General features: G+C 40.6%; 4 protein-coding genes across 9 annotated transcripts; 2 read left to right on the plus strand and 2 right to left on the minus strand.

Annotated features, from left to right (window-relative positions):
• Nucleotides 1–1,673: 1,673 nt before the first annotated feature.
• atp8b5b (ATPase phospholipid transporting 8B5b) lies at nucleotides 1,674–16,181 on the minus strand. Its single transcript, XM_069707145.1, has 28 exons — nucleotides 16,156–16,181; nucleotides 14,779–14,862; nucleotides 14,489–14,547; nucleotides 14,221–14,334; nucleotides 13,755–13,853; nucleotides 13,547–13,608; nucleotides 13,344–13,416; nucleotides 13,172–13,242; nucleotides 12,881–12,963; nucleotides 11,904–12,062; nucleotides 10,988–11,076; nucleotides 10,383–10,576; nucleotides 10,057–10,265; nucleotides 9,932–9,975; nucleotides 9,661–9,826; nucleotides 8,993–9,181; nucleotides 8,683–8,798; nucleotides 8,415–8,579; nucleotides 8,138–8,249; nucleotides 7,884–7,989; nucleotides 5,421–5,571; nucleotides 4,887–5,070; nucleotides 4,546–4,769; nucleotides 4,314–4,397; nucleotides 3,260–3,505; nucleotides 2,841–2,979; nucleotides 2,393–2,523; nucleotides 1,674–2,260 (listed from the first exon to the last, which is right to left on the minus strand). Exons 2-28 carry the CDS (start codon nucleotides 14,831–14,833, stop codon nucleotides 1,985–1,987), a joined length of 3,600 nt encoding a protein of 1,199 aa, XP_069563246.1. The 5' UTR covers nucleotides 14,834–14,862; nucleotides 16,156–16,181; the 3' UTR covers nucleotides 1,674–1,984.
• A 1,373-nt stretch (nucleotides 16,182–17,554) lies between these two features.
• Nucleotides 17,555–84,358, minus strand: LOC138624591 (protein unc-13 homolog B-like). 5 transcript variants are annotated; one of them, XM_069704930.1, is made up of 40 exons: nucleotides 84,183–84,358; nucleotides 76,098–76,127; nucleotides 68,179–68,278; nucleotides 65,559–65,676; nucleotides 65,189–65,312; nucleotides 63,282–63,355; nucleotides 62,999–63,056; nucleotides 60,047–60,260; nucleotides 46,598–46,891; nucleotides 46,387–46,477; nucleotides 38,482–38,528; nucleotides 38,169–38,247; nucleotides 37,193–37,267; nucleotides 36,864–37,083; nucleotides 36,527–36,754; nucleotides 36,255–36,396; nucleotides 35,883–36,052; nucleotides 34,146–34,261; nucleotides 33,502–33,665; nucleotides 32,819–32,969; nucleotides 32,586–32,654; nucleotides 31,925–32,014; nucleotides 31,579–31,716; nucleotides 31,259–31,389; nucleotides 30,933–31,018; nucleotides 29,240–29,366; nucleotides 28,963–29,059; nucleotides 28,595–28,738; nucleotides 27,922–27,999; nucleotides 27,570–27,647; nucleotides 23,287–23,375; nucleotides 23,044–23,190; nucleotides 22,679–22,802; nucleotides 22,506–22,559; nucleotides 22,292–22,369; nucleotides 21,706–21,853; nucleotides 21,422–21,478; nucleotides 21,094–21,186; nucleotides 20,831–20,990; nucleotides 17,555–20,115 (listed from the first exon to the last, which is right to left on the minus strand). In XM_069704930.1, exons 1-40 carry the CDS (start codon nucleotides 84,202–84,204, stop codon nucleotides 19,830–19,832), a joined length of 4,791 nt encoding a protein of 1,596 aa, XP_069561031.1. In that variant the 5' UTR covers nucleotides 84,205–84,358; the 3' UTR covers nucleotides 17,555–19,829. The 5 variants fall into 5 exon arrangements, with proteins under 5 accessions (XP_069561031.1, XP_069561012.1, XP_069561038.1 ...); XM_069704911.1 differs by lacking the exons at nucleotides 46,387–46,477; nucleotides 46,598–46,891; nucleotides 60,047–60,260; ... (5 more) ...; nucleotides 76,098–76,127; nucleotides 84,183–84,358 and adding exons at nucleotides 39,439–39,461; nucleotides 39,714–42,084; nucleotides 44,315–44,382; XM_069704937.1 differs by lacking the exons at nucleotides 46,387–46,477; nucleotides 46,598–46,891; nucleotides 60,047–60,260; ... (5 more) ...; nucleotides 76,098–76,127; nucleotides 84,183–84,358 and adding exons at nucleotides 39,439–39,461; nucleotides 44,315–44,371.
• A 1,908-nt stretch (nucleotides 84,359–86,266) lies between these two features.
• stoml2 (stomatin (EPB72)-like 2) lies at nucleotides 86,267–90,940 on the plus strand. Its single transcript, XM_069704863.1, has 10 exons — nucleotides 86,267–86,421; nucleotides 87,419–87,571; nucleotides 87,836–87,935; nucleotides 88,107–88,165; nucleotides 88,286–88,387; nucleotides 88,475–88,609; nucleotides 88,889–89,033; nucleotides 89,187–89,266; nucleotides 89,357–89,485; nucleotides 90,477–90,940. The coding sequence occupies exons 1-10, from the start codon at nucleotides 86,380–86,382 to the stop codon at nucleotides 90,588–90,590; spliced, it is 1,059 nt and encodes a 352-aa protein (XP_069560964.1). The 5' UTR covers nucleotides 86,267–86,379; the 3' UTR covers nucleotides 90,591–90,940.
• A 2,296-nt stretch (nucleotides 90,941–93,236) lies between these two features.
• On the plus strand, nucleotides 93,237–103,200 carry pigo (phosphatidylinositol glycan anchor biosynthesis, class O). Of its 2 annotated transcripts, none has more exons than XM_069704957.1 (11): nucleotides 93,237–93,299; nucleotides 93,683–94,161; nucleotides 95,797–95,940; nucleotides 96,153–96,276; nucleotides 96,668–96,827; nucleotides 97,825–98,007; nucleotides 98,163–99,759; nucleotides 99,863–100,066; nucleotides 100,402–100,586; nucleotides 100,783–100,877; nucleotides 101,500–103,200. In XM_069704957.1, exons 2-11 carry the CDS (start codon nucleotides 93,684–93,686, stop codon nucleotides 101,627–101,629), a joined length of 3,300 nt encoding a protein of 1,099 aa, XP_069561058.1. In that variant the 5' UTR covers nucleotides 93,237–93,299; nucleotide 93,683; the 3' UTR covers nucleotides 101,630–103,200. The 2 variants fall into 2 exon arrangements, with proteins under 2 accessions (XP_069561058.1, XP_069561066.1); XM_069704965.1 differs by having other exon boundaries at nucleotides 100,807–100,877; nucleotides 101,500–103,199.
• The last annotated feature ends 40,979 nt before the right edge of the window (nucleotides 103,201–144,179 follow it).

The raw sequence follows: 144,179 nt of genomic DNA on the forward strand, positions 1-144,179 counted from the left end.
TGTACTGGATGCATGTTTCAATCAAATCTACAGTACCTGGGTACTTTCAACTGCCTTCAAGGTGACACAGTGTATATAGAATTTATATTTTAATTACAGCACAATTTGGTTTTTTTTGTTTTTTATTCAGAGATGACCCTCTGGGTGGAAATCGCAGTAATTCAGGCAAAACTTCTATCAGGCAACAAATAAATTTCATCTGATGTGAAAGTCACAAAGGCAAAATATGTGGTAATTGGAGAATGTGAATATATCGCATTTTGGATTATTTCTCAGTCAAGCGTGGTCTGCAGCTCGATCTGTCCACAGTATGACACTTTAACCTTTACCTTTAATCCACAGGCTGAGAATTTAAAGTACAGAGACAACACTGACCCCTGGCTGTACTTTAAACAACACTGTGACTGTTGTGGTACCAGGTTGAGGTAAACCTTCATAAACGGCTGAATATGAATTAAACAAACAGATTATTGACGCAGAGGAAAAAAAAAAAAATAACAATGTTCAAAATAGAAAAAAAAATAATCCTCATAGATTTAAACCGACACTGAAATCACTGTTTTATCCTTTCACAGACCCCCTCAGGCACTGAGACCCCTGAAAATTCACTTGAGGAAAAAGAAATTGATGGCAAAAAGAAAGAAGAAAAATATAGTGTAGTAATCCCGGTGCTCCAGATGACCGAGCGGCAAGTTTAATTTTTTTAACTTAACTTAACTTCAAAAAGAAAAATTCTACAGATCACAAAAAAAAAAAAACTAATGTAAAAATACTTTTAGATGTAAAAGATACAATTTTGTGTGCAGGACACCAAACTAATCTCATTGCAAATCATGGTTTTCAATGTCACTACTGTGTTCAAATCTTGTGATTCAGAAGCTTTATTCTTTTGTCAAATCTTTGCAGGCACCTGGAAGTAAGGATTGTTTTAAAAATGCTGCTTTCACCCTCACATTAACGCTTCAAATTTATTTGCAGAATTTTGTACATAACCGCTACAATTATTTATTTATTTGAAAATAATTATAATATTTGGTATTCTATTTGTTTTTGATTTTATACACCTTATTAATCCCCGAGGGGAAATTTCTTCACTACAGCAGGGGGGCTCTCAGGGGGGAGATGCTGCAGCAGGCTGCCACTAGCGCGGCGCCAGGTAACCTGACCTGAGGTGCATGTTTTTGGATGATGGGAGGAAGCCGGAGAACCCGGAGAGAACCCACGTAAGCACAGGGAGAACATGCAAACTCCGCACAGAAAGGCCCAGGACCAGATTCGAACCCGGAACCTTTTTTTGCTGTGAGGTGACAGTGCTAACCACTGCACCACCGTGCCGCCCTAAAATTTTGTGTAGTTGTATACAAATATTATGATAAAGCTGAATGTAATTAAGGAGAAAAATATAACAAAAATTGTGAGCTTTGTTGTTTGAATTCAGAAAACAAACAATAAAAACAACATGCATTTTGCTAAGTAGTGAGAATTTGATTTCTCTTCTTTTTTTTTTTTTTACAATTAAAAAAAAGTGTTTTTCATTACCTGATTCTCATATTACAGAATTGGTGCTAAAAAATGTATTAACCACATGACGATAACATAATTAAGGCAACAAAATGTTCTGCTTGTTGAAAGCAAATCTTCAAATCAATTGTACTCGTCATGAAATTAGCTGAAACCGGGATGTAATTTATATCTAAAACCTTCTGGTAGATTTTGAAAAAAAAAATGGTCAGTAGTGATGGAGGACATCAAAGTTATAGCCTGCTGTTGAAGCAAAGACGTGCAAAACCACGACTGCGCTCCTTTGAGGCTGCATATTCTGCATATCAACATTGAACCGTTACGAAACACCATGAGTTGGTCTAATAACTCCGTTTTAAAGTGTAAAACCTCGACCTGCAATCCATCCAGGGAACACGCTTCCTCCCGTGCGTCCACTGAGTTGGACCCCCTTCCAGGCAGTGCTCCCGTCCCTGCGTACCTCCTAGCTGCTGGCGGAGCGCCGTGACTCCTCCTTCTCCTCAATGATGGTCCGGTAGTGCTGCGGCTCATTTTGAGCCAGAGGAGAGTCTGTTTGGCTGAACAGGGCCAGTTGACTCTTCAGGGGCCGTTTCAGCAGGAACCTGCTGGAGGTCACCAGATCACCGTAGCCCTTAGCGTGGGAGAAGGCGTAGGCCGACCGACGGGTGCTGATGCGCCTGGGAGGTGGGCGGCGAGGAGTGGGTGCCGGCAGCGCCTCCTTTCGCACCTTATATCTCACCTGCAAAGGAGAAAGACTTGTTATCGTGAGGACATTTGCCCAATCGGGAAACCGTATTGCTATTAATTCGCACGCTTCTTCAGGATCCACGTACCCCCTGCAGGTAACAGCAACTGTCTCGTGTATTCTCACCTTGTCATTGATGGTGGGACGAAGCTGTATGACAATAAAGCGAAAGGCCACCACGGGCAGAGTACAGAGGAGGGACGTCAGGAATATGGTCAGCCACACGTTAGGCTGGTTTAAAGAGTTTCTTGCTGTGCCTGATGAAAAACATTGGACCAGCAGTCAGAGACACAGAGTGAAAGGGTTTATTATTACAGTGTCTTAGAGTATTGTATATGGAAGTAAGGGATTAAGATTCAATGCAAAAAGTTACTTTGTCATAAACCATATTACGCTGTAATGTGTCTCCTCTAATGGGCTAAAATCTTACAAGTGGAGAACCATGGTGACATTAAAAATGCAGCAGCGCTAACCAGGAGATGAATTCTGCAGTTGCGTGAATCTCAGGATTAAACAGACCAGCAAAGCGTACGAGCAGCCTCTACGCCTTCATATGTGAACGGGATCTACTCACCAATGAAGGGGAAAGCGGACGTGAAGATGAGGAACATGCCGTTACTATAAATGGTAAATGTGACAGCAAAGTAGGCAGCCAGGCTGCCCCACACAAAAAACTGGTTCACCGCTGTCCAGTAATGGGTGTCAAGGCACAACTGCAAAATAAAAGTATGAAAAATTCATGCATTTTTTTTTTTTTAAACGAAGAATTTAGGTGCAATATTATATATACAGTGATAAAAGGTATAGAAATGTATGGATACAATCACCAAATGCAACATTTCATAAAGTATTGCTGTTCACCTACTTATATATTGTATAAGGAAACAGCTATTTTGGTGTAAATGATGCAGCACAATCTCCGATCATTTCCATTTCTGTGTAATGTCTTCCTGCTGTCATGCCTCTGTTGACAAGAAGAAGTGTATTCCTCACCTGAGTGCTCACCACGATGAGCAGACAGGTCTGCGCCAGTAAAGCAAAGGACTGATAGTCTGCGATGTCTTTGCCGTCATCCCGGACCGTGTCGTGCATGGCAGCCCACGGGATGAAAAAGAGGATAAGGGAGCTGTAGCAGCTGTGCATCATACAGCGGACAAAGGCCTTTTTACTGAAGTACAGGTTGAGCTGGCCCGGAGCGTAGAGCTGAGGATACTGGAAACTCCAGCGGTCATTTACATCCTGCAGAAACAGGGGATTGTAGATGAGGATACAGACCCCTGGGTGTGTAATAAGGACAAATTATAGGATAATTAACCAAAAAAAACAAAAAACGTTGCATGTGGCTGAACATTTTCAGAATTTTTGTGTCAGAAATGGGCCGGTCCTCATCAGCATGCAGTACGTCCAACCCTTCATGTTATTCTATGGCGCACTGTGAATTTTTCTGGGACCTCTCAAAAGCTGACGGTTTTCTTTCCTGCTCTCTCCATCTCAGCTGTCTGACCTAAGTCATTATAAATAAACTGCATTTCCCAGGGGGCACTGCATGACGCTCAAAAAGATGAAAGACAAAACCTGCTAAAGAAATCCAGTGGCAACTAATTCGATTTGGGAAAAGTCATTTAGTGAGTTTTGATGCGCTCAATTCTAATTTGACATTTATTCGGTTTAGGTGGAGGCTGAAGTGGTTTGGGAATTGCGCCTAAGCCTTATAATAGGAAAAAAAAAAAACAGGACAATAAAACCTAATTAAGGTCACTTCATGCATCTGTTTAAATTTAAAAGCCCTCTAAAGTTTCATACATTGTCCAGCAATATACTAGGCTTTCACCTGGTCACCTTAATTTAATAATTGAAATGGTCGTCACCCTTGATCAAATTAATTCATCTTTACAGTGAATTCACTGTAAAGATTCACAATGTAATATTTGATGATTTGTTGATTCCGGCCAATACACACCAAAATGTGAATAACAGAATTACTGGCACTTAAATATTTCACCTTTAAACACAGAGAATGGCGACTAATTTTTCCCATAATGCATACCTGGTCAAAGAGGCTCATGCCAAGGACAGGAAGAGCTGTGTAAACCAGGTTGTATATGGTGATGAACCACTCGTCATACACAGTCTATAACAAACAGAATCTCCATTAAATATGTTAATACAGCATTTAAAACATTGTATGAAAGTACATATATACATTACTAGAATGATATATTTTTTTTTCCACAATGCATGTAACCCTTTAACTTATGTTACCGATGCATGTGCCTCACCTGTGCAGAGAAACCGCAAAAGAAGGCGTACCAGAAATGCACAAAGGTGAAGGTGAAGTTCTTGTAAAAAAAGTATCGTAGGAACTTGCACATGCGCAGGTAGGACCAGCGACCGTGCACCAGCAGGAGGCGCTGCAGGTAACGGAACTGGGCGAAGGAGAAATCACTGGAGAGAACTGCTTGCATACCCTCCTGACCGCTGATACCGACACCGATATGAGCAGCTGTAGGCCAAAATAAAACACACAAAATGAGCAACAAAATATACCTCCAAGATGTTTGTTTCTACTGAAACTACAGCTCTGCGGAGTTGTAATTGTGTCTGAGATGCACGAGCTTACCCTTGATCATGCTGACATCATTGGCTCCATCCCCAATGGCAAGCGTGATAGCCTGCTTGTATTTCTTGACCAGCTCGACCACCTGGGCCTTCTGCAGAGGGGTGACCCTGCAGCAAATCACTGTCTGACACATGCACGCTGTCCTCAGCAGCTCCATCTGCAGGTTCTTCTCCAGGGCAAAGGCCTGAGGATGAAAGGGAAGAAGGTGTTACGAGGTGGTACTGAATCCTTTATTTCAATCATTTCTTTTTTTTGTTGCCCTCAAAGCAGTTCAAATAAACATAAAAATGCTAGAATTGGCCTATTATATATTCATGTTTTGTATTGTGATTGCACCAACACTGTAGTATGGATGCAGTTAGAAGGTTTAGGCCCAGCCATGTAAATGTATTTATAAAAAAAAAAACTAAAAAAAAAACTGGAGCAGGACTTTTTCTAGGGCGAGGACATGTAAGAATGACTCAATGAGGACAAAATATGTAGTTGATTCAGCAGATACTGGAAATAGTAATGTGTCAGAAAGAACCCTCTTACCAAACTGTGTCCATTTATAATTAGTGCATATTCTCCATCCACTTTCTCATCCAGCACAGTCTCTGTCCTCTCAAGCCAGAACAGGCCTGCTCGAGCTCTGATCACAGCTGGCTCCTCTGCTCCTCCTGGACACATTTTCCTTCTTGCATTCCTGGAAACAGAATCACAGAGTTTTTATTAATATGGTTAGAATACTTTTTTTTTTTTTTTTTTTTTAAAGAGAAAACTCGTTTTTTTTATTCTTGTTATTGTAAAGCACTTTGTGTTGCGTGGCGTTTGTCTGGAAAGTGCTATACAGATAAAGTCTGATCTCTGACGTGTTTTTTTTTTTTCAGAATCATAAATTGGATAGCGACAACATGATCTGGCAAAAGACAACAATTAACATTTGAGGCCAGCAGGGCTTAAGTATTAACATGCCAATGAGTTTATTTATCAACTTTTATCAGCTATTAATTGCTGTAAACAAGTGCTTCCTGCAGTTGCCTTCTCCTTCCAAAAGAATGTGTCGATAAAATTGAACATCTCAATGCATCTCACAAACTGGTGATACACTTTTTTTTTGCACAAATAGTTTTTCTCTAGTGTCTTCATCATTTTGTTTTTCTTTACTCAAGTCAAAAACTAAGCTGTAAATCATGAGTGTACTTTGTCTGTATTTTTAAATGGCTGACTTAGTTTCTGTTTATAAAAATTAAACCTATTGGAAAGTTCAATTGACTTTTCATCAAACACTGCTCCCAAATATTGACTCAACTTTTCCCATAACCAAGAGTACAACATGAAACCAGTAAGTAAAGGATTAACTTAGAATTGATCTGCTCTGGTGCGGCGGGCAAACATTAACATGTCCGGCTAACTAGCGTATTAGATTACTGATGATAGCTTTATAGTGATAATGATAGTATTATGTTCTGAGTTACACATACCCCCACCCCCACCCCCACCCCGGGGATGCTGATGTTGCGCTTAGGACGGGTAGCATTAGCCGCAGTCTTTTACCCTTGCATGATGTATTCAGCGATCATGTTTATATTTAAGACTGTGTTTACAAGGTTTTAAGAAGATTTATTTTGTCAGAAGATTTCACGGAGATTTATTTGGAAACGTTAAAACGTCAGCTGACTTTTCAGACGTTGTCTTTAGACCGCAGCATTAGGGCACGGGCGGCTGGCTTTAGCTGATAGGATCTTCCAGCAACAGCCATCTAGGATCCTTGGAGAGGAATGAGAAGCCTGCTTTTGTTCATGACTGTCAAATGAGGGACCTGTGTTTTAAAAAAATTAGAACCACTTTGGTTCCGTTTTCTTATTTGTTGATTGCTATTATTGACATTTTGACGAGCATCACAACAGTTACTAAATTAAAGGGGCTTTGTATAGCAAAAAAGTATCATGCATTAAAAAAAAGTATCATGCATTAAAAAAAAAGTATCATGCATTAAAAAAAAAGTATCATGCATTAAAAAAAAAGTATCATGCATTAAAAAAAAAGTATCATGCATTAAAAAAAAGTATCATGCATTAAAAAAAGTATCATGCATTAAAAAAAAAGTATCATGCATTAAAAAAAGTATCATGCATTAAAAAAAGTATCATGCATTAAAAAAAAATTATCATGCATTAAAAAAAGTATCATGCATTAAAAAAAAGTATCATGCATTAAAAAAAAAAAGTATCATGCATTAAAAAAAAAGTATCATGCATTAAAAAAAGTATCATGCATTAAAAAAAAGTATCATGCATTAAAAAAAAGTATCATGCATTAAAAAAAAAGTATCATGCATTAAAAAAAAGTATCATGCATTAAAAAAAAAAGTATCATGCATTAAAAAAAAAAGTATCATGCATTAAAAAAAAGTATCATGCATTAAAAAAAGTATCATGCATTAAAAAAAGTATCATGCATTAAAAAAAAAGTATCATGCATTAAAAAAAAAAGTATCATGCATTAAAAAAAAGTATCATGCATTAAAAAAAGTATCATGCATTAAAAAAAAAGTATCATGCATTAAAAAAAGTATCATGCATTAAAAAAAAAGTATCATGCATTAAAAAAGTATCATGCATTAAAAAAAAAGTATCATGCATTAAAAAAGTATCATGCATTAAAAAAAGTATCATGCATTAAAAAAGTATCATGCATTAAAAAAAAGTATCATGCATTAAAAAAGTATCATGCATTAAAAAAAGTATCATGCATTACAAAAAGTATCATGCATTAAAAAAAAAGTATCATGCATTAAAAAAGTATCATGCATTAAAAAAAGTATCATGCATTACAAAAAGTATCATGCATTAAAAAAGTATCATGCATTAAAAAAAAGTATCATGCATTAAAAAAGTATCATGCATTAAAAAAAAGTATCATGCATTAAAAAAAATACGTCGAGTTGTGAAAGGAATTAGTGAAACAGCCTTTGACCAGCAGACTCTCTGATCATCACGTGTCTGACTGACTTACTGTAGCTCCTCTTTGACTTCTTCAGCTGTGTTGGCAGCTACAATAAAAACCTCATCCATCTCTTCTCGTAGCATGTTGCAGGAATAGCCGATATTCTCCGCCGTCTCTGTTCCAACACATTAATATTCAAAATCCTTAAAGTGTCACGGAAACACGTCACCTCAGGTTACTGACGCACTAAGACCAATCACGGAAGAATAGGGGGATATTGTACATCATGTTCCAGTTGTGCTTGCTCCTTCACTGACACGAACCTTGTTTATCCCCCGTCAACACCCAGATTTTGATGTCAGCTTTGGCCAGCTGCTCGATGGTCTGTGGCACACCGTCTTGCAACTTGTCCTCCACAGCTGTCGCTCCCAACAGCTAGAAACCACACATGAAAGGGAGATTTAATCTGACTCTGTTTAAAGCAGAATATTTGAATAGAACCACAGAAAATACTGCGCAAGCTTGGGCAGCCAAGCTTCCAATAAACCGCTGAGTCGAGCAGCCTATTTATGTGTCGAGGCCTGCAGCAGGTGGACTAACCATCAGGTCTTTCTCTATCTCTTCGTAAAGCTCATCAAGTCTCTCCTCTCGTCCCTCCATCACGGTGCTGGCCTCGTGGTGGCGTTTTCTCCACTTCTCCATGTAGGTCTCATCTAAATCTTTGTAGGCCAGGACGAGTGTCCGGAGGCCGTCGCCTGCATACTCCTATGTTGGGGTGTACGGATTGAAGCGGACAGGTTTTATGTACATTCAAACGCGAGTTGCACATTGCCACACACATCACAGACAATCGGAGTGCATTACTCACGTTGAGGTGTTTGGTGGTTACTTGCATGAGTTTGCTACAGGAGGGGTGCAGTCTTTCGTAGATGATGGTGTCTGCTCCTTTGCAGAACAGAGTCATCCTCCCCTGAGGGCTACGTACTGGACATCACAGTGAAAGTCATGAGGCTTCACATATACAACGTGGAAAGTATTGTGTTACTGAGCAGCCGACACCGGCGTCACAGACGGAGACGAGATATTTTTTGGAAATGTTGATAGTGGTACCAGGTGTAATACATTGGATACATTCGTATTTTAAAGTACGCCCTTGAAAACCAAACATCTTGTCTCACCTATTACGGACATCCTCTTCCGTACATTATTGAAGTCCAGAACAGCCAGGAGTTCGTAGGTGACTTTTCTGCCCATCTCAAAGACCGTGATGGTCTCTGGTGTGCGTGAGCGGAACACAAAGCCAAAGTTTCTTGCTGCAGTCACCAGCGCACCTTCGTCAGGAGACTGAGCCTGGTAGTAGAGCTCTCCTGCCGGGTGAAAATGAGGAGGGTTACGGTTAAGATTCGGTGTAAATGTAACAACATTTTATTACACCCAGAGTTAAAATGTAAAAAAAAAAAAAAATCTGAGGTGAAGCACATTACTGTCGGTCACTGTGTCTTTTCAAATGGTAACACGAGAGTGCAGCAAATTCAGATATTTTCAAATATTACACCTAGTGGCTTCACAATTTTTTTTTTTAAATACACATAGTCTGAAACTTTAATCTTATCTAAGAATTCCTAAATGGTTGTAATTAAGGGAAAGAAACACATTTGGCTAAAAAAAAAATTAAAACAATTAAAAAAAAATGAGGCAACCGTGTTTTATTCAGGACTAATGTCTATTGTGACTGCACCCAACCATGCAAAACCTATTAAGTCATCAGGATGTGAGCTGCAATGTAATTCTACTGCTAAAAGCCTCTGCCATGTAGTACTAAAGATGTCCATTAGAGGACGCTCACCCTCTTTCTTCTCCTCAGACATGACGGTGTGGCACAGAGCCAGCAACCGGAAGAAGGCCTGAGCCTCCGGGTTTCCCTCTTTCACAGTCTCCACCAGACTGTGGTCATGAAAGTTGAACTTTGGATCTGCGAGCTGGTTCCAGGAGAAGTCGATTTTCTCTGTCTTCTGCAAAGGAAATCAAAACATGACGACAAGAGGAGAAAAAAAAAAGTTGGATTAATACATATTATAAACAAAATTCACACAAATAAAATACAGACAAGCTCTCACCTCTGTTATTTCCACTCTTTGTCCAGAAAAGTCATAGAGCTCCCCTAAATAAAAGAAATACAAAATCAATCATCCAACCCAGGCTCATGTGTCCATTACTCTCTGTTGTATTTATATGAACTCACCGTAAACTTTCCCATTAATGGAGCACTTGTTGAAAGTCATGATGTTCTGCGTCAGGGTGCCCGTCTTGTCGCTGAAGATGTATTTAATCTGGCCCAGCTCCTCGTTCAGTGTGGTGGTTCTTGCCTGGGCGGGAGTGTCATTCTTCGGGTAATACATCTTCCTGTCCCAGTCTATGTAGAAGCTGTTCCCCAGACGGATGATCTCCACGCTATGACACATGTGGGGAAGATGTCAAAAGATGAGGCACACGGGAAGACTTGTAGAAAGTGCCCGCACCCGTCTTCTCACTGTGTGGATTTCTGAGTTTGTTGCGCGTGAAACACACCTGACGTAGAGGGAAATGGGCACCACCGTGTTGAGGACGATGACGTAGGACCAGAAGGAGAGGAAGGATGACAGAGTAGCATCAGCACCGGGCTCACGAGGGAGGAACACGGTGAACACAGAGCCCTCCCTCACCTCCCAGATCCCATTGCCGATGGCCAGGACGGAGCACATAAACACCAGGAAACCGAAGATCTGACACAATCAAGATATCACACACCTTAACAATTAAAAAATGTATCGCACAAACCTGCATCTGAAGAAAGAATTTTAAAATTAGTCAAATAAAGCAGTGATGTAACAGAAGTGCTGTGAAGGGTTAATGCAAAATAATACATACTAAATGCTGAAATTGCTATTTTTTTGGGGGGGCATTAAATCTGAATATTTCAGCCATTGTGAGTGAGTTACAGTTCATTTTAAAACAGAAATGCCTACATGAATATGGACAACAACAAAAAAACAGCTTTATATATGTAGACATTTTTTTTCTTTCTCAGAACACATTACTATTTTTACTTTGTCCTCAGTGTTTTAAAGATTCAATAATTTGTGTGTTTGATATACCTACTGATGCATTTTTAAGTGAAAAATGAATAAACTCACACACAACACCAGGACGTTCATCAGGTGGTCGATGCTCGTCCGTTTGAATGTCGTCTTTCCACAGTTCTGCATCAGCTTGGTGTCAGGACCTGGAGACGTTCAATGTCACGGTCACATACACCGATCGGTTTTTTTTTTTTAGCACTTGTAAATATGGTTTAGAAGGAATTGTTATGCCATTAATATCTGTAATCTTAAGAGGTGTAAAGTTACTAAGTACTTAGGTACTGCGCTAATGCCCACGTTTGAGGTACTTGTATTGTAGTTGGGTATTTCCATTTCGAGCTACTTCATATTTCCACTTCGCTACATCTCAAAGGGAAATATTATTACAAGGTGCGTTCAAGGCCATTAAGAAATATAAGTATTCGCATTTTTCCACATACGCAAATAAATGTAAAAAAAAATCTCAAACACATCACTATTAACTCGCATGTTTTTGTTTTTTCACACATAACAAAAAAAGTTCACATATGGACTACCATTCCTCGCAAACTCTTAATGTGTAGGCGAATGAAGAAAGTAGAGTTTGCAGGTAAAAAGTGGTATGTGCGCAAAGCCTTTCGAGTATACGTGCATGTAGAAGAATCCGTATGCGTGCTAACTTATTGATATATGTGTAAATATACCTTATAGATGTTGTCGTACTCAATGCACCGAAAATAACGAGTCTAAGTACGAGAATTGAGAAAAAAAAAAAGAAAAAAAGGCAATATTTCCCCACGAGGACTGGTGTGTGCAGTCTGCAGGGGGCCCGTGCGGTCCACAGTTTGTGTTATTGCGCTGTTGAATAAACGTCCGGACCCCACATATATATATATATATATATATATATATATATATATATATATATAATATGTATAGCACAGCGCCAGAAACAACAACTGCAACGCCAGCAGCCGGTCAGAGTTTGTACCTCCAAAGATGACCAGACCGAAGCACCACTCGGTGTTCCGGAGAGTACATCCTCTGAGCAGCACTTTGTCGTTGTCCAACGAGTAGGACTGAGAGTCATCAGTCAGCGTCCCTTTGAATTTGTCCAGACGGTTGTTGGGAGGTTCGCACCTCACCTCACCTGAAACACACGTCAGTCAGTGTCAGTGGTTGAACATACACCAGGATAACGGTGGAAATGTGGACATATTTGGTTCCAACTCCTGCATGTAAGGTTGTATTTTTTTTTAAGTCAGTGTTTTTGCCAGAGTAATATAGGCTACTGTTGTAACAGAGACCAGTCAGCCTATTTTTTATACATCCAGGTAAAAATTCAGGCCTGTAGTTTTCTGTAATCCTGCTGACAAAACAAACAAACCTCATTGAAAACATAACCTCCATGGCCCTTGTAACAAATTCAAAAAAAAAATACAGAAATAGCCTAAATAGTTGAGATATGGAATCGTAGAAACAAATATAACATGGATTCAATTTTATCTTTTTTTTTTTTTATTATCAAAATATATTTATATATTATTTATTTATGTATTTAGGTAACCATTTCTGTGTTTGCATACATATTTATTTATACATAGGTCATTTTTTTTCACGCTCCATATCTTTGGCTACACGGTTATTGGGTGTAAATCAACCACGGAGATCAATTCTTACCTCCAGCACTGCTCTAAAACACAGACGTTTTAAATTTCAATCTGCAAACTTTGCTATTTGAATGAAAATAAGTGCATAACACAGCAATACCCTGACATTTTCTTTCCCTCTTTGAAAAGTCTTGGCGATCTGTGCAGACATAGTGTTGGGGTGTTTTTCTTTTGTGATACACATTCAAATAAATCACAGTATCTTGACTGAAATCTGATTTTTCTTTTCCTAGGCAGTGCTTGGCGAAGGCTCCAGCCTGCACCGTCTGTTGTTACGTTGTTTTAGTCGGCTTCTCACCGGTGAAGCCAGCCAGTTCCTCGATGCTGTCTCCCATCTCTCCAGTTACAGTCAGGGCCTGTTTCACCTTCAGATTGGTTTCACTGGGGGAGACCAAGAGGACATGAGAAGGATGCGACTGAAGGGAAATCCAAGACAGTGTGAGACAACAGCCGTCAGCCACGCTTTACACACACACACACACACACACACACACACACACACACACACACACACACACACACACACACACACACACACACACACACACACACACACACACACACACACACACGCGCGGTGCAAACTCACCCGTCTAATTCAGCTGTTTCCACGTAGACCAGATTGAGAGGCTCGCTGCTGGACAGCAACAGAAGATCTGCCTACGAGATGCAAGCATTAAGTTCAGGACAGAGAGTAAAGGAGATAACAAATAGAAGATAAACTTCACCTTCACTTATGGGAACTGCATCTCCATACTTACTGTGACAAATTGATTATTCTCCAGTTTTATGATGTCCCCGACCTGAACATTCATCCACTTTTCATTTCTCAGTCTGTCAGGAAAAAAAAAGGAAACACACTATGGAATCAAAACTCTGCGGAATTTACACAAAACATGGCCTCGCTTGCACTTTTATGATGTGCAAAAATACTTGTGTGAAATTTGTACATTAAAAGACTCACTCTCCGTCGATGAGGACGTCTACCTTTCTGTTATTCACTTGATTGTCGCTTTTGTGTCTGTTCTGCTCAGTTCATACAAGAGAAACCATTATTTAGTCTCGTGTTTTATTTGAATTCATCATATTTTTGCCTCGATATTGAGTGAAAATTCCTTTGAACTTGCTCAACAGTGAAGCGCTGTTTGAGGATTTTAATAATTTTAGCTTACCATGTCCTCGCTGGCATCTTTGATTGCTGTTATAGACAGCACCAAAGCCAGAGGGACAGCCGTGGTGAACCATGAGAGAGAGGAGACTTGTGGGATTAGCTGTGGACACACACACACACACACACACACACACACACACACACACACACACACACACACACACACACACACACACACACACAGTGCTTTAATACTTTGCATCTGTTGGATTATTTCGCTTTTAGGAATCTGGAGGCTAACTGAAGTCAGAATCCTTCTTTGGAAATCTTACGAATACCATCGGCAAAAATATCGATTTATGCTCATATCAGCTGGCAATGATGTGAGAATTTATTTAAAAATGTAAAAAATGATCAAATTTAAAGGAAACAAAACAACAACCTATAACCTGTGTTATTCTAACAAATTCTAACCCGCATACGGTAACATTAAATGTTTAGAGAGAAACAGGAGATAAAAAGTGTACCTGGAGGAAAAAGAGGAAGAGGAAGTAGGCATTGGCGAGCCTCCTGAACTGCTCAAAGAGGTTGAGCGGCAGGAAGGTCAAAAAGTTGTACTTGGAGGTCTTGATGGCGTTGTTCTGAAGCAGAGGAGAGCGAGAGGTGACAGTGGAGTTCAATATGAATCAACATGATGCGATGCTGACTTGTAATTCACAGCTAGAAGGTTAAGAGTTAGAAAGGCTGCAAAGGCTCTCTTTCATTTCTGTTAAAAACATTTGCTTCTACACTTACGGCATAGTTGTAAGACAGGTTGAAAGATCTGTCATTAGCTCGCAAGTGTCTCTCCTCCTCTGTGAAAACCATCAAAGATTGAGCACACAATGGGTTATAGTACATTACATGGTCAATTACAGCATCACCAGGAAAATAAATATTTGTCACTTAATTGCTGCATACAACGAAGCATTTACAAGTATTAGTACCATTAGTCCAGTGCCATTTTAAAACTCAACAAACATGAGGTAAAAAGCAGAAACAGTTCATCAACAGTTAATATAAAGCGTCCATGCATCAGATCTCACCTTTCTTTGTCTCATTTCCACACAAGTGGCCAAAGTATGACACTACAGATCCCATCTTTAGCTCAGCTTCTCCATATTTCACACCTGGAGAAAGTGCATTTGTAAATTTATGACATGGTGACGCAGAATCAGAGAGGCAAAATGGCCTTTATTCTGTAATTATATCAAGATAGGAACTGAAAGGGGAAACTGTGGCAAAAGTAAGGAGGAACCATTTCATTTATGGGAGATCATGTTTGTGTGTAATTGTGATTCAGTGTAAGATTCTAGAAAACTATTAAACCATTAGCATGATCATGAGATGGAGATAAGAAAAGGATCAAAACAAAACTAACTTTCTGAGCCTTAAAACTCTTAGATTTGTCCGCTCCATCCGCTCGCTGCATTAAGAATTTATGGTGTGACTAACTGATGTTGGAGACTATAGTTTCTTTTCTTATTCTCACTGCAATCTGCAAAGTTAGAAACACATCAAAGCACCACAGGAAAGTAAAGCTACGCTCAAGAGACTTTCTCTCATGATCTCTCAGTTGTCAGGGCTCATTCAAATGATCACAGTACAACAAGAAAAAAAACAACAGGATGGACTGTAACAGAGGTCCTAGTTTGCTCTTACAGCCCAAATTAAAGTATGTTTGTTCATTTCTCAGATACATGGCACTTAAATGAAAAAAAAAACAACCGGAAAAAAACAAAACATGAGACATACTGTATTTTGAGCGACATTGACTAAGTCCACAGGACTTGATCTGCGCTCTAAAGCTATGAAGACATCGAGCCACTCCCTTTTCAACCTTTAGTACCAGAGTAAGATCATCTATAAACACAAAGATTAAGATAGAGATACAGTATGACCATGACCATGTGGTTTACTCATCGATCTATCAGTGATCATCAGCTTTCAGAACAATATACTGTAACACTAAAACTGGAACAGATTCAGGTAAAGATGCATTATTGTTTGTTTTTCCTGCATATCAGTAAGGTAAGGTAAGGTAAGGTAAGGTAAGGTAAGGTAGTTACTTTATTAATCCCTGAGGGGAAAGGCTTCATAAATGGAGCAGAACGAATTCACACTACAACCCACAAAAGTACACAAATAATGAGTCGACTCCTTTTTTTTTTTACCACCACACTCTGCTGTGGCTCAGTTTGTGTTTGTGTTTATGGAAACCTAAAGTATCTGTGAACAAGAAAGAAACCAAAATGTCACCGATTTCTTTTCACACGGACTCAATAACTATGAAATCAGAGTTGCTGTGAATCTGGAGTGATAAGGCCCGACACTGATGTCAAATTTCAAAGGTTCAAAGCGTGAGCTGCTGTGTGATCTCCATCCACACTGTCTGAAAGCAAATACAAGAATCAGCCACATACCTCAAACAATGAAGGGATTTCTTGGGTCCTTTAAGTCTGGCACCCACACGAAGGTTAAACAAAAAAGAGGGAAAACCCAACAATGTTTCAATCCTCTTTTTGCTTCCGTATCGGATGAAGTCAATCCAGGCACCTCGACCGGGTTCCCGTCTAGTCCCACACAGACAAGAAAGGGGGATCGACTGGGGCCTCCAGCTGGATGAAAGACAGCATGGACAACAGGTGAAGTGTTGCAGCAGTGAGAGAGGCGCCTACAGTAGAGGTTTCAAGTTCATGCAGGAAGAAGAGCCGGGATCCCGCCTGCACCAAAACAGCTCAGGGTTTGAGCAAACAGTGCAAACGATCTTTGGACCTGGATGGGGAGACGGGGCAGTAAAACAACAGTAAAGGTGAAGAGCTGCAGCCAATCAGAGCCAACTTTATGGTTGTGAGCTGGGCGGTCAGATATGTACCACACCCTGTGATGGGTGCGCATGCTCAGACAGAGGAGTTATCTTCTCAAGGTTTTTAGCAGCAGCTCCTTCAATGCAGCTCAACATTTGACTTCTTTCATTAGTCCAAGAAAAAGCAAAGAGTTTGTTGCGTTGTCACTTTTATTGACTCACTAAAAATGTTTTATGACAGCTCAGAATATTGTGACTTCCTGACTGACGTGCACATCCAGGTGCTTTCAGAAATGGAATTTAATACCAGGCCTCGAACACAAAGGAACACCGTGTCGTCCAGGAGACCTCAGCATGAACCACTTACTAAATTAGTTATTGTGTTTATGTGTGTGTGTGTGTGTGTGTGTGTGTGTGTGTGCGCGCGTGTTCTCTGTTCGCAAACACAGAAATGAATGTGTACTTGCGCGTGCAGCAAGTTGTTAAAACACTTAAAAAGGACCATTTTTAAGGAGATGCAACAGGAACAATTAAATGATGCCATGTAGAAGCAGTTAGTTTAGGTATTATTTATGCTTCTTTTGAGACTTATGTCATCCACAGACGAGTGAATGGAGTTGAATCTGTGATGCTGAACACAATGACAAAGAAATACAATTTTAAGGACTTCGCTGTCTGATTCTGGTTGAACAGCTGAGTGAATCAGTTGGTGCTAATCTAAAAGAAAGAAAAAAGAAACAGGCAATAGATGTACATATTAAACTTCTGGTACCATCTGGTAACACAGAAAAAGATTATTGTTAATTAAAAATGTTTTTTTTTTATTTTTTTTTTTATATACTTACCACAGTTCGAGTTGGTGAAGGTGAGACGATAAAGCGCAATATGGTTTATGACCTTCCCTACAGTATAATCCAAACCTGTGTAATCGTAATCTAAACATGAATGACAAATCGAACATTTGTTCTTGTATTTAACTGGCTGATTTGACGACAATGTCACATCGTTGTGAAAAAAAGCAGCTGGGCACATTTAGAAATAATTCTCAAATACTTTATACAAAATTCATTGATGGGTTAGTTTACATGGTGACACCAAGATTTCAGAGTCGTGACAATGCAAAGAAAACACCATAAAAATGCAGTTACTGCGACTGATTCAATGTACTTTTGAACTATTGCAGTGAGTTAGTGATACGTGCAGGGGTTAACAAATTTAGAAAATATGCAGTAATAATGATAATAATAATAATAATAATAATAAAAAAAAGAAGATTAAAAGTGAACAACTTGGCACAAGGAACATGTTCTTACAGAATTATACACGGGGTTCATTTTACTGTAACAAAGAGGAAGTCTGAATTTGTGGTTTCTACACAAGACTGATCGGTTTAAAAATCTGCACACACACTGAGCTTTTCATATTCTAGAAATAATCATCATTCATTAAGAGGAATATATATATATCTTTTTTCCCCCCATCAGTTAAGAACAAATTCACTGACATACATCTCACTGTACATCACTCATGTCCATAAAACTCAAACATCAGCCCAGACTATTAGAGAGGGCTAACGGAAATATCATTTTAATTTTTTTTTTAAACTTCAGAAGGAAACGCAACACCAAATCTAACAAACTGCAGAGAAAACCTGGCCTAGATATGGTTACAATATTGCAATATCATCAGAGATTTAAAAAGTACAAAATGATAAGGAACGTCACTTGGAAAACTCTTTTGAGATTATTACGGGCAAAGAAGTGGCCAGTCGTCATCGCTGGGAGATACGAGGATAAAAAACAGAATTAAAAAGATACACACATTTGTCGTTACACCAAAGTAAGGCCACTCATACGAAGAGTAGAAGCAAACAGCAGGAAGCTATATGTAAACCATTAATATTTCTACACTCCTCTTCACCTCAGCGGCGAAGGAGCTCCAGTCCAAATGTTCCAGGTATTCTTTTAGGAAGGAAGGGATGCTACCTGAAAGTTCAGCGTGTCACATTTCCCGACTATAAATAAACAACCCTACATGACGGTCATCTCTTGTGTAAATCGAGGACACACGCTGGGATTACTTCTATAACAAACACTTTGTTGTCACGTTATTCTGAGGGTGTGTGTCTCGTTTAGTAAAAAAAAACACTGCAGCAGCTCCTTCACACTAAACCACTGTGCAAATTCTCACATGCACTTCTCTGGCAGTAAATAACAATTTAAATCACAGGCTTTGAAATGCACAGACAATAAAAATAAATATAGTGTAAAAAAAACAAATAAAATGGCTACAGCGTCATGGTTAAACAAGGCCAAGAGCTGGAAATGGAGTTTATAGGTAAATATGGCCTAAACTCTCCTGTAACATACAGAGTGGATTTGTTAAGAGGTTTTGGTTTAAACCATATTGTTATATATTTGACCACTTAGGTTATATAGGTGTTGTTGTCTTTCCTGGGGCAACAGGACTGGAAACTTTGACATCGCAAGGCACACATGTAACCGATCAATCCTTTAAATTAAGAGATAAAATGAAGGGTAATTACTTGAAGTACCTTTCCTTGAACACTTGATCAACTTTGTGAAACCGCTAGTTCGTCACGTTCACTTCAGTAATTGACTGTCGTCGAGCCACTGGTCATTCATCCAAACAAAAGACTCCTGGTGGGATAAACCGTACAGCATTTTCACATTTACTCAAACCGTCACAGTGGAGCTACAGAAGAGGGCATTTAAAAAGACTTCACGCATTCACAGTTTGCCGAGTGTAAGGCATGAAACACTTGGCCACGGTTTGAGGGAGAAGGTGGGGCTTATTGCGCAACAAACACCGGGGAGGTGCCGGAACTTATTTGGCCCTCCAGCGGGGCCTGGCATCCTCTGTTCCCTTGAGGCTATGGCGTGCGCACTGTGCCACTCCGGCTGACGGGGAAGGGGGTTTAGGAAAAAAAAAAAAAAAAGGGTAAGTGGTCACTGCCGAGGGAAACAGCTGGTGAGTGTGAAGCTTGAGTGAGCCGGTGGCTGTGTGCTGTACAGTTGCTTGGTAAGTAATGTGTTTTGAGGAACGTGGAAAGTGAAGATACCCAGAGTGAGAAGGTGTGTCGGTGAGTTTGGTGCAGCGCCACCAAACAGTCAACAGCAGCTAAGACACATCAAAGGTCAAAGAAAGAATCCACATGACCATATACGGGAGAAAAAGAAAAAAAAAAAATCCCTGCTTTTTGATAAGAGTGTCACATGCAATCAAGAGCTAGGAAACCTTCTACCCTTTGTCTTTCTCCTCCAGGTATCCTCATCTGCCCTCCTCTGCCGGTCGAGTCTCTGACTTCAGCCTCACGAACTCCTTGGCCACGTCGTCGTTGGAGCGCTGCGAGAGGATCCGCATGGCGGTGAGGCCCGTGTCGTCCATGTGGATGCGTTGTCCCAGCGGGCACCAGCAGGCACAGTTGCCCTTCTCCATGATGTCTCTCAACTGCATGACGGCCATACCCACCACGCGGTCGGCGCGGCCGAAGCAGTAGTCTTTGACGCAGGCCTGCAGCTCGTAGCACTCGAAGCCGTCCTGCTTACCCAGAACACTGTGCAGAGACAACGCAGAGTTTTGCGATTTAAGGAACCCGACAACACTACAGGGGGTTAGAAGACTGAAAGCTGCACGAGGCGTGAACGGCTTTACAGAGTACAACCGTCTAGTGTTAAAAAGAACAGCAAGGACTTACTACTGATACCCTAGATTTACTTTGAGGGCGTTTTCACACTTTGACCTGTGAACCAAGGTTCATGTTTTTGTCGCATTGTAAACACTTGATCCGGTTGGTTTCACATTGGAATTGTGTGAGTGCACTGAAGACCTTTGCATCACGTATTATTCAGGTCCTGTCGTCATCACCTATATGGGCTGCGTTTCCTTATACTCGACATTGATTGGTTTGTCGACCGTGTGTGTCTGATGTCTGTGTTTTTCGAAATAAGCCGGTAAACATTAATTTTGTTGCCACGGCACTATTATTATTACAGCATTAATATCAGCTCTTATTTTCCTCTCCTGATTACTGATGTTGCATTATGTCATTCTGAAAACTGAAAGTCAAATTCTCCAAATAATATTCTTAAAATGTCAAATAGGAGTTGTGAGCTTGCCGCTGTAAATGTAGGAAACAAATTACACTTGTATGCTGGTATAGTGGAAATAGATATGATGTGCAGCCATAAACATAAACAGCATTTGTTGCATAGCTAACAATGCTGTTGGAAACAAATAAGAGAATCACAAAAGCAGGCTGCTCCACTTACAAATGGAAGGTTTCGTTGAACTTAGGCGACCAGCTGTTGTTCTTTGATTTGGTCTGGAATTTGCGCTTCTTGTCGCTGAGGTGAGGCCCGATCATGGTGATCTCCACGAAGGGTCGGAACATGCCAGACGTCTGCCATTTCAAATCGTTGGCCCCCACAACTGTTTGCGAAACACGTGCAAACAGGATGATGTAAACAGATCAGCGTTGTTTAAAATGCCACATCTTTTAAAAGATATTTTTTTATGAAAACCTGAGACGAACCTCTGGCAGACACTTTCCGCTCTCCGTTCCCTGGATGAGTGTGCAGCTCGATCTGGACAGACAGCTCACCGATCGGCTTGCCCACACCGGAGCCTGGTTTGATGGACAGCCGGACACGTACAGTGAGTTTACATTTACAGGCAAAAAAAACCACCTCTGATTTATAATGCAGAGTCAGAATGAGAGGAGAACACGTGGAGAAGTGGGGTTGGGATTGACCTTCCCACCTTCGTTTCACAGGAGACAAAACCAGAATGTACAAAGGGAGAGCGGGTGGGGAAGGAAAAAAAAAAAAAAAAGGCTGGCGGGTGATTTCAATGAAACCTACCCCTGCTGGGCTGTATTTTTTCATTGGGAGTTAACCTAATACCCTTTCCATTGTGCACTGGCACAGAGGCAGCACGTGAGATAAAGAGAAGACAGGAATAACATGTCAACAAACTCCAGCATTAAAAAAAAAAAAAAACATATATACAAAAGGCATGTGCAAAACTAAAAGAGGGAATATTCAGCAAAAGGTCTTGTGGATCCTACACACATAGTGCCCTCTCCTGGTCTACTCTGGGAGAGGTTTTCCTTTCAGAAGGAACATAAAGCAGAGGTCCGGACTACCTTGTGCATGTTGCGTGGTCACAAAAGTCTTGATGAGTGTGTCGGTCGTCTGTGTGTAGAGGGACAGAGCGTGGCGGAGTGAGGACAGCTCAGGGCTCTTCTCCAGGAAGGCCTTCTTCAGCCCGTTCCCTCCTGCATGGAAATATTGCTGCAGAGGAAACGGAGGGGTTGAGAGGTCTGGCAACAGCTGGAGGGTTCCATTTTATTATGAATTATTTCAGACAAAAATGCTGGTTTGGTTTATACGGTCCGAAGGCTGAGGAATTTGGAAATAAAGTGACGTTAACTAATTCAATTCTGCACACAATCCATCAAATTACCCTTCAAGCTTGAATAGGATCAGTGTACATCCTGGTAATCCATTTCAAACAGAGCAAAAAAAAAAAAATCAACAACAAACAAACAAACAAAAAAAAAACTAAATCTAGAATTTTTTTCCAGGCAGATTAAAATCGGCAATTTGATTGTAACACATTGCCTACATCACCTTCCTGGGTACTTGATTCATGTATGAATAGTTGATGAAGCTAATTTGACCCGTCTCCCCTGCATCCTAATGAAACCAAAACCCGCAGTATAAACTGACCTTGATCGTGTCCAGTGCCACATCCATGACAGCGCACTGCCTGGGAGAGAGGCTTTTCGCCTCCCCCGCCATGTGATCCTGCACAACCCAACGGTGAGCGAAGAGATGAGTTAGAGACATCAAAATAATCATGTTTGATGTCAGATCTTTAGAGTTTCAAGCATATTTCAGAGCCATTTAACATGATGTCAAATATATGGAGGCATTATGATACCTTGAGTTTGGACAGCTGACCCAGTTCTTTTGCAGCTGAGAGGATCTGAGCTCCCTGAAGAACATAGAAAACAAAAACAAAAAAACGTTAGGTTGCTGCTTTCCCTCTCTTTCATTTCTGTACGCAAAAGTCAAATCAGTTTGCAATATCAAGAAAACAAATAATAAACACACAAAGGTATCGTTGCCCTGTGGCAGGACAATCGTCTTCTCCAGGCTGCTCATTACGATCCTCCACAGCTCCTTGAGCACCCGCTTCAATACAGTCTTCTCGCAAGCAGTGGCAAATAGTGTCAGCCTGAAAACGCATGCAGAAATACGCATACAGAAATGTTAGTTAAAGAGACAAAGAGAGAAAAATGATTTGTGAGAGATCAAATTCAGGGCAGATTATCGACTGAAATGAAAAAAAAATATATATATATATACAAGGAATTAATGAATGAGCTACAGTTTAACTCTAGAAAGAAGAAAGTTACGTTGCTGAAACCGTGGAAATATTGTCACACAGTTCACAATGTCTTCATGGAGCAACTCACCTTCCGTCCAGGAAATCCATGAGTGGCCGTAGCATGTTGTCAGAGTCGGCGTCCACCTGGTTTTTGTTGTTTTCGTTGAGCGGCCCTTTGATCTGGTACAGCAAAGACGACATCTGTCGCATGCACTCGTTGATCCGGCTCTGGAAACTGGAATAAAAGTTAAAAAAAATAATGATCAATCGGCACAAACACCTGAGAGGTTATAGAGTTAACCGTATACAAGTGAGTGAACTGTATATGTACCTGTTGCCAAACGTACTGCTGAGCTCGTCCAGCACGTTGTTCAGCCTCATCTGCAGGTCGTTCAGTAACTCACCGGCCTCTGTGTCCATCTGTGGAAAAGCAGACAGACAGGTGCCCAGGAGGGTTTTAGTTTATTGCATATTAAAACGTTTAAAATACGTTGCCAGAAAGTACAACACAACTTTCCTAAACTCCTCAAAGCTTTAACAACCTCTGCAAAATGCAGAGAATTTTCTTTTCTCGATAGAGAAAGAATGTGCGTTCGTTCTCCCGTGAATGGACGAACTGGAAACTTTAAACAGCAGCTCATCAAAGGGTTTCATTTCATATTTGCAGCTTTTAGCCAAAATACAACAATTTAATTTTCAACTTGTAAAATCGGCACTTCAAAGCGAACGCTGAAAGCCACGAATGTCAGTAAGATTATATAATTTTCAGGTTTCAGTAACCAAGTTGTGTTACATCATGTCATTATGGAGAAAAAGCACATCAGCCCACAAGGGCGTCACGCTTTGAGGAATACCAAAGGGATAAGATCAAATTTAGGTCCTGTTGTAATGTCTGTATTCTATGATCCTGGAGCAAATTAATGTACATGACTATGAAAAAAATTAATAATAAAATCTAACACATCTAAGCAAACCCACCTTTTTCCCAGAAGTCTCCAACTTTCAAAGGGAGCACATTGAAAAAAAAAAAAGTTAAACACTGCAGGAGATTTGTGTGTCTTTTAAGTGTCTGATAAGTAGTGAGTCTTACAAACACAAGGTGAAGGAACAAGTAGGACAGACCCATGAATCCCCAGTGTACCTAAAGCAGGTACACTCAGGCATCATCTAAATAAGCACTGCCCGGAGGAGAGCTAAGCCACGTGGATGAAGCCACAGTGTGGCCCAATGATCCAATGGGCTTTTGATTCATGGCCTGTCAGGGTTACGAAGCACCATTAGTGAGGACAAACGGAGAGGTTTCTGCTACGCAGCACAAAGAGAGGCTTTAGGGAAGAAAAGGCAGCTTGGAATGGATCGTGTTTGGTTTGTAATCTGCTTTTTTTGTGTGTGTGTGTGTGTGTGCACAGATGTATTCATATGCATGTTGTGCACCTACACTCACCTTTTTGTCCTCAAATGCGTTTTCAGTCTACGGCAGTGCAGAAAAGTGGATGGTAACACAGGACAACCTCAGTTAACTGTCATTACCCGTTTGGCATTTGATTTTTATTGATATTAATTGGGAAACTACAACATGGATTTTACAAAGTGCTGTGGCAGCAGATAAAACTGGTGCCTACCTTTTCTACTGGTGCATCCGTCTTTGTGTGATGGAAATATATATATATTTTTAGAGATAAATACAAATAAAAAACTGTCAAAGAAAAATCCTGTTCTGTTGTTAAAAACATCAAAGTAACAAGCAGGCAAGAACAAAGTCTATAAACTAGAGAACAACATACTGAAAGTTTTTCAAATAAAAAAAAAACGTGTTTGTGACATAGGCACCCACCTTCTCCTTTTCAGTCTTTTGCAAACATAGGAAAATTACAAAGAAGACAAAATTAAAGAACCGAAAATTCAGAAATACCCATTTAAGGGAAAATGAAGGCGGAAGTGAGGGAAAATGCCACTGAAAAAAAGGTACTGAACTTGAGATGACGGTTGAAACTACACACGATGAACTCGACCGTGATAACCACATGGGGGACATCGTACTGTAGTGGGACTGATTATGACTGTGACGCTGCTGGGAGTGGGTGGAACGGGGAAACGGCGCGCAAAAATGACCTGGGCTTAGAAAATGAATGAAAGTTCAAACCATGTCGGACTGCAACAAACCTCTGCCTCTATTTTCTCCCCTTCCTCCCCTACTTCTTCCTCTTCCTCACTCTCCTCATACTTGGAGTGGCAGAAAAAGACAAGACAAAGATTTTAAGTCTCATTACTGCCAACCATATTCAACTAATATCGGTGCCTGTTTTTGTAAAAAAAAAAAAAAAAAAAAAAAGGTTTGCATATAACGGCATATTTAATATCCACAAGTAGTGAGATGAACATGTGAGTATATGCGGTCATGTACAAAACATGAATGCATATACAGTGAACTTGCCTGCCATGCTAGCATACTGTTGTTGCGCTAGAAAAGAAAGCAAAAACATGACTGTGACTTCATCCTCCCCCAAAATATAAAGGCAAATCACGGCAACTATATTTGAAGACCTCAACTGGACTTTCTGAGATCTGTTTTACCGTATAAAAACAGAGAGCTACATCAAATTAATATTTCCCAAGCTTTTATCTGTAGCTACTGGAAAATCATCCATTTGAACAAAGAACTATTGACGTTGTGTTAATTCAGTTTGTTAGCTAACCGAATTAAAAGAGTAGCTGACACCACTCCACCAAAAACAAAACTGTTGCTGGAATTAGCCGAGAAGATGTAAAGCTCAGCAGCTGCTATTGCTGCTATTGAATTAATCTAATTACATCCAACATCCAAGTGATTTATGAAAATATAAACTGGTTTTTAGTCTGAACGACACACAAACTAAAATACCACCTTGTTGCACCCAACACACCAAAGTGTAGATAACACCATCGTCCGGTCTCAAATCTCTAGATCAATCACTTTTCTCATGATTGATGATCGACTGATCTCTCTCTCTCGAAGGAGCTCAAATGTAACAGCCTTTCCCCTCCTCCACATCATGACACGATGCTTTACCAATCATTTGACACGTCAGAGAACAACTAAATAATCCGACATCTGCAAACCATGTTCCTGAAAGGTAAAGGGTCAAACCCACGAGCGCGAGGCATCCCAATAGTGTGTACAAATCAAGTCCAACTCCGTTATTGTTGAACGTACAATTAGTCATCGAAGGGAAATTCCAGCATAAAGTTCTACTTCCTTGTGTCGTTTCCTGCACCCGAGCTTTTCCTCATAGTTTCTGACATTCGGCGGCGGATCCTTACGCCCGGAGGTAGTAGCCTCTGAGGAGGTTGACTTTTTCCAATGTTTTTGCGACGCCACCATATTCTGGTCCAATGAGGAATTTCTGTTTCTTCATCTGCTAAAGCTTTTGAAGCTTTGCCTCGTTACCTTCTGTTATTATCTCAGATAGATGACATGTTGTATTATGTGCTAACATTTGGAAAATGATTCCCTGTCGCAAAAAATAACATGAGCACGCTATCACTATACAAGCTACATCAGCAGTACAGCACCTGTTTGTTTTACTGTTATTCACCATTATCACAAGGTTTCTGGGAGGAACTAGAAAAGTCAGGCTACTGTGTAGGCTAAAGATAACACTCGTAACTTTCAGTCGCTACGGGTTAGTTTGAGTCTAACTACCAGTGACTTCTAAACTGCTACCATCCACAGTACCCACCGGAGCCTTTGCCTTCTCATCCTCAGTTATAACCTGCTGTTCAATGCAGAGGAACAGGGAAATAATCAACACAGTGGTCCATTGCACACCATCAAGCTGATTGAACAATAGAAAGATGTACACTCATACGGACCAATATCTGCCCTGCATGGACAGACCATGATGGAAACCTACCTCCTCGCCTGCCTCTTCCTCCTCCTCCTCCTCCTCCTCTTCTTCCTCTTCTACCATTTCATTTTGCTTTAATTGTAAAGTGAACACACTCGTTGAAACTTAAGCTAGAGCGTCGCAACAGCTACAGTCCTACAATCAATCAAACACTACTAAAAAAAAAACTATTGCAGCTACAGTAGCTATGGTATAACATTACATGCAAAAGTGGGGCAGGGATCGAAAGCAGCGGGAGGTCACAGCTGACAGAGAAGCTATCGATTCTCCATACTGGAGCTACAGTGCTGATACAGAGGACATGATGGAGTTAAACCTCAGCTCAATATTCTCTCGTCTTTCAGGCAGCGCAAGGCAGAATCTCTACAACTATTAACCTAAAGGCTACGCTTTCACTGACAGCTTCACATCAGACACTGAATGCAATATATTCAGAGCATAAACAACTTCCACTAAATCCTAATCCAGCAATAGCAGCCCTCTAACTACCACTACCATATATACCTGTGCTTCCACTGTTGCAATCTGAGACATAAGAGACACAACCCCAGCTGCTGTATAAATAACCATCTCTTCTATGTCTTCTATCCATCTAATAGATGTTCAGTTTATGATTCTTTTTTCATATTAACTAATTTGTGAACAATAGTGGGCACCCTCCACTATGACGTCGTGGAACGTTAAATTAGCTCGTTCTCACATCCACTTTCATTTTCTTCAGACTCACCTGTTTGGCACCCATCGACTCAAACATCTTTTCCAGCTGGATTCTCAACTGCTGCACATTATTCATGAGGACGCAGGGCTGCAAGAGGACACAGGAGGAGAGAGAGAGAGAGAGAGAGAGTGGGCAGTGAGAGAAAGCAAAAGCAGCAGAGCCTGAATACAGATGTTAGTTACTATCCAGCTTTCTGCCAAGGTAAAAGTGGCACACAACAATCCCTAAACTTTTCATGGATAATATAATTGTGTAGGATCTATTGCAAGGTAGATAAACAACAGCACTGACTTTAAAAAAACAAAAAAAAAACAGCCTACTAAAGTACAAATAATATTACAAAATAAGAACAATAACTTACAATCTTCTCTTTGTCAATATAAGTAGGAAAGCTCTTGGTCAGAATGGCACTGTACTGCAGGAGAACTTTGGCAATTGTCTGCAAAAAATGAAACAAAGAGGACATTAAACATATAAATGGCACAAACAATAACGAGTTTGAAATCCAATCACTTACTTCTAATGAAACTGTTCAGTATTTAGATAGGGGATTATATTACACTTTTGGGGAATGTGTCCAAAGAATCATTTCACCCAATTATTAAAATATACAAAGGTTCCTTATTAATGTATTTTGTAGCAGAAAAATGAATCCCCAAACATAAAACTGTGTTGACCGTCCTTTTCCCAGGTGGGAAATATTATATCCAATTCAAATCTTGTTAATAAGGAACAATCAAATGGCCCTAACAAAAAGTGTAAACTTCCCTCCAGACAATGTTGTAGCTGTTTAGTAATTTAACTCAAATGTGATGCTTATAAAAAAAAAAGGAAAATAGTCATAGAAAGTAAAAGATCAACATAATTAGGACATTTAATTCATTATTACTTGTAGAAGTTTTAGACCTAAATACGCAACGTATGTCATGTAGCTCCAGCAGCTGGGAGTTACAAACGAGAGCTGTGATACATCTTTTGATAATGTGTTGCACGTCGGAGACAGTTTAGGATTCACAAGGGTTAAAAAGGGTTACCTTGGAGAAGCGGCGGCTGTACTGAGCCATGACGTTCGGGTCAGGACATTCCAGTTTCTTGATGATCTCAAAGCTCTGGTTGAGCTGAGTGAAGATGTCCACCACGGAGCACGAGAACAGAGCGTGCTCAGAGGTCTGCTGAAACTGAAACAAGTACATAAACAGAGTTATTATTAGTACTTATACTGGAGACAAAACTATAACGGCAGGCAACATGCTCGCACACAACTTTCTGATGTCCACATGCTGATACTGTGTGTGTCTCTGGAAACAGGAGGAACACTAATTTAATTCAATACAGTTTTTATTACAACCTCATTGGCATAAATAATAATAAGCTATAAAGTAGTCCATTTTAATTTTCTTACTCCATCTTTTTTGTCTCTCTCCAGGGCTCCATGCATGAACTCCATAGATACGTCCTCATTTTCATCCAACCACTGGAGCACAAACTGTACAAACCATCTAAAAGGGAAAATAAAGATTAGAAGAGTTTATTTTTTAATTTTTATGGTGTTTATGCTCTAAACCAGTAGCTGGGTTAGAGCTCAATTCATTTAGCAATATAAATTGAGTGTTTAAAATTTTTTTATTTTGATGTTTTCCTTTGCTTTGCCTGTGAGTAAACACGTCACATGCACTTACGATGGGTAGTCGGGAACAACGCTGCTGAAGATTGGCAGCTCCTTGACATATTCGTTGTAGAGCCACTTCACCTTGAAGTGCAGGTTCATGTAGTCCGTGCTCTTACACAGTCTGTGCTTCTCATGCTCTGCAGGTACAAAGACACAACGAGAGGTGAGCTTTGTGTACTCTTGCAGTGGTGGGAAACAACGTTGCTGTAATTTAGTATAATGTAGTGATGCAGTTGTGAAGCATATTCAAAGTTACCGCAGTGACTGCCTGAGACTTCTAATTTATAACAGAAACCCTAATGAAATCAAGGTGCTACCGAGCTGCATTATCGGAAGTGTGGGATCAAGAGCTTTGGGAGAATGACCCCTGCTTGGAACAAAGACAGGGCATTTTAAACTTTGGTGCTTTGATATTTCGTTTTTTTTTTTCTAAAAATGTCTTTCTTAATCCTCTCACTGAGTGAGATTACAGGAAAAAGATAGATTTTTATTTTATAACATGCTTGTATGTACACTGAAATAACTATTGTCCACTTTAACTGATTCTCTTGTTCATACTAACTACAGAGAGATCCCTTTTTAAAGCAGTTATTCACGTTAGTGATAAGGGTTTAAACCCACAGCCCTTCTTCTGGGCAAAAATCAATTCTAAAGTTCAGGTAAAGCTGAAATTTTTTGTTTTTTAGTCTTAAACTCTGTGTTTTTGTGACTGTCCTCATACTGCAACTTAGTACAGAAGGCCGTCTGTACACTGATTTTACTGTACACACAGTATGGTCCTGTGAGGAGTGTTTTCATACATACAAAATTTGAATCTATCCTTTACCTCTTAAGATAAAGTCCTCTACATTTTCAGCGATTTTGGCTTTTCCTAAATCAAATCCTACGTATAAAGTCACTGCATCATTCTAAAATATCCCTTTGTTTGAAAAAAGCAGGACTTAATCCAAATGTTTTCTTTGGGCAACATGTCCTCTGATGGTCTAATACTCAACAAACACAAACACACACACTAATCCCATTTTATGTGTTCACTCAGATGAATGGGGCAACGCTTTGAAATTCTTAAAGTCACAGCTTCGTTTATTTCAAATGTTTAGTCTCACTTTCATTGCAATGAGTGCAACAAGATCATGTATTCAAGTCAAACTGTTGCTGCTACTATACTCCTTCGAGCAGGAACATTTTTGCAGATGAAATAATGATTAGTTTAAGAATAAGCAGATACTCTTATCTTTTTGGTGACCTGCTAAAAACTACCACTCTTAAACCTCTGGAGCAAAATCTCTTTCCATTTTCGATCACTTATAAATTCAACTTAAGCGGCCACCACTTCTGTGTTGTGCCGTTTTTTGTGAAGCAGATATTTCACATTGATAGTCTCTGTAGGGGATTCATCTGGAGGACAAGGTCTAGAATGAAAGCTGATTGTCTCTGGGGACCGATGGTGCTGTACAGTACAGTACAGCAGAGAGAGAAAAAAAAAAGTGCAGAGAGGCTCCTGGGAGACATAAGCAGCTTTTCAAACCCTGCACAGATATTCTCTTTTCATCTATTTGTTTTTACATGCTAACCCTCCAGCTGTTTCCCTCACTTCTAGACAAAATATACCTCCACAATTCAACACAGCAGCATAATTCTACAATAAAGAGCCTCGGATGTGGCTATATGTGACTGGTGGGACAGTAGACACCAGGACCTACCTTCCATTGCGTACTTCATGTCTTGAGCAAACAATGTCCACATGACCTCTGCTGACACCTTCCCTACAATCAGTTCTTGAGGGAACCTGAGAGAGGAGACAGTTCAAATAAGTTGTGAGATAAATCCAACTGGAGACCAAACAACAAAGTATAATGATTTAAGCACCCACTTTAAGTGTTCTGAACATTTGGAAAGAGGTATTAAACACAAACCCTTCTTATATAGATGTAGCAGAAACTGATAAGGGACTACTCAGCGAGATTTATTCAAGTGGTTGGTGTTGTTGCTGCTTGTTTAAGAGGGTAAAAGGAGTGGAATTACTAACTGGTTGAGCACTGGTGTGTACGAGTTCCTGTCTTCTTCGATGATGGAGACAATGAGCATGATGAGTTTGGGCCAGAAGTCCAAGTTCTTGACGCTCGGACCCTGCTCCTCCAAAGGGAGCTCCTCCTTGTTCTGGATAAAAAAAAAGAAAAAAAGGCAAGTTGTTGTTGACAGATATTGATACGCATCATTGTTGTCCCTAATTGTCTTAGTTTGCTTTTACAATTAATTTAAGTAAACTAAGTAACGTTGAAGTTACTTGTGTCTTGTGTACAATGCCCTGCTGATGCACCCTATATACTGCAGTTGTACGTGACTCACTGTGTCCACAGGCTGGTACTGTCTGCGGTACAGCTCGTGGCAGTTATTAAAGACGTAGTCGTATGTAGAGTTGAGACAGGCTTTGACGCAGTCCTTCACCACCTGGCTGGCTCGGGGCGGAGACTGTAACTCCTGAACCTGAACACCAGATGGGGGTAAAAACACTGGCAGTGAATGACTGCAAACAGTCAGTCACACTTTATCAACTTGTAGAGCAACAGGGTCACCGACAACAAACAGGTTAAAAAAAATGTAGGACCATCGACTAAACATAAAGAAGAATCAAATTAGCTGATAACCAGATATTGGTAAAGACAGATGTAGTACAGGAAACACTGTTATCTACCTTCATCCTGAAGAAGGTGATGCTCGTCAGAAGGTCCACAGTGGATTTCAGATCTTGCAGGCGATCTTTGCTGCTGGCTGGGAAGTGGTTCTAGAGAGGAAAAACATGTTTAATTTACAAGTAAATTCAGTTTAAATAAATGATTATGACTGATGTGTTGTATGTATGAGTAATCACAGCACTGAGACTTTACGTTCTCCACCCTTTTCAAGACTGCTGTTACAGTTCATTGCTTTACTTGCAGACAAACATTCACGTTATCTATATCTTGATTTTATTTGTTTTTGTGTATATAGTCTGTGTGTGTGTATTCATTCTTTTATTGCTCTTATTTTTTTTCTAAAATAATAATTTTTTTATCTATCTTATTTCGTTTATTTCAGACGTATTTGTAAATTTGTTCATACTGTGTACATGCTGCTGTGACGACTAATAAAGTCTAATCTAATCTAAACAATATTCAAAACACTGAACATGTGACATGGCACAAAATGCATAAAATGATATAATTTTGACTGGCATTCATAGCTTTTCTTTTGGGAAAATGGATATACTGAATGCACACTGATTAACAATACTGATGCAGCACTTTCAAAGGAAAAATATAACCTTTAAGAACAGTATTAGTCATTCATGGCAGTGATACTTATATGAATCTTACCCTATAAGTTGAAAGGTCAATTCGGAGGGAGTTGTGTAACTGGTCTAAGAGCTTGACGAAGCGTTCTTTCTGTTTGGTCAGGAAAAGAAAAACAATAAGTGTGAGCTTGTACATGTGTCTGTATTAAGCAGAAGAAAAACACCAAAAAAAACCTGATATGACCCAAAAAGTCAAAGAGAAGCAGTGGCATGAGACATATTTATGGTGTGTATGTGTGTTACAGTAGTACAGACCCCAAAATTAGAAGCAGCGAAGCGGTCGGAGGCGGACACATTGGTGGAAGCGGTTGTGTGGGCGTAGAAGGCATTGATATTGGCCAGCAGGGTGCTCATCACTGCAGGAACTCCGGGACACATGTACTTTGACGACAGACAAGCAAAGTGCCTGGGAAAAGAAGCACAAGCCTGGTAAAGACGGGCTCCTGTTCTTCCAGTCTGCACCTGCTTAGACTTAAAAAGACATGTCAGTGTCAGGGAGAGGAGGTTTGGGAGAAGCAATGTCAGTGTCAAGTGTGGATAGCTGAGCCTTTATTTGGACAACCCGTGTCCTCTCAAGGGTGTACTTTACACCTAATGATCCCTATTAGGAGTGGTCATTCCGCCTGCCCATCAGCTACCTGGCACGTTGAGGCTGAAGGATGGCCCACCGGAGTGTGCTTCCTGTGAATGATGGGCCCAGCTAAAAGACATCCGTATGGATCGTGACATTTCATGGAGACAAATCCGTCCTCAGCCCGTTTATAATTGACTTTCCTTCATTTGAAGGCCAGCAGAGACTGACAACAGCACTAAGAGGCACTTTGGTGTGACAGCAATAGGTAGGAAGAGGGGCCAGGAAGAAGGGAGATGAAGAGGAAACAAACACATTGACAGGCAGCGAGAAGGTCCTTTTATCCACTGTGATATTCAGGACTCACGTCATGGCCTGGTAGATCGACTCAATCCCGTAGCGCATGGCAAATTCGTCCACTACCTCCTGCGCCACGTCATCATAGTAGACTTTCCAAGAATCGTCGCTGCGAGTCTCCGGGATTTTTACCACGCCTTGACCGAGCACGTCAGTCGAATGGTGGAACAGGTTCTGTAATGGGCAGAAATAAAGTAAAATGTACCGTAGAGTTCAGTGGACGTGAACATGGAAGACGAGAAAGAGCGGTCACAGTGGCTTTTATAGATCTGAGATATGACGAGGATGTCATGACGATTTGTGTTCAAAAGGTGTGTGCAGTGGAGATCCTGAGGGGTTAAAACCTTTTGGCTTTTCTGTTTATGTGATTGTCTGTTGTATAAGCACAGGTTACAGTGCAGTACAGTACAGTGCTTTAAGCCACATCCACAATTCAATTTGGACATGTTTTTCAGGGAATAGGTGTGATTATGTAACTCTATCTCTGATTTGAATCCTCTATAAATCAGTCACATCTGCAGACAATCTGTGCCGCACATCACAATCATTACAATAGCTAATAGCTGTCACTTAACTTCCACAGTTCTGAAACCTTCTGTGTGCTTAACCTCTGAATATCTTGGATGCTTAGGTTATAACTTCAGAATCGTATACCTCATGCAAACAGGTGTATTGAACGTGATACGCAGCCACTTTCTCCTCTCCTTTGATCTCCACATTGATTTGAAGCCGAATGGCCCCTGACACGGCTGACTTGTCCGTCCTCTTCTCTGTAATCAAACACAAATACAGTCAATCACACACACAGTTACAAAAACACATCTCCTTGATTCATAACTCCAATCTGAATCTGAAACAACGAGGCACATGAAACCAGGTCTGTTAACACTAATTACAGACTATTAACATGGCATCTCTATTGTAGGGGGTTCTGTTTCTACGGCTTGATGGCAGTGCAGAGACGGCAGCGCTAATAGAAGTCCTCCAGCGGATAGTGAGCGAGACAATGGCAGTGGGCTGTATGGATCTACGCCTGATCGCCGAAGACATTTGAGCTGGAGCAGCTCTGGAGGTGGAGCGTTTGGCGGCTCGCCCCTGCTATTTGCCCTGACAGGCGCATCATTAGGGGTAATTTGTACATGTTGGTGGAGTGGTCGATTTCCGACTGGAGTGCTGCTACTTGATAATCACACATCAGGGGGACAGTAAAGAAAAGCTTGGGAGAAGGAGAAGATAGAGAAGAGAATATGTTTGGAGTGAACTGAGCATATTACGTGACTGATCATCAACTTTGCAACAAATGATTCAGCACCAAAGGAATATATTTTATTATGGTTATCAGACATTATTAAACCGAGCACTTTATATATCCCTGTTCAAGAGAAACAACAGCAGATTTATGGGCACATTCATATTCAGTGATGTGCTGTTCCACTGGAAGATTTATTATTGCTATGTTGAAGTCAATTTTAGCACTTTAATCAAGTAGAAACAAGAGATCTCCTGATGGCGTGAATGTCTCACTCTTACATACAACATGGACATGAAAACAATATGACATGATGCCTGGAGTGACTTAGTCTATTATCTAATTTATGGGGAGTGTTTACAGACTAATAGTTGATGTCTAGATAAAAGCTGTTTGACACTCAACAACACAGGAAGTCTATTTTAAAAGGAAACATAAGCATTTGCAGAAATAGTGATTCGGATTATGGTTTGTCTGAAAGATCAGAAAGACATTTAATCCTCAGAGGTATTCAGGCTACATTTATGCCATGCAACCAGTGGGCATGTTAACTCGCACAAGGGACTGTAAATCAGCTCTTGTGTAAGCCTCATCCTAATGAAACTCTTCATACGCTGGGGATTATCATGAAACTATTATTTTTCCTGAAAAGAGCACAACTGTCAGCTAGTGCGATGGGACTCATTTCAAATTTAATGCATTGTCATGCAGACCAGTACAGGCCTTGGGGCAGCTCCATGCCCGAGTGGAGGAAGTTGCTGCAGGCAAAGGAGATGTGAAATTAATATAACAAAGCAAATGACATGCAGGTTGTTGTGGATGATTCCCTCGCAGGCTGCAGCGGAAAGATTAAAGAAGTAATGTAACCTACCTCCCAGCCATAAGTGCAATTGCCTGTAGTGGTTATCATACCTTTTTATAGTGTATACTTCCTTTGCCTGTAGGAGGCAACACTGAAATCTCACGAATAAAGTGATGCTATTACTTTGCATTCCAGTGAGGGCAACATGTCTGACAATGATCAAACAGCTCTCTTTACGTGGAATCTGTCTATTAATTGTTTCGCGTCTGAAAGTCCAAAACGTAACACTCTTCTCTGACTTCCTATATTGGACGATAACAAGACACGAGTGCATACTGACCCAGGTTATACCAGACGTCCATTTCTCCGCTCAGCGTTCGGACTTCAATGATGCTCTGGCCGAGGAAATCATCCGACTCCCTCTTCAGACGCTGCTTCACCCTGGATTTGATGTCATCATCTTCGTCCCACACACGCACTTTGATTCGGTCTGAAGAATTGTGGCACTCACTAATGAAAAAACGGAAATGGAAAAATTAAAACATAGGTACTAAATAATAATATTATTATATGTGAAATCTGGAAATTACTTTCGACTCCTAGTTCGCCTGAGGATAGTGTACGTACGCCATACTATTAAATATATTGTAATTTACTTCACTCTTACAAAGAGCTATTTACATTTTAAAACCAGTAATTTTTTATGACTTACAAGTGGAATTTCTCCTCCCAGACCGGATTCAGGTTTCCATAAATGGTCTTGGTTCTCTTCTTGGTCTTGCCCACCTGAACAGTGACATATGGATCACTGGATCCTGTCTTGTCTTTGGCCTGAAGTCCTTGAGCACAAACAACTAACATGGTGATAGGGAAACAAAGACATAAGGAACACCCATTAGCATTAACAATTATCGCCCATGATTGCACAGGTAAGATTGATGCTGAGGAGTGAAGTTGTGGTTGAATCTGTCTGTTTTTGATCACCTGTGATGGTGATCTTGGCCGACCACTTGGAAGTACCGTCCAACACGCTCTGTTTGATAGTCTTCATCTGCTGGGCGTGAATGGTTTTGCTGATGACAAACACTTCTCTGACCAGCTCAAAGATTTCTGGTTTGTTCCGCTCCCTGATCTTCATCCTGTCCTTCATGGCCATGATGATGTTTTGAGTCCGGTCTTCGGCTCCATGCTTAGAGCTCTTTTCCGCAGCACCTAAGCATCAAAACAAAAATGTAAAAGAGATTAAATTAGAAAAAAAAATATACTATGTTGTCTCATTGGTACGCAGCTTAATTGACAACATTTTCTGTGCAATACTCACGCTGAAGACAGTCAGCATTCAGCAGCTCTTGGCACTTTTCGTGGCACTTGACCCCACACTCAGAGCACCGCATGCCTTGCCGGGCGATTCCCCACAGCAGCCCCTCACACTCATAGCAGTACGTGGGCGTAGTGGCTGTCCACACCTCAAAGTTATGCGGTGTGGTGCAGGATATGGGGTAGATGAGAGCCTGCAGGGTCTTCTTGTACACATGGTTTTTCTACAGAAGGACAGTTTTTTGGGGAGGTTTTTGTGCATGGAATTCTTGATAATGGATGATTCTATTATTTAAAAAGCAAAGTGGACAAAGCTTAAGGTGTTTCACTCACCAGCTCCTCATCTTTGATTGAGGACCGTGCAGCCATGGCAGATGTGATTCCCGCCTTCCTGGCTTGGACAAGGGACTAAACAACAAGTGACAAAGGAATATTTAGCTAAGTTCATACTTAGTAAACACATTATAACCCACAACCAAGCACCACAATAATACTATATTAGTGAAGGACAAAAGGGTGGCAGGGTGGTTATTGGGGTGGTCAGTAGGGTTATTATAGTAGGTTTTCCCTTTTGGTGAACTCTAACCCGATGATCAGAAAAACTCCATGTGAGTATTGTTAGTTTTAAGAAAGAAGTGAAGAGCAGATTACTAAATAGATATAGTTATAGTTAACACTCTAAAAGACTAACAGGGCTTTGTTAGTAGTGCATTGTATCCATGAGCTTCCCATTTTTATTATGTGTCCGTTAATGGTTTAACAAGTGAGGAAAAATGTTAACAAAAAGGTTGGGGAACGATTTGTTGATTACACACTCTAATGGTGATATTGGGTAGTGGGAAAAGCTACCCTAGGACCAAAAGGATGCATGCAAATGTTTTAATTTGGATAAAACAGGAGGTGTGTCATCAAAGAGATCAACATGCTGTCGACATGCATGTTGGAAGCAACTCCTGTTTTATTTGTCCTACTGGGTATTTTGTATTTAGGAGAAAAGGGAGTGGCAACTAGATTCTATAACTTACCATAGCCTGATCAAGGAGAGTGAATGCATTCAAGAGAGTTGTGGGGAATAGTTTCGGGTTTAAGAGAGGAGGGAGAGAGAAATTAGCAGTCTGATTTCATATTTGTCTCCATGTGTTGATAACAATCTCATCCCAAATTCAGCTTGAAGATAAAACGAATAGCTGTGACTTCTGTGGTGGTTTCACAAATAGAAAGACATGAACTCACAGTGAAAGTACAAAACAAAACAGGCGTGACATGACATACAGTAGATGTAGCGAAGGAAAGACAGGTAGGTACTGACCACATCGCTGACCAAGGCGATGGGCTTCTTTTTACGCAGGTCTGGCATGCTGTCAATTCCATACAGACCAGATCCGCCACTGAGCACCAACAGAAAGAGTGTAAAAGTCAATATAATGGCCTTAGATGCAATAACAAAGCAGTCCACAATATGGGCTTTTTATTGGTATTACAATATGGCCACATGACTGTTGTCACACTGCTGTTAAAATACAAATGTATTGCTCTTATCCAGTTTGTTATCTTATCCAGTTATTATAATATACCAATACAACACTCTCACCAAACATAAGCGTTAACTATATATGACTTACCCTGGTTTGACCCAGGCCTGTCTGGGACTGGATTCCTCATCTCGGACCTATAAGATTTCAAAGTGAGAATTTAAATTGATGGCTTATAGTCTGACATATAGAGGTATATTATGGGGGAACAAATGTGAAAACAAATCTGGTTGAGGTTCACTTATTTGATGTCACAGAGCATGCAAAGTTCCATATAAAAATGTGATGAAACCTTTAAAAGGTGGCCTCAAATAAATATTGCGGAACTCTATAATTGTGGATGTTATGTGAAATAAAATGCTGGACAAAGTTATAAATGTAGGGTGGGGGGTGAAAACGAATCTGGTTGAGTTTCACCTATCTGATGTCACAGAGCATGCAAAATTCCATATGAAAATGTGATAAAACCGATAAAAGGCGGCCTAAGAGACCCTTAGATAACTTAGAGGAGGGAGATAAAACCAAATCTCTTAAAGAATTTCACAAAACCACGAAAATTGTGACTGGGAGACTTCACATGTACAAAAGGTCTGTGGCTTCTTCTTCAATGTATGTCTGTCTGTCTTGAGTGTGTATACATCCGTGGAAGTGAAAATCTCTGCGGTTGACTCTAATAGTATGAGTTTTGATATTGTTTGAGAACTTCTGGCGGATATATAAAGCAGCAGCACCAGAACAAGCCCTAGAAACACAACTGTCCCTATAGAGTTACCACAATAAATTATAAAGTGGTTATTATACAGAATAATTTTGGTGATGGGACAAATGTCTTTTTCAGAATGACCCAATTGAGATACATAGTGCTCTTCTACCCATACAATGACCTGTATTATTAGAATTTAGTGCTTATAGCTTTGGAGTGTGCACAAGCAGTCTGGTTGACAAAGAAAAACAATACAGGTGATGAAGGAAAAATTAACACAATTATCCCACAACAATAAAAATCAAACTGTAGCTAAAACATTGAGCTAATATTGTATTGGTAACCTGATTATCTTCTTTCCCATACTCTGCAAAGAAAAAAACAAATCACAGACGAATTAGAAATCAAGTAAAAGACCTGTAATGGAGCAAACACTGCACTGAAGGAAGACCGCAAATGAAGTAATTATTCTCACACCAAAGAACGTTTTTACATTACAGTTGTTTTATGCAATAAAAAGTTCACTGGATTCAGTCATTACAGGCTTTAAGATTTATTTGATGCTGTTATTTCTGGGCTAGCCAGTGACTGAAATCAAATAAAAGCGCCTTAAAAATACCTGAGATACACTCGTCTTGCGATTGGGATCCCTGAGACCCTTGAGACCCTTGAGAGCCATGGGACCCTTGGGACCCTTGGGTAGATTTGGACAGTCTATGACGGGTTTGTCTCTTTTCCTTCAGAATGCGTTGGAAATTTGCTATACGTTCTTTGTGACTGGCATCAGTCGGCTTTCCTTGAATTTCTTCATCTAGAACATTGTTTTCACAAATTGGACTCAAACGCGCCTCTTCTGTGTTGAGCACTGGACTCAGAGGACTTTCGCCCTGTATTGCAGGACAGTGGTCTGGTGTTAAGTCAGAATTGGACAGTTCCCCATCTGTTGAATGTTCTCCTTTTCCCTTTGACATTTCCACAGAGTGATACTCAGTTGGGGTGCAGGGAGAGTGGCTTTCTCCATGGGGCGATGCTTCAATGGAGAATGACAGATTCTCATGTGTCTCACCACAATCCAGGTAGACCGAAATCTCACTGTCCTCCGTTGGAGTGGCAAACTGATTGAGATTCTCTGTCAGGCTAACCTCTCCCTCTGTAAAATATGTACTGCTCTGCTCCTCTTTAGGTCCACCAGCTTGTCTGACCGGTGATGGAGTTGCTTCAGACCCACTATCATCTTTCACACCTTCAGGGTTGGATCCTTCCAACTTTTTCAAAGCCCCTTTTAAAGCTGACCTGAAGGTGAGTACAGCCTTGCCAAATGTAGTTCCGTCAAAACCTGCATTGGGGTTTTTTGGTGTACACTCAGAATGTATTTCAGATGACCCCTGTGACACAGATTCTCCTACATCCTCCCTGGAAATGCTGTGATCTGTCCACTCTCTGTCTAAACTCTCGGCAGACCCAAGATCAAGAGTGTCCCCAGAAGACGGACAATCATCGCACAGGGAACGTGACTCCAGGTAGCCATCATCACAGTCTGTCAACAGCACAGTGGAGCAGCTCAGGCTCCTGAAGGGCCCACTGCCAAGTTCATTTGCACAGGCATCTGTTGTGTGGTAACCAGAACTACGGGAAAATGGGCAGTTTGCAGCACAGTCGCACTCTACATTTTCTTCTTCGTTTTGATGTGTGAGAGGCCTCCAGTCCACCATGCTGGAAGAACTGGAAGGGGAATTGTAATGGTGGCCAAACAACAGTGAGAGGTGCTCAGAACTGTTGTGTGAAGAGTGACCCGGTGTGCTGCTTTGGGTGTCCTCGGTGGCACACCTGTTCCAAACACCTAGACAGTTCTCTAGCTCTTCACCGCTGTTTACGCAAGAAGAGATGTCGTCCTCACTCCAACCTCCTTCTCGACTTATGCTGTGCTGCATATCAACTGGGGGCCACTGGTTATAATCTGCGTCATCAGAAACAAAGTCTGGACAATTGGAGCTGAGGCATGATGACAAAGAGGCTGTACTTTGGTAGTTGTGGCCACGATGGAGCTCCAGGTAGCCGAGATCAGGTTTTGTATGGCTTAGCATGTGCACGTTTGAACTCCGCTCTGAGTTCTTTTGCTGTGTTTGGTGGACCGATCTCAGAGTGGCAGGATTAACTGGCCACTGCTTGGGTGATTGATCAGATGATATACATCCTAAATCGTTTTCACAGTCTTTGAGCCCCAATACCAGACTGGAATCTCTCCCGTGAAGAGATGTGATGGCGTTCTGTCTCCCCAAGCTTCCTCGCCTGATGTGTCGTGTTTGAGAAACAGGACTAGGAAAAGGTGCAGCTGAAGCCCCAGAGTACAGCTCACCTATTTCACTGAGCACCGCGTCGACACAACAAGATACTTCGTCCACTGACCCTCGCACAGATGTCAGATACTGTCTTAGGTCAGAAATCTCCTCCTGGATCTTGTTGATGCCTTTCAGCTCTTTCATGATGTGTTCGACTATGTTACTAGAGCCTTGCTCTCCTTCCTCATCCTCCATATTCTCTTCATCTTTTCTGATCCCTTCAAGGACCCTGGGCATAGCATCCTCCACAACTCCACTGCCATCCTGGCACTGAGAATCTCTGTTTTCCCCAGAGGGGGTGAGGTCAGCCGTGGTGCCGGTAGTTTCGTCTGATGACAGGTCATGAACGGAATCGTTTTCTGGCCCCTGTCGGTTCTTCTGCAGCTTCCTGCGCAGGCTTCGCCCCACATTGGGGCTCTGTGATCTCTTCTTCTGCAGATCTTGCCTTTTGGGCGAGAGTGGAAGGTGCTCTGATTTGTAGGGTTCATCCTGTCCACTAACGTGTCCTCTGGGGAACATCCCTGAGAAGTGGCGCTTGTGATCAGCTGTTCCAACACATGGATGAACCACTGCCTCTGTAACTCCTCTTTACGATGGTTTAAGCACAAGCCAGCATCTTAAACTGCATATGAGAAAGCACCTGCATCATGGCTGAAAGGAGAAAAACTGGATCATATTTTGTTGAAAAAGCAGAGAGAGTACTTCTGCTATGTCCCATAAGTAAACATAATCATCAAACCATCAAGAATTAGCCTATACAAATGCCATCTAAACTTTCCTATGGCATTTACCTGGGGCAGAGCAACTAAAAAGGATCACAAAACGCATCGACCAACAACGACAATGCATTTTGAAAATAGCCTACTGTATGATTTAATTTTCATTTTACAAATCCCAAGAAAAAGTCATTAGCTCAATTATCAAATTCATATGCATTTTATTTAACTAATGTCATTTAAATGAACAAATATTTCCACCGTTACTCTTCTTGAACTATTGAGATTATTTTTGTATGACCAGCAGACTTGTTAATAAAGAGAGAAAAGCAAAAATTCCAACTTTTGACCTGCAATGCATAGGAGTTGCATTTGACCAGTTAAACTATGACAGTGTAGTATATGTATCTGTTTTTTTTTTGTTTTCTTTTAATTTTTTTTTTTAAAGAAGGTGACAATGTTGCTTTAATTGCAAATACAAGAGTTGGTTTAATGCATTTGAACACATACAACCCTACATGTATATTAAAGGCCCATGTAAGAGACTTCACCTCTCTGTACTGTACAGAAGTTGGTTAGACAATGTTGTTTGAACTGACCTCCTCTCAGTCAGAGTGGCAACTTGCAAAATGAACATCATGCAGCTGCCTCGATCTCTGTAATTAGGATGCTTTGGAGAGACAGCACAGTAATTAGATGACAGGTCAATTCTCTCCTCGGAGGCCATGTCATTCTTTCACACCCATACCAGCTGCACAGCTTGATAGCTCCGACCTATTGCCTACAGCAGACACACTACAGGGAATATTGAATACCTCCAACAATGTAACATAAATCCAGTGATGTCATTATTCCTTCTATTAAGTCATAGAATATACGTGACACAGCTTAGTGATATCCTTTTTGTCCAATGAGCATCACCACTTTGATAATCACATCAGAAATTTTAAAGATGCTATAAGTGCAATGGTTTCAAGGAAACATTTCTGCTGGTCGGCCCTAAAGCTTAAAAAGAGATTGCTCAGAACTCAGCCTCAACTCAAGACTTTAAGTTGGATAAAGTGGAATTTCTTAGCACCCCAAAACATAAAAATATGTTGGAACACCATCTTTAAGTGTCAATGGCAAATGTTTTTCTTATTTGTCTACTAATAGTTCTATATTGAAATGTGTGGCTATGGCCATGGTGAGGTCTCTTAAAATGGTCTACATGCAAGTTATAATTACAGCTTTAACAAAAGCAGTTACACAATATCTTATTTTGAATGTCCTTAGACCTAAATAAATTATGTTTGCTGATTTCTAGGGGTTTTCTCTACCGCTTGATGCATATTTTTTTCATCATTATTTTTAATTAAATATTGCAAAATGGTAAGATTCAATAACTGTAATGTGCTTTAGCCTTAGTTATGGGAAATCAGATTTCATATTCCGAAAGGAAACTATTTCAGAGAGTATAATCACTAACTACATTAACCCACTCCTACACTTGAGGTCTCCAATAAGCAGTAGAGCAGTGATGGTGTGTGTTAGCCTGATAAGAGTTTGGCCAGGAAAATATAATCAAGCCTATCAGGACAGACTGTCTCAATCACTATTCTGAATATGAGAATAAGCTGACGAGCCTATCCGAAATTGACTGGGAGGACTGGGCTTCCCATTAAAAGATAATTCATAAAACTTTATCATGAGGATGAGTTGTTGGTCCCCCCCCCCCCTAAAAATGAATGCTAAAAGAGATACATGGTTTTAATACATTATATGTATAAAAAAATTACACAGAATGATGTTAAAAAGGTTTTAGTTACACTTCTGGGGACCATTTGCCAAAAGACAGCCATGATACACGATGCGGTATGCGCTTACTCCTTAACTGTGGGGGGGGGGGAAGCCAGTCATAGTAATAACCTGCTCTTTTTCTCTCCATGCTAAACTGTCTGTGGTCAGAATGAGAAACCATTTCATTTCTCTCTCTTGGAAATAATAAGATTTACTGACAAAATATAGATAAACTGAAACAAGCCGGATTTCTGAGACCTTTTTTTATTTGCATTAATTAGACATTATAATCTACTGTATCTCTGTATTGTAAGTTTAGTACTAACATGTATTATAAGTAAAAGCCTGTTCAAAAATGTATATTTATTTTAAAATGGAAGCCTTACCTTGAAGGAAAAAAAGAACAACCTGTAGATTTCATCTCGCACGATTGATTAAATCCAGTAGCAAAGTAAAGTAATGTCCCTGTCTTTGATCAAACTCTATCCCTTGAGTGCCAATCAAGCCAGCAGATCTTTCTTTAACTGACAAAAATGCAGAAGTGTTAAATACCTAATTTCTACTACTAGAACACCACGCGCGACAAGTGTCGACCATGATCACACACTTCACCCTCGGTTAAGTAGCCATCCCTTCTTGCGTTCGCGCTCTCTCTCTCTCTCTCTCTCTCTCTCTCTCTCTCTCTCTCGCTCGCTCTCTCTTTCTTTCTGTCCTCTGGCAATGTATTCCAGCACAAAGCTAATCTGACGCTGTAAAACTGCCAGCTTTCAATCTCATTCGCTCTTTTTTTCTGTGTTCCCCCATCTGCAGTTGTTCTGAATCGCAACAGCTTCCTTTCATTTCTTTAAATTTGTTGTTTGTAAAAGGGATGAATTTGTGACAAATACATCAGCACCCCTGGTTACCGTGCACAAAGGGCTTTTCTTGCTCACATTTCCCTTGTGAAGAGGTTTGCAGCTACTTAATATCAAATATGGGCCAGAGAGTGTCACTGCTGCCAAACATTTTCAAGGAACCTAAAACACATCTTAAGTCATTATGTTATTTGTCTGTAAACAAGTGTGTGAGGATGTTTTGCAGCCTCGAGTGTGACATTCTTATCATGCACTGTCACTGTGACACAACTTGACAGATTAACAACCAATTCAAATTAATTCGTCTTTGCAGCATTTAGCTGCGTGTCATAAGCATTTCCCTATGTCCTGTAATAAATGGCTCTTAGACAGCTTTCACCCTCCATTTATATTGATGTCTTCAATCAGCCGTTTACAGTTCACGTTCGTCTCGAACAGTCCGTGCGAGCCAATCATTATAATGGAGCCGTGCGAGGGCTATCTGTGCTACTCTTTTACTGCCATGCCGTTAAAGGCTTAATCAAGGGGATGAACCCCAATTAGTGCTGAGAGACTCTGATGGTGTCACTATGAGCACCCTTTAAAATATTTCTGATTGGATTTGGGTCCAAACACTTCTGTTTGCGTGGGTTGGATACAAATTCCCAGGAAATGGTAATGGCTATTGGAACAATATGAGTTTACGTTGTGTTTGTTACTGAAATCAAAAGTCACAGATAGCATAATAACAATCAAAGGAATGCCATATGACTGCCTGTTTATCAACGGACATTTGATGTAATGACAGCCATAATTGCCTCAGTGGTACAGATCATCACCTATTAGACAGGGTGTTGTGCTTGTAGTCATTACCTTTATCTAAAAAAAATACGGAGTATGAAAATTGGATATGGCATAAACTGCTCTAATGATGACATCCTTCCCTCTCATGAAGGAGTTTAGATCATGGCTGGTTTATATATTCCCTGAGGTATTTCTACAGATTCCGATGAAATGCAGTGACAACCTTTAAGTTCTTATGACATAAACTGACAAATTAGTCAAACACCGCAGACATTATATAGGTACAGATTACAGTACAACATGAGAAGGACCTCCATGAGACAACCATTCATTAATGCAAATTATCGATCTTCGGAGCAATGAGTGATAGACCTAACTCCACAGAGGGACAATATACTTCAGCTTCACAATCACAGTGCCATGTGAAGAGATATACCAACCACTGAAGACTGAGATAGAGAGAAGGCATAGTGTCATCTCACCAGTGGAGCTAGTTTATGACCAGTTGGCTGCAGTTAAAACACAAGGACTAAACCAAATATACTCACTTTAAACTTGAACCTGATAAGTAAGGTGAATCCCTAGCAGTTCCACAAAGACAGAGGTACTTGTTTTGTAGAAATAGAAGGAGAAATTACACTCAATGTAATTCTAGTGCATTTTAGTGCATCTGCTGAAACATCCAGAGAGGTTAAACTCAACCAGTGTCAAAGAATTGCCTAGTGTTGTATGTCTGTGGCAAGAAGGAGAAAAGAGAGTCCTAAAGAAAAAGGTGATGGAAGATTGAATATTGGTGGAGGAACTGAGGTAAGACTGCCTACCTCCCGGAGCTGAACCCTGACTTTATTGATAGCCTTCAACCAGCGAACTCTGGATGGGGTAAAGGGTAGTGGTGGCCCATCATCGTGGAATCTGGGTTACATGGTAAAACGACAGAAAGAGATGGAGACAATCTATCAGTTCCCACAAATCATCATTATAACAAATAAAAAACCTAAGTTGATATTCAAGCAAAAACAATAAATCCTGTACCTTTGCAGTTTAAAGGATCCTCTCTCTGCCGGAGTGTCATTTTTCGAGCCCCGTCCTATTTCAGGAGACAGTCTACGTATCTCCTGCTCACCAACCGTAGAGTGTCCATTGGAGGAAAGGTGTCCATTTGTGCGTGGCTGCCCATTGGTGGAGGGTGGAAAGCCAGTACTATGATAGGAGTGGAAGGACTCCTCCAGTTCTGAGCCTCCAGTGCTCTCGTGTCCAGTCTCACTCAGCTGGGAGCTGGTCTGGCTCAGGTTTCCTGATGATCCAAAGCGACTACTTTCCACTGGACTACAATGGTAAAGAGGAGTGAGACAAATATTTAGAGTCGCCAATGAGTGAACAAATGTTTCAAAATATTTTTATAGTTTATATTTTTTCACTAGTAAAGGCCAGATAAGTGGGGATTGTTACATAAAACTAACTTTTAGTACTTTTTAAATTCAGAAATAGTTTCAGTACTCTTTAATAATGCTGAAACAATCAACAAAATAATTTTTGGGTTGTAATAAACCCCACCCATTTGCTAAGAATTATCTGCATACATTATTCAAGGTTTAAACAAAACTCTACTGTCATCAATATTCCCTCTAAATGATTAATTGGTATAGTATACACACACCACATCATCCCCCCCAAAAAGATACCTAACCTTGCAAGTATGCTGCTGCATATTGGAAAATAATGAAAATGTTAAAACTGCATCAATGCATGTGCATTATACACTACACTGCATATGCATTTCTACATTAGACTTGTGTTTATAAATAAAACGGGCAAATATAAGAGTATGCTCTATTTTGTGGTGTGAGGTATAAAATCCCCTGCAATTGCCCGTCCTTAGTGAAATTGGTATATTTAGGGGCACACAAGTACATCCACATATTTCCTTGTCAATATTTTCCTCTCAAATTTCCACAAAATAGGACAAAAGTATACAGCACACGATGGTAAGTAAACTTAAAGAGACACAGAGCTGACACACAGATGAATGTAGACCAGGAAATATTCAAAGCTGATCAGTGTGCTTGAAATTTTACCTTTGACATTTTGGAACTGTTTTCATTTTTAGGGGCAGAATACAGATTAAACATATTTATAACACTGGAATGTACATTTCTGGGTTGAATGTTAAGGACTTGAAAATCTGATTATATTCAATAAATATAACAGTGTACAAATCAAATCAGATCTCCATGCTTAAACAAAACGTGTATCTTTCATCCTGCGAATGTCTTTATTTTTCACTAACTGTCAGAGGAGAGACAATACATTTTCTCTCTGTAATAAACTAATGAATAATTAAGTACAGTGACCTGTGAATTAGCCATGATTAAGGGAATGTGTACGTTTTGTTTTGGAATTCTGTTTTGAATTGACATGAAACTGCAGAGATGCTCCTCACAAATGCCCATATACGACAATATACACACACAGACACACACACACATAAACACACAGACATACATGTGCTAAACTAGAGAGAATGGACTGCAGAGCTGGACAGGAAGTATGTTTTTTTTCAAAACTGTTAATGCATCATAAATGGTGAAGGTAGGGGGTGCCATTTATTATGCTTTTACTAGCCTTTTTGCATTCAATAGATCCATCTTGGACTGGTTGTCCAGCTGCACTCCAGAGGTAGGACCTGCAGAGGGGTATGCTTCTACAAGGCTCTCCTTGTCCTTTGGGGTCAGGGATGCTGAAGGGTCTACTTCAGGAGTGGAGATGCAAATCTGGGGGTTTTCTATTTCATCTGTGGAACCTACCGGTTCAGTTTTTTGGGCATCAGATGTTGCAACCTTTTGTACAGTATGTGTTTGACCACTTGTTGGCGTGTTGTTAGTTTTGGGTTGAGATGTTACTACTGGGACAGCTTGTGGCTTGGGTTGCTCTGCCTGCCAAGGAAAACTTATTTTTGCCCCAAATAATGAAGTGGTGGGTGGCTCTTGTTTTCCAGCACCAGGGTTTTCTTCTTGAAATAGACCTCCAGAGAGCGTTTTCAATCCTGAAAACAGACCACCGCCTCCTTCTGTTTGAGGTAATGACGATGATGGCATTGTTGGTGAAAACAGGGATCCAAGAGATTTTCCTGTATCACTCTGTGCAGATATAAACCCAAACAGAGACTTTGCTTGAGATGGTTCTGCACTGTTGGACAACTGATCAGCAGGGGAAGCTACACAAGCAACTGCTTCTTTGGTATCAGGGGGGGCTGATTTGTCACTCTCTTTATGCTCAGGGTCCTCTTTAATGAACATGGGCTTCTCGTGTATCACCTCTCCCTCAACAGCTGACTTGTCTGTTTCAGTGCCATCTACCTGATCAGTGGGGTCACATGTAGTGTTTATTGCCACACTTGTGACTGCAGACAATGCCACTGCACTATCACTTGTTAGGCAGTCAGATTTAACTTGATCATTATCTGTCAACGTTGAATCTTGCATTTTATTTGTACTAGTCTCACAGCCAGGTGGAGGGTCTTTTGTTAACACATTCCCATCCTTAGTCTGTGGCTTTGGAGTAGTGCTAGGTGTTGGTTTTGGCTCAGCTGGGACTGACCCCGATGGCTTAGGTGGTTGTCCCATACCCCCAAATAAAGATCCGCCTATGCCCCCAAGTATTGATGCTCCAGTCTGTGATGCTGAAGTCTGACCAGTCGTTCCTCCAAACATTCCTCCCAGTAAAGAACCACCAGGCTGTGGTGCTCCTCCAGCTCCTCCAAACATCCCACCCAGTAATGATCCACCAGTCTGGGCACCTGCAGGCTTGGCAGGAGACCCTCCTCCAAACATCCCACCTAATATTGACCCTCCAGTAGTGGGGGCAGTGGTTTGAGGACCAGACTGAGGTGCAGCCCCTTTGAATAACCCTCCTAGTAATGATCCCCCTGTAGGGGGAGATGCTGTCTGGGTGTTAGACCCTCCAAAAATACCCCCTAATAATGATGCTCCGGTCTGACTGGTGGGAGCTTGGGGTGTTGTTCCTCCTAGTCCAAACAGGGAGGTCTTTTGCTGTTGTTGAGGACCTTCAGTGGGACCAGCTGGTGGTTTGAAAAGGGAAGACATAAAGCCTGTAACTGTATCTGCAGCTGAGTCATTAGCAGGTTTGTCTGGCTCTGGAGGCTTCTGTTGTACTGGGACCCCGGGACTTGCTGACTGATTGGGTGGTGTTTCCTCTTCTACTTTAGGTGGTGTTGTATCTTGACTACCAATAAGCTCTGGTCTTGCAGGTTGTGTCTGTGCAGATACATCAGATTCTTTAGACTGAATATCTTCAGCTGAAGCAGTTGGCTTGTCAGTACCTTGGCAACTAACTTCTTCAACAAGATTACCATCAGTTTTAGACAAGCTTGCCTCAAGACCCTGGACAGTACTGTCAGGTTGCTGTAGTGTTTCCACCTCCTCTTTCCTTTTGGTATTTGTGTCAGTTACACCGGTCTCAGCACCAGCTGAAGCAGTTGAACTGTCATCAGTGGGTTTTGGTGGAACAGTTACATCTGATGTAGTGTCAGTAAGAGCTGTGGATAACGTTTTCTTGTCATCATTAGATGTGGGAGTAACTGTTGCAGTGGGTGTTGCAGCTGGAACCGATCCTCCAAACATTGAAAGTAAACTTTTACCAGGTGTTTCATTAGAAGCAGAAGCTCCGGATAAAATGCCACCAAGAAGAGATGCACCAGTCTGTGTAGTAGCTGTTTGAGAAGAGGATCCACCCAAAATACCTCCCAATACAGAGCTATTGTTTTGGGTTGTTGAGGACCCGCTGGTCTGAGGCACTAAAGATGAAGCAGCTGATCCTCCAAAAATGCCACCCAAAATAGATCCTGCAGTCTGAGATCCAGTAGTTTGTGGAGCAGATCCACCAAACAAGCCTCCAAGTAACGAAGGCCCTGCAGTTTGAGGACCAGAGCCTCCAATCATAGTTGGACCAGCTTGAGGAGCTACCTGAGGTGCAGACCCTCCAAATAAACCACCTAGTAATGATCCTCCAGTTTGAGAAGGTTGTGTTTGGGGTGAAGACCCTCCAAACATTGCCCCTAATAGAGAACTTCCAGACTGTGAGGAGGGCTGAGGGACAGAACCTCCAAACACAGAGAACAAACCTTTGGCTGGCAGTTCCTTGGGGCCTGAAGATCCAGGAACAGATCCAGTCTGGTTAGTAGTAGGCTCATTACTGGGTGAAGAAAATAAAGAAAACAGACCTTTTCCTGGACCATCTGAATGTAATCCGGTAGAAGATGGAGGTTGTGGTGCTGATCCAGTGATCATAGATAACAGACCAGATGCTGGTGGTTCTTTAGGGGGAGCATGATCCTGGGGTGCACTTTCTGTGCTTGTTTCCTTATTCTCAATGACACATTCTGAATTTGATTCCTTAGAGGCAATATCAGCATCTTTAATTGTGGTACTCTCTTTATGAGAATCTATCGTAGCTACAGTAATATCAGTGGGTGGGGTACCATGCACTTCACTAGAATTACTTTGAGCTTTGCCACCTGAGAGTTCACTTGATATTTCACTGGTTTTTAGTTCCTTTGGGACATGGCTGCTGGAAATAGATGGAATGTGGGAAGAATTTTGTTGTAAATGAGTAGTTGGTGGCTCTTTGGTAGCAGTAACAGAAGTAGATGATGAATTGGGAGTTTGTTGTGAAGGTGACACACTATTATTAATAACAGGTGGTTTGGGAGCTGCAGTCCCTTGCGCAGAAGTCATATTTGCACTTCCACCAGCTCCTGGTGTTTGAGGACTACTGGGGCCACTAAACATCGAGAACAATGATTTTCTTGGACTTTCACTAGAGGCAGACAACCCACCCAATATACCCCCAAGAACTGAAGTGGCTGTCTGTCCTTGTGGTGGAGGCTGTTCTTGTGGTTTAGATTGTGTCCGAGGTCCCCCTTGTTGTTGAGTTTGTGACTGAACTCCTCTTTGTTGAGATGGCATTGTTGGTGGCTGAGGTTGTGGAGGACTGGAATCACTAAATACTGAAAACAGTCCCTTCATTGGGCTTTCAGATGAACTTGATGTCCCAGGCAGAATGCCCCCTAAAAATGATCCTGTTTGGGGTTGAGACTGTTGGGTGCTAGGACCACCAAACATCGAACGGAATCCGGTAGATGGTTGATCTTTTGGGGGAACAGTTCCCTGTTGTGGGGGCCCAGGGGCAGGCTTGGCTTGATTAGGAGGCTGAGGAGGACTTGATCCTCCAAACATTGATAATAAGCTTTTACCAAGTGTCTCCTGCTGAGGAGGTTGTGGGGTAGCACTTTGGGCATGTGTTTGAGGCACAGGCTCAGCTTTAGGTGCAGGCTGCTGAGGACTTGGCCCAGTAAATATTGACAATATACTTTTGCCAAGGGATTCTTCCTGTGGAGTATTTGCTGATGCATGTGGTTGAGGTATTGGTCCAGACTGTGCAGCAGCTGTTGATCCTGCAAGCATTTCTCCAATTGAAAATCCAAATAGTCCACCAGATGGTTTATTTCCTGAATCCTGCTTTGATTGTACTGCAGGTGGTATGGTCTCGGACTTGCTTGCTGCAGGGTCTGAAGAAAGACTAGGAGAAAACACTTGTGATATACTTTTGTTTGGGGGTTGGCCCTGTGAGGGCTGAGATGTGGTACTTTGATCCATTGTTTTCTGTCTCTGTATACCCTTAGATCTAGATGCTAGTGTTAGTGAACCCTCAGTAGCACTTGGTTTCATTTGCTGTGTTTGTGGTGGAGTGGGCTCAGCACTAAATAGGCTGCTAATTGATCCAAAGAGATTTGACACTCCTGCAGCTTCTTTATTTGCAGTGGTACTGCCTGGTAAGGAAGCCGTACTGCCAGTTTGGCTCTGCTCATTGAGTGACGCTTGAGATAATTTCTGGGGATCTGGTTTGACTTCCTCCATTCCTACAGCAGACTTTAGAAAGCTCATTATGCCTGCCTGTGGTTGTTCAGGTGGTTTCTCCACTGGCTTGTCAGCTGCAGATGGTCCAGAGGTTGCAGGTTTAACAAGAGATTCTTTTGATCCTAAAGGCACTGCGACATTGGGCTTTGTAGATGGGGCTGCTTGTTGGACCATGGTAGTCTGACGTGAAAGTCTAGGTTTTTCTGAAGTTGTATGCAAGTTTGTTGATGGATGAGTCACTTGAGCTGTTGTTGGTACAGTGGGCAAAATTCTTCCCTGTGTGGCAGCTGGCCTCTGTATTTGTTGTTTAACAGTTTCAGGTTGGATGACACCAGCAGAGGATTCTTCTTTGATGATCTTAGACTTCAGACTTTGGAAACCTGATGAAAGAATGTTCTTAGACGTTTTGTCAGAGGCTTGATCACACGAGGAAGTGCTAGTTTTGTTTACTTCCACCTGTGACTTTTTGTCGACAAAAGACGATATTAGGGAGGAAATCTTTTTGACTTGACGACGAGGCTGTTCTTCTCCTGCAGCCACTATTTTCCTCCATTCTTCCTCTGATACATCATCTACATGTTTCACTGTAATGGCGGTAGATGAACGCCGCCGTTGGCTCGGTTGGTAACATTTGTGAAGTAGTTGCTGATTTGAATTTGCAGTTGGAGTGGAGTTCAAAGAAACAGCAACCTTTTGAGCAAGAAATTTCTTTATTTCCTGGTTGTTCCAATAAGGGCCAACATGGTTTTTGTTATGACATGAAAGGTCAATGATATCTTTGCAGTGATCTTCATAGACATAACTAGGCTGTCTGGGATCCATCCTTACTTTGTTTAACCTGTAAGATGTGAAATCCATATATTGTTGCCTTTGGGACAGAAATGAATTTTCAAACATTTGAGAGAACTGTTCGAGATTTAAATTCATGATCTGATTTCCTTTTCTATATGCAGCAGACAAATCTAGGGGAGCATTAAGAATTTGTGAATCGCCATAATCTTGACCAGGAAACCAAAGAAGCTCATCCTCATTGTAAAGTGGAATTTTAAAGCCACAAACTAAAACCATTTCATTGTGAAGCCAGGCACTGGGCAAACTGTCTAATTTCTGCGTATTCCCCAAAGATTCGCCCTCAGGGGCACATGCATACACATATTCACCTGCTGCATCCGTAAGCAAAGCATAAATGTACTCATGATCTGTGTAAACAAAGTAGCCACAGTCGCCATTTTCTGCTGGCCACCACATTCCTTGCTCCAAAAGGGCAAGCCACTGCTGAAACCATTCAGTGTCTTCGAGGTATAGGGAGTCTTCTGCCTCAATATTGGCACGTGGGGGACAGTTTGAATCTATTGGTCTATTTAAATTAAACCGACTCTGATTGATCATGCCATCAGTATGAACATATTGTGGATCTGCATTATCAATTCCACATTGCCAGTTTGCTGAATAAGATAAGCTTGGTGCAGTCTCCTCGTAATAGCCTTCATGATATGAAACACTATTCAAGCTATAAGTGCTACCATAATTAAATGAATTACATTTTCCAAACTTTGCATTACTCTGTTTAGTAGTTAAGTTCAACACACCATCTTCATAGGGTGAACATTCTAGGTTTCCCAAGTCTTCATAACTGTTCCATAATTTCCTCTTGGGATATGGATCATCATCCCTGTGTCCTTCAAACTGATATTGTTTAATTTGCTCTTGTTGACAAGCAACACCTTGCCATGGTGTAGGGTTAATTGCCTGATTGATATTTGATGAACTGCAGTGAAGAGTAGATGCTGGTAGTGACGTGCCTTCACAGCTCTGTCTATACCCTTGATCTTCTCCCTGGAAATGATAATTCAGTGACTCATTCTGAAACTGCTGCCATAGAGCACTTTCACGTATCCACTGGTTTTCATCATAAGATGGACTTATCCCATATGGGGACAACTGACCATGGTAAAGGTTTTGACTTGTAGCTCCATACAAAGAGGGTGTACTACCACCAATATATGGCTGCATAGTTGGGAATGAAGGCGTATGCCTTCGTAAAAGGGAATTCATATTTCCTGTGCTATTAGCCATTGGGTTAATTGACTGAAGTGAGCCAGGATAGTATAGCTGATGTAAATTACCTGTGCTAATAGATGAGTATGTTGCCCGAGTCTGAGGAGATCTTGCAAAAGTCGCTGATGTTCGCAAGTCCAGACTCTCAGTATCAATTGATACGGGTGCACTGATAAAAGCATGTCTGCTCTGTCTTGGATTGAAAGAATCTGGAGCAACTCTTTGCAAGCTGCCCCTTCCTAAGTCTGAAGTATAACTTTTTGCTGTGGCTGAATGTAACTCTGCGAACTTAGTTGAAGGTGTCTGTTGTTCTGTATTCTGACCTGACATTGCTTCTTGTTTAGTACATGTGTCCTCAGATACATTTTTGCTGAACAATCCAGATAAAAACCCTTGCTGGGCAGCTCGCGGATTCCCCTTCTCTTTCTCAGCATGTTCTTCTGAGGACTGCTGTGGTACATTCATGCATGGCTGTTTTTGAAGAGGGGTTTTCATTGTGACCGTATTGGCCCTCTGTTGTGGTGATTGTCCTGTTGTTGTCTGACAGGTTGTGTCAGTGTTGTCAGATGACTTTGTTAACTTGTTAAACAACCCTGAGAGCACTCCAGAATTACTTGATGTCTCCAAATGTGTTTGACCAGTCTGGCTACATGGCACTATGATTTGTTGTTGCGCCTCATATGTGTTTTCAGGCTGCTGGTGTTGAGCCATATTTTCTGAGGAGGATTTGAATAGTCCAGAAAGCAGACCACTTGCTTCAGTTGATCTTTGTGTTGTGCTAGTTTGTGGTTGATTTTGGTTGGAAAGAGGGATATTATTTGGCCTTGTCTGCTCATGGCTGGATTTACTTGGGGTAATTGTCTCCTTTGGAAAAACTTGCTGACTCGAGGTTCTGTTCCCGAGTTGACCACCTGGTTTTGGACCTTGACTATTCTGTTGGTTGACACCTTGTTGATTATGTTGAACAGTGTAATGTTGCTGAACTGTTTGACTGCTTGAAATGTTCTCATTTGATGCAAATTTAAGCAAGCCAGACAAAAGACCCTTTGGCTGAGTTTGATCTGAAGTCTGCTGCTGACCAGAGTAATTGCCAGGCATGTTACTCTGCTTTTCAGCTTCAGAAGGTTGCACATTCTGTTGTATGTTTTCTGTTGATGAAAATTTCAATAGTCCTGAGAGAAGGCCCCCTGTTTGTGGAGCCGAAGACCTTTGTTGTGGGGGAGGGTGATGAGGAAACTGCGAGGGATTGTCACTCTTGGGTGGCTGAATGTTATGAGAAGCCTGCTGTGCCAAATTTCCAGAGAGATCACTGGTAGAACCAAATTTAAGAAGTCCAGATAGCAGTCCACCTTGTTTGGGTTGATTAGAGATGTCCTCAGTGGAGTTCCCTTTAAAAAGACCTGTCAAAAAACTTTGTGACTCAGGTTGTTTGGGAAGTTGTTGCTGCATTCCATGAGGGGCTACCGTTGGTTTCTGATTTGATGGGTGTTGTATGTTTGAGCCAGATGGCACTCTGTTGTTCTGAGATTGCTGATTGCTGATCAAATTCTGGTTTGAACCAGAGGGAGCAGAGGCAGGATGAAAAATGCTGGAAAACCATCCTTTCTCAGTGGTTTCCTGGGGCACAGCAGCACTCTGTGTAAAGGTGGTGGAAGTTGTTGGGGGAAGATCATGATGTGCTTGCAGAGGATTCTGTGTTTTCATGGAGGCACTTACATCTTCACTGGATGCAAACTTTAAAAAACCAGAAAGCATGCCTCCCTCTGCTCTCTGATTTTGCTGAGTGGAAACATTTTCAGAGGACAGGAAAGGTAGTTTAATCTTACTACTTAATGATGGGTCCACAGCTGCTTTCTGTAGTTGGGGTTCCTCCGTGGTTCTAAACACTGGGTAAACTGCCACAGGAGGAGCTCCCTGAGGAGGAACAGGAACACCGGGTGTGATCAATGAAGTGAATGACTTCTTAAAAGGGCTGAAGAAACCAGTGTTTGCAGATTGTGTTTGGCCAGTCGACCTTTCTGGCCCCAGAGCAGGCACATTTTCTTGCTCGTAAATAGGTAGATTTGGTCTCCCATATACATTTTCATTATAATTTTGTCCCAAATTTTTTTCCTGTGATGAAGTTCTTAATTTTTCTGATGTCCAACTTCCTTCGGCTGTCATTGTCTGTTTACCTTGATGAACACATTTATCAACCCATTTCTCATCCCGTTGCGTATGGCTTTGAGAATATGTAGATTCTGGCACCTGTTTGTATTCAGATGAGCTTCCATTATCTCCTGATGGAAGAAGCTTTAAAGAATTCAATTTTCCTAAGACTGTGTTTTCTGGAGCACTTTGAGGTTTGGTTACAAACTCGAGTACATGTTCTTTTGTACTTGTTTGAGTATGACTCCTTGTGGGAATTTTTGTATCATTATAATAACCTTGTGTTTTGGCATCACGTGGTGGCTGAGAAGGCAAAGAACTGAATGATCTTTCAGGGGATACTGGGGATACCACAGCTACAGGGGCTGTGCTATTCGATTTGGGAATAAAAGAAAACAGTTTTGTTAGTCCAGATGGTAGGGGCTGTGCAGATAGTGCTTGTGGAGATGGGGCAGGCTGTTTGGGGCCACCTCCAACTTTGTCAGTGAGAGAACTAAACAATGAGCTCATGGCATTTTTTACTCCTGAAATACTCTGATCAGAAGGAGTGTGAGATTGGGATTCTCCTCTAGGATCCTTCGATGAACTATTTTGGTCTTCTCCGAAAGAATCGGTTCTATTGCTACCCAGAGAGGATAGCCTAGATTTGCTTGATTTAGGAAGGGAGCCGTATTTGCTAATTTCCTCTTCTTTTTCAGCAAGGTATTCAGAAACTGTTTCAACTAGACACTGGAGCTCATCCATAGGGTCTACGTATTCATCACTTGGTTCCTCCACTGGGGAGAGCATTGCCTCTGAAACCCATCCTCCAGTTTTAGATTTTCCACACTTCTTCTCCCGAAGCCCATGATAATGTTCTATATGGCCCTCATAGGAGAAATACCCGTCTTTGTAATGTTTTGCATTTTCTGAACGAAAGTCTTCAGACATAAAGGCAACATCATCTATACCCTCCTCTGCTCCTATGGAGTAGTGCAGATCCTGAGAACTTTCAATTTCAAAATCAAACCGTGCCCTCATTCTTGCATCTTGCTCTTTTGTGTATGCCACATAATGCTCCAAAGTGTTGTCCAGCTCATTTTTAGCCCACATCCTTGTTTTGTAGAGAAGCCCATTCTTGTATGGCCTGAGGCATGATGTCATACGCTCCTCCTCTTCCTGCATCTCTGCTACCTGCCGCATAAACAGCTCCCCTCTCTTCTCACGGAGGAGTGCAAGGTCAGAGGGAAAAGTCTTTTCTTCCATTTTGTCTGCCTCTGTACTGAGAACCCCTCCTGGAGCCGTTATCTTTTTCTTTCGCTGCCGATTGATAGTGTCATAGCCTTCGGGGTAGATGGCAGGCAGAAAACCACCACGTTTCGTATTTTGATGGATAGGAGTGTGAGATGGCTCAGGGTAGGGTCTTCCCATTCGAAAGATAACGCTGTCTTCCTCATCGTCTAAGAAGTCACTCAGCTGAGGCTTGCTCGGCTTTTTGTATTTGTTTTCCCAATCTTCAACCCCCATGCCAGAATCGACAGGTATAATTCTGACTCTTCCTTTCTGGTTTAAAGATCTTATTTATGTTTAAAAATAGGGAAACAAAATAATGGGAATGGATATAGGGACAAAAAAGAAGCAAACAGAAAGTAAAAATGCAAACAAAAACACAAGTTAAGCAGTATGATAAATGGAGAAATTAAGAGAGGAACACTTTCATGCAAAAGTAAAGAAACAGTAAAGCTTCTTCCCATATGTATTCACTGTTGTTATACTATTACATCATTATTAACAGAGATTACAGGCTAAATAAATATACAGCAGTTTTTGGTGATCTTGTAAGAGTTCAACCTTCATTTCATTGTCATCAGAAAGCTAAAATGACCTGAAGGTAGGACAAAACTTAATTGAAAACATACCTTGTTACACATTTTAGTGGCATGGATGATACAACTGTATGTGTATGCAAGTGTGAGATTGTGTGCATGTGTTCCTATGTTCGCTTGTGCCTCAGTGAATTTAGATCTTTGTAAATCCCCACAGCAACAGTCGCTCTTATCGACACTTCAGCACTCAGCCTGCATCAGAAATGCATGCTAAATCACCACCATGTGGTGTTCATTGAAGACGTTTTTAATCACCAAAGAAAGGCGTATGTCTGTCGCGAATCAACTCCCTCCAGAGGTGTAACAGAGAGGATTTCCTCTGTGATATGGCAAAACCAAGTTCAGAGCCATTAAAACCACCAGAATCTTTAACCAACACAACAAACCTTCGAGACAAAAAGAAACATGAACAATGAGTTTTTCCTGGCTGTAATTCCACTGTCATCCCCCCACCCCCGATGTAGAATTATCCGGATCAACTTCCTATCAGTGAACACAGGCAGATTTGTCGAAGTCTCACTGGTGTGTATGCATTCCATGACGAGTGCACGTGATTAATTCCCATGCACCAAGAGTATTTGTCTTACGGACAAAATTCAGCCTCTAACCAGCGGAGTAGTGCTAATCATAATACATATAATAACATACATGGTACGGAAAATGTTTTTTTTTACAATTATAGTCACCACACATCACAATCACCACACACACACACACACACACACACACACACACACACACACACACACACACACACACACACACACACACACACACACACACACACACACACACACACACACACACACACACACACACACATTTTTGCCAATTTACAAGCATGCTGACGTCAGTCACAGTAAACAAATAATTCTGATATGCCTCCTGATATACAATACAAGGGCAACCGCGACAACTTGACACTACATCCGGAGCAACAAAGCTTCAGCTATGTTGGATTGTTGGTCAGATAAACGATCCATAAGAAAATAAATTAAAAAGCACAATACTTACTTCCTTTACTGTAAACCTGAGACTAATATTAAGTAAGAAAATGTCTCTAACTTTATATTTTATGACGCAAAACTAAAGTAGAGATTATACAAGTCTGGATGAAATTAAATTGGCTCTATAAATAGTAAACACACAGTTACCATTTGATAACACTGTATCAGAGGTGTTGGTTAAACTATTCTAATGTTTGAGGCTGTGATTAGTGTCTCGGTCATTTTAGATAACATTATATCAAGAAGCATTTCACATTTTTTTGTCATACTCGTGTGTAAAGGGTGTGAGGAGAGCAGCCGGCAAACATTGATATTGTGCTGTATCGCATTATATTTTACAGCAAAGTGACAACTCAAAGCTGATTGTTGCAGTGGGGTTACACTCTTCTCAGGATACACTGTCTAAATATGTGTTACTATGAGTTTTATCCAGGTGTGAATGGGTGACTCTGTATGTACTCTGTCTACCTGCTTCCTCTCTGGTCCCCGTAGTCCAGGTCAAAACTGTGGACGGAGTCGGTGCAGCCTTCCGGGTGGTGCTGTGTCCGAGGCCCCATGGGGTACTGGTGCATGGAGGAGTTGGGCTGAGCTGTCGTGTGGTAACGTGGTGGCAAACTGTTACTGGTCTCGCTGCGGTAGTCACTATCCCGGTCGTCTACAGCACTGTCCTGGTCGTCCAAAGCTGCAACAAGACGAGCTGAATAAACAATCTTTCCTGACAAACTTTAAGAAGGTTGTAGTAAGTAAGCTTCATATGACAGCAAGTGTAAAAAAAAAAAAAAAAAATCCTTGCTTATTCAAGGGAAAGTGGAAAATGCATCCTAGATTGAATTTTCCTTGTCTGGACAAAATGCTGAGAGCTGAAGAAATAAATCAACTAGGGTGAGCTGATGCCAGGTTAATAGGAGGTTTAAGGATGCAAACGTCATGCAATTTTTTAAAAGACTATGGGTCCAAATTTAACAGTGCAACAACAAGTGCAAAGCAGTATAAGTCTTAGGGGCGCAGACTGTGTGGGTGTCTGCAAGTGCACCTGCAGTGCAAAAGGTGGAATATAAACTGGAGGGTGTGGTGGTTAACCGACACACATACCCATCATATAGTTGTCTGAATAGTGCAGCCAGAGGCCGATGATGTGCTTTGTTTGTGAGAGAATTATTTGAGAAATGTCTTTGAAAGTGTTTATTTGACAAAATTATATTGACGATGTAGTTCTACTTTTACTGTATTTCACATTATAAATGGTCACAAAACATCACAAAATGTGAAACAACTTCTTCATGCATTTCAAGAATAAAAAGAATAAAATAAAATGAAATGCTACTTTTACTAAAAAGAAAATTTGAAAGGAGGCAATGGCACTAAGGACTGATGCACTGCCATAATCCAACATCTCCCACAAAACAAAGCTGAATAATTTACCAGAAGGGTAATTGTAGAATTCTCAGTGGTTACTACGTAGCAACCTGGTGTCACTTGCAGGTAATTTAATAAAGTAAAATACAATGGAAGGCCACACATAAAGATCAGAGGCTGCACATTTATTATCAAATCTGTCTGTTTGCCATCAAATGACTGCAGGGATTTAATGATCTGACGGAGAAGCTTTTCCTGCTGTATAAACAACACTATGAACAACAGATACTGTGACAATCATATTTGAATCATATACTCATATTTGTTTCTAAATGAACGCAGACTTTCCCCTGCTTTAAGCGGAATAAACTAACATTTTTGTTTTTAGTTCTCTCTTGTTTTAGAATCACCTATGTGGCAACAGATCAACAGATGCGGTTCTGAGTTGCACCTTCGAAACGCAAAACTATAACGACTTACGATAACCCACTTTATTTAAATGAACATCGCACCTGTGCACTCTGTGAATTTCAAAGTCATGAAGATACCAAACAGCTGCTTGCAATGGTTGTTGCACCACTAAGAAAATAGGGCCCTGTAGTCCTTGTACATGCAAGCTCTCCAGCTAAAAGGAAGGCTTGAGCATGAGCTGCACCTCATCTGTATAATGCTGCTTTGTACTTTGTTTTTCCACAGGAAAATAAGGACAAGTATTGTTCAGAAAGATTAAATACAGTTGTGGAAAACAAATCTTAAATAGTATTCAGTCTGGCTTATAGCCATGAATGAGTAACAGATTTAAGAAACAGTAAATACTAATTTCAAGTAATCAAATGTGCATCTGTATTAACATTACAAAATGGCATCATTGTTGGACTATCAAGAAGACAGTTTGAACTTATAATAATAATATTCTCTCATAGCAATGCACCCGAGTAAACCACATTTTGAAAGTGACCTTGCCAACCCGGGGAGTTATCTTCAAAAGCTTCTTTCAAAAGCTAACAAGGAGGCTGGTGTCTGCTGGAGGGGACAGCTGAGCTGAGTTTATCTTTTCTAAGCGATAAAGTGAGCAGGTGAACGATAAACTGATTCTAGTGATATCTCTTACAAAATACATATGCGATAGTAAAATATGATATAGTTTAGCAGGGAGTGCCACCTGTCATCTCAGTGAGGGAACTGCAATTTACAAACTTTAAGATTTGATTGGAGTTCCCATTGGTTATCAAACTTTCAGGAGTATTTAGACCAATCCTTTTCAGAAATGTTTGATTACAATATTATTATATGATTTTGATATCTTTTCTTAAAAAAGGTGCACAGAGTACAGTTTCAGAGAAAAAAAAATGGAGCATTCATTCGTTTTCCTGACTCTTTTTTGTAGAATGTGTCCTAATCCAATAATATAAGGATTAAATACAAACATGTGACATCAGCACAGAGCATACTGTAGCAAATAAGAAAACAACAAGAGCATGATAGGAAGTAAAACAGACCAAAGGGAATCAAGGAAAACAACGAGGGCAATCAAATGTTACAATGAAAGAATATGAATAAAATGCATGGACACTTTGTAGATTACATGTTACTGAGGATTATGGGGCATTATGACATGCAGAGGGTACTGAGGATTGGCCAGGGGGAGAATTTCATCAAAGTGTGTTACATACTCAGTGGGTCAGCCCATCCGAAATAGTTGCCTGGTGAAAGTGCAGATGTTACAAGTGAAAGTTAAGTTAGAGGAAGCCTGTTTTGTGCAAAGAAAAAAAAAAAAAAAAGTGTCTTTGTGTTGTAACACTGTGAGAATGAGAGGAACCCCATCAGTAGTTCCCAGAGTGGAAACCAAACTGTCACAACAGTGAGAGTAGATTTAACATGCATATGGGCTGTGTCGAGATGTAAAATGATAGAAAGACTGAATTTGAAATGTTCAACTATTAGTACATTATGCAGCAGGGCAACAGGGCCAAGGAAGAGAAAAGAAATAAGCCTTAGAGCTAGAGAGGGAGAATTGGCTCCATCTAGAGGCCGAGGAGTAACAGTGTGGGCAGGAGCACTCACAGCACTGGGAAGCTGCAAAAGGCAGTGGGCGACTCTGAACATCATTCTGAAGAGGGTACTAGAGGAGAGAGAGAAAAACAGCAGGTGTCCAGTATGTGTTTTTTTTTTTAAGCTTCATGCGTTTCATATTCTTCTTATAATTACTTATTTATGGCAGCCATTCCATCAGCGTTAACAACAAAAATAAAAAATAGCAGTTGAGTCATGAGTTAAGATATAAAAGCTTTTCATTGAATTTATTCAAAAATGTTTCAAATAAAACCCTTATCAAATTGTACTTTACCTCATCATGGATTCCCATGATGTTGATGCGTCCCAACTTGCGTGTCCAATACTGTGCCTCGTCGTCTGGGATGTCTGGTACCAAAATATGCATGCAACAAACATTATAATTCAAGCATCATATTCCAGTGGGCCATTATGATACATTTAAGCCCGTTTAATTTCTTATGAGCAGCGTGGGAAGGAAAAAATAAGAATAGTTTGTCGTAATGCCAGACAGTAACATGTCATACAATTGTTAAGAGGAGCAGCTTTGCAAGTTGTAGCTTCCTGAAGCAGGATAACACGATAATGAAACTACCAAAAATAGATAAACAAAACAAATACAGAGTGAAGAATACCAGCAGGGCAACTGTACATGTATCTGATAGTAATATACAGTTGGTATAAGGAGAGTTTTTCCTTGTTTTTTTTTTAGCCTTAACCAAACTTCTCCAACATTATCCATCACCCGAGACGTGATTCCATTTCTGTATGAGGCTGGTCCTCTCACCATTCCCCCCTTTATGGTAGATGCACATTAAAGGCACACACACAAAGGCCAGGGCTTCAAAGACACACCGACCCACAGCTTTTAATGAACGGCTTTGGTGGCACAGAGTCACGATGGGCTCCTGCAACCTTGAAAGGTCTCCTCTTAAAACAGAGAAAGAGGCTCTCTGCCCCTCAGTGGACAAACACCCTGCTTTAAACTTTGATGCCTTTTGATCACAAGGCTTGAGCCGTATGCAGGCTATGAAAATAGTACAGGTAGAGATGTAGTCAAGTACACAGATGGCAGGAGAAGCAAAGGGATATTTCAAATGTCAACAGGCTTACATCAAATGGGAGTCTTGGCATGAATTATTACCATTAATTGCTAATAATTACCTTTATTTTTAAAAACCTATAGATCATATTTATCAGTCAAATTCGGCTGTTGATGCTACCAGCCTAACACCAACTGGCCGAGATGTGTCTTAAGACTTGTATTTAAGGATGAACACAAACATGAAAGCTAATGTTATTGTGTATCCAGTAGATGTGTTAGTCGGAAACTGTTCGTCATAAACCGCATAAGGTGACAACCTCGTCTGTTATGTGGACATATTCTGCTCCCAAGAGGACGGACGGACGGACAGACAGACAGACAGATAGATAGATACTTTATAATGGTCGTCACAGCCGTACTGTCTTGTTCTTTATGTAAGCAGTATATGTAAAAGGATTCTTAATCCTGTTGGCCACAACAGAACAATCGGGTTAAGACAAAATTATATTTACCTAACCTAAGTTAATAAAGGAAGATGTGCCTTTGATAAATCGGTGCCTTTGATTTATGCCAGGCAGAAACAGACTCCTCGTCCTCAGTGGACCCAAAGAGTAAAGCAAATATCTCAGACAAATAGCAAAGAGTGAACTCATTCTAGCCGTTAGTTGAATCATGCAATTAATTTTTTTTTATATATGGTATGATTTAATTTGATTTAGGAGTAATGTGACCTCACACTCTACTTGTGTATAATATTTTGTTCATAATATAGCCTTTATATGTTTTATTTTTGACAGATCAATGTCAGCTATGCTTGCATAAGTCCACAGGTTACACTGTCCTTAATGTTCTTATGCCGCGCCCCAGGCTGGGCAGCTCTTCCTGTGTAGCCTCAGAAATCGACTGCTGACATTTCGGTGGCAAACATTTATGGCCTTTGTGTAACTCAAGGCTTTATTTGCCCTGAGGGAACCAGAATCAGTCTATCACCAAAGCACCCGCTGCAGTCAGAGCTTCAGCTTGAGACAACAGCATTGAAGAAAGTCTTATATAAGCACCTGAATGTGTTAGGAGTTTAGTTTATTGGTTTGAAATTTGTTTCAGAGTTTAGAAGTCTATTGTGCACCTAAAAAAGTTTCTTTTGGCAGACATCTCACCAAAAGGCAGCTCGAAGCGAGTATCCAGCAGGACATGATGAGGTGTTGGGTTCTTGGTGCCGTATATCTCATCCGCTTTCATCAGGACCTCTGCATCCAGGAAAAGCCACTCACCTGAACCCTCCTGCAATTAGATATGTATATATTTATCTACGTAAACAAATTATTTGTGTGTATCTGGAATATGTTTAAACTAACAAACTATAGAGGTAAAAGAAAATACCAGTGGTCAATACTGCATCTTGTTACTGATGAGAAACTTAATTATGGATAGATTTTAGGGTGCATTTTCTTCCTAAATTGAGTTTAGGAATGAAGTTCTTCTTATGTCCTCCCGCCTTCCCAACTACATGTTTTTTTATATTCTCACCTCCTCTGATTTCCGGACGCACTTTAGAGGAATACAGGCGGTCCCCACCATGGTGTCCCAGATGAGGCCTTTGTTCCACACCTCGACAATGAGGCCGAGGTCCAGCCGGTTGATCTCACTGAGGAAAAGGCAAATAAAGTATTCAGGAATGAAGCAAAATGTCAGTGAGAGTGAAACAATACCTGTATAATTTGCAGCTTTGCTATCAGAATTAGGTTTTTTTATCCAGCAAATTTTCCAATACGACATTCAATTCACACTCAATTAACCAGAAATTTCCAAAGAATTACTGTCAGGCCCTATCACTGCCTGCTAACAAAAGCTACTTCCTCTTGTTGTTGTCCATGTGCTGTCATAATCCATTGCAGCCTTGTTTTGTCATTCAACATGCCATTCAAAGGGCTCACAAAGAGCTTGATGACAGCAATAAAAATGGCACCTCAATTTTGAAAGGAGCCTCATGACAAGGGTATTTGCATATTCTCATCTATGGCAGTTTACAACTATCGACGGACTAAACAAAAGGAAGATGAGAGAAAAGATAATCAAAGAGAGCAGATAATTGAGAGAAGTGCAGGAGGTGGGTGCCGAGTAGCCACAGTGTCCAGGTGCACGGATAAAGGCTTCCTACATCGGAGGCTCATACAAAGTGGTACAGAATAAATAAATGTAGCAAGGTGCTACAATAAAACTGAGGCTAATTTGAGCAGGGAGACTTCTGTTGTTCATATTGCTATTTGCTATTTTGCTACGTAATCGTGGCTTTTTTTTGTATTTTATGACCATTGTGTATCCCCAATGCCTTTTTAAAAACACCCAAATAAGTTGTAAAATCATGTTTCTTAACCGATTTACAAATGCCAAACTAAAATCAAGCATGTAATTCAACAAGATGTGTCAAGTCAAGATGTGTCAAGTCTAGTATGCAATTCAGAAACGCATAAAACTTCATTACAGGCTCCCAGTCTGGCGCAAAGCAACGAGCAATTTCAGATTTCCTAAAACAACAAGATGAATGTAGAACAGATTCATATCAAGTGTGGAATTGTGGAACCAATTTTAAAAAGACAATTTCATTAAAAAAAAAAAAAAAAAAAAGCCTTTGATGATCATTTTGCAGAACACATCAAAATGCATAGATAAGATTTCCAACTTTTCCCACCTGATTTAAATGTTCTTATTTTTGGTCCAAATTTTGTGAACATTTAAGGGACAGTTTGACATTTTGGGTAATAGACTTTACTGCCAAGAGTTAGAAGACAAGATCACCACTCTCACATCCACTATATAAGAATATAAATAGTGTTAGCTCAGCTTAGCACAAAGATTGGAAGTAAGGGTAAATGTCCTAGTTCTATCCAAACAAACAAAAAACACAAAATCCATCCACAACCACAACTAATTTAACACGTTATACCTGGTTTGATAAACACGTCTTTTTTACTTTCTTTCTTAAAGTCTGAAAACAACAAGTTTTGGTTCATACGTTTAGAGATTAAGATTAAATAACCCCTTAAATAAATTAATTTAAAAATAAAAAAGGAGGTATGGGGATAGATCCCATTAATTTTGTTTTAATTGACATTTTAGCAATACTCACAGTTACAACCATATTTCCAACTCTGGCAAGAATGCAAATGAGTGCATTTCTCAGAATATCAAACTATTTTTTTTGTTTTGTTTTAGAAATTAAAGGAATAGAAGTCAAATATGATTTTACTTGTTGGAGCATTAAAAGACAAAATGTGTTTGTTGACTACCAAAATGAACTCTATGTATCAGCGATTATTTAAAAATGTTTAACCCACAAAACAAATAACAGGCAATTAAAAAAAATCATATGGTATTTGACATTTTCAAATCATAAACATTTGGAACTGAATAAGCAACTGCATCAAGTCTTACTTAACAATCTGATAACCACTTGTCTCTTTCTAATAAGACACAAAACATCAATTATTCAACAGGTCACGAAGGAGTAATATTTGCCATTTTTAATATTTCAGATTTCATCTTCAGCATATCTTAAAATCAAACGGAGTTAACTGCAAGTGAGCTGCTGAGATCCACAGTTATGTAGTGTGAAATTTCCATTTTTAGATTTCACTTGAGTTCCGCCATTGTAACAGGTGGTGCTGAGCATTTCCTGGAAACGCTGATGAATGATAAAGTTGTATGTTGAATTACACCCAGATGACGCAACATTAATGGCCAGTAGAAGGATGAAAGCCTGGAAAAACAAACACTGTCGTGACGAGGGAGTTCACAAAAGACAAACAATGACACACGTGGAACAAACGTGTCGGCTCTCGCGTCACCATAGATACCTTTGACTGGGAAAGGAAAAGGGGGGAAATTAAACCAATGAATTATGAGGAGGAAATGAACAACAGCTGTTTAACAGCTTAGAAGGAGTTGCGCAGTTTGAAAAACTGCAGCTCTAAGCACTTGGTAAAAGAATTGGTATTTAGCCTGTATTGAACAGTTCAAAAAGCACAGAGTGACAGTAACCTTAACTCCAGGGACAGTGTGGCTATGTCAGTGTGCCCAGCAGGATGCACTGGGTATTGTTTCTCTTGGATTACTAAACAGAGCAGTGTGTCCGTGCTTAGCAACTTACAACATGAAATCTTGTTCCCAGCAGGGCTGGTCCCCGCGCACAGTGATGGTTGTGCTTTTAACATTCTGCACCTTCAGCGTCACGTAGGTGTTGAATTTATCTGAAACAAAGGAAAGGGGAGATTCGAGTTTTAATGAAAGCAAACTCTGACAAATATGTTCAGAATATATACAGGGGACAGAGGGTTATGCATGACTGTTAAAAAAAAAGTATATATAAAAAGTATATATATATATAGTTTTGTAGATATATATATATATATAAATCTATATAGATAGATATATTTATTGGCGTCAATGAGCGGTAGAGAAGATACACCAGTAATAGTAGCGGTCTATCATGAGACAGAACAGGACAGGAGATCAGGCCTTTGAACTAATGCAAGCAATATCAGGCCTGTTCTGCTTCGGCTTTGAGAGACATCACGAGCACCAGTGACAGTGAAAGAGGATAAAGTACCCCCCCTTCGCTCCCCCCGCCCGCCCGCCCGCCCGCCCGCCCGCCCCGACTATGTCAAGCCAAGCCAAGCTAGGCCAGCAAACTGACCCTGTTAATCTCCAATGAGAGTCAACCTCATTTGGCTGATAGAACCACAGGATGCGACGGCCTGATATGGCTCTCCCGCACTGTGAATTACAGTTTCTCTTTAACCTAGTCTTAATATTTGCCCCATACATGTAACAAAGGAAACATGTCTGCTGATGATGCAATGAAGTGGAAGTCACTCTTGACCTGTTACTATTTCCGAAAAGGTCTCTCTGTCAGCCATAATATCATCAATTAGGAAAATGATGTCAGGTCAAAGGTGATGGGGTCAGCTGAATTGTATTTTTCTGTTTGAGGCAATTGCTGTAAACAGTGTGATCTAAAAGCAAAGTGTAAATGTGACAGGTGGCCATATTTGTCATACAGTAAATGATTACTGCTGGAACTCATGGATTGAAGTGCTTGTCTGTCTGTCTGTCTGTCTGTCTGTCTGTCTGTCTGTCTGTCTGTGCACACAACTTTCACACCCAGCGATTACAGTCAGCCTCCTCTTAGTAAACAGTGCCGGACAGCGGAGTCACAACAACTGTCTGCACCAGCTGCCAGCGCTGGGTGGGGTATCGAGGGGGGATTAGACGGCCCGTGACACATCCACCAGCTTTACGTTTCCTGCAGTAGGGCAGGGGTGCGTCGACACGTGCATGCCGATGTGCTCAGTTTCGCTCGAGTCGTTACCAGTCCTGCACCAGCGGTGGTCCTCCCAACAACTCGCCCTTCTAGCGGAATGAATGTGGACCTCCCCGTCGCTGCACAGGGGCTGATCGAGGAGGACTAGAACACTGAAAGATGTGGCGTATGGGTTGTGACGGACTAAGGTGGAAAATATAGATAACATCTAAAAAAATGCATTTGCTCGTCAATTAAAATTGCGATATCAGTGGATATTGTGATTCAGTGCAGTTTTAGAATATTCAATGGCTTAAATATATGTAGAGGAGATATATAAACATAAAGATATCCATTTGTCATACCTTCCACGGTTAGGTATTTCTGGGGGATCGTTGCAATCAGAAACGCTTGATTTTGCAGCTGCTCTTCTCAAAAATAAGGAGGCAATCTGCAAAGTGTTTTTTTAATTTTTGTTGTTTTTGCAGGATAGTTGCAGTAATTGGCAAAAATTCCTTGTCAAGGAGTTGTTTTTTTATGAACTATTAATTAATGTAAAATGAGTCATATGTAATCTCTTCCAATGATAACAAGCACATTGCACTTTACAGAAAACTATAAATATTTGAGCTTCCGTGTTTTGTTTATATATATTTTCTGAACTTAAAGGACCATGGACTCAAAGTCACACACAAATCCCTAAGTCAAAAAAGTGATGGGGTTTTACAAAACAGACAGTCTATATTTGTAATAGAGAATACATGGGCCACATCTTCTAAAAAACAAAAAAACAAGTGCTTTAAATGCCTTTTAAATACTTACTATAATTATTATTATCCAAAACAAAAAATAAGTGTGATATCTTACAATTGAAAGGCTGTATAAACTCATGCAACATAACACATGTTTGTATGATGAGACTGATGCTGGAAGGTTGGACAAAACAACAACTCCCTTAAACCCTGTCACATGATTTTCTTCTTCTGTTTTTTCTAGTCAACCAGCATGCAGTTTGTTTTGATGATGAGAGGAGAGGTTCAAGTTATTTTAGTTGATTAAGCAAGTTTTGTTTGAAAAGGCTGACTTTAGGGCGTAAAGCCTTCAACCAAGATTAAGATTAAGAAATTGTATTTATTATATATTGTATTATTTTGTAAGAATTTTGCCAAATTTCAAGATGCAGCAGTGATTGGTTGATTAGTTATTGTGATTCCTGGAAGGAATTGTTTTTGGCTGACAAATAAAGATACTTTATCACAATGACTTAACATTGCCTGAAAAGTCCAGAGATACTAAAGCGCCGTTGGTTTCCACACTTTTTATATCAGTAAGCATTGGCTAAATATTAGAAAACTATAATAGTATAATAATCTACAGCCATCAAATAATCTAAAGCCACCAAAATCGCCATAAGGTTGACTTAATATATTTTTAAAAGAGTTCCCCTTTTGATCCATTGGAAACAAAAACAAGGAATCAGCTGCTCCTCTTTCCACTGATCACCTGACCACACTAAAAAAAAAATAAGCCTTTCCTGGTTACCCTAGCAACATACCGAAACATTTGCCCCGCCTTTAACATAGCAGACAGATAAGTAAACTAAACTCTTGACACAATGAGACAGTAAACAGCTGACACAGGAGGATTCGTACCACACTCCACTGACACATAACATGAATAAAGATACTTTAGGCTCCAAACCAAAGGGCTGTACCGAAAGAGAAGTCCTGACGTGACACTGAAAGCTCTGTCCATCCTACGATTACCGTGAGTGAAGGGGCACAAACCTAATTAGTGCTTTGAGAGGACAGTCTCGACAAAACACAGGCATTATTATGAAGGAGCCTGAGGGGATGCTCAAACCGTTCCCTAATTAGATAGTCCATGCCTTGTGCCACACTTGAGGCCGGCTCCCATGAACAGGAGAGATGAGATAAGGGAAGAGGATGTATGGATTAGATAAGAGCCACTTAGTGGCTGTGGGCCCTTTACAGCAGGCGCTGTCCACTGTAAGGCTGATACAATCTGCACTGTTGAGGAGGAAGCAGCAATAACTGGCCGGAAAAAAACACAAAGTATGTGTCTGCACACAAGTGCCAGACCAAAACCAATATTGCCGTTTGAGGATCATCAAAATCAAATGACAATATATAAATCAGTATTCTCGTTTTCTCTAAAGACATGACATAGACCTAATATCAACACCATAGCTAAACAGCAGACCAATATAAAAGCCTTTATTAGCTTAGTGATAATGGCGTGTTGGCTAATAAGTAACAACTGGATAAATAAGAGATCTCCTTAAACAGGCTCCACATTTCAGTTGATGCTTTTAAGTCTCGATATCAAGCACTTCAAGTGAAGGAAATTTGGGAGACGTGTTAATGATTTAGTCTTTCAAATTCAATTCTTCAAGCTGGGGATTAAAGTAAAGCTGACTGTTACTATCCTACTTTATGATGATGTATTTTACTGGCAGGGCATAAAAAGATCTTCAGAAAGCTTTGTGGCTGAACAGTTCTGGAAATGGAAACTCATGGTAGACAAGGATAAAATGAAAACAAAAGCACATTTCAGCCCGCAATCAGTTTTAAATGAGTATGTTGGTGTTTTAGTTCATTTAATAGTTTAATAAAGTGAATAATAATTTTAAAGTTCGAAATTCTGGGTACAAAACTTTGTAAGTGTTTTCTGTCCTGTTTCAAACTAAGCTGTAACAATAATTGCATTGCAGAGAAATGCGAACATCTTTGGGAGTTCTTAAACTGAAACCAGTTTTAGCCATCAGTGGGGATAGGAGCTGTCACTAAAGCGATTTTTAATTGGGGGCATTTCTTCTGTATTACTTAAACAGAATCCTTATTATGTATGATTCATTCTTTTTTTGTTTTGTTTTCCAAAACAAACTACAGTCTCTGTTTCACGTTGCCCAGCGTAGACTGTTCCTGACGTACAAAGAAAGATTCTCTTTCTAATGGTACTTTATGACTAGAAACAGGTCTGGATTTACGTCAGACTGAAGGCCACTTTATTTTATTTTTTTTAGTCATGAGTATTTAAGAAACTCGAGCTATGTCATGAGTTTTGTGTGGCTGATTTTATTTGTAGAGCAATGTTCTTTATTTGCGATGTACTTAGATGTTTTGTTCTTGTTTAGGTCTGACAGATCTATCACCACTGTAACAATCTTATTGTGTTTCCTAAATTCATGTGAGCTCAGTTTAAAGAAACACACACACGCATGCGTGTTTGCGTGCACATATATTCTCTGCCTCCAACACGCACACATTTCCAGTGACATAACACAGCAGTCAGTGTGTTGTCAAGAGGAAGAATCAGATGAGGTGAATTCTGGGATGATGTTTTGCAGCTGCGTTCACTGCTGCTGCCTGTCAACCACCCACTCACCCCTGAGCCCTCAGTCAAATGTCTTCATTCATTATTGATTGATGATGACTTTTTTTTTTTTTTTTAATAAATTAGTCAGGAAAACGCAGGCAGTTGGAAGGCTGACATTTCAAATTCAGACCACTCATCAATGTTGCATGCAACAGGAGACATAAACCTATTGGAGGCTTTTTCTACCCGTGCTGGGAACACCTCATGACAACTTCCTCCTTCAGCATTCACTGCACTGAACATGATGTAAACAATGGAACTTAGAAGTGTATTCTGGACGGCGGTAATAAAGAAGTTTGTTCTTCAAAAAAAAATAATAATAATAATACACACATACAGAGACTCACCATACACACGAAATCAGCAAATCAGTAACACACAGTCATTAATTATCCAGGTTTCCGTGACAATCAGTGGAAGTAAGCCAGCTGGCCACTGGCCCATTCAAGGTTACCTTCAGTTCTACATGTAGATAATTCTCCAGAAACACCTTTGAGTTAGGGCTCCAAAATAAGGCCTAGTGGCTGCAGGTGTGTGTGAAAGCACAACGCAAACACCCGTCTCACCCCAACCTTGTGTAAACTTTAAAGCCTCTTCCAATAAGCCACACGTTTCCCTCCCCGAGCAGCGCATGTTCGGAATACCACAAGGAAGAATGGAATGATAAATAACCTGTTCGGTAATTAGAACCTTAAACCTGAACAAACAGACAAAGAGCCAGCTGTAACTAAGCCTGTTGTTTCCTGCATTCTGCACAGAGTGGGCGGTACGGTGATGCATAGGCCATAAAATGCAGAAATCTGATCTCAAAATGCCACTTCTAGAGGTTAAGAGAAGATAAAGTGCAGAGCTGCACAGCATTATTATGCAGCTTTGATTCACAATCAATTGCATTTGCAGCACAACAAGACGATGTGCCATTTCATTACATATCAGGCCCATTGCAGCTGCAAGATGGTAATCTGTCACCTCCACACTTATTGTAGCCTAAAGGTCTGGACAGCAAAAAATATAGCAAGGTACCCTAAAGTATACTGAAACTTTTTTTTGTACAATTAGCTGATTTATTTTTTTAAACAATCAACTAATTCTCTGTTTTCCAATGGCTTCTTTCATAACTCTCATCCATCTGTTGTTTATCCGATGTTGCCTTTAGGAGTTCTTAGTAAATACAGTACGTTGAGTTGTGTTTGGAAGAGGAGGTTTTAGCTTGATGACATTTCTTTAAAGGCTAATGTACCGTTAGGGCTGTTATATCAATGTGTTAATAAGAATATCAAAGAGTGAAATGATGAAACTGATGTTTACACTGTTACACATGGCAGCAGAAAAGATCTCTTCACATCAACAAAATCTTAAATATTACATTTTGTTAGGTTTTAATTGCAATTTGCTTTGAGTCATTAATTAGAACCACAAACATTTGTAAAAAAAAAAAAAAAAATACAAGTCAACAGAGCCAATTTGGGGCCAATACTAGTCATGATATTACACAGTAAACAAACTCCTGCTATTGATATATCGGCCTATACGCTGTATTTATAAAAGGGATGGGTCAAAAAGTTGAGAGACGGTTTGTGTTGCATGTGAGCGGTTAGCAGCACCGTGACCTGCATAGAGCATGAAGAGCAGTCACCTTCTTAAAGTAACTATTCCAAGTTTCACGGCTTGATCAACATCAGCTCCGGAGTTACATGCCTTTTTGTGACCATTGGTCCGGCACATTGGCAATGTTTCTGTGGACCGGAAACTTGAGCAGAGAGTGCACAGAAGTTGCAGAAAGCTAAATCTGGTGAGTAAGCTATTAGGAATTTCCTAATTATCAATCCAACCATCACCCATACCCACTTGATCACGTTTAGGGTCACAGGGCTGGAGCCTATCCCAGCTGACTTTGGGGCAAAGGCCGGGTACACCCTGGACAGGTTGGGAAATGTAATTAATGAATTCATTCAACAGCTATCATAAAGAAAAAACAAATAGAACCAGTTCTAATTTACCCACGCTAATTCATGCACACAGTTGCTAAATTAGTTTGTCCAGTTTCATGTGCTAACTCAAACAAAACGTACACCAATTTGTCTACCAGCTAAATTTGTATCCCCTCCAAAATCTGACTGCAGAGTGACCATCTCTGCAGAGCAGCAGACCACAAGCACCGTGAACAACAACAAACACAATGTACAGAACATTATGATGTAAGCATGCCAACCTTAAAACAGGTAACATCCACGATAAACTGACGTCTAATAAATGTTGAAATTAAGACAGAAGAAACAACACAGAATCAGACCGGCTTTTTTCAGTCCGCTCTACAGTAGCATAGGCTGAACGAACTCATTTCTACAGTTATTTACCGTATCAACATAACACGTGGTGTTCTAAATCTCTTGCAGGACTGCGCCTGACAAAATTCTTCTTTATAAAAAAATAAAAAAATAAATACAAAAAGAACGATGTTTCCACTTCGCCGCCTGGAGACAACTGGCTTAACTGAATTATCCCTGATGTTTGCTCTGGGCCAGGTGTCACGTGTTGTGCGGCCCAGAGGAGGGAGGAGGGCACGGGGAAGGCCTGCACACAGTCTCACGATCAAAATCCAACACCTCAGAGCGCCGAGGCCTCCAGACAACTGTGACGCGACGCAGGAACACTACGAAATGATTACGCTGAGCACCGGTGAAGAAGGATGGGCCGAGAAAACTACGAGCTGAGCAAACGCAGAGACCTGTTGGGTAATTAACTTCGCACGGGTCAGTCAGGGATGGAGAACGAGGGTCAAAATACCAGCGGCACAATCAAATCTGAGGTGACTTTCTATCGGGGCTCCTGTCTGCTCTTGCCAGAAATGTCACGGGGCTTAAAGGTAGGCGTGAGCCTGAACACTAGAGGGATTTGGTTAGGTGGAGAGCGAAGGGATTTGGATTTAGCAGCTAGCAATCTAAGCTCACCTGTGGACGGCCTGGCGGGGAAGGACACAGGATTACATAATGAGGAAGTCAACACTGGGTTTCAGTGACTTGCCAGAATTTACAGGATTGACCAACTACATGGGAGCGTGTGGGAAATTTCAAAAAGCATTTACAAGAAAGCTTTTAAGTTTTGAAGTGTCACGTGAACTGTGTAGAAGTCTGAGGGTCTTTATCATTGGGTTACTGAGTTACCAACAGCTCCACACTGACTTGTCGAAAAACAACATCAACAATCCCGCAAATTCCCTGGAATTTGAGTCTGTGCAGATGTACAGCCTCCAAATTCAAGTGTGTGTGTTTCATATGTTTGGACAATGGGAGAGTGTTTGACCAGAGTGAACAATTACAAGATATAATAACTTAAGGTTTATGAATAAAGAGAAAAAAAGAGCTTACCTGGTGGTCCCTTGAGCTTGGCTTTCTTCACTGCAACACACAAACAAACAATAATTAGGCCGCTTAAAAGCATTTAAATTTATAATCTACACATATGTAATGTTTGTTCGTGAGACTCTTCTAAGACAACGGACGCAAGTAAAAGTGATTTTTTTTTAAAAATTATTTTATTCAAATCCTATCTATGTTATTTAAAGTCAGAAATGCCAACACAGCTAAACAAGAAAAATAAACAAAATCTCATGTCACTGAAGCCTCTCAGATTCATCAATATGCAGAGAACTGAATCATGAGTTAGTGTGACTCGTGACACCTGAATCACACAAACACATCATGTTGCCTTCAGCGAGGACACTCGATGTGCAGCTCGATCAAAATGGATGAGCCGTTTGTTTTGATGAGCCGCTTTGGGTCAAAATGTCATTAAGAAAACAAAAGACAACATATAAATGCGCGAGATGAATTTTCACACCATGCTGCCTGATCAGGTGGCTATATTAAGAAAAAACAACACGACATCATGTAAATGACCTAGTTTCCATTTCCCAGTTACTTTTTTTTGGTCCCTTTTACTCCTCCATATTAAGTATTACAGAGTGTAACCTTTCCTAGAGCTTTAGGTTTAAATAGATAGAGACTGTTTCCATGAACTTTTGCAACGCAATCGTGATGCATATGCTTACACAGCTGCATCACAAAAAACACAAGGTGGACTGAGGCAGACGGGTGTTAAGACACAAAACAAACAAACAAACAAATAAGGATGCCATTTCCTGCAATCTGTAAAAAAAAAATATATATATATATATATATATATTTACGGTGGAAAAACCACTTGCTGCTGTGTTTTGATCTAATATTAAAACGAACATCTTTAGCCCCTTGATGCATCTATACAATAACATGTATGGGATTGTGAAGCGCTTTGGGAGGGATTAATTGTGATTGCGGTGGCAGGGTTATGTGTTCAGGCATATAACCTGCTAAACCTCTGCAGCCTGGTATGGCAGATGGGCAGGATGGGGATGATGGAGGCACAAATGAGGCTTTCATATTTTCATGTGACATCCCGTCTTCTCTCTGTGCACATTAAAGCAACTGTGAAGTTTTTATTTGTTTTCCCCTCTGTCTCCTGTCATTTAATCATCCTTAATTATGAGAATTAAAACACAAAAAGGAAATGGTTGTATGTATGTAGCATTCAAGTAGTATTTGTTTATTAGAAATAGTACAGTAAGACTAAAAATGAATATTAATCCATATCAATGGAGCCCCATGTGTCAAATGTAATAGCACTAACTACATATGAAAGGACTAAAACTCAGAAAACCAGTTATTCCAGTAACAAAGGGGAGGGAAGGGGAAGAAAAAGTGTTTCCTGTCTTGTACATACATCCGTGAGAAACGGAAAAGGATAAGTGGAAATGTTAAGAGAAAGCAGCAGTGAGATTTTTGTTTGACTTTCCACAAAGGTAAATGAGCTGGCACAGAGGCCTTATGTCCTAATTTGCATGACATTATTTAGGACTGTACCACAGTCGCAGAGCAAGAGGGCAATAAACCAGGAAGCCGTTATGGTGGAAACTGATGCTTATCATTATCTGCTTGTAGCGTTAGGGGCCATTTAGCTTAGTATTTGTCAGGGACAGTTGGCCAATTACCAACCTACTGTTTTCTTTTTCCTTTATTTTCACAGTATGTATACTTGCTTCTGAAAATACTTCAACTTGTTTCAAATATATTTATTTGGAACAACTGTGCTTTTTCTTTAAAATACCACTGGATCAAACAAACTAGTAGGAAGTCATGCAGGTAACAAAGTTATTCTACAAAGATACAAAATACAATAAAATCATATTTATATAGTGTAAAAAAAAAAGCATTGTTTTTGTATTTAACATGCAGCCCTATTAAAAATCAACTTATTTTCCTATAACTATAAACATTTGTAGTTAAATGACAAAGGTGTTTGTGGATGTCTCATAGCCCCTGAACACATGGTTTTAATTCTAAACTTCTTTAGTATAAGAGCACATACGCATGTCCAATAAAACAACAATTAACAGAGAGTTTAACTGTCAAACATTCATTTAATCTGCTCTGACAGCAGCCAGCGTCTGTGTGTGGTTTGATCAAATCTGGTTGGCTCCATGAGCAACAAATCCCACAACTGTCAACTGATTCAGTTTCAAATATAACTAAATCCCGATCGGTGTGCAAATGGTCCCCCACACATGTCAAAACTGCTAGAAAAGCACAGTGAAAACTGTGCGAGGAGGGAAAACCCTGACGTTCCAAAAACAGGACGTCATAAGTGGAAGGTCAGCCAGAAAGTAGGACCAGGAAGTGACACCAGAATCTACTCCGGCTGGAAGCGGTGGCGTACTTCCGCTTTGTGCTGGCTGTTGGATCTGATCAGGCGGAGCCAGTGTGAGCGGGAGAGAGAGCAACAGATGGCCAGGGGATTACTCCTACAATCTCTAAGCGCTATCTCTGCCTCTTTCTCCCATAATTCCACTACTCTGCAGCTCGCCACACTCACCCACTCGGCCTGCAGCGGCTCCGGCCCCTTCAGTCCTGCTGGGCTCCGCTCTGTCCTCCTTTAGACAGATATTTCCTTGTAATACCTCTCCGACCGCCGATCCCGCTGCAGAGCCGAAGTCAGCCGAGCAGACTCAAAGCAAACAGCCCCGACGCAGTCGTGACAACTAGTGCGATGTACTTGTGTGGTCTTAATCCGATGTGGTTTGAATGATGAGTGTGTGCGCGATAACAGAGAATGGGAGGTAAAAACAAATATCGCTGTATGTCTACAGAAGAAACGGCACACAAAAGGCGCGATGATGCATGAAACAGGCTCCACATCCTGTGTGGACGCTGCTCAGCTGGCAGTAAAACAGAGGTATCAGTAGGAGGCACAGAGCCAGTTCACCAGCAACATACAAGTAGCTTTTACCTCAGGTGCACTTATAAATTCATGAATCAATCAATCAGCAGAAATTCAATCCACGTTGATTTCAATAACTATTTAATCTCGTGAAAATAACAGAAAGTTCCTGTGTCTCTAATATTTGGACTCTCTCCATTTATCTGTATGTGATGTGATATCAAATACCAGTCCAATACTTTACTAAAGAATAAAGATGCATCCGCAGGCATTGAGGCATCTGTAATTTCTGTCTAATTTTGATTATGCTGATTGTAAATTTGGTGTGCTGCTCTGTTTCGTAAAGTCGACATTGTTTGAATGTTCTTCCGTTCCTCCTGAAGTCTCTACCATTTGTTTTCACGTTAGAGTGGTGTATTTAAGGATAGAGGGCGTCGTATGCTGTACAGATTGTAAAGTCGGCCTCCCCTCGAGGCGGATTTGTCTTTTCTATATGAGCCGATATAAATGAAACTGACTTAACTTGATTGGGCAGACATTAATGCAATGTAGCCCACATTTGCCTGCTATTAAGAAAATCGACTGTTAAATGTTACACATCCCAACACCCTCCAGCACGGTTTGGTTGTTGTCTGCCTCCTCACATTCAAATGACCTCCAGAATGATTTCTAATCTGAGCACCGCTCAGCAAGGCACTGCATGACGCACTGAGAGGATGGACAGCAGAGTAAAATGTTGCCATCAAACCTGTCCGCAACCGCTTTCCTCATGAACTTGCGGGAGACCATAAAACTCTCTTAAGGCCGAGACCAAAAGTCACCACAAAAGCTTTCTTTAGAAGCTCTTACAGACTCTTCCTCTGTCCGAACAGTAAACATCTGTCTAACAACTACTCGTCTCAGATGTTGATAGATATTGTGTGACTTCATTTATCACGTGTTCACCTTCAATACTGCAGCACGGTGGTGTCCATGTGAGCCATGTCAAGCCTGCCCTGATCCACAGCAAGAGTACCCCCCCCCCACACACATGTCCACTTGTAAGGGCAACCACTTATCTGTTGTGTAAAGACATCGCCATGGAGATGAAGCATCTCGACTAGCAATAAATAGGCAACACTGTCAAGCTGTGCTATCAAAGGATGAGTCACATCGTCAGCTAATCACTCAAACCCCTGCCCAAGGGCCCTCTACCGTGTTATCTATTGGCTGCATAACTCCTACCGGCTTTAATTTCACTAATCAATAAATGGACAGTCTGAAAGCTCTACAGTGAAAGTCCCCAGTTAGTACAATAACTCTTGATTGCCGAAGTCATTGAGATGAACTTTCTCAAGGAAGCGGCACCAAACTGAATTTCTTCGTTGTGACCTTTTCCCTGCCGGGAGCTGTTCTCCCTCTCAGCTTGGTGTATCGACCAATCATTCGTCTGTTTTTACTGAAAAATATCAATTTTTTTTTTTTTGTGGAAGGCACAGACAGGTTTGAGCAGAATGTCTTTTGTTCCCCACACATCCAAAAGTTGTTGGCTTCCTGCTGTGGGATAACTCTTTTTTTTTGTTTGTTTGTTTGTTTTAGCAAAATAGTGACAAAAGGTTGAAATTGCAAATTCATAATGAAATATCTGCAGTGATTTTTGTGCAATCTCTGTCAAGTTTTCATGCAACATTGAAATGGTTGATGTACAATAAATAGCAGGGTCTCTTTTAGTGGTTTATTGTGGAGACACCATACCTAGCCTGGTATAAAGGGCCTCTCCATAACATCATTATTTTAAAGAATGTAATCTTGCCATATTAAACAACAGGGACAATGAGCCTGCATTTCATGAGTGAGCGAGGTTAAAGGTTAAATTTGAGTGACTGATCAATCGAGTAGATTGAATACTTACTTCTCAGTATTTAATCACAGTTCAAGCTGGGAAACGTAGCGACACCGAGTTGAATCAGTGACAATCAGCTTCTAATGTGCGAGAACAAACTCGAACACGAGGAAGTAAGATAATTCAATGACACGTTTATGCTTCATCGTCAGGGAGAATTCCTGCTCTGCATCTGCACAGTTTGAGAAGAGGCCGTCATTACTCAGCGGTGACCTGTATACATCTGCAAAAGCACTAAAGGAACTGATGACAGCAGGTGTTTGCTTGATTGCGCAATCACACGGTGGTGGGATCTGAGGAATATTTGAACAGTATTACATGAGGATGTGATGAGACGTGAGGCATGAAGTCCCGACCGCCTCTTCCGTCATATTCACAAGATAAATGTAAAACTAAACGTGTTTCATGCAGCGCCAGGAACAAAATGCACGATAAGGATTTCTAGCAGATATAATTTGGAGGTTTTAAGATCAGACCGAGGCTGTGCGTGTAAATCCGGTCCGCCTACAGGTTCGATTTCCAGAAATGCTCACGATATCAAAAACAGTGTGTACCATTTGATCGAAACACAATCGCTGGGCTGCATAACTCAGCGTTTCAGCAACAACCTTGAGATGTGTGCATGTGCAATAGTCACACGGCAGCACGTGCGATGTTAACTAAGGTAAATTAACTCAAACACATCATCCTCCAACTTTTCGGGCTACTTGACACAAAAGGAAAACTTGACTTCCTGATACAATGTTAGTTGTTTGGATTTAAGGGTTCTTGAATACACAGAGTTTGGCCCTGCGTGTCAAAATATAAATACATTTGTCCCAATACCGTGCAGCCCTACTGGCAGATAAAATCATACTGGTAATAATATAGAGGAAATAAAAACAGAATACTCGGACTAATGGCTGCCGGGTAAGTCATCTGTCCACTGTCTCCTTCATCAACAAGCCTCATGGATGCCAACTTCAAGACGAATATTGTTTTCGGTAAGCAGGCAGAGAAAGAACAAGAGGGGGATTTTCATCTTAAAGCTCCCTCTGATCTCTTCTTACCGACCAACGTTTGAAGTTCACTCTCCAAATGCTATCTGATATTTCACACAACATTTCTCTAAGTGATAGCATAAATTTCGCCATAAAGCAGGTGCCCGTACACGGTAATCAAACCACCGGAACAAGTACAATAGTTCAGAGATTGGAGCGACAAGCATAAATCCACTGCTGTTATGGGATCATGTTATTTAATACAGGCATTGAAATACTGATCTTTCTTTCACATATAGGCACACGGTGCATCTTAGTCTTTGAAACAATATTTCAATATTAAAGGGCTACAACACTTCGGTTATTGTTTTGGTCAGGATTAACCTTCATTTGACAGAGAGAACAAACATTTGTTGCCTATCTAGAAAGTTACACACTTTCCATTTCTCCATTACGTTTTGTGAGAATGGAAACCTTAAAACTGACTTGTACTGGATTTTTGAGGCCGATACCGATATCGATGTTAAGGAGGGAAAAAAAATTTCTGATATGGGCCAATATTCTTCATATTTATACTAGTGTATGCAGTATGCACCCCCATGTTTCGCAACAATCCCTCAAATATGGTTATCAAACATTTCTGACACTTGTGACAGAGATATACTGGAGGCAGGATATTTTACAGTTCCTTGTCCACAAAAAGAGCGATTTCTAATTTACCCCTCTGATCTTTTTCTGAGTTATGTTTCCTAAAAAAAAAAAAAGCTTTTATATTGGTTAATATCAGCCAACATATAGGTTTATACTGACAGTGTATCTGTGATAGGCCAATATCAGCTGATGAAATCGGCCAGCCAATATATCAGTCTGGCTCTAAAACTTCTTAAAATTTGTTTTAAGTCTTTCAGCAAGTGACATTTCAAATTCCCCCCCAAAATTTTACGTTAAAAAACAAACAAACATCCTAAATGATTGTATTCAAAGTATTCTAGTATGCATGGCTCTGTCATTACAGATGTAAAGCCCTGCAAGCCCTTTAAGCTTGCGGGGTGTTTCTTTACCCCCCTCCACCCCATCCCACACACACACAAACACACACACACACACACACACACACACACACACACACACACACACACACACACACACACACACACACACACACACACACACACACACACACGCACACACACACACACCCTTGGCAGCACCATACCAAATTGCTGGGCATCAGTCATGTTGTCACAGAATTGGATATTACATAATGTGTTTTGCTGCGGTGGATGATGTTACAGCAGGATTCTCCATTTTTTAATTTTCTTTTATTTCTGTGTTAACCCACCCCAGCTGATTTAACCTCAGTCTTGCTGTTGCTGAAAAGTGTCCATGTAGAGAGAACCATAACGTTATTTCTAAATGGGTTATGAATTGTATAAGTCCATAATTACTATAATTTGGACCCCTAAAGATTTTGTTACTTTTTATCCATTACAATTTTGTTTTTGTTTGTCGATGAGAAGACAATACTTTCCCAATAATAAACACTTCTTTTTTTTTTTTTTTTTTATCACAGAAACAAAAGAAAAAGTATAACACTGAGGGGACAGTAGCGTGGGCATTTCCTCATCCACTGAATTTAACAGTGAGGATCCCTGGGGACCCTGGGGAGGGCTCTTAGCACTAGTTTAAACACTGGTAACAGTTTTATTCATTAATAAACTAACCAAGTTTTAAGCTAAACTTTTGGTGATTTGGTTAATAATTCAAGTATTAACTCACAAAACAATCATATTTACACTTTGACAAGTTATGTATCTATGTATCGTCTTTCTAGCTTTAATTCTGAAGTGGGATCATCTTAAAGACATTTCGAATTAATCGTAGGGCTGCTGTTTATTCCTGTTTTTGTTATATCTCAAAGTCAACAAAACCCACAGATCAGAGGTTGCTCTGTGAGGATGAAACAGCTGGTATGGTTCGGGCGCCTCGCTCCAACAACAACAACAACAACAAAAAAAGGTATCGGCTGTCAAATCATATAATGCAATGGAAAGCATCACCTAACATGAATTTGTTTTTGTTTATTCTTATGAAGAGTAGCCTACGGGTTTCTAAAAAAGATCAAATCAGGACGGGACAAACTACTTTTTTTTTTTTTTTCTGCTGCTCCCTGGAGGAGCTTTCCTCCTGCTGGAAAACCTGTTCTGTCGGATTGCATTGACGTTATCAGACTGAATTCCGCAAACTCGACACCTAATTCGAACAAACGAGCGCTAAATGTCGTCTCTAACCGTGTAAAGTTCAAAAATAAAAAAAAAAAAAAAATAAAAACTTACCTCTGACACACAGTAACGACATGGCAAAGCGCTTCTGGCGACGAGTTTCACTCAGTTCTTGTGGTGCAGACTCTCAGCGGAGATTTGCAGCTTGAGGTAACATTAAAACATCCATGAACATACTTCTTCAAAGCGCTGAGAGGCTCCTCGTCGGTGTTCACAGGTGGTTTACTGATGCCGGATTTGGGCAGAGAGCAGCAGCTCCCCGCCACCGCCACGACATTATTAAAACTGGTATTACAGGTTTTCGGACTGACGGACACCCACGAGAGGACTGACAGGGGGCGGGGGCGGGGGGGGGGCAAGTCCAGTCACCTGTTACTGGCGTTTGATCTGACCAATGAGAGTGCAGGTCTGCACTGAAGGGCGGAGCCTTCTAAAGAAATCCCACCAATCGCGTAAAGGCACAAGTCAGAGGAGGACGCAGGTGACGCACACAGATCAACGCAAACCAAACACCTGCAACTTTTTATCAGTGAAATTTGTACTTTTATAATGTGGTTTTTTTTGTGTTTTTTTTGTGGGGTTTTTTTTTATCATAAGGATGCCTATATGTTTCAAAGCCAAAACCTATACTTACTCTATAAACCCTACACGTTTCCTGTTGTGTTTGGTTCCCATAGCCTACATAGCCACTTTGAGTAACTACTCTTTTTTTTCCCGACATCCTTTTCATTTGTGGAGAGGATTTAAACATACCTATCGTTATATTTCTTTATGATCTTATATTGGGTATTTCATGGTTTATTTATTCTCAGGGCAATTCATGGATTATTCAAATAATTTGCAGTGTATTTTCTTCTTATTATTGTTATTTAAGTAGCTTGTCATGCCTTGTGCTGTGTGTTTTGATTCATCTAAATCATAGGTCCGCTGTTTACATTTCTACTTGGATGTTTTTGCAGAAACGTGAAGTCAGGTCAGCTTCATCAACCTTTATCACTGCAGCGCTTCAAAGAAAAGCATTTGACCCATTGGCCTTGCCTGTGAACGCGATCAAAACAATCACCAAACCTGACACCCTTTCAAAAGGTCTTTTCAACAGCTTTCAAATATCGAGCAAGGAACCCCGAATGACAGTAATCTTGAGCAAACAGCACCACCATGCGGATTCAGAGACATAAACTGAATCATTCAATGGAAAAAATGGAAAGAAGACATTTAATAAAGGTTTCACAACACAAAGAAATTGCGTCTGTGCGTTTGATGTCTTGACTTAAAACTATATATTTATCCCCGAACGAGATGTTTACTGGCAAAAAAGTACAAGAAAAACAGGCAAGAGGGGAATTAATGAACAAATATAACCTATTTTTTATTAGAAGCAGTAGTAGTTTTTGTTATTGCTGTTGGTGCATATCAAATATTCTACTATGAAAAATATTTTGTGTCTGATAAGATTTTTCCACACTTTTTCATCTTGTAAATATTTTCACAAGGACATTTACTCATTGAAATTAAAACTACAGAATCTATAAATATGCATTTCATTTCTAAAGCTTAACTTCTGGACACAAAATGTCATACTTTACAAAATGTCTCATACTTTACAGTAATGTCCATGTTTCCAGTTTCCCACTATACTTGTATGAATTAAATTGGAACAGGATTATCTTCAAAATTATTTGTGATGTCACAATTCATTCTCGTACACTAACCCCCAAAATCAAATTTTCAGTGGGCACAAAGAAACTTCATTTCATAAGATGAATGTGAAAACATGCTTGTTTTAAATTCTGCACATAGGCTACATCTTTCTGCGTAGAGACGATCAAACATAACAAGAGTTTTGAGTTGAAGGAGACTTTAAAGTTAAAATGATACTTAAAAGTAAGGGGGGGGGAAGTATGAGGAGCTTATTCAAGCAGACTCCATTCAAGAAAATTATATTACATTTCATTTCTGCATTAAAGGGATATTAAAAGGTAATGTAATAAATCCATCTGTTAAATTTCGTGATGAAGTTGAAAGAAATGAGATCTGTAAGTAGAACTTGTCAGAGATACCGTTAGTTTGCTGCGGAACATTAGTCTCCCGGTTTGTTGTTGCCCGTGCTGGCGGAGCTTTTAAGCGTTGCACCACTGATGTAACTTTCATTTCCTGATCGGCAAGGGTCACATGAGTGCAGAGTTTAGACACGGTCCGGTTTTGAAGCTTGAATCGATCCTCCTGCAAACGCTGAACAACAGTCGGGACGATGTTACGGTCGCTTTGTCGGGCCGGCGGCGCCATGTTGCAGGTAAATTGTTTATTACATCATCTCGTGCAAACCTGCCATTATCTTCCCTCCGTCCTCGTGAAGTGAAGTGAAGTGAAGTGAAGTGAAGTGAAGTGTTATTCAACGTGGATCCGAGTGGAAATAATCCACATGTCACTATTAACGCTGACAGTCTGTACTGAGTTAACATGAGTTCAGCCCTTGTTTTTTTTTTTTTTTTTTTGTCGACCACTGATTGACAGGCTGAATGTTTACTGTGGGTAGAAAAAAATGTAGTTTTACACGGATACGTACTTACAATAATAATATTCTGAAATAATAATACAAATTATTAAACCATACCAGAAAAATCAGAAAAATATATAATGTATAGAATCAGCATTAGGGGGAAATTGGCATAAATCAAATGAATTTGGATAAAATAAATGAATGGGGTTTCTTTTTTTATTTATTTAGGTTAATTGTGAAGACTCCAGTTGTCGGATTGGTTTATTTTAATAAGACTTGCAGTGATAATCTGATTGACAGAAAATGAATTGGCTGCAATTTGTATTGTTGTCGAGTAGAAATGCGAAATATTTATTGTACATATATATATATATATTATTTCATGTCGTTTTTTATAGTTGATTATATTTATATATGGGCTTATGGTTGAAAAAAGAAGAACCCATGTCCTTTTAAAGATGGCAATCTGGGCCCTGCGCGTTTCACACTGTTTTCTGACTTTTTATGAACTAAACAATTAATGTATTAATCAAAAAAATGACAAAGAGTCGACCAATTTGAAAACATCATTCTTACAGCCTGTATTTTCTTTAATAATATATACGTGACGTAATCCTTGCAGGTTTGAGTTTAAGAACTAATCATCACAGACAGATTTACAAATAAATGAAAGTCATTCAGTAAAATGATGTTCTTCAATCTGTAATCTCTAGATTCTGTTTATCCGTGGTGCGCTGATGCCTCCTGTTTATGATGGAATAAATGTCATTGGGATTGTATGTCTCGGCAGCAAACCCAGCGGACCGTGCCGAGGTTGTTGGTGACACCAGCCCAGCAGCGGTGGGCGTCCAGCCTGCCCATGAACACTGTGGTCCTGTTTGTGCCTCAGCAGGAAGCCTGGGTGGTGGAGCGGATGGGTCGCTTCCACCGGATCTTGGAGCCGGTACCGTCTCATCTTTAAAAAAAAAAAAAAAAAAAAAAAAAAATCCCAAACAACCTAAAGCACAACAACCCGGAGGTGTTCATCCCAGTTTATCAAGCACACCTGCATAAAACTAAAGCAGTCTAATACAGCAATGCTCATCACAGCCTACTTAGCATCATTATTACTATAACTCAGACATTGTAGTGGAACTAGTCTTGTAAACATTTTAAAAACTATCCAGTGCTGTCACTCACCCGTGTTTCTACCTTTTACTCCCTCCAGGGTTTAAACTTCCTGATACCCATACTGGACAGAATTCGCTATGTGCAGAGTCTCAAAGAAATTGTAATTGATGTCCCAGAGCAGTCTTCAGTCTCTCTAGGTAAGAAATGCATTGTATTTCTCTTCAATCACTCCGGAAAATAAAGGAAATTTTCCTTTGGAGAGTCATTTTCTAGATGAATAGTCATGTCAGTCTGAGTGACACAGTTTGATAAAAAATGTTTTGTAATTCGTCTTTTCCTTTACTGTGCTTGTTTGTTTTTTTTTACAGATAATGTAACATTACAGATTGACGGAGTGCTTTACTTAAGGATCACGGACCCTTTTAAGGTACGCTGGCAAAAAATTAGGGCAGCTTTAAAAGGCGAGAGTGATTGTCCACTTTATTATTGTTATTTATATGTGCTTTGAAAAACATGATCTATAGTAGTCTTTTTGGTACTATCCCAGGCCAGCTACGGTGTTGAGGATCCAGAATATGCAGTCACGCAGCTGGCACAGACCACCATGCGTTCAGAACTGGGCAAACTCACACTGGACAAAGTCTTCCGGGTAACGACAAACTTACTGCTCTATCGCACGTTTTCTTTTCTGTATTTATGAAATAAAATGGACTTATGTATGTGTTTTTAATCCAAGGAAAGGGAGTCTCTCAACTCCAACATCGTGCACTCCATCAACCAAGCTTCAGACGACTGGGGAATCCGCTGCCTCCGTTACGAAATCAAAGATATACATGTTCCGCCTCGTGTCAAAGAATCCATGCAGATGCAGGTGAGACAAATGCGATGACTTTGTGAAGGAGTGAACAGTGATCACCGAAACAGAGGGAGATAAATATGTTCTGTAGTTCGGATTTAAGTGGCTCGCGGCTTCCTTTTGATGTAAACACATTATATGCCAGGAGCATTTTATTTTTGAGCAGACGGTGTTGTTTTGACTGTCATGACTAAAAACACTCACTTTACTTGTGAGACTCTGGGCAAGCAAGAGAAGTATTAATCACAGAAGAAAAAAAAACAATTCAACACACGTTTTATTCCCTCTGTGTAGGTGGAAGCTGAGCGTAAGAAGAGAGCCACAGTGCTGGAGTCTGAGGGGACGAGGGAGGCGGCCATTAACGTCGCTGAGGGGTGTAAACAAGCTCAGATCCTGGCCTCGCAGGGTCAAAAAGAAGAGCAGATCAATATAGCGGTTGGTAAGTTACATTTTGAGACTTAATTAAGTTTTATCTCTGCGTTTTTTTTTTCAGTGTTTGCTTGGAGAGATCGGTCTTGCTTTTTCTGCCATATCTGTTGCACATCAGTCCACTTGATTAAATGTTATCGATGGTTGACTTCGTTCCCCGCAGGTGAGGCGAGCGCGGTCCTAGCCAAAGCCGAGGCCAAATCCAAGGCCATCCATCTGTTGTCAGAAGCCCTAGCTGCGCAAGTAAATGGGTTTTCCTTTTTTACGGCATACCTGTGATCGCATTCTGACTCGTAAAAGAGATTTTGAATACCGTTTTTGTGCCTCGTACAGAATGGAAATGCAGCTGCTTCTCTTAGTGTGGCTGAGCAGTACGTGTCTGCTTTCGGCAAACTCGCCAAAGAGTCCAACACCATCCTTCTGCCCTCGAATACTGGTGACATCAGCGGAATGGTCTCTCAGGTGTGTGTGCATAGATCTTTGTGTGAAGCTCAGTCCCTCCAGGATTTTGCTGAAGTTGTTTGTGATTATCGCGATCAAAAATCTGTGATTTTGCAGCCGATTATTCTCAAAAATGTCATTGCAATGTGTGGAGTTTAGGTGAGAGAAATGTAAAAGTGTAAAATTGAGGGAATTAGAAAAAAATTGCAAGTCAAGGACATTTTTCTTTTTTTAAGCGCTAACTGATGAAGGAATAAATATGTAATCACTTCTTTTGATAATAATTATGCTGCATATTACAGACATATTTTATTTCTAATCTTTGTTTTATTTATTTATTGAACTTCGAGAACGATGATGCTCAAAGCTACAAAACATATCATAAAAGTTACGACGCTTTCTAAAGCTGACAACCTGTGACTGTCAAAATAAGAGCTGTAGATGCTGTTTCCTTAATAACAATTCAACACTGACAGCACGCACAAAAACAAAGTGCACTCACTTACAACTTTAAGTGTGTATAAAACAAATTTAACATACAGTGATATGTAATCACTTCCTTTGATAATAAGCATTTAATTAGATCATTTTAATGTGAAGGCCACATTTCCCGCAAAGTCTGTCACTTCCAGTTTTACAGCTTGTTCCAATTTCCTGCTGTGCAGACTTTTGTTTTGGTGAAGAGAGGAGAGGAGGCAGAGCTGTGCTGGTTGCAAAATGAAGAGTGATTTTTGTTAATAAAACAAGTTTTCTTTAGAAAGACCACTTTATGCCATAATATTTGCAGAGCTTCTGTTGAGGACATTTTTTGCGGAAACATTTTCTGGAATTTGGCAAAATCTTTTGCTCCTGCAAATATTGCAGAGATTGCTTGAATTTGTGTTCATTATTGCGATTGCTTTTTCCCGGAGAAACTGTTATTTGTGCTCAGAGCAGGGTCGCTGGATTTTTAGTTTAACAGCCTCTAGATTAAGTATAAGACATTAATCATTTTTGCTTTCTTCCCCGTAAGGCTATGACCATTTACAGTACGCTGGCAAAGACGAGCATAAAAGCCTCCGTGGAAGGGGAGCAGGAGAAGAGCAAGGAGCGCTTGAACGAACCTCACGAGCAGAGAACTCAGTAGCAGGCTGAGAACCAGAAGAGGCAGTTTACGTTTAAAGTGAGCAGGTCTCTGAGGCATCGCTGTGTGAGCAGAGTTCACACACTGACAGGACAGCAGGGGAAAAAAACACCAACTTTATAAACTGATGTCCGCAGCCCTGCGGGAAAGTTACATCTTTTGTAAGAGGATTGTAATCATCTCTGACTGTTGTTGTTTATGTTGTTGTCTGATTTGGAAATTAACACCAGCCTCCAGCCAAATATACCCAAACCAGTTACTCTGGCAGGCTGACAAGTGTGTCGGCCGAATCATGGATGCAGAAAAAAAGCTCTGGATGTTGTTCAGAATGTGATTAAAGTCATTACTCATGAGTAGTTTCTTTTTTTTATTACCCTTTAGGTGAAACATACAATTGTGTTTTCTCCTTATTGCAACCTGTTTTGCCCAAACGAACCAGGTTCAGGTTATGTGGGATTGTTAATATTCTTGTAATCATAGTTGGCTCAGGTGAGCCATCTGATTGGCTAAAAAAAAAAAAAATCAGTGGCAGTTCTCCAGCCACCTTCAGCAGTGGGACCAGTGTCTTTGAGTTGCTGCATGTGATGTCTGGCTGGATGCTTCAGAATGGTGGAAAGTTCCCGAAAGTGTAGTTAATTCACAATCTGGCTCATGTCATGTTAAAAAGTTATCTCCTTGAAAAAGCTAATCGATTAACAATGTCCTCGTAGTAAGTAGGTAGTAAACACATTAAGGTCTTGGCTCCGAGGGGGGGGGGGGGGGGGAGAGAGAGAGAGAGAGAGAGAGAGAGAGAGAGAGAGAGAGAGAGAGAGAGAGAGAGAGAGAGAGAGAGAGAGAGAGAGAGAGAGAGAGAGAGAGAGAGAGAGAGAGAGAGAGAGAGAGAGAGAGAGAGACTGTTTCTGTTCCCTGCATATTTGTAATCACCTCTGACGTCTTATGTGGTGTATTTATGAAATGAAATGGATCTCCGCGAAGACGAATAGTGTGTCGTTTGGTAGGTTTCGCTGATGCTCAAAAGATTTATGGAAAATAATGGCACATCTGAGCACGTGTCACTTGAGACTTAGGAAGTAAAGAGGCTTCAAAAGGTGTATGATGTGGTGGATTGGGATGTTGTGGAGCACTTGTTTCAAAATAAATGAAGATTTTAGGTGTCAATGAAAAGTTGGGTTCAGCAGTGACTCGGCATGTGTCAAATGACCTGAAGATAAATTAAAGGAAAGTTGGTGAACTTGGTTTGTGTGTCTGCAAATGTGTTTTGTTATAGCACATGGTAAAAAAATATATATATATATATATCAGGTTATTCCATGCGGTTCAACAGAAAGGTGCTAAATCACAGTATTCAACATTTGATTTCTATCATTTGAGATAATTCCAAAGTACAACAAATGTAGTTAGAAATCAAAACAGGATATAATAGAGATGAAACGGGCTTAACAGGATTTGTTATGGTCTATTTTACAAAAAAAAAAATGCAAAAGTCAAAAGTCCACCAAATACTGGTAGAGTTTTTGGCTGAATGAAATTGTGACAGAGTGAGACATCTCGGCTAATCTGAAATCAAGAGTGTTTTATGACCACAATAGAGGATTCTATGTCCAAGTTCCTGATCTGGAAACGGGTCTGTTATGCATGAATTTTTCAAATGTATTAATGGTCTATTTCCCCAAAGATCAATGGGCTGGATGCATAATAAGAAATAAGAAAAAAATTTCCCCTCAGGGATTAATAAAGTAACTACCTAACCTAAAAAAATAAAATAAAATAAAAAAATTCCCCTCGGGGATTAATAAAGTAACTACCTAACCTAAAAAAAAAAAAAAAAAAATTCCCCTCAGGGATTAATAAAGTAACTACCTAACCTAAAAAAAAAAAAAAAAAAAAAAAAAAAAATTCCCCTCGGGGATTAATAAAGTAACTACATAACCTAATATAATTTTCGGGTTTATAAAGGCTTCCAAGCTGATTTTTTTTTCTTCTAATCACTTTTGGTTTATTGTTATTTCTTAACTACCAGACATAAGACAAAGAGGAACAAACAAAAAGGGTCATAAATCAAAACCGCTGGTTAATTATATATTCATTTGTATGTAAATGTACCATATTTATTTTAAAAAAAATTCTTCTATTCTAATAACATTTATGTCGTATTGTACTATATTGTCTACGAGTTCTCGTATTGTATGGTCTTTAATGTGTTAAATACAAAATGAAACAAAAAAAAATCCCTCACTGTGTGCTTGTGCAATGGACTGTGGTGCCATTCACCTTGTTTTAGGGGCATTAACAGCTGAGGCACGTATTTTAAGTCTGCATTGTTTTAGTTTCACCAATCAAAAAAAAATATATATACAATTCATTTAAACAGAACTAAATAATTGTATCTTGAAATGAGGCTTTTATGGGAATTATGCAAAGACACAAATGAAGTTGGTTTCTTGCCCAGCTTATTGTTTCTCTTTTGGGGATTTTTAGACCCAAATTTGAGTGCTGGTGTCAGCAGAAGTAGGCCACTAAACACGTGTATTTTTGACTGGAGATGGTGATAGATGTACCTGCAAGTCTGAGTTCCGGACATAAAAGTCGAAGTACTACGGTGTCACAAAGAAAAACGTCCTCCGTGAATTTCCGCCGGGTTTCCTCGCACGCTTGAGTTCCTATCTGAACACCGGCCATCGAAGCTCGTCGTACGGGAGAGTCCCAATGAAGGTGAGCGTGTTGCCGGATTCTCTGTTTACCTGAGACACCGGTACCCGTGTGTCGTTAACACACACACACACACACAGACAGACACACACATTCACGTCCGCCCTCAGGCCGGGAGAGGACGGAAAACCCAACTGCGACAAGGTCAGTGAGAGAAGCGAGGCCACATAGCAGCAGCTAACCGCGTTAACTTAAAGTCTCCTCCTGGTGACGTCATTAATACCTGTCGTCTAAACCCGTGCCGCGCGCCGGCTGGGTTTATCGGTTCACGTGGAACTTGAAAAGTTTCTGTCCCCGTTACCGGCATGTCGTGATCGCAGGTGTCCACTTGCTTTTAAAAAAAAAAAAAGAAAAACAACAACACTGCTTGTCGCCCGTGCGTGCAGGATGAAGGGGCTGCCGGTGCTCTCTCTGCTCCTCTGGGTGTGCGCCGTGTACTTCGTGGGCATCTACCTGTTCGTGGGCGGCTTCCTGCTCGTCCGGCTGGAGGTGAACAGGACCAGCGCCTGCGGAGACGTGCTGCAGCCCGGGGAGGAGCCGGCGGACTTCTGCCGCGCCCGGCCGCGCTTCCGCCGCGTCGTCCTGCTCATCGTCGACGCGCTGAAGATCGACTTCGCCCGTTTTGACGCCGGCAACGCGGCGCCGCGGCCCTACGAGAACAAGCTGCCCGTGCTGGAGGAGACGGTCTCCTCCAGGCCTTCACAAAGCCGCCTGTACGCCTTCCGCGCTGACCCGCCGACGACCACCATGCAGAGGATTAAGGGCTTCACCACGGGATCCTTACCCACCTTTGTGGATGTTGGTAATAACTTCGCATCCAGCGCTATCCTGGAGGACAACCTCATCCACCAGTTCGGGCAAGTGGGTGAGTTTTACGCAGACGGCGATTTGCACACATGGATCACGTAATTTGTGGCGCTAAAGAGCTTCTCAAAGATCTTTTATGGACAGCTGAGATGAAACTTGTCGGATCTCGGAGGGCATGTGTTATGTCAAGGTTCAGACGTCTCGCCACACCACGGCTATATTTCTATCCACACGCGAGGTCATGCGAGATGAAGGACAAGGAAGGTGTTCAAAAATGGCAGAGCTACACATTGTTTACTGTAAACTGTGTTGTATTTTGGATGAACTGCCTGAGCACGGGTCGGTGTGCAAGGAAGGAAGAGAGTCTATCGTGACTGTGGTTCGGTATATTGTTAATTTATCACAATAAATCAGATATATATATCACAATATTCAATGAGGCAAACTTCAGTATTGGGATATAGGAGGCATGATGAATGAACTTAACTTCATTTAACTTTTCCACATCGCTGAAGTTACCTTCTGATTCACAGCCTTTGATTTGGCATTTAAGGGATAAGGTAAGGGGAACTTGACTTGCCGCTGTAGGCTGCTGAGTCTGTTTTATGCATCTCATAACACTATAAAAACCAAATCAGAAACTGTTTTAAGTCATTTTTACCTTCTCTATGATAATCTTGTCCAGGGCGGTGGATTTATATCGAGACCTGAACTTATGTGGTCTGGATGTGGAAAAAGCAATGAAATAGCCCCTTTTATTTTTTTCATTTTTTTTTCATTTTCACTAATAAAATATGGGTTTTAAAAACTTTGAAAGTGTCTAAAAGGCATTTACAGTATTAAGAGGTGCAAAAACAGAGAAAAAGAAGCTCTGAACTATAAGTCAGGTTTCTCTTAACTGTTCCCTTAGTTGCCAAATCGGAAGCTGACCTCAGCGTCGTATCACTTCCAGAGGCTGAAACGTTTTGGATTACATCTGCAGCAGTAATCACTGCAGGTCATCTTCACTTTTACAGAGTTATTGATCAGCCCGTGTTATCTCAATTCACATGTGGTGAAAAACACACCGACTCTAAAAGAGGTATCGGTCACCGCTGCGGGTTCCCCTAACAACAGGATACCGAGCAAAGTCCGTTTTAACGAGTAAACTCCCGGACTCGCAGCCCATAAATTATCAACCCAGAAAGCCGTGTGCTCTTTTCCTGCCCACTTCCGAGTGAAAGTCTTTTTTGTGTTTTTTAAAAAAATTTTTTGTCATTTTATGAGACTATTACACTATAAGCCTCGTAGTTTGATAATACACATACACCTTATGAAGAAGAGGAGGACTTTATCTGCATTGAAGATATATTTCTGTTTGCTTTTTAAGGTTCGTAAACAAAAATTGCACGGGACAGACGTGGCACAGATGGAAACTTAAATACTAAATTACTACTTAAATATACAAATAAATTACAGACAATGAAACATACCAGTAACCAAAATAACCAACGCTCCAACTCGTGCCGTTAAACCGCAGCAAGGAGAACGAGACGACGTCACTAAAAGAGCACTAACGGTACAACAATGTGGAAATGATGATGAGAATTGCCGTCTTTACTCAGATGAATTGAAACAAATCTAACAATTATACAAAATTAAAGAAATTAGAAAAACGATTTTGCTTTTGTAAAATGTGTGTGTCCTCTCGCAGGTAAACGGGTGGTGTTCATGGGCGATGACACCTGGGAGAGTCTTTTCCCAAAGAAGTTTCACCGCTCACTGCCCTTCCCGTCTTTCAACGTCAAGGATCTGCACACGGTGGATCACGGCATCCTGCAGCACCTCTACACAACTAGTATGCATTTACTTATTATGCGACAGCTTACATTTTAATATGCATTTACATGCCGGCTCCTCGCACGGCGGAGTGTTTTTTTTTTTTTTTTTTTTAAATGAACTCTCGTCGGAGCCCAGTTGTGTGTCAAACACTGTCAGACAGCAGCACACAGTAGTTTAGGAATACTTTGGTCATGCTTCTATTGCGTCTCTCGCTGTTGGTTTTAACAGTGGTGGGGGACGACTGGGATGTCCTGGTGGCTCATTTCCTCGGGGTGGATCACTGCGGTCACAGGTTCGGCCCCGACCACCCGGCCATGGCTGACAAGCTCACGCAGATGGATGGAGTCATCAGGTCAGACAGGAGCGCAGCTGCTACACGCTCGTTTCACATCGTCACCCGTCGGTCAACCTGCAGCAGCTGCAGATATGTCACGTCACTGCTGCTATTGTAACATTTGGACCCAGGCAGTGTCGGGAAAAGAAAGGAAATAGAACTCGCACTGGCACAAATTGTATAAAGATAACTCGAAAAGGAAATGAACGGATGCTTAAAATGTTGTCACGGTGTAATGTCACATTTTCCAACAAAAGACGGCGCTGGACAAAACAAGCAGATGAACATTGAAAAGCTGGTGCGAATGTTAAAACGTTGTTGCTTTTACAAAAACAAAAAAAAAGTGGGTAAGATCCAGAATCACTGTATTCATTGACTCCCTCTGTCTTTATTTGCGCTTTGCCTGCAGGTCTGTGATCGACCGCCTGCAGAACGACACCCTCCTGGTCGTGATGGGAGATCACGGGATGACCGACACCGGGGATCATGGTGGAGAGAGTCAGAAAGAGACAGATGCTGCCATCTTCCTCTACAGTCCCTCCCCTATCTTTGTGGGACCCCCGTCACAGGTCGGTAGAGCGGCTACCTTTTTTAAGGGACAGTTCGGACATGACGTGATCAATGTCTGTCAGAAGTGTGAACTCCTATTTAATAGTAGGATCATGGTCACAGTAGTAACAGTATTAAAATGTACTCTGAAATACTGTCATAACCAAACCAAATCAAGTAGAGGTAAAAAAAAAAATTAAATAAAAAGTAGTTGGAGAAAGTAACATATTTACAATTTAGGGTTTATGTCGAGGTTGTTCAAGTTCCTAAAGGTCTTTATTGAGACTCCATTTGTAAATACGTAGTCAGATAGAAGCTATAGGAATAAGTGAAACTATGATAAATGCATTTCAGTAAGTAGGTAACTATTTAAAAAAAAATCAATTGAAAGCAGAGTGTGAGATAATCACTGTTTTAAACTTTAAACTTTGACTCTCGGACCTTTTTTTTTTTTGGTAAGATATCAGAACATACTATTGGACATTAGCATATCACTTCGGTCCACACAAACTAAAAAGGAAGAACAAAATCGAAGATCCTATAACCAGGGGTGTAGCGCTATTAAAGCACCGGAGAACACCCGTGATGTTTCTGAGGTTGTGTGTCCACTGCAGGAACACATTTCTGTTCGTGCAGTTCTCTGAAACCATTAAACTGATGCTGGCACGAAGTCCCTGCCTTTTCTTTCATGGAGAAAAGTGGATCGCACTCCAGAAAAGTGAACTCCACTGCCGAGTTTCATAATTGCAATGTAATCACAGGTATTTAAAACATGGTGGGAAATCAGGAGTTATAAGAGAGCATTAGGGAACACAATGGCCTGAACACAAAAGCTGTATTTTGGCTACTTACCCAGCCCCGCCCCCTCTCAAGAAAACTTACCAGATGAACAAACACTTCTGGTTTATTCATTTGACGTGTCAATCGTTTATTACGAGGAGGAGCTTCTAAAAAAAAGTCAGAGCAGAACTTTAGATCGCAGAAACACGGAGCAGTGATGTAATATTTTGTTTACAGAACGAACCACAAGTGGTACCTCAGACTGACCTAGTTCCCACCCTGGCTCTGCTGCTGGGAGTTCCCATCCCGTACAGCAGCGTGGGGCAGGTTCTCCTGCCTTTATTCTCTCCACACGGCCAGACCGAAGGTGCAGTTGGAGGTCTCAGCCAGCTGGAGGCGCTGTGGATCAACGCAAAGCAGGTAGGCGGCTCAGTTAAGAACGGGTTAGCACAGTTTTTTTTTTTTTTTTTAAATGTTTCCTCACAGAAAAGATTTCATTCTTCACATATCCTGAAGCATGTTCGGTAAATGGTCCCCCCCCCTCTGTGTATTCAATTTGACCTCGTTCTCTGAAGGTCAACCGTTTCCTGGAGACTTACTCTGGCATGGCCAAAGACATCCCACCAGACAGCCTCTCTCAGCTGAAGGCGGAATTTGCCCGCCTCTCCTCTGAGTACCTGAGCACCGTGAGAGAAGGTCGGTCGCCCCCCCCCCGGCTGGCCTCTTCTCTGCAGGCTTACCTCACCTCTGTCAGAGACACCTGCCGAGCCACCTGGGCCAGATTCAACCCACTTAAGATGGCAGCAGGTTTGGCCATCCTGGGGTTTGCTTGCCTGATGTGTTTCATCCTGTCGGAGCTGTCGGTGGTGCTGATCAGGGAGAACGGCGCGGGGCTGAGGGCCCCGGTCGCTGCGGCGCTAACGGCGGGGGTCAGTGTGGCCGCTGCTCAGCTGCTCACGCAGGGCCACGTGGAGGCGGCTTGGTGCCTGGCGGCCGCCGCCTTCAGCTCCGAAGTCCTCTTCTTCTGGAGGGCTCGTCGATTCAACGCCCCCGCCGTGTCCAAAAACGGAACCAAGGCTCCGCAGAGTGCCAGCTGGCTGACCCCACGGCGCCTCCTCGTCGCCCCTCTCCTGGTGCCGCTCCTCCGCTGCGCCTCCCTGCTCTCAGACAGCTACGTGATAGCCGAAGGCCGCGTTGTGACCTTCCTGGTGTTCTCTCTGGCCCTCTATATTCCCATCCACCTCAACTGGGATGGGCTGCTTCTGCCCCCGAGCCCCGACCCTCTGAAGTCGGCCGGGCTGCTGCCTTCCCCGGCCTTGTCCCCGTCGACCGTGAGGAAAGAAAGCAGCACCCTCCTCGCCTGCTTAGGGCTCCTCATCGGCAGCCTCTACCTCTCCCTCTCCTTCCACGGCTGTCGAGAAGAGCAGGGCTCCTGCCAGCCGTCTCCGTTCCTCTCCCCTCTGTCCCGGCTGCAGGACAGCCAGCTGAAGAACCTGCACTACGTCCTCTCCGTCTTCTCTCTGGCCTTGTGGACGTATCTGCTGAGACGCTGCCTCTGCCACTACGGTAATCTCAACTCCTCCGGTGGGACCGTGTTCACGGCCCGCTGGATCCTGCCGCTGCTGTCCGTGTGCCTGGGGCTCCACTGGGCCGTCAGCGCCACTCCGGAGGACAGCTTCAGGAATCTGGCCGAGCTGATCCGCCTGGCGCAGCTGTCCCTCCCCAGGGCCGCCTTCTGCCTCCTGGGGCTGGGGCTGTCCCTGATCTGGCTCGACCCGCTCACCGTGTTTGTCAAGACCAGGGCCGCGGCTTCGGCCAGAAGCTCGTCCCTCCCGCCGCCCCGCTACCGAGCGAGCACCGGCATCAGCCCCCAGGCGGAGCTGCACCACCTCATCCCGCAGATCTACCAGCGCATGCGTCGCTCCTTAGACGAAGGAGAGCTGAGCGGGGGCAGCGAGGCCGACAACAGACCCGCCGTGGAGGCCTACGGACTGGGAACGGTCTACTCTGCCCCCGTCCTGTTGTTCTGCGGCCTGCTGGGACTCGGCCTGCTGCTGCTGCACCCCGAGGGCATGGCTCTGTCTTTCCTCCTGCTGCTGCTGGAAATGGGTGCCCTGCTGCACATTCACGCCTCCTCGACAACCCTCAACGGCCTTCACGGAGCATATTCCGGTACGCCGTTCAGAATCGCACATCCTTCCCGTTTGACTTTTGTGTTTTTGTTTCAATCTGCTCAGCCCCTCTCCTCTCATTGTTCCCCCCCTCCCCCCACCAGGTGGGTTTAACGTGCCCTGGACTCCGGTGGTGCTGTGGTCCCTGGCCGCCACCCAGTTCTTCCACGCCACGGGTCACCTGCCAACCTTCCCCTCCATTCAGTGGGGTGCCGCCTTTGTGGGATTCCCCGACGGACATGCAGGCACCATACTGCCTGCCTCACTGGTCACCCTCAACACTTTTGCCTCACACATCCTGTTTGCAGGTAGTTTTTCTCATCATAATCATCCTTTTAAAATTAGGCTGTTGCTTCTGCATAAAGGATTCAGCTGGGACAAAATGCACAGTACAATATGAGCAAAGAAATCAAATATACACCGAAGAATAGAAAAACGTATTTAAACCAAGTTAAAAGGAATAAATATGGAGAAAAGCATGATATCCCAAAAGCAGATGGAAGAATTTTTTTACACAATTTTCAGTTTTCTACAATATGATCAACCGAAATCTAGAAAACGATTTGGCGAATTGTGCTGGAAATGAATTGAGAACGGATTTCCTGCCGATTCCTAATCGCGTCCCCTCTGTGTCCGTCTCCAGCGGGATGTCCACTGCTGCTGTTCTGGCCCCTGGTGTGCGAGGTACGCAGCAGCAGAGGAGGCCGGGCCTGCGGGGACGAAGGAGAGGACGCCGTGATGGAGATGAGGCTGCGAGAAAACCCTCGGCAGTTCAGCTCCGCTCTCCTGCAACTGGCGACACGCTACCTCTTTATTCACGGAGCACAGGTCGGTCCGCAAATACCTCAGCGGCTCAATTATTGGTATACCGTCGTAATCCGAAACGTCCAGTTCGGCTCGGGAACTGACGGATTAATTCCTTTCTCGGCGCCGTGTTCGGTTTCTGTTGTATATTTCTTTTCCCCGCTCTAATCCCGTGTTTGTTTGTGTGTGTGTGTGTAATATCGGTGTCACGCCACGGCAGTCAGACTCTCTGCTCCCTTCGCAGGTCTTCGCCTCGGTCTGTGCCGCTGCTATCCTCAGGAGACACCTAATGGTGTGGAAGGTTTTCGCACCCAAGTAAGTGCCTGAATGGATTTTCCAGCTCGCACAGACTCACTGACACTAAAGGCTTTTGAGGATGCGGACACTGTATAACTGGCAACCGCTAAATGTCTCTGGGCTGTTCGGTGGGTGCAGCATTGTTGTTGTTTTTTTGACACTTAAATAAAAACGATATAATAATAAAAAAAAATGTTTATTTTATACTTTTTTTTTTAATGACCATTGTTGTGCTGATAATTCCTAGTTGAGGGAAATATTAGTCCATTTTTGATCTAAATTTGAATTCTGCTAATATAGTATGTAATATAAAGTGTCCTGCTAATATAGTGTCCTGTTCTTTTCTTCTTTTTTTTTTTTAAAACGGGACACTTGGAAACATTGAATTCTTGTTGTCTTTTAGAAATATATATTAAAAAAAACATGATAATCTTGAATAGATCTTGATTAAATAAACAAAATTTGCTCGGTAATTGTTATGTAGTTGTATTACTCGGATGCTATTGGCACCAGGTTTATTGGAGATGACATTGATTATTTTTTTTTTATTTTTTTTTTTTTTTATTGCAATGAAAAAAAATGACCGCTCGTTTGGGATTGTTTGAACTCTGAGAGCATCTCCTCCGTCTTGTCCTCCCAGGTTGATGTTCGAGGCCTCAGGGTTCCTGGTGAGCAGCGCGTTCCTGCTGATCGGGGTCACGTTAGTGCTCAGAGTAGACGTGGCGGTGGGCCGCTGGTTTAAGAGACTCATTCCAGATCCATGCAGGTAGCGACGGCGCTGCTGCTGCTGCTGCTGCTGCTTTTCCACTGAAGCCCACCAGAGCTCGCTGTGCAGCAAAGAAAACGGACACGGTGGTCACTGTAAAGAACAGACACGGCCGTCGGCGACAAGGATCCACTCTGTAACTCTCGAGGGCTTAATGTTGTGCATCACTGACGAAGACAGACTTTAGGAAATCAAATCTTGGACCAGTCGACCGTCGGGACTTTTTACATACCGTGTTTTTTTGATGAAACCGCCTCACGAAGACGGTGACTTCAAAGGCCGTCAAGGTCCAGAGTTGCATGTGGTCAGAGAGAGAACAGCCGCATTGAATGTTTCTTTCTCCGAAACTCGTGTTTTCTAACCTTCAAATGAAATCGTTCAGGCCAGTCTGATTCGCCACTGGTTCATATTGCAGGAGTCAAAAAAAAAAAAAGCTTCACTCAAAACGTACAGTTTACACACTCTGCTCACCTGCCAGCTGGTTAAAAACCTCAGCATTTGAATAAATTTGGACGTTCATAATTGTGGCTGCCGGCACATTTACGCGTAACGGTGTACCGCAGTGGCTGAAATGACAGTTTAATGTGATGGAAAGAAATGCCTGTCTGGGGAAACGACATTTAGATTTACACTTGCCACATTAATAAGCGGGTGGAGGTTCAGTGTCTTAACTGCAGAGTTCAAATCTGCAGCTTTTTTGTCCACTAAAGCTGATCTGTCACCAAAATTCCGGAGCTGCTTCACCATCAATTTGCAAGCAGAACTTCTCCATTTGGTGAAATCCATCCAAGTGCATTACAGCATGTCTGTCATGTGTCTGCTGGAGGAAGTTTTATTTTTTTTTGTACGATTTTTTTTTGTATGATTGAATGTGTTGAAATAACCAGCACGTCTGGTTACTGCCAATTCATATTACAGTTCATGTTTTTACACCGTTTCGGGTTCTTAATTAATTTGTTGTAGGGTTTTGATTCCTAACTAATGCATGTTTATGATTGAGATTGTTTTTTTTAAAATTTAAATCACTTTTCTAATCTCAAATCAAACTTTGGTTTTTTAATTAGACCTCATAAACATGTTCTTTCCCCCAGAATAGGTGCCTAGCTTTAACAAATGCCTTTTTTTTTTTTTTTTTTTTAACATTTAATTTCTTTGGTACGATATCATTAAGTTGACTGGATCATTAAATCCTCCAGAAAACTCTGTCAGACAGTTTATTTGTGCTGGAAGTCTGAGTCAGTGTCCGGTATACGATCTGTCACTGCACTGCAGCTGTAGTCAGCAGCTCAAGCTCATTAGCTTAATGCATGATATGGAAGGGATGTTGAACTCAGGTTGAATTAGCTACAATGCAGCAGCACTGAACTCCTCACGCTGCTGTAGTGACATCAGCCTGAAGCGATGGTTCGGCTTGATGACAAGGCACATTTCTTTGTTTAAAAAAAAAAAAAAAAAAAAAAGTTTAATATATAAAATAACTGGTTAATGAAAATGATTTTGCATTCTGTGAAAACTGTAATTAAAAAAAACTTTTCTACTTAATGTCTTGGCCGGAGAGAAAAATCCCTCGAATTATTTATGATGCTGCATCCGTGTTTCACCTTTTAAGATTATTTACTGTTGCAGTGAAAACTATTCATATGGGACTCAAAAGGGGATGTTTAATGTTTTCTTTATTGACCCAAGGCTTTGATGGAGGAGGTGGGTGCTGCTATAGGTTTTTATTGCCTGTCAGTTCAGGTGCTTCATTTATTATTCACCAGGGCTCTCTGCATTTCCAGTTCCCATAAGTGTCACAGTTCTTGAAAGTCTCACTTGGATACTTTTTTCTTTTTCTTTTTTTTCCTAAAGTTTTCTATCATTCATCAGCTTGCTTTTATAGCTCATATAGGAAATAGGTAACAATATAAGAAATAATAAGTCAATTACCTCCATTTTAGTACAGCAAATAATGTATCATTATGCCAGCTACACACGTCATTTCATGTCCTCACTAAAACATCCGAGACAGACTTCAATCATTAAAAAAAAAAAGCGATTTTCAAATTGTAAAATTTTCCCGTACTTGAGTATTCCCATTTGATGTTATTTTTTTTATTCTTCCACTCTACATTTCAGAGGGAACTCTTGTACTTTCTACTCAACGATATTTATTTTCAGCTTTAGTTGCTTTTCAGATAAAGATGGGGCATAATGCATAATAGGACAAGCTTTTAAAACACAACACATTGTTAAAGATTAAACCAGTGGTTCGAAAATCAGTGTGTAGTTAAGGGGTACGTTTTAGATGTCTGAGTTGTTGCTTACTCCAAAAGTAGTGATTTGTTCCATCTTCTCACATGGTTTCATTTCATCCATTCAAATATGTATACCCACTTTATCTTGAACAGGATCATGGTGGGGGGGGGGCTGGGGGTGGGGGGGCCGGAGACTTGTGCCAGCTGACGGAAGCAGGGCGCACTCTGGACACGTTGGCAGTCCATCACAGGAAGACTGAGTACCATTTACACTCCCAACTAATTAACCTACCATGCATTACTGCAGGACTGCGGGAAGAAGCCGGAGAAAACAGATTTGTGGATCAGAACTTTGTTTTTTCTTCTTTTCTCCCCCCCCCCCAGTAATCATCTGACGACCCCTCAGATTTATCTGCTGTCCCTGGATAGAAAACTGGACATAAAGTAGACCAAACTAGCTCCACCTGCCGCAGCTACAACAGTAACATACTGCATACACACTGATGCTTTAGCAGTAATAATCTAATAATGTCACATATAATCATATATCAGTCAGATAGACCAAAATGGTACTTTTACTTTAATACGCCAACATTTTGCTGCCGATACTTCAGTACTTTTATTTAAGCAGGATTTTTCAAGCAGGACTTGTAACGGAGTATTTCTACATTGCTGTATCAGTACTATTACCCGAGTAAAGAATCTGAATAATACGTTGTCCACCACTGAGCATTGCTATAATGCAACCAGAACACATTTAGAGTGAAACCCTCGAAATTCATGATGCAATGATGTTTGTCACCGACATTTAGTTTTTCACACTCGACTGATTTGAGTGCCCCCTTATTGGATTGTCCTCACAGTGTGCAGCTGAAGGGGAATTAGGCAATTTTTTTTTTTAAACTGCATGAACGCCCATGGAATTATTGCTACATCAATCAGACCTCCGGCAAAACGGCAGAACCAAAATGGCATAAAATAAATAAATAAATGTTGGAAATTGAAAAACACATTCTCAAAGACAGAAATCAAAACACCTTTTGAGAGGCAAGAAGTAAGCAACTGGTGTGGATCCACGCCTCTTATAATCTATCGCAGACGGTCATTTTGTGCTTTCAGGCCATGAAAAACTCACTTATTTGATTTGATTTTGATTTTATACACTTTATTAATCCCCGAGGGGAAATGTCTTCACTACAGCAGGGGGGCTCTCAGGGGGGAGATGCTGCAGCAGGCTGCCACTAGCGCGGCGCCAGGTAACCTGACCTGAGGTGCATGTTTTTGGATGATGGGAGGAAGCCGGAGAACCCGGAGAGAACCCACGCAAGCACAGGGAGAACATGCAAACTCCGCACAGAAAGGCCCAGGACCGGATTCGAACCCGGAACCTTTTTTTGCTGTGAGGTGACAGTGCTAACCACTGCACCACCGTGCACCTGACAGCTTTCAGAGGTAGTTTGTTCTGTCTCTGGTGGGAAACCAGCTGGGGTTCAGTCAGGTCCGGCTGCACAGAATATGGGATGGATGGATATATGAGTGGGACACTTTTCAATGAGTCTCGACTGATATAAGTCTTATTCATCATTTCTTATTTAAAAAAAAAAAAAAAACTTGGTAACACTTTACCATAAGGGAACATGAATTATCTTAAATTCATGCATTGCTTCATGCATTAATATCTAATCCATCATCAGGAAGTAACATGAGTTCAGTCTTTCATTCATGATCCCATGCATGAGCAACACATCAATTAAAGCATTAACTAACGTGAGCAGTACATCATCCATGATTACGATGAATTATTTATTGAATTATTAGTTTGGGCCAACTTTTGTGTCTGTCCATTGACCCGCAGGTTACTATGAATGCGAATAAGACACAAACACAATAACTCAGACATCGTAGTAATTGAAAAACATTTGTTCTCACATTCACTGTTCCAAAACATGCTGCAGTTTTACCCACATTGAATAGTAAAGATCAAATGTGTGCACCTTTCACTTTAGTGCCCACAAACATGATAAACTCAAGAGTAACCAATGCTTAGTTTGGGATGATTTTGCAGAGTTTGGTTCAGTGATCCAAAATTCTTTGCCATTGAACAAATCGATCACAAAACACTTAAAAACTCATTCCGGCTGTGACGTTGATTTATAATGAGTGTAACATCAACTACGTGCAGCGCTGGCTTGTGTGTGTTGCAGTGATGGTCGCTGGCTGCAGAGTTCTATTAAAGCCACAGTACTGTATGTCTGAACTCCGGTGTCGCGGTGGGCTGTCCTATCAGATAAAAGCACTGCAGGTTCAAATAGTCCAGCCGGACATGTCGAAAGCACCGTATTTTCTACAAACAATGCAGCACAAGTTGGTCCACTGACCATCTCCTCATGCAGCCACAGCTTCACCCAGCGCGACACAGTTGCTTTCAAAAAGGGGTCATGTACTGGCGCAGCGCTCACAAGCCTGTGAGAGGAAGAACACCTCGGCTGCATGTTGGTGCCGCATGATCTTTATGTTATGGTGTAAATATACAGTATTTTTTTTTTTTTTAACTGTGGTATCGTTCTGAAGTATTTTGTGGAACAGGTTTATCATCTTCTGACATCCCTCTGTTTACGTTGTTTAAACGTTGGAAGAGGATTGAGGGCGTCCAACGGCTTGTCAGCATATTTAGACCTTCCCCACTTAAAGAGGACACCCTCCACGCCGAGTGACACTCGATCAGTGTGAAGGTGTAGGGGCCGGATTGGAACTGGACCAGGAAGAGACACACAAGGGACCTCTGGAGGGTAAAGTGAGAGACACAGGGAGAGGTACAGGGGAAAAAAAAAACCTAGACTTCAAACGGGCAGAACAAAACCATGACAATGTATTGTTCACATAAACTGTGAATTGAACTATCTAATGCATAAAGTCACAACGCTAAGGGTTCAGAAATACAAATCTAGAGAGAAACTTCAGCCCTTCCCGCCACATAAGAGACACACATCGATAAAGAGGCTTTTATTACAGTAGTTCTCTTTCGTATTCATTCACTTTTCCTGATTTATGCTGTTTTGTCACTTATATTAAAATTGATGTCAGCTATTCAGCAGAATAGTGTGGTTTTTTTTTTAATATCTGTCAGGTGTGATTAGGTATGTAATTGCCATGATAAAGTTCAACTGTATTTATCAATATACCAAAAGCTGTCTAAGGCGTAAAAAAAAAAAAAAAAAAAAAACACTTCAGAGCAACAGCCATTAGAATCCTGCTGGAGCTGCAGCTGTTTGGAGCTTTGGCTCTCTTAATGTTTCGGATGTGAAACACCATTATGACCGGCGAGCACACTGCCAAGCTTTCATCCACCTCTAATTGCTCATCATTATCAACTCTTTGGACAACAATACCCACATTTCAGCTCACATCAACGATTAAAGTCAGAGCAATCTGCACTATGTGGATGGAAAAGTCATCTGGCTGCCCTCTGATGTTTGAGCTCCGAGTCCAGAGAGAAGGGCCGGATCTTTCCACCGGAGATCTGACACGTAAACGTTCTGATGATAGCCTTCATCACCTTCTGCTGCTCCTTCAATGATGATGAAAAGGATACGGAGTCTTTGGACTCACTGAGGTATTGGAGGAACATTTTTAGCCATCAATGCCACTAACTAAGACTCACCATATCTGTGTAGGTTCATTTTAAGTCTATAAACTTTGCTTGTTAAAAAAATACCAATCACATTAACCCGGGTAAAAGTTAATGACCTGTTTCATAAATAAGGAATATAGTCTCTCGTGGTCCCCCCCCTCCCCCCATCTACAGTCAACACACACAAAATAAGAGATTACACTAATTCAGTTTTCTGGCAAAAAATGTACAACTGCAACCAAGTCAAAAATCAGCTGTAAGAACATCATAAAAGCCAAAGCCATTGTTTGATATGTTTTGTTCTCTTGTCTGCTTGTGGAAGTAGAAGGTCGACACTCAGAATCGTACTTAAGAAAAATAAATCAAATTTCTCCAGTAAAATCAACAGCTTCCAACACATTTCGGTAACAAAGTGTATTTTGTAAAAAAAGTATCTCTGTTGTAAAAACTTACAGTTTATAGTCTACTTTTATTGGGTTTATTTGGGTTTATTACATATAAATTAAGAATTGCAGCCACTTGAGAAAGTATCGAGATTCCTTCAGTTTTTGCATACATTATTGCATTTTAATTTCAAATGGATAAAATGTTTTTTTTTTTTTTTTTTTCCATCAATATACACTCAATAACCTACAATGAAAGCATGAAAGCAAGTTTTTAGACATGTTTGGAAATTTACTAAAAATCTAAAACAGAAATGTATTAATTTAAAAAAAAAAAAAAAAAAATCCTTAGTCCAGTGCTTTGTAGAAGCCACTTTGGCAGCAGTTACAGCTGTGAGTCTTCTTGGGTGAGTCCCTACAACCTTTCTACACCTGTATTTTATCCCATTTCTCCTGGCAGATCTTGACATGCTCCTTCAGATTGGTTGGGAAGTGTCTTTGAACTGCCATCTTCAGGTGTCTTGAGAGACGTTCTATGAATTATGTGTATAATATTTAGCTGGGCCTCTTAAAGACAGTCAGAGACTCATCCCCAGTTGTGGCAGAGAAGAGCATTTTCCCTGAAATACTGGTGTGAGGTGAAAACCTCAGATTTTAACACAGCTAAGTGTGCATTTTGCACAGGGTTTAGTAAAAAATAAAAATAAAAAAGGCTTCACTACATGAGACATGAATATGATTAAGTCTACTCAAGACTCATAAATGTCTTGCTCTTCAGATTTGAAAATGCAAAGAGGATAGGATTAAACACTATCTTTGATCAACAGATGTCAGATTACTGTACAAAATCAGTTTATTCGTATAAACCAGGTTAAGAGGAGGCCATGTGGAGTGATGTTGTCTGGATGGAAACTCATCAACAGAAGGAAATGGGAGTTCGGACACAACATTAGAGCGTGAGTCACCACTGGGAGTAAATAAACTCTGGTGTTTGCCTCGCTGCCATCATCAACACAAGCAACATAAACTCAACCTTATGGAAAAGACTCAATACTGTGAACAGGATAGGATATTTAGTAATTATTTAAAAAAAAACATGTTGAGGCAGAAAGAGGATGTGTTATTTGTTAAAACTGATTCAGGCAGAGAAAGGTTGCTGACAGTGCAGATTCATGTGGTTGGAGCCAAGGTCAAATGCTGCGTTCAAATGAGGTCGTATTTACTGTGCACACGAGAAGAGTCCATATGAATGCTGTTAAGCTATTATATTGTAATTTTAGTCATTTAGCGTTTCATAAATTAAGACTCTTCACTGAAAGTTAACAGTTCCAGGCAAAAGTACAGAAGGTCAATCCTTTAGCTCAATCAAATCCAGTCCAGGGTTAAAACAATCCAGTTGGTGTTGGGCAAGCTGATGAATAAAAGGAAGGTCCAAGGGCAAAGCAAAAGATGGTATACAAAAACTCATAAAATACTGGAGAAGAAATGTTTAAAAAAAAACCTGGTTGTACTCTTGGAAGACAAGCTGGGATTCAACGAGCACACAACGCCGACGATCTGACAAAGGAGGTACGAAGCATGCAGACGTTATACACAGGAGGTCAGCGGATAATTGAACACAGCTAGAAACACATCAGGGTGGGGAAGACAATCAGACACAGGTGGGCAGATGAGAGGACAGGAAGTTAAGACAACAAAAGTCAAACAAGAAGGAAAATTGCAAAAATAAAACCGTGAGTGAACATAAATTACTTAAAGAGACAGAAGACCAGACGAAGAGGAAAAGGTAGATTGACAAAATTCATTGTTGTAACCACCAGTGTGATCGAGAAAAATGAATAATAAAAAAAAAGAAGCAAATTAACAGTCTGAATGGAGTGATGTGTTTGGTGTTAATAACAAAACCAAAAAAAATAAAAATAAAAAAATAAAAAATGCAAAGCCGTGTATGCGGTATGTGCAGGAAGCCCTGCAGAATGTCATTCTCCTCATGCTGACAGCAGCAACCAACTTGTGTGTTGTTCGCTTTGGTTCATCACTTTGCATGTTTGGTTCGTGTCACTGTTGGTCTGAATGAGATATTTGCCAGACAGGCCAAATAGATCTGCATATTCAGCGACATATCCAATATATTGAAGATTTACTGACACTTTTTTAATCAAAACGCCTATAAATGATCTCTCTGTGACGATTGTACACGAACTGGACTAAGCTGCCACTTCAACTGTTGTAAATCTTCAGTGTTATCTGTGCTGCGTCCTCATATCTGACACTTCAACCTGACAGTTCCACAGGGACACGTTACTGCTGAAGTTACTCAGATCATGGAACATGTGGAGACAACAACATGGGTTTCATCTCAATCTATAAAAAGTTGCACCTTGTTTATTTATTTGCAGCATCCTCCTCTAACAGGCTGCTTTAGCCTTGAATGCTTTCTGAACCGTTCTCAGTTCGCATCATATACAAACCTTAAAAACCCTGCTTCATTTGATAATGCATGTAAGTCTCAACACTTTCTGGTAACCTTAAGACACTGCTGTCTTGTCCAGGCTCCTCTTGAAAAACAGATATTTCATTTCATGGAAGCAGCTCGTTAGAAAAAAAGAAAAGCAGGAAGCGACTGGGTCCAGCTGACCTTTGACCCTGCAAGAGTCAGTTTAAGTGAAACTATAATTACAGTAATAGTAGCAGAGGTTTTTGTGTCACAGCAGGAGTTTGTTATGTCCTCCCAAAGCTAGAGAGACTCGTCTCGTGAAACTCGGGTCCTATTTTCAGATGGACTTCCACAAAACGAATAGGGAGGGATTTTAGCATAGCATCACAGAAATAGCTCATAGAAATGTTGTTACTGACTTCCATATCGGCCTCATTTTTCAGACCCGGAAACTACGTCCACTTTTATTTACAGTCTGTGGTTGATACAAGTGGGAGCAGTAGTATCTAAAAATAAATTACGTTGTATAATAATTTAATAGTTATAGATAAACAAATAAGTTATAGTTCATACAAGTAACCAAATTCAAAAACGGTCTCAGTCCTTTAAAATGCTTACCATCAGCGTTTAGTAGCCTGCTAGCAGAAGGAATAAAAGACTTAGAGTAGCAATTTTTTCTACATTACAACATCTGCCTCACAGGGAATTCACTGGACCAGAACATGGTCAGGTTGGCTGACAATACCTTTAGCTTTTTGGGTAAGCGGTTTCTCCCGGTAATTATCTTGGAGCAAAGTTTCACAATGCTGTGTCTACAATTTTAAATATCCTTACCGTGTATTAATCAATGATTAATTCCTTACTTTTTGATTCAGTAAGGTCATGGAAGTTGTCCTCATTTAACAAAGGCAGGAAGGGCCTGACTCAGATCTGGAGAAGAGACAGTAGTGCAATGTCTTCAGACAAATTCACAAGGTTATTTAAAAATCTACGTCCCAAAAGCTACTGCAAAATAATCTTCATTTCAACACAGTCCTAACTGTCTTCTAAGGATCATTAGATGTGAGCATGTGAACACCCGATTGAACAGTCTATATACTGCATTCCTGTAGATAGGGACAGTTAGTGTGTGGATACCTGATAAAACTGTTTTTTTTTTTTAATCACAATGTGGCAGTGCTTCCCAATTTCATAATCCAAAAACACCCTTCAACTGCTGCATCAGTTCATTTTTTTCCCTTCCAGTTGCTTTGTGGCAGCAAGATGAAATAAGGAAGATAATGAGCAGATCAGGGTGAGATGTTATCAGTGTCCCTGCAGTGCGCTTTTGTTTAAGGGGACCTCGACCTTGCTGCCTGCTTCCTCATTCAGTCTTTTTAAATCAAACATATCCTACACATGACACTAAAACACATGTGTATGCAGCTCCCACATAGAGTAAATACCAGGAAGCGAACACTGGACAGATTCCAGTTGAGGGTTAATGGCCTTGACTTCCACAAAATTGTAACCTGACATTCAGAATGAGTGAGTTTTTTGCCTGAAGGGATATATAGCAGTAGGACAGGACCCGGCCAATCAGCTGGATTACAGCAAGCGCACACGTAAATAAGGAATAAATACACAGAGGAGCTATAAGACATGGTGTTTGCACATGACTGTGCTTAGGTTGGCTGCTGTCCTGTGGCATCTTTTATAGGTAAGCTTTTATCTCAGTGAGCTGTGTCAAAGCCAAGGAGAGCTTTCTTTACTTAAATAGTATATCATTATATCCACTATGGAAAACAATTTCTCTCTTGAATGCTTGAGAGCTCTGAGCAGACTCTCTCTGAGACGCAGATCATTATGTCTCTTTAAAATGTGGCAACTTTGCAATCAATGTTCTTAAAGGCAGTTTACCTTCAACCTTTATGCCCCCCCCCTCTAAAAAACAGACTTTGGGGGAGTAAATGTGTTGTAGAAACAGTGTGCCTCACTTTGAAAAGACATTATCAATGGTTGAGTTAAGTCATGTTTATCTTTATAGCTCAATATCCCACACTGTGCAGGGATTCAGTGTGCTTTTAGATACGTACCTCTAAGTCCTGGTGAATCCCAAGTATAAGAAAAGCACAATTAATTGAAAGTGTTTATTGGAAATACAGTAAAGGAATATCATTATCAAACAGATCCAAAAGTAGAGTGAATACCGGACTTCAATTTGCCAGATGTGCATAAAGAAGGCTCCAACTTAACATTGCTCCTTGTCTGCTGAATCGGTACAGAGGCATCTGTGCAACAACTTGTTCCCTGCAACAAGGGCTGGATTGATTATTCTGTGTCAATTTTTCTGTTCATGTAAGCAAGTAAGCAAGTGACAGTCCACTGTGACATCACCCAGTAGTTTGTGAAGCCTCCAGTCTGGCATTTGGTCAACGCCATCACAGTTTTTTTGAAGTCAGAATTGACCTTATTTGGACAAGCTGGGAAGAAGTGAGGGGTGGATCTAACTGACAACTAGAGGACACTACGCCCACCTACCTACACCGGAAACTTGATTGCATTCCAGGTATGTCAATCAAACAAGACACACCCCTAAACATACCTTTGTTTGAGGCCTGATTTTAATTACTTATGGACTTATTTTCAGAAGGACCACGAAACACTGATCAGAAGGAGTGAATTCAAATATTGACATCGTTATGACTTGGACATTTTTTTTTATTGACTTTGCACTTTATGAGAGAAGTTGACACTTTTTGAATGTGAGTCTGTTGGACCTAGAGTTGTTTTGGAGCCAGCCTCTAGTGGCCGTCAGTGGTATTGTACTTGAGGGCACTTCCACAACAGCTTCCCTTTTCAGGCCATAAAATGGTGTCCATTTTTATACACAGTCCATGACTAACAGCTTGTTCTCCTGCCCCTAAGTGGCCAATAAACAAAACAAAACAAATAACTTTTAAAGCGTCTTTAAATATGCTCACGTTATGCTCATGCATTGCATGATGATAGGAAGAACCCTAGGTTACAATAGGAAACCAACGCAGGAAGACTAAAGTCAGGGTGATAAGGCAGTGTGAAGTTGATGTAACAGATGGCAAACACAGATGGTCAGAAAGACTTTAATACCCTGCCCTTGGATGGCTGTTTGACACCAGAGAGCTGCTTGAAAATTAACAATACGAGACAGATCCTTATTTATTCAAGCATCAAGATGACACTGCAAATGACCAAAAGCCAAAGTGAGAGTTAATGTCAGCAGTGACATGTTCCCACTTCTCCATGCAATTAATTTCCTGGTTTTTGATAGCTTTTCTCTCTAAATGTGTAGTATATTTCTGCATGTTTTTAATTTTTTTTAAATTTTTTTTTATCATGATTACAGTATGATCAGTGTTATCATGCATTGTGTGTAGTCTCCAGTCTTTCTCTATAAATTGACTGTCCCAGGAAAATGACATCATCTCAAACTAGAAGACACAAAAACAAAAACAGACTTAGAATAGACAAAAGACTCAAGACTGGGTGAGCGGCTATGATTCAGTCCCAGCTTGTAGGCGTCTGAAGTGTGAAAAATAAGTATTGGCCGTGATAAGATAGCGATCTCGTCCAACATTTTTTGTGTGAATATGAAAGAGGATTTCATTGCTGCTTTTAAAAGCTGGTAACGCTTTCTGTGGTTGTCTTATGCCTGTGCCCTACTTTTTAAAGGTCACACAGCTGAGGAGATTCCATAAAGAGCTGCGGAACAGCTGCTAAATCAGCTGGTGAGATGAAATGACTTCAAGAGTGGTGCTGTGAAGAAGGGAGACCAAATAGATAGGATGCTGCTATTTCAATGACTTTGTGATTTCCTCCTGCCTCTTGAGGACAAAAAGGTGACCAGTTGAGGCTTGACTCAGGTCGGGCAACCGCAGCGTAGACTTCTTGCCTAATACACCAGTGTGCTGCACAGACAGAGTTCGCTGCGCCAGGACTACTTTGGTAGTGTCAGAGAAGTCATCAGGTACACCTCAAGTAAAAGCACAAAAAATACACATACTTGATTTTACAGTCTTAAAAATGTCCTCCGCAAACAAATGATTATATTTTTTTTTACGGTTTAAGTAATTGCCACACTATATGACTGGCTAGACGTCCATGAAGGTGTTGAGATCCGTTACTTAAGTAAACGTAGAAAAATACTCAATTTAAAGTAAAAGTCATGTATGAAAAATCTTTATTAAGTTAAAGTAAGCTAGTATTAGCAGCAAAATGTAATGAAAGCATGAACGTGAAAGTACTGGTTTTGTCCCTCTGATTGATATTTTATTAAATTATCGTATTATTATGACATTATTAGATTATATTACTGCTGAAGCATCAGTAAGCAGCTGCCGGAGGAAGGCTTAGTTTGAACTACTTTATATCCAACAGCAGATAAATCGGAGGTGTTATCAGATGATTACTGGGAGAGAAAATAAGAAGAAAGAAAGTTGTGATCCACAAATCTGTTTTCAGTTTTTGACTTTTTTCTTTCATCTTTGATTTTCGGTGAGATATGAGTCGTGGGGCGGCATGATGGTGCAGTGGTTTAAAGCACCGTCACCTCACAGCAGGAAGGTCTGTGGGTGCCAGGCTTCCTTCCACAGTCCAAAGACATACATGCTAGGTTTACTGATGATTCTAAATTGATCGTAGGTGTGTCTACGACAAGCGCGAACCTCTCGACCCCCCCTTGTATCCCTGGGATGTTGGATCATTTGCACATTTATTGAAGTTAAACCCTGTGAGAAGTTGAGAGGGGAAAAAAAAATAGATTTAGCATCCTCTAAACAAACACAGGCTCTCCTTGGGATATATCAGAGCACTTCTACCTTTAAAAAACAGAACCTAGTATTTGATGCAGGCGACCCAGAAAACTCTCAGGATTAGACAAATAGTGTTTTACCTCTCACTCTTTAAACACAAGTATTGAGCTGCTTGCTTGTTTTCTTCAGGGCATCCAGAAGAAGGCCTAAATTTGTAAAGAGTGTTGAGCTACACTCAGAGAAGAGCTGGCTGTGGTTTAAAGGAGATAAACTGTCAGTGCTTCTGTGCATTAAGTCAGTCAGTGCTGATCTCTCAATCTGTTATCACAATAATCTCAAGAATCACAATAATACACTTCTGCAAAGTGTTTAGAGCTATTAGAGTTAAAAAAAAAAAATCCTTAAACAAATACATTTAAAAACAAACCATTTGAATCTGAAATATTTGTGGAGATGTATTTTTGCAAAATAGTAAGAAGCATATAACAGTGTTCGGTTCACCATAGTTCAAATTTAAAAGTCTGTGTGTAGTGGTTCAGTGAAACACAAAGTAACACACAATGTGACTCACAGGCAATAAAAAGCTGATGTCTGCAAAGGCTGAATCAGTCAGAACGGGAAACCGAGTCCAAAAGATTGTAAATAAGAAGACAGCAACCCATGAGGGCAGAGAGGCATAAATATAAGAAGGCATACTTAGGAAATGATAATTTGTTTATCCAATGACTTTACTCCTTGTCATTTGAGATTTCTCATTTTTCAGAGAGTTGTTGGGGGGGAGTGGGGGTATGAAAAATAGAAGCACAATTGTCATTTACCCATTGTGCATCTATACAGCGAGTGAGGAAGAGCAAGAGATTGATTTATGTTTGTTTGCGACACGTTGCCGACACGATGCCACCATGAAGCTCTGATTCGCCTACTTGCGTTAAAACGTCAGTGAGATACAGCCAAAACAATAAGACAGGATGAGCTGTTGTCAACATTTTACTTTCAAAAATGGATATTAAAAAAAAGCAACCAAAATCAACAAAACAAGCAACAACACAAAAACAATTTAAATATTGAGTACAGGATGACGACCACCAGCGCCACAGGCGCTTCTGGCATTTTTCAGAGAAAACATCGTTTCAAGCACAGGTGTAAATAACAGCATTAATTAAAAGAGCTCAGTTCCATCGAAGTGCTTCAGTTTCAGCAGCCCTGCTATTGTGCATGCTGACTCACTGTCACACTGCCACAGTTCACTGGAACACTTGAACAGAACTTATGATCGTTAATGTTGTTAGGAACACCTGTGCTTTTCCCGCTGTGACAAGCCAAAATGCTGGCTGTGAAAGAAAGGCCTACGAGAGACGAGATTAGTGAGAGGCTGCAGAGAAACAGTACGACCACCTGTTTACGATGCAGTGCACTATATTTAACCTCTCCCCTTATGTTAAGTCTCGAAAGTCTGAAAATATCTTTTTGCATATGGTTTTTTTTCTTTGGTTAGTGACTCTTCTCTGTCTAGTTCCATTTTCCTCAGTCAAAACATGCCAATGAACTTGAGGAAGAAAGAGGCATGATGTCTCTTCATACCCCCCTGACTTACCATCATGAATATTTTAATGATTTTAATTAGATTGGATTTTAATTATTAATTGGCTAACAACTTAAGTTCTTTCAACAGCAGTCTTTGAGGCGAGTCCAACAGCGAGATCACAGGCACTGATATTGCGTTATATCTCGTATTGACACTTGACTCTGCTTGCCCAGGATGATGTCCATGGTTGCTTGAAAGGGATTTGATTAGATTACTGAGATTGACTATGACTGATGACGCCTTTTTCAACATATGAATGTGCTACATTACAGCGCTCCTCATCCAGGATACATTGTTAGTACCCTTAGTTTTACCAGAACACTGAGTGGGAAGATCAGACTGAATGTCTGCTTGACTTAAGTAGTGATGAGAAAAGGGAATGATTTTTCTTTAGGCGGATTGTAACTTTTATTTCTTGTGCAGGGAAGCATGGAGTAATCCTGGGGCCTATTCCTGGTTACACTGAGGTAAGGAGCGACAGAGAGAACAATGATGAAGTAAATCAAATCTGATGTGTCGCCATAAATATTAAACCTTTTAAAACATAGTTGCACTGCTGCCCCTAGAAGCCTTAAATTCCCATCTGATCAGACCAGCTGATTTAGCTGCTTCAAAGTGGGTTTGATGATGACCATCTGCCTAAATTAATCCAAAAAGTTTTCATTAATTCAGATCAATTTCCATAATAACATTGTTCAGTAGGTGTAACGCCGCAGAGGTTTTTGCACTCATGTCCAGGAACAAAATGTCATAATATCCTATGCAATGGATTAATTATCAATTATGCAGTACATTACGAGAGCGCCGTAATCCTTCATGTTTGAGGGAAAGTGATACACACTATTACAGGAGCCAATGCTGCCAGAAGAGACTGGACAACAAGCAACCTGCATTTTCTGCAGTGAGACGATGACCAAACACAACATGCCCTACAGATAAGATTTGTGTGATCATCTTAATGAAAAAAAGACAAAACGTGCTTATGAATCTATTCAAGATCTGTTTGTTGGAATTGGGAGATTCATTTTCATCGATCCTTTCACAACTCTTTTCTTTATAAACTGTGCTCTTCTAGAACTACTAGTGTTCCTGCTGGAGGAATGATGCTATAATAAAAGTTTGAACTTGTGTTTTATGTAATATAACTTTTTTCTTCATAGAAACTGACCAAACTAAGATCCAGCTCCCCACTGACCCTCAGGAGTTTTTTCTTTTCCAATGGCGATGTGTTGTTGCCAGGCAGCGTGTGATGTCACGCTAGTGTCTCATTTTGCCTATTTCTACCACTTAAAGCCCTCAGACTCAAATGCTGCATTCAAATGGAACTCATGAGCTCGTGGTCACAACATGGGAAGTCATATGCACCGCATGCTTGGCATTCAAGTGGTTAGTCATGAAAACACAGTTGCTGGGTAATTACAACGCAAAGACTAACAATTTAGCAAGGTAACGCAGGAAATGCAAAGGCACAGAAGGAAAAGATGAGGTCATTGGGATCAATATTTTCCTCTGACGAAGGCAATTATCTAACTTACAAAGACAAACTCTACATAACTAAAATTACAATATGTTAGCCCAACATCCAACAAAAAAAAAAAAATGCAGTTTTTGTAAACACTAGCAAATACATCCCAACTCCTGAACTCAAGCCTTATAGGACATTTCGAGTTGCGACGTCGTGAATACCACAGGGGGCCAACCTGGTGTTCCTTTTCTTCTTTTTGGGAAAATTACTACTGTTCATCTCGTTCAACTGCGTTGTTGAATTTGCTTCATTTGAGTGTCTGTCGCGCTGGCAAGAAGAAAAATCCTAAAGCTTAACAAAGTAAGAAAACGTGCCCTGAAAGGAAGGCAGTTTTCAACCAACACAGCAACGGCGCCTGTGAAATAAATGATCCCCAACTTCATAAACACAAACACACACACACACACACAGACGTATGAAAATGAATTGCAAATGAAAGTGATTATACAGCAAAACTCTTGGGTTATTGGTGCGTTACTTCTCCCCCAGCTGCCAGGTAATCTGACAAATTAGTCTCAGCTGTTCGCTTCTCTTCTCTGGAGGGAATATTTTTTCTTCTCCGTGGCTCCTGAGATCCCAGGCTTCCTTAGAGTGTGGGCTTACACACACACAGACACACAAAGCACACTCCAGATGCCTGTCCACTGCCTGGAGCAAATACATCTGCAATCTCTCCAGTTGAACACAGCTCTTTTCTGACCAAATAAAGATAGTTATTAGTTTGAATATGGGACCGAAAGAGTATTCAAGACAAGACATTTGATTTTTGAGCATCATGTTCCATAGACTCTTATATAGGTGGTGGTATATTTTCCATTTTGTGTCTGAGTTGTTTCAATCTAACAAAATGATCTTTGATGTTCGGCCAACAAAAAATCCTCCTCACGTCACGTTTCAGATGGTGGCACCAATATCTGTGTGTGTGGGTGCAGGCGGTGTGTGTGGATTGTATTACTTTTCTGGACTCTAAATAAAATATCAACACGATAAAGAGTTATGATCACTATAGTTTGGTAAATACAGGCCTGCTGACATTTTCTAATAAGTGACAGTTAGTGCGTGGATACCTGATAAAACTGTTTTGTTTTTTTAATCACAATGTGGCAGTGCTTCCCAATTTCATAATCCAAAAACACCCTTCAACTGCTGCATCAGTTCATTTTTTTCCCTTCCAGTTGCTTTGTGGCAGCAAGATGAAATAAGGAAGATAATGAGCAGATCAGGGTGAGATGTTATCAGTGTCCCTGCAGTGCGCTTTTGTTTAAGGGGACCTCGACCTTGCTGCCTGCTTCCTCATTCAGTCTTTTTAAATCAAACATATCCTACACATGACACTAAAACACATGTGTATGCAGCTCCCACATAGAGTAAATACCAGGAAGCGAACACTGGACAGATTCTAGTTGAGGGTTAATGGCCTTGACTTCCACAAAATTGTAACCTGACATTCAGAATGAGTGAGTTTTTTGCCTGAAGGGATATATAGCAGTAGGACAGGACCCGGCCAATCAGCTGGATTACAGCAAGCGCACACGTAAATAAGAAATAAATACACAGAGGCGCTATAAGACATGATGTGTTTGCTCATGACTGTGCTTAGGTTGGCTGCTGTCTTGTGGCATCTTTTATAGGTAAGCTGCTGACATTTTTTAATAAGCACTGAACATAAATTGAGGCTAATAGGAAGGCCATCCAATTAAACTTTTGACTCACTGATGGCATCAGATGAAAAGCTACAGAATAATTGCAATTAAATGTATGTATTTACTAAACGTCATGGGAATCCGTTCAATAGCGGTTGAGACAGTTCACTGATATCGTCACAATGATATTTACGTCTAAGTGACTTTGGCTGTGTTCCAAATGGTGTACTTCCCTTAGTACACTAACATAGAGTACTCTTACATGTTAGGACTCTTACTTGTGTAGTACTTGAATTATTATAGTTCAGTGTTGTCTCAAATCACACACAGTTGTTTTGCACTGAAATAAGTCACACTTGAATTCATCACCTGGCAATATATCTGCTGGCTTTAATTATTTTACCCAGTAATGAAAGTGTTTTTGTGTCTTCACACACACACAATAAACACACTGATGGGTTCTGTCCAACAGCAGTTGTGGCGGTACTGTAAAAACAGACACTTTTTTCAGTGCTGTGCAACAGCTGCAGCTTCCTCAGATGCCTTTATTTGAAAATTCTTTACATCGGTGGTCAATTCCTTTCCACAATGGAGCCAAGATGGCAACCGTTGGAACTCACAAAGGGAATAAGAAGAAAAGGATGCATTGCTCGGAAGCCTACTTGTTCCAAATTGCATCATTTTTGATTTTTCCCTTCAAATGTTGCGCTAAGAATCCCGACGGATATGGCCGAGGGGGTCAAATTTCAAGGCGCATTTTTATGACGAAGCAGTATGTCTCAATTGTATAAATACTACATGCAACAGTACATACTTTGTAAAAAAAAAAAAGAAGAAAAAAGTATGCAATTCGGAATGCAGCTTTAATTTTTGGACCATTTTGAGTGCACCATCCGGCATGTTTCCATACTTGACCGTGAACACACTTATGCACTCAAAACATGAATTGTTAGTACGTAAGTATGACATTTGGAACACAGCAAATGTCTCTGCCTCCAGAGGATCATGCAGTAGCTGCTGAGATGTTTCAGTTTGGATCAAATTTGGACAGAGATCAACATTGCCTTAAAATGTCGGAATCACTTTAGATACAGACACAATGTCATCTGGCATTATTCATATTTATGCATGTTTGATTGCACATTTCTCAGTCAAATAGTGTTGCTCAAACATTCCAGTAATCAGCCGTATTTTCTCACTTACATCATGAAATGTGTTATGTCTCTCCTTTGCATGGCTAATCATCACATGTTTGCATATTTGCAACCTGGAGCAATAATCTCTGGACCTCTCAGCTGCACTGACAGCTGTGAGGCATATGCTACTGTGGCTGCAGCAGATGCCTGGAAACAAAATCAAAAAAATATATAAGCATGTCTATTTTGTAGGTGCAATGATACAGCCAACTTTAGCATTTTAGTCAGCTATGGAAATCTTTCATCTTCCAAATACCTTGGGGCAGGAGAAAAGGAGTGGTACAATATGTGCTATTGTTGACTGAGGAGGCATGTCTCCCTAACACAGTATGGTATTTTCGGATTCATCTCCACAAACACAACAGAGAGGTGAAAAGAGAGCAGCACATGACAAAGTAGTCATTGGGGCATTAAGGGGATTGGGTATTGAGTGGAAAAGAACACATTAAGCTAATGGATGAAGCCAATGGACTGCTCTTCAACCCCCACCATCTCCAAACTCCATCTATAAGCCCTGCACACTAATGTATCATCCATCCAAGGCATGCTGGACAATTGCCGTCCTCCCTAAGAGATAATACTGTATGTGATGCTTTCTGTGGGTGCATTTTGGAAGAAAATACTCTCCTGAACAAGTCGAAGGGCTGAGAAAGGTTCAGACCAGCTGTGGACTGAAGCATTATTTAACATAGAACAAAACTATATCTCATGTCAGTATATCCTACCACAATCAAATTATCAGCAGGTGATATGAGAGAAAGTAGGCTGCGTCAAAAATATATATTTTTAAAGCATCGGGCTCTTTGACAAATCAAATTACATCAAAATATCCACAGAAACTTTTCAAATTACTTTTGCAGCATAATCCATTTCCTTTTGATGTGTTAGCTCTAGTTTGTGACTCACATATTAGGCATTACATCAGCATATCCCAGCTAAGCATATAATTTTCTGAAAAATAAATGTGAGTGTGACTCAGAAGGTTATTCAACAAAATGTGTCTGTTCCAAAAGCATTTCTAGAATTCTCAAAGATTCAGCTGCACAGTAAAATAAAACAAATTATCTAAATTAAAAAATACTATTTCAAATTTATTGGAATATAATGTTGGATCTTAAACATGTTTTTTTTAAAATTATTATTACATTAATAATAATAATTAAAAAAATGCACGTGTTAAGGAAGAAAACAACATCTGGATAGTTGGAATCCCAACAGTAGTTGTTGCTAAACAATATTCCAGATTTTCCAAATATGTTTGAGAATTTTTTTTTTTTTAAATGCTTTTCTGAGTAGCTCGAATGTCATGGTAATACATGAGAGGCACAAACTAAGGTGCTGGTGCTCTCCAATGGTCAAATTACCGCTTGTGTTTTAAGTGTGAGGATGTGTTAGTACTGTGGAGGTCGCTTGATACAATCATACTTGTTGGTTTGGGATTCAATGGAAATCAACCTATTGTGTCGGTTCAGTATATGTTATGTGACCCCTTGGACTATATATAAAAGTACATGTAATTTCCCAGTCTGAAAAGTAAAGTTGCCTTAAAGTGCAACACCACAGAGGGCCACTGCTTTGATTAAACTTCTCTCATGAAATACAAAATAGAAGTTAATAGTTTCATTCACTAGATTTATTCCTTCTGATAAGTGTGTTGGTGGTCTCTAGACTGAATGTACCAAACAGAATAAGAAAAACGAGATGAGTCGCTTGAGAAGTTTTGATGTGTTGAGGCGTTCCTTGTGGTACTTTTAGAATTCTGACTGTTGTAAATCCAACCTGACTCCAGCTGTTGTCCTCAGCAACGGGGCATCAGAGACACCTTTTCATGCCTGCAGACAGAATCTCTCAAGAGAAACAAAACTTTCCTTTTAGGGGATAGAGGAGCCGCCCTCTCAGTAAAGACAAGGACAAAGGTGACATCATGAGACATCAGATTATTACAAAGCTGAAACGGACCGACGGGATTCTGTAAACCGAGCAGAATTATTGATATGTGGTTAGTTTTGGTGACCCATGGGGAAGGTACAGATAGATCCACCTTGATTCAAGGTGGGCTGACAGCAGGTTGTGCGACAGATCCTCCACTGAGGCAGTATCTCTAAAAAGCTGTTGATTTAACCATGAAATTGAAGAGTGGGCTCATGGAACAACATGTTCAGCCAGATTGTGATGTGAGTTTTGTGTTGAGCTCATTTCGTGACAGCTTCTTAATTCCAGATCAATTTAGTTTTGTTTGCTTCCTGTGGATAATGTCTTTGGACAGCAGTTGCAGAAAGGATAACATCCACACTGACGCACTGAAACAGGATTTTTAATCGATGACAATGCTCATCAGCTTGTAATGATGATTGGGATACATGTGTCTCACGGTTGGACGTGAATAATTAGCGAAGCCACAGTTGAACAGAATCCCCAGAAAAGGCTGCTTTCGTTGCCTGCTGTCACTGAAGTGCACTTTCCTCATCCAGCTGGCATGCTGTTTGCAGGCATGTTTGTTGGCTTTTAGAGTGATGTTCTCCTCTTAAAAAACACTGAATGACTTACACTTCAGAGTCAAAGGTTATGGGTGCAGTGGCTCTTGAGAAATTCTTGATCTAATTACCGGGCAGTAAAACACAGGTCAAGGTTAAGAAGAAAATGGGTACTTTCTCAGTCACTTATTCCCTCCTAACTCCTTTAAGTGCTCTTCAGAAGTCAAGGTATGGTATTGGCAGAGCCGGTCTTAGTTTCACGTGGCCTCGGGGGACTGTAATCAAAATAAAGTACACGCATTCGGGAACGGAGCCAACATAGCCAGGATCGGTCTGTCACATTCCTATTATTACTGCAGCTGTAGGCTGTTGACAGACAATGCAAACGGATGTGGGAGCAAGAAAAACATGGCGGACGATCTTCCGCCTCAGTCACTTATTTCCATATGGAGGGAAGATCAATAGAGTTCGTGAGATTTACCACAGTGAGACAGATCATTGGCACTGAAAGCATGGCAGTGTTTTCTTCTTCCAGTCAGCTTTGCTTCTATTTTGAAAATTACCAAAGCCATTAAAAAAAAAAAAAAAAAAAAAAAAAAAACCCTGAACCAGAGAAAGCTTTTCACTCATTTGTTTCATCGTGTGATGAATTACTTTGGCTACTGGGTATTGATATTTTAATCAGCAAGTTCCCCCAAGTTTTTATGTATATACAGCGCTGGAAAAAAACGAGACCACTTCAAAATGATCAGTTTCTCTGGTTTTATATTTATTGGTATGTGTTTGAGTAAAATGAAAAGTAAAATTGTTTTATTCTATAAACTACTGACAACATTTCTTCCAAATTTCAAGTACAAATATTGTCATTTAGTGTATTTATTTGCAGAAAATGACAACTGGTCAAAATAACAAAAAACATGCAGTGTTTTAAGATCTCGAGTAATGCAAAGAAAACAAGTTCATATTCATTTGAATCTTCCTAAGTTAAAACTAATGTTTTAGAAATCAATATTTGGTGGAATAACCTTGATTTACAATCACAGCTTTTGCGCGTCTTGTCATGCTCTCCACAAGTCTTTCACATTGCTGTTGAGTGACATTCAAATGAGTTGGTGGTCATCCCGATGAGTGGAGAGTCGTTTTCATCCTCTGCCGGTCTGTAGCTTTGTTGTCCCTAATGTCTGCTGCTTGACCTTGTTCTTATGAACCGCCGCCTTTGAAATTTTAAGGATGGAAGCAACCTGACGCCCACTGTATCCCTCTGCCAGTAAAACCAGAATTGAACCCTTCTTTTCCTCACTCAAAACATTTCTTTTTGAACTCTTTTGGCATGGTCAATAGTCACTTCTTTTTTATTCCAATTACTTTTGAGGTACTACTAGCACTGTTTCTGCCATCTCGTCGGTCCTATTGCAAAAGGATAGTGATGACCACATCACTGGTTTTTATACTTTTCTTCATTAAATAAGATTTGGTTCAGGTGATCACCTAATCAGCACCTCATTAAGCAGAATCAGGTGTGCCTGTTTTGGAATTCAACTGACACTGGAATGAAATGGCTGCCATACACGTAGAGATGCTGATTTAAGAAAAATGTGGATGACCTTAATTTTTTTCCAGAGCTCTATATATATATGATTTGTATTAAGCTGCAAAACTTCTCCTATTTATGCTTAGGCACATAATATATGCTTATATTGTAAATATATGTTACGTAGAATTAATAGGAAAAACATAAGCATACATATTTTTTGTATATATGTTGTTTGAATAAACGTACATACTGTAAGAGTGACGCCAGTGCCAAGTGCCATAAAGTACAACACCACAGAGGGCCGCTAGGGGCTGGCTATAAAAAGCCTCCGACTCCATAGACTCCCATTCAACTTCTCTCTTGAAACAAAGTCAATAACCAAACTAAATGAATGTGAGTGTATGACTGGAAGGCAAAGCTGTGACAGATCATTTAATTAAAACAAATAAAAAACGTTATTACATCAAAAGTAGGCTTTTCAATTGATCCTTTGTCAAGTTTTCATTTGTCACACACATCACACACACACACACACACACACACACACACACACACACACACACACACACACACACACACGCCAATAAATGTTTATAATACATTTCCTGAGCTAAGATTCCCTAAAACAAAGGTGTTACTGACTTAATGTGCATTTTGTAGAAGAAGTGTGACTCCATCAGAGATGTCAGTGATAGAAGCACACATGGCAGTAACCTCACCCAGAGCAGGTGGTCATACCACATCAGCTGATGTTTGTTGGTAAGATCCTGTCTCTTGTTTTTACATTTATAGGATTCATCATCGGCTGCTGCTGCTGAACAGCCTATTTAAGTGGGTTTAAAATTTTATTGTTAACATTACGTGTCCCCGACTACCCCCAGAAGTTGTTTACGTGGTCAGAATAGCTTCCAGTGCATTTATACTTTTTGGTTAAATGCTTTTTTTTTTTTTTTTTTTTTTTTTTCCAATCAGGGCATTGGTTAATACCAGATAAATGGAGTCACAAAGTGCACCACAACATTTCTTGGCTAATGGTTTGAGACAGACATATTCATTTGATGTGATCAGCATTGGGAGTTAGGCTATGTGGCTTGTTTTCTGAGGATTTCAAATTTGGAGACTTTGAACATGGATATGATAACAAAACTCTGGATTTTAGGTCCATAAAAACTCTGAACAGACCTAAAATCCAGAGGTTTGTTATCATATCCATGTTCAAAGTCTCCAAATTACCTTTCAGTATGTTGATCTGACATTGAGATGACAGCAGTTTTAAATGTTAACTTTGGTGAACTCTACATTTTTGGTATTTAAAAAAAAAAAAAAAAAAAAAAAAAAAAAAAAATTGATTCATCTAACAAGTATTGATTGTAGTATGTCCAAATTAATGGCTTACAGAAGTTGTGGAAAAATACTTGGGTTTTTTGAAAATCCTAGCACGGCGAAGATGTCAGAAAGCGAGTTTGACTCCCTCTGATACAACTGCCTGTATGCTGGTTTGGACTCTCTACAGAAAAAACCTTTTGGCAACAGTGTAGTCTTCCACTGAGGACTTGTGCTCACTTCGGTGCAAGTCAGGCTGGAAGCCAGAAAGTAGGTGAACATTGTCTGAAACTGTCTGCGTCAAAATGTGGCTGTAATAATTCTTATTAGTTCAGTTGATTTGATATTTAGACAGCTTTTAATCCCAAACACACATCCAATTTTGTGACGAGACGAGAGGCAAAATAAGATCGAGCTGCTGTGTGTCAAACTACTTTTGACTGGATCATCTCTAATGGAGGTGTAATTGTAATAAATAGACAGTGATAAATGACACTTAAATTTAAATATATTTTTCTGTTTGATATTGACAGCAGATTTGAGAATAATCTTATGGGGAATTTTTTTTAGGCCTAATAGGTAGCCTAAAAACTCTCTACTTTCTCACTGTAACAGTTTAACAATTATGTGCAAAACATGGATAAATGTGTGTATATATGTTGCATTTTTGGACAAATTCCAAAGTTTTAAAACTTTGCGCCTGAAATCAACCCAAAATCTACCCTCCTGCTGGGATCAGGATTACTTTTCTGATCCGAGGTAAGTTTTGAACAACACGGACTGAAGGTTTGACCCAGATCCAAACCAAATCTACATTCTGTGATTTAATATGATTTCAGACTCCTTTTATTTTTGCTTCCGAACAACAGATCACATCAATTTCACGTGCAAAAATCCCACATGACACGTGCATGAGAGACATGTATTTTGCCAATTGGATATGTACGGTTTTGGAACATTTTCACGGTGTAATGTGTGAAGCCCACGCACATTCCCAAGTAAAAACCTTCCCACATATTTTCCCCATATGTTGTAACGTGATAAACATGTCCACCACATGTGATCACATGTGGTAAACATGTGAAATTCGTGTTTTTTTTTCTATTTGGGCTCACTTCCCCGGGGCTCCCTCTCCTCTCTCTCCCTGTGTCTGTGATTGCCTGAGTGGAAGAAGTTGTGCGCAAGGTCACAGCGAAGCCACACAGGCTGCACCTCATCACCGTAATCAAGCCTTCAACAAATAAAGCTCTGCCACAACCACTTTATCAGATTGTCTGCATCACTACCTATAAAGCCTCTGGTTTTTTGCAAGTTGTTATTTTGCTTCAGCACATCGGCTGCATGCATCCTGACCCCTCGTCTCCTCTTCCCTGCAGCTCTACCTGCTCTGTCTGCGCCCCCGGCTCCCTTCATTGTCCTTGTGTCCTTTACTATGCAGCTCAAGTCTCCAATGACTCACCAACCATCTCCCAAGTCTGCTTTGCCGGTTTTCACCTTTGTATACAGCCAAACCACTCGTTCTGAAGCCACACTTAACTTTTAAGTGTATCAGAAAGATGACTTATTTAAAAAAAAATATATATATATATATATTTTCCTTTTATCTGCAGACATGTACCACACATAATCTAAATATAAAATAATAAAAAAGGATTGGTAAAACTACTGAAGCTCTCCAACTTTTGACGCTATTGAAGAGTTTTATTCAAGTTGCTGCCTAATGTGCCTCCACAATCCGCTATACGGACAGATTATGTCGAGCCACTGGGCACAGAAGATAACAGTAAATCATAAAATGGCTTCAATATAATATCAAATGAAACTGTCAAGAAAGAGAATAGAAAAATGAACAGTTCTGTCCAGCTTGCTGAACTCAGATGGCCAAGATACGACAAAATCCAAAAGCCATAGGTGGAAGGAAAATCCAATGTGTGTCTGCTGGCAGTAAAAAGCTCCGATTGCCAAAGACATACGGTACATCATGGTAATTATTCATCAATCAAAGTCATGTGGCAGTTTATGGATCTAAGTGACAAGAATGTATCCGAGGAAAAATGTAAGGAAGCTCTGTCAACTTGTTTGGAAATCAAAACAGGTATTGTAACAGCATGTGACAGAAGATTCCTTTAATGTATTTAAAAAGTCATCACAGGTTACAGTTGTTTTTTCTTCTTCAATTTTTTACCAAAGCATAAAAGAACGGTATAAAACAGTATTTTACATTTGATAAAATCGAGTGATCCAGGGCAGAATGCAGAATTACTTACAACCGGGCTCAAACTCAAGTTGTTATGAAAACTTGGCCGATGCCCCTGCCTATAAACCTCTCCCTCCCCTTAATCAAATAAGTGCTCAGATCTTCTGCGTATGACTTGATATACAGTCCTATTTATAAATCCACCCTCTTAACCTTTTGACCATCGCGCATCCATTTTGGCAGCGGCCAGAGCGGCTTTGCCCAAGAAACAGGACATCCATAAAGGTGCATCTGCAATAAGTGGCAGTCCATTTCCATTCACATTAGGCCTCGGCTAAAGGGAGATGTTTTTTTCTTTCTGCCTCCTCATTGTGCACAACAGCATATCTGTCTTTCATCTAACCCAGCGACTCGATCAATTATGCATACAGGCTAAGCACGCCTTTCTTACTCGAGTGCATGAGAGTAGGCTGATACAGTGATGTGGAGCCAAGGTGTTTGTGTATAATGACAAGGTGTCATCCATGTGCTTTTCTGTTTTTTCTCTGTGGCCAGAACAAGAAGTCGTAAAACTGTCGCCATGACACTTCAGACTTTATTCAGTCATTTGACATTTTGGGTGTAAGCTGTAAATGTGTCCCTGAAAATTGATTTTTTTTTTTTTTTTTTTTTGTGTGTGACCCTGCTTCCTTAAAAGCCGCGATCACTGATGCTGAAAAGTCCACTATAAAGGGTTTGTAAGCTGAATAAAGATTTTCCATTTGAATCAAGATGTGGAGCTGTTTTCTTATGTTGCAACCATCTGTGAAATCTGCTCAGTGACTGAGGCAAATTATTAGTTAGAGATGAGTTTATTCTGAATTTAAACACACATTTTTCCCTTGTTGGTAATTGATTTCAAAGTATGATTTTGAAGTGTCTGTACGGTAAGAGTTTATAAGAGTAATCAACTTGTATAAATATATTGTGCAACCATGTTTGAGCAAACTTGTAGTGAAAACTTCATCATCACAACCATCTTGATGATGAAGAGGTTTCCATCCAGGGAAGCAAGTCTGGAGTCCTGTGTTGGAGCAGAGTGGTGGGTTTTTAAACCACCAGTTGAGGTCATTGTTGCTTACGTGTGTGCTGTCAATAGTGTAACTGACAGCATTCAATCGCCTTGAGACACGGTCAGTGGGATGAAAGAAACAAACATAATATGATTGTTGAAAGTATATTTCTCACGTGAAATACCTACCGTTTCCACTCTTGTAAACCAGCCTTTAAGGAGGTGTTGGAGGTGGTGAGAGATGAGTCCTGCCTCACCGTCGGTGTTCCAGTTCATCTGAGGTGTTGGACCAGGTCAGACTTTTGAGCAGACCAGTCATGTTCTTTCACACCAAACTTGAAAAACCCAGTCTACTATGGAAGCACACCACTGCAAAAAACATTATTAGTAGTAGCATCAGGATTTTCTATAATTCGCCAAATCAGTGTTTCTGTCGATTGCAAATTTAACTTTTTTCTAGTAGCTAACTTAGTTTTTCTAGGAACATGAAACAACGACGCCTGATACGTCAAAACTAAATACCTGACAGACTGTAATAGACACGTCAGGACGTCGAATGGAGCTTCAATTAACTGGGCTGTTCAACCAGTGACTTCTCTTGTTTGTTTCACTGTAATAGAGTTGTAGCATGAGATATTTTATTTATTAACATACCCGGTGATTTGGCGAGGCAGCTGTACTGTAATTGTGGAGGATGTGCGGAAGAAAGTAATTAGATCATTGCGATGCTGTGTTTTGCCCGCAGCTGTCTGTTTTTCATCCAGTTTTCTAATTGGGTTTGTCAGATTCCCTCCTTCTTCGTCTGTAAGTCCCATTGCGTTTTTTTTATTTGTGTATGATAATTCATGGAGCTTTTGAATGATGATGGTTTAATATGTAGTGGGTACAGCAATAGCTGGTACACGGTGCCTTCAGGGGCTGCATTTGACTTGAATAAATAAAATGGCATTCAACTGCTAGCTGATGATTTAGAGTGATGGAGTACCTTTCTACCTCTGTCTTTTTGTGCTTAAAAATAACAAACCATCACTTCATTTACGACCTCAGATAGAAGTTCGCCCTCTAGCACACTCAAAAAATGCGTTGACTCCCATAGATGGCTAGTCCATCCATTTCTTTTTCTTTTTTTCAACGATTGCTGCCCACATTACATCTTGTTGTGATCCTCCTATCAGGTACATCTGTAACATGGTGTTTCCATTACGGGAAGGGGTCCTATCAAATATTAAATTGTGCTAAAATGCTTTGTTGGGCTGCTGCCATGGAAATATGGACTGTCATTTGTACTCCAAACATTATCCGTGTCTGATTTTCAGGATGATTGTCTGCTCGCGAAAGAGGCAGGGAGGTGGTTCTTATTGCACGGCTAATGGCTTTTCCTTTCATTACTGCCTTCCTCAGAGTGCACAGAAATGAACCTCCATATATTAAAACTCTAAATAAACAACAGAAATAAACCTCTCGGAAACCCTCCCCAGGTTCTGTTCTTCTACTCTCTGAAATTAGGAGGCTGAATTAGACTTCGCCTGTCATCCCCGATGGTCTCAGATGTTTCTGTCACGTCATGTCTAATTAATTAACCCTGCCAGGTCCTTTCAGAGTCCAGCAGCAAAAGCAGGTTACCTTGGTAGCCGCTGATCCCAGTACAGCTCAGTGTGTGTGTGTGCTGGTGTAAGTGGAACGCTCTCAAAACATGTCTTCTTTACTGACGTATTCACAGTCACTGCAACTTAACTACTTCAGCTAACAGACAGAAATAAACAGCACGGGTCCTTTTTTTCAACGTACCATCACAATCTATCATTGGTTAAACATTTCTAAGCTGAATATCCTCATGTATTGGTTCACAATGGTTGTAAAATTAGATCTCCTTTGTCATTTATTATGTGAAGTGCGATCAATAAGTTTCTGCGCGAACAGAGTGCCACACAGAAATGTAAATTAAATAGAGGAAGGTAATAACTTTTTCAGTAAGTATGCCAAGTTACTTCGCTTGATCGACATCAACCTCTGAGTCACACAAGGTTTTTGTGACTGGTGGCGCATTAACTTTTGCAATCTCCCCACAGATCTGAAATTGAAGTCAAATGTTTGCGGAACAGAAAGAAGTCACAGGAAGCCAAATCCGTTGCATAGGTGAGAGCGATGATTGTATTGTTGTGGGAGACAAACTAATGTTTTGTCTTGTTGGAGAACCGGCGCTCCACCGAATGTTTTCCCTCACACCCCTCAGAAAATCAAAGTAGAACTCGGTTTTGATCCCGAGGGACAAATTCATGGAGCACAAACCAGCGACTGTAAAAGGAAACCCAAAGGGAATGTAACCTTGAACACTTACTCACGACAGTTATTTCCCTTGCCCCATACGCATTACTGTTCTGCACTGCTTTTGTGCACAAGAGGAACAGTCTTGGAACTCTTCAATAAACCTTGGTAATGTTAGAAACCCAGAGAGATGAAACCTGGGTTTTTTTCAAGGTGTTTGAAAATCTATAATCTAGTTTTCTTAACAAGATACGTGTTCATTTATGAGCATTATATGTTCTAGTCTTTGGACAAAGGCAGGCTGTTTTCGCCTTTTTCAAGTCTTTATGCTAAGCTAACTGTTTAATACCCTCATATGTGGCATGTAGATGTAAGAGCGGAGTGATATCACGTTTCTCTACACATCTATCTCTGCAAGAAAGCACATAATAAGCACTTCCCTTTACAGAGCCCTGAACTAAATCCCATTTGGGAGTGACTAGAACACACTTCGAGCTAAACGTCAGTGCCCAACATCAGTGATTCACTCACCTCACAGGTGATTTTGAGGCAGAGTTGGAGCCCATTCCTTCCACCATGGTTCCAAAATCTTGTTTATACACCACTAGCTTTGAGCTTTAAAGTACCGTAAGCCTCACACAAGCACAGGTATCTTAGTCATTGTAAATAACAGTAAGTAGGAAGTCCAACTATTGGAAAATTGTTTGAGTTACACTCTTAAAGTAAAATATTTACTGTTCTTAAGTATCAAAACGTTATTTTTTTTATATTAAATGTGCTCAAGTATTGAAATTGAAGTAAATGCTGTTATTACCAAGCAAGCAAGTTAGAATTTTGAGAGTTTGAGAAAAGTTTATTCTTTTAAAACAACATTGTAACCAGCTGAACTGCGGCTACAAGTGAAAATGAGGATTGATGTTACTTTGTTGTCATGACGCAGTCTTGACTCACCAGTCCTGCTTGCAGTTGGTATCATAAGGCTATTAAATTTCCTCTGCTTCTATTTCGTAATAATAAAGTAACAGATCATTCTGGGAAATGTGGTGGAGTATTTCCCAAGAAATACTCAAGTAAGACATGAAAGGCAATGATACCAAATATCATTACTTTGCTACATTACACCTCTGCTTTAAACCAAAAGAGTAGAGGTCCCCTCTTGTATGGCCTTGTCCATGTACAGAGATTTTGTTTGCATGTTTACTTTTGGCATGACATGAAACTGAAAGATTTCAAACCAGGCACTGTGCATCTAATCCGGTCTTAATTCTATGAATTCAGCCTCAAATGCCGTCTCTAATTTATTCATTGCTATTTATACACGAGAGTAATTGTTTCTGAAACTTGACATCCTTTGGGAAACTTTTATCTGCTTATGTCCTGATCAGCAGCAGAATGTAACAAAAATAGATAAAGCACGAATTCCTCTATCAAATCACACTACTTAGCATAATGTACAATATAAAAACAAGACATGAAGGAATATCAGTCCTCAGATATGTTGTTCAGCCATGTGCCTTGGACAGATACATTTTTTACCAAAAAAACACAAAAGCTTGCCTTGCTTCTGAATCTGCTCGGATAATGTGTACTTTCTTCAGCGTAGATTGATTATCGCTGCCAGAAAATCAAGTTAATTTCATTTCAAATGTTCAGACAAATCTAATATGGATCCATGAAATTTCCTTTCAATTTATTATTGTCTAAGGAGCTTTTTAATACAATTGGAGGATTTGACCTGGCTCTGTGGATTCTTGCTGTTTTTTATTCACAATTATTTCCTCCAGATACAGTGCATCTGGAAAGTATTCACAGCGCTTCACTTTTTCCACATTTTGTTTATGTTACAGCCTTTTTCCAAAATGGATTCAATTCATTTTTTTTCCTAAAAATTCTACACACAATACCCCATAATGACAACGTGAAAAATGTTTTTTTTTTTTTTTTAAATTTTTTGCAAATCTATTGAAAATAATAAATCACATGTACATAAGTATTCACAGCCTTTGTCATGACACTCAACATTGAGGTCAGGTGCATCCTGTTTCCACTGATCATCCTTGAGATGTTTCTACAACTTGATTGGAGTCCACCTGTGGTAAATTCAGTTGATTGGACATGATTTGGAAATACACACACCGTCTATATAAGGTCCCACAGTTGACAGTGCATGTCAGAGCACAAACCAAGCCATGAAGTCCAAGGAATTATCTGTAGACCTCTGAGAAAGGATTGTATCGAGGCACAGATCTGGGGAAGGGTACAGAAAAATGTCTGCAGTATTGAAGGTCCCAATGAGCACAGTGGCCTCCATCATCCGTAAATGGAAGAAGTTTGGAACCACCAGGACTCTTCCTGGAGTCGGCCGCCCGGCCAAACTGAGCGACCGGGGGAGAAGGGCCTTAGTCAGGGAGGTAACCAAGAACCCGATGGTCAATCTGACAGAGCTCCAGCGTTGTTCTGTGAAGAGAGGAGAACCTTCCAGAAGGACAACCATCTCTGCAGCACTCCACCAAGCAGGCCTGTATGGTAGAGTGGCCAGACGGAAGACACTCCTCAGTAAAAGGCACATGACAGCCCACCTGGAGTTTGACAAAAGGCACCTGAAAGACTCTCAGACCATAAGAAACTAAATTCTCTGGTCTGATGAAACAAAGATTGAACTCTTTGGCCTGAATGCCAAGCGTCATGTTTGGAGGAAACCAGGCACCGCTCATCACCTGACCAATACCATCTCTACAGTGAAGCATGGTGGTGGCAGCATCATGCTGTGGGGATGTTTTTCAGCAGCAGGAACTGGAAGACTAGTCAGGATGGAGGGAAAGATGAATGCAGCAATGTACAGAGACATCCTTGATGAAAACCTGCTCCAGAGCGCTCTGGACCTCAGACTGGGGCGAAGGTTCATCTTCCAACAGGACAACGATCCGAAGCACACAGCCAAGATAACAAAGGAGTGGCTTCGGGACAACTCGGTGAATGTCCTTGAGTGGCCCAGCCAGAGCCCAGACTTGAACCTGATAGAACATCTCTGGAGAGATCTGAAAATGGCTGTGCACTGACGCTCCCCATCCAACCTGATGGAGCTTGAGAGGTCCTGCAAAGAATGGGAGAAACTGCCCAAGAATAGGTTTGCCAAGCTTGTAGCATCATACTCAAAAAGACTTGAGGCTGTAGTTGCTGCCAAAGGTGCTTCAACAAAGTATTGAGCAAAGGCTGTGAATACTTATGTATGTGTTATATTTTCGTTCTTTATTTTTAATAGATTTGCAAAAATTTGAAACTAACTTTTTTCAATTTGTCATTATGGGGTATTGAGTGTAGAATTTTGAGAGGAAAAAAAAATAATTAAATCCATTTTGCAATAAGGCTGTAACATATCAAAATGTGTAAAAAGTGAAGCGCTGTGAATACTTTCCGGGTGCACTGTATTTGCTTTAAAGGAATGTCAACTTTAAACCCTCAGGTTACGCTCCATTTCTTTTAAGGATCGCAGCTTTGTTATTTGAAGCTGGCAGGCAACTTGCATACTGAAAAACATGTTTTTATATCATCCTTATCTCCTCTCTACCCATTCATTGTACAAGTCTGGCATCTTGTTAAAACTACATCTTGAAATGCTCACATTTTGAAAAAAAAAAAAAAAAAAAAGGAGCTCTCCGTTCGCAGTGGGAGATAAATGAGGTAAATTTTGTTGCTGCGCTCACAGGAGTTACAGGCTGTCCCTATTACTCCAGCCAGGCCATAAATAGGCAGAAACCTGTGACACATTTAATTAAATTCAAAAGCTCAAACTGTCAGACGGTGTGTTTGGCCCTCCCTTCTTTTAGTCCTAATGGATCCTTGTGGTCCATAATGCCTCTGTGCCAAATCCACTGTGTCAGCTCTGGGGATTTATGCTGAATAATGGGGCATTGTCAGATCTGGTAATAAATCTGCATTGCCAGATGAGGACGTCAATTTGTCTGAGGAAAAGAACACATCTACAAATCATTAATCAACCTGGTGGATTGAGGAAATGACCGTGTACGTGCACATTTAAAATTCAATTTAGAAAAAAGATGAGATAGTCTAACACGTGATGGATAATTTTCTAAATCAAGAGGTAAACAATGCTCGGGTCTGTCAGAGCAAATCCTCTGATCTGGTTTGATGAGGAGGAGAAAGGACGGCGTTTCTGCTCAAGCCTTCATTTAATGGGAAAGCTAGAGCAGGATCACTTGGCAGGTGGCATCTGGATGAAATCACACCAATTGTGCTTGGTCACAAGGCAAAGCCACATGTCGCTGAATGAGCTCCACGATGTGGCAAAAAGCAGCTGTGTTCCAGAAGTAGCACCGCTCCCAGATTAGTTGGTGTTCTTCATCTCTGCTTTGTCATCCTGCTCTGCAGTGATGGACAGGTAGATAAGAGATTAGCGTTTCGCAGCAGTCTATCGGATTTCAGCGCGAGGATGTAAATCCAATTACCACTTCATTCTATTATATCAGGCAGGGGTGTGTGCGTGAGGGATAAGCTACTTCAAAGAAGAGTAGTCTTAAAGGGGACAAACGTTCAATTTAAAGCAACAATAAGCAGTTATTTTCACATCTAAAAAACAATAACAATACTTGGATAGTTTTCTAAGTGTGTGAGCAGGTTATAGTTTCAGGAAAGCTCTGATCAAATTGTCAACAGATTTGTTTTGATTGAATAACCACAGTGATTTACAATTGACTACCACCCTCTACTCAACTGACTACTCCTCCAACCCTTCTGTTGTTACTGTTGCCATGGGGAACAACTATTGGGCAACTATGTCGTCATTGCTGCACCTTTTAGCCAAGTTTGTGTGTCTAGTAAAGATACTGCATGTGATTTGTGTATATCTATAAGGCACATCATCTGACCACCTTAACACATTTTTGAAGGTCATGTAATATTGTATTACTGTAGGTACTTTGATGCTGGGACATTAGAGCTTGAAGATGGCCAACATTGCCAGAGTTTGTGTTCAGTTGTGCTTTGAGGGTAGATGCTTAAGATCAATTGTAGAGTACTAGTGTACCGTACTTTAGTGACATACACAATTTCAACATAGTAAAACAAGTACTGTAACAATGTGATGCATTCTTATGTAATAAAAAGCTATCGATAATTAACTTTAACACAGGAAGACAGAGCAGCAACATAACTAATAACAGAACTGCTATAAATTAATGAAATTAAAGGGGTCAGATCAGGCTAGTTGTATTTCAACATCATTACCGCTTTGATGTATTACAATTTCATTCATTACAGAGTTTCAGGGCTTTTTTTTTTATCAGCTGAATCAACACATCTGTTGACGCAAAAAGCTACGTGACACTATTGCAAATTTGTGTTATATTTATGAACCTGTCCTGCTGTCACTCCAGTTTGAAATCGGAAAGTCCCAGCTGGAGAGTTTTAATGACGTCCTCAGTGCAGAAATATGGATGCCCAAAAGAAATGAATGTTTGTGCAGCTGTTGCCCACTTCTTGCAACAGTATTAATGTCACCAATTAATGTTAATACCATCAGGCTGGTTAGAAAAACACACACACATGCACCACACTGCATTTATGTTTAACTGTAGATATAAGACATGTAGAAAAAGCCTTAGAAAATGCTTATATTGTTGAAAAAGGAGAAAAAAAGAAAAAAGAAAACCATAAACTTGCAATCTGTAAGATCATTATAGCTTTCGGAATATGTATATGTACTGTATATAGTAGGAACATGTTAAATACAGTCAAATTTTTCCACCTTGAGGCATACACTCACTGGCCAATTTATTAGGTACACCTGTTCAACTGCTCTGCATGGCAGCAACTCAATGCATTTAGGCATGTAGACATGGTCAAGACAACCTGCTGAAGTTCAAACCAAGCATCCGAATGGGGAAGAAAGGTGATTTAAGTGGCTTTGAACGTGGCGTGGTTGTTGGTGCCGGACGGGCTGGTCTGAGTATTTCAGAAACTGCTGATCTACTGGGATATTCACTCACAACCATCTCTAGGGTTTACAGAGAATGGTCCGAGAAAGAGAAAATATCCAGTGAGCGGCAGTTCTCTGGGCGAAGATGCCTTGTTGATGCCAAAGGTCAGAGGAGAACGGCCAGACTGGTTCGAGATGATAGAAAGGCAACAGTAACTCAAATAACCACTCGTTACAACCAAAGTATGCAGAAAACCATCTCTGAATGCACAACACGTGGAGCCTTGAAGCAGACGGGCTTCAGCAGCAGAAGACCACCAGGTGCCTCCTGTCAGCGAAGAACAGGAAACTGAGGCTACAGTTCGCCCGGGCTCACCAAGATTGGACAATAGAAGATTGGAAAAACGTTGCCTGGTCTGATGAGTCTCGATTTCTGCTGCGACATTCAGATGGTCGGGTCAGAATTTGGCATAAACGCCATGAAAGCATGGATCCATCCTGCCTTGTATCGACAGTTTAGGCTGGTGGTGGTGGCGTAATAATAATAATAATAATAACTTTATTTATATAGCACCTTTTTAAAAACACAGTTTACAAAGTGCTCTACAGAGAAGCAAAGCATAGTCATACATAACGTCAATACCGGTAAACATTTAAGAAAACAGGAGGCAAAAAAGACCATACCATTAAGGCAATGAATACATCAAAACCAAACAAATAACCAAAACGAGCAAATGGAATAGAAAACAAACAAATAATTAAATGAATAGAATAAACAAACAAAAACAGGAACAAAAGAACTGCATAAAAGGATGACATCACTTAAAAGCAATTCTATAAAAATGGTGTGGGGGATATTTTCTTGGTACATGTTGGGCCCCTTAGTACCAATTGAGCATCATTTAAACGCCACAGCCTACCTGAGTATTGTTGCTGACCCCATGTCCATCCCTGTGTGACCACAGTGGACCATCTTCTGATGGATACTTCCAGCAGGACAACGCGCCATGTCACAAAGCTCAAATCATCTCAAACTGGTTTCTTGAACATGACAATGAGTTCACTGGACTCCAACGGCCTCCACAGTCACCAGATCTCAATCCAATAGAGCACCCTTGGGATGTGGCGGAACGGGAGATTCGCACCATGGATGTGCAGCCGACAAATCTGCAGCAACTGCGTGACGCTATCATGTCAATATGGACCAAAATCTCTGAGGAATGTTTCCAGCACCTTGTTGAATCTATGCCACGAAGAATTAAGGCAGTTTTGAAGGCAAAAGGGGGTCCAACCCAGTACTAACAAGGTGTACCTAATAAAGTGGCCGATGAGTGTATATTCAAAACTTCCACCCCCTCAGATATGTGAGTACCTGCACCAACGCTTGCCACTCATATTGACAAGCTGTCTACCTTGAAATGGCTTATCACGATGGTGGTGAGAGACAGAGAGAGTATTATTATTTAAGTACAAAAAGTTGCCTATTGCTGGTCTAAGATGACAGATTGAAGCTGGCGATGTGTATTTAACATTTCCACTAAAATGTCTCATGACAATATTTCCATGGAAACCAAAATCAAGTAACAGAATAATAAGATTAGCATATTTGGAGACCTGGCAGTTGGAATAGGAGAGTGTCTCTGCTTGAAAATGCTCTGTAATTTATTTGCTAAATTATATAAGAGTTAAGAGTTAGTAGTTAAGTGAAAGAAAATAGCTCCTTGCTGTTAATTTATTATAGGAAACACAGTATGTCTCAAAAGGAAGTTAAATCTATACAGACTTAATTATCTCTATAACATGTTTTGTTGCCCTCAGGGTTAATTGTGTAGTTGTGAAACATTTTATACACACTTTACATTAGAATAGAAAATTGGCTTCATTGGAGTGACTGTAAAATCAATTGCCTGGCAACAGTATTGGTATTAGCCTCAACAGATTTTACCAGCCTACATACTTTAAAAAGAGGCTTAGAGAGGCGACAGGTGACAATGGATGAAAACATAAACTTCCTGAGCATCATCAGATTATCATAAATAGTGGGCCAAAATTTGCAACACATCCGAAAGCAACAGTTCCCATAGGCACAAGGAAAAAATAAAATGTTAATGTAATTTAAAGTGAGATCAGTAGGATGGTTTTATACAATTTTTCCATCTTCCTTTCCTTTCTTTCCAGACTGTGTTCGGATGCGGGGCTGAGTCATCTCCCACTTAATCTGATAATGCTGGAACATCAAACAAAGCTGACTTTCATCCAGAGCCTTCACTGTGGCTGATCCTAAAACCCTCCAGTGATGATCTTTCTGTAAATGTTTAGACAATGTGACCCTTTTCCTAACAATTTCCCAAAAGTAAAATAACTTGACAGATTATTTTTGCATTCCCAACTGTTTGACCACTCTGTCTCTGACTTTCTGTGCTCTGCTTTGAGCTGAATAAAAATAAAAATAAAAGCACAAAGAGATGAAGATGTTTTGAACCACTGAGACATGAATAAATATCATGGTCTGATGGTGTATGATAATCAGAACAAAGGAAAAGAAGACAGGAGAGGACAGGTCCGGGCAACATACTGTGCATGTGTAACATATGATACAAGGTCTGAGGGCGTCATATGAGTCAAACAAGTATCCCACTGAAATGAAGGTTTTCCTTGAGTCTGAAAGACATTAAAGGCAGCTTGCAGAATGCAGCGAGACACCAGCATTGCTTTAGAGAAATACACCTACAGTGCAGGCAGTATACATGCTGTATGTACATAAAAACCCATAGAACCATGAATAATGTATAAGAAAACTAAATGAAACAATGACAGTTTGGAATAAAATATGAGAACAGAAAACCTGAGCATAGAGAAAGAAACCTGAGAATGATAATTGAAACATGAGACACGTTGAATGGATGGTAAAGCTGAGGGGAAAAAGGCAATTGCATCTTGACTTGACAGCATGAACTGGGGTTGAAGTTACGTGTATCTTTATTAGAATTTTGTTTTTAATTCACAAGTTAGTATTCTTTCATTCCCATATTAACACTTAATACGCTTAAATAATTATAATAATAAAAAAAGAAAAAGGTCATTGGAGCACAACACACCTCTGTCTGTGGGGAGGTGTCAGGTGTTTGGATCCTTCCTGGTGCATCCCCCACGACTTTAGGAGAATCAGGAAATTCTAAACAATTGGTACAGTGTTCCTGGACAGAAAAGATACGCGTGTTATGTTGCTTTGAACACCACAAACTGGTGAAATTGCTGATATGTTAGTTCCATAAGTTGCTGGATTGAAGTCTTTGTTTCGTGAAAAACTAGGCTTATGACATTTCTGCTTGGTCTCACAGACGCATGTGAAATGACTACGACCTCTGAACACCGTTTTATGTGTCATAACATGTGATTTATCAAATTAAGGGAAAACAATGCCAACGGGAAGTCAATTAGGATCCTTTGTCATGCTACCCACATGGATATGAGCCAGAGAAGTGACACAGTTCAGATGATGTCTATATAATGGGACAAATTTGCTAATTAGGAGGTTGGGTGGAGGCTGGAAAGAATAGATGGTAAAAGGGCAAAAAGTGGAGTTGTAGTTGAGAGAAACAACCGTTCGTTTTCTGCTTCCACTTGGAAGTATAAATTTTGCCCATACCACAAAGTGATCATTTAAACCCAAACTATCATATTTCCTTAAACTGAACCAAATGTTTTTTTTTGTGCCTAAACCTAACCAGTAAACTGTTTTCAGTCACCAGTGCGTGAAGCTCCAATGCACAGAATGAATGGTTCAGTTAGTGACACTGCTTAGACATACCGAGAGCAACTCTGAGTGGCCTGAATATGAGCTTTTCTACAGCATTGGTTGTAACTTCTGGCAGTGATTGCTTCAACATAGTGAGCACGGTGACTTCACCGAAACAACATCAATATAAGGTCCTATGTTTGCAATCCACCAAAATACAGTTCTGGACCGCAGATGATTTATAACATGACAGCCACCGCATAAGGTGTCATTTCTCTAATTGTTGCTCTTGCAGAGAGACCCCTTCACCGCACAAAGGAATTGACAGGACATAAGGAGGAAGTTGCAATTACTGCTAGCTTAAATAGACCAATCAGTTGCCATCAGGTTTATTGTTCTCCTTCATGAGAGAAAGTAATTCAGCACTGAAAAGGCAAGTGATTGCAGCGTTTCAAAAACAACAACAACTCCAAATCCATGGGAATGCCATTAAGAATGCAACTGGACTGTGAACGGACTGTTAATACTGACAGACTGCTCCACCGAGACCATTACCACTATTCTGATGACTATTCTAATTATACACCCTCTGATTGGAAGAAAATGTAAATTGAAAAGAGTTTCATCAAGTAATTAGAACAAAAAAAAAATCCTATCCTATTTGTTGTAAAGCACAGAGGCGATCACAAGGGGGAAAAAAAAAAAAGTGTGATCAGAAGATTCCTGTTCTGGGTTTTGTAACCTCGTGGGTTGAAATGCATTTATTGTAAGTCGCTTTGGATAAAAGCGTCAGCTAAATGTAATGTAATGTAATGAAGGCTCAGGTTAACCCGGTGACATACCACGGCTGACCAAGCGGAAGAATCCTCTTCCCTCCCACTGAGAAAAGAGGCCAAACACCTCAAAACCCCATGTGTTAGTGTGCACTTACATATTGATTAATAATGTATGGCCTTCCATTTGAAGCAGCAGGCTGTAGAACAACACAGTGGGACACAATGCATACATCTGTTCATGCATTAGCCATAAACGCTGCTGTGGACTGCCAGTGGAGAACCTGCCTTTCAAATCGCTGTAATGATACTAACTCAGCTTTTACTTTTGTGAACTGTCAATTCCCATGTGCATGCTGTATCTATGTGTGGATTCATTTAGGATTTTGCAGTGCAAGGATTTGCACATTTCTATAGTAATAAACTGTACAGATGGATGTCTCTTTTCTAGGAATTATTGTATTGAGATGTATTTCAGATTCCACTACTCTCCCTGTAAAGAAATATAAATTGTTTTGACACAAATGTTCACATGGACTACATTACATTACATTTAATTTAGCTGACTCTTTTATCCAAAGCGACTTACAATAAGTGCATTTCAACCATGAGGGTACAAAACCCAGAACAACAGGAATCAAGAAAATACAATTTCTTCAAGAAAGCCAAACTACAAAGTTCTGTCAGTAAGTGCCATTTTAAGTGCTACCAAAGTTCTACTATTCAAGGTAAAGTCAGAAGAGGTGTGTTTTTAGTTTGCGGCGGAAGATGTACAGACTTTCTGATGTCCTGATGTCGGTGGGGAGCTCATTCCACCATTTAGGAGCCGGGACAGCAAACAGTCGTGATTTTGTAGAGTGTTTAGCTCGCAGTGAGGGAGCAACAAGCCGATCGACAGATGCAGAGCGGAGTGAACGGGCTGGGATGTAAGGTTGGACCAGGTCCATTATCCAAAGCGATTTACAATAAGTGCATTTCAACCATGAGGGTACAAACCCAGAACAACAAGAATCAAGAAAATACAATTTATTCAGGAAAGCCAAACTACAAAGTTCTATCAGTGAGTGACATTTTAACTTGCGCGGTACGCAAGTACCAATGTTTTGAAATGGATGCAGGCAGCTACTGGTAACCAGTGAAGGGAGCGGAGGAGGAGGAGGAGGAGGAGGAGGAGTGGAGTGGTGTGAGTGAGTTTCGGGAGGTTAAATACCAGTCGAGCTGCTGCATTCTGGATGAGCTGCAGAGGTCGGATGGCGCTAACAGGTAGACCTGCCAGGAGGGAGTCACAGTAGTCCAGTAGGACTAAAGGATGAACTGAGTAGATGTTGGGGTCAAAGTTCACTCTGACCTCACATCTGCCCCATTCTTGTGAATGCAACATCTGAGAGATGCCTTGAGGGAATTTCTTCAAACTTGACACAAATTCTTACTTGGACTCAAAGAAGACCTGATCAGTGGTCAGAGATGAAGGTCAGTGACCTCACAAAATAAGTCTCTGGCCATAACTCGAGAACTTCACACAAATGTCCCATATGATTGAAGATGTGTGTAAAGCACTGATGTAGCTTCTTTGCAGCAACATCCATATTTTAGGTATTGTCTACTGTCCAAAAAGTTTATTGCCTAAGCATGTGAGAACATACGATTTTTTTTCAAAGTCGTATATAATGAGTCTGAACAGATATGGATGTAAACTGAAACTTCCCTGGCTGGTGGAGGTATACAACTGAGGCAATAATTGTAGTTTTAATATATAATAGCAGTATTTTAGACATACTGTATATGCAGCGTTGACTGGAAAATGAATCATCAAAAATGTTGATAAATGGTTAATTGTTCATTTATCAGGCACAAATG

Source organism: Brachyistius frenatus, unplaced genomic scaffold, assembly GCF_029030835.1.
Source record: "Brachyistius frenatus isolate BFR_SWC_R1_liver_20210118 unplaced genomic scaffold, ASM2903083v1 Contig_3, whole genome shotgun sequence".
In the NCBI taxonomy this organism is placed as follows: domain Eukaryota; kingdom Metazoa; phylum Chordata; class Actinopteri; family Embiotocidae; genus Brachyistius; species Brachyistius frenatus.

What these genes read in the sequence shown, in the direction of transcription:
- atp8b5b (XM_069707145.1), bottom strand. Translation starts at nt 14,833, where the DNA reads ATGGGATCTGTAGTGTCATACTTTGGCCACTTGTGTGGAAATGAGACA. An exon ending in TGAACGTCCTGGTGTTGTGT is followed by an intron (nt 10,577 to 10,987) that starts GTGAGTTTATTC and finishes TGATTGTGTCAG; the next exon opens with ATCTTCGGTTTCCTGGTGTT. An exon ending in GAAGAGGATGTCCGTAATAG is followed by an intron (nt 8,799 to 8,992) that starts GTGAGACAAGAT and finishes TGTGATGTCCAG; the next exon opens with TACGTAGCCCTCAGGGGAGG.
- LOC138624591 (XM_069704911.1), bottom strand. Translation starts at nt 41,952, where the DNA reads ATGTTCCCCAGAGGACACGTTAGTGGACAGGATGAACCCTACAAATCA. An exon ending in TCGCCTTGGTCAGCGATGTG is followed by an intron (nt 37,268 to 38,168) that starts GTCAGTACCTAC and finishes CTTGTTGTTTAG; the next exon opens with TCCCTTGTCCAAGCCAGGAA. An exon ending in CACAGGGCAACGATACCTTT is followed by an intron (nt 22,560 to 22,678) that starts GTGTGTTTATTA and finishes TATGTTCTTCAG; the next exon opens with GGAGCTCAGATCCTCTCAGC.
- stoml2 (XM_069704863.1), top strand. Translation starts at nt 86,380, where the DNA reads ATGTTACGGTCGCTTTGTCGGGCCGGCGGCGCCATGTTGCAG. An exon ending in GGATCACGGACCCTTTTAAG is followed by an intron (nt 88,166 to 88,285) that starts GTACGCTGGCAA and finishes GTACTATCCCAG; the next exon opens with GCCAGCTACGGTGTTGAGGA. An exon ending in GCAGATCAATATAGCGGTTG is followed by an intron (nt 89,034 to 89,186) that starts GTAAGTTACATT and finishes CGTTCCCCGCAG; the next exon opens with GTGAGGCGAGCGCGGTCCTA.
- pigo (XM_069704957.1), top strand. Translation starts at nt 93,684, where the DNA reads ATGAAGGGGCTGCCGGTGCTCTCTCTGCTCCTCTGGGTGTGCGCCGTG. An exon ending in CCTTCACGGAGCATATTCCG is followed by an intron (nt 99,760 to 99,862) that starts GTACGCCGTTCA and finishes TCCCCCCACCAG; the next exon opens with GTGGGTTTAACGTGCCCTGG. An exon ending in CTCACACATCCTGTTTGCAG is followed by an intron (nt 100,067 to 100,401) that starts GTAGTTTTTCTC and finishes GTCCGTCTCCAG; the next exon opens with CGGGATGTCCACTGCTGCTG.